The sequence below is a fragment of the Bos grunniens genome, chromosome 4, assembly GCF_055505025.1.
Source record: "Bos grunniens cultivar Pamir isolate PY7600 chromosome 4, Bosgru_T2T1.0, whole genome shotgun sequence".
NCBI lineage: Eukaryota > Metazoa > Chordata > Mammalia > Artiodactyla > Bovidae > Bos > Bos grunniens.
Window position 1 is genome coordinate 7,675,528 of NC_141168.1, and position 106,703 is coordinate 7,782,230.

At 47.2% G+C, this 106,703-nt stretch overlaps 2 protein-coding genes, 2 long non-coding RNA genes and 3 other non-coding genes across 18 annotated transcripts in view; 6 read left to right on the forward strand and 1 right to left on the reverse strand.

Annotated features, from left to right (window-relative positions):
• ZNF746 (zinc finger protein 746) overlaps nt 1-15,909 on the forward strand; it is a 21,976-nt gene extending 6,067 nt beyond the window's left edge. For 2 of the 9 annotated variants that reach the window (XM_086395008.1, XM_086395009.1), the window contains exons 5-7: nt 10,734-10,787; nt 11,710-11,835; nt 13,247-15,909. In XM_086395008.1, coding sequence (XP_086251134.1) covers nt 10,734-10,787; nt 11,710-11,835; nt 13,247-14,301 — 1,235 coding nt within the window. In that variant the 3' untranslated portion in view covers nt 14,302-15,909. Of the gene's footprint in view, nt 1-10,733; nt 10,926-11,709; nt 11,836-13,246 lie in introns of all 9 variants that reach the window. The other 7 variants (XM_086395004.1, XM_086395006.1, XM_086395005.1 and 4 more) reach the window with 5 other exon arrangements.
• Nucleotides 15,910-32,718: 16,809 nt separating this feature from the next.
• ZNF777 (zinc finger protein 777) lies at nt 32,719-67,802 on the forward strand. Of its 4 annotated transcripts, XM_086394972.1 has the most exons (7): nt 32,719-39,888; nt 45,216-46,076; nt 47,327-47,453; nt 49,434-49,547; nt 49,812-49,875; nt 63,150-63,401; nt 66,270-67,802. In XM_086394972.1, the coding sequence occupies exons 4-7, from the start codon at nt 49,437-49,439 to the stop codon at nt 67,427-67,429; spliced, it is 1,587 nt and encodes a 528-aa protein (XP_086251098.1). In that variant the 5' UTR covers nt 32,719-39,888; nt 45,216-46,076; nt 47,327-47,453; nt 49,434-49,436; the 3' UTR covers nt 67,430-67,802. The 4 variants fall into 4 exon arrangements, with proteins under 4 accessions (XP_086251098.1, XP_086251096.1, XP_086251095.1 ...); XM_086394970.1 differs by lacking the exon at nt 49,812-49,875; XM_086394969.1 differs by lacking the exons at nt 32,719-39,888; nt 49,812-49,875 and adding an exon at nt 40,046-40,677.
• LOC147373506 (uncharacterized) lies at nt 64,203-76,060 on the reverse strand. The gene is made up of 2 exons (XR_015161951.1): nt 73,869-76,060; nt 64,203-65,585 (listed from the first exon to the last, which is right to left on the reverse strand). It is a non-coding gene; the product is annotated as an uncharacterized LOC147373506 (long non-coding RNA).
• On the forward strand, nt 69,371-70,127 carry LOC147373507 (uncharacterized). Its single transcript, XR_015161954.1, has 2 exons — nt 69,371-69,524; nt 69,848-70,127. It is a non-coding gene; the product is annotated as an uncharacterized LOC147373507 (long non-coding RNA).
• A 6,614-nt stretch (nt 76,061-82,674) lies between the features above and the next one.
• TRNAC-GCA (transfer RNA cysteine (anticodon GCA)) lies at nt 82,675-82,746 on the forward strand. The gene has a single exon. It is a non-coding gene; the product is annotated as a tRNA-Cys (tRNA).
• Nucleotides 82,747-88,820: 6,074 nt separating this feature from the next.
• On the forward strand, nt 88,821-88,892 carry TRNAC-GCA (transfer RNA cysteine (anticodon GCA)). Its single transcript has one exon. It is a non-coding gene; the product is annotated as a tRNA-Cys (tRNA).
• Nucleotides 88,893-94,895: 6,003 nt separating this feature from the next.
• TRNAC-GCA (transfer RNA cysteine (anticodon GCA)) lies at nt 94,896-94,967 on the forward strand. The gene has a single exon. It is a non-coding gene; the product is annotated as a tRNA-Cys (tRNA).
• The last annotated feature ends 11,736 nt before the right edge of the window (nt 94,968-106,703 follow it).

Here is a 106,703-nt window from a genome sequence, read left to right on the forward strand (position 1 = left end):
CTCCCAAGACCTCTTGTCTGTCTGCACCACCTGCCTGGGGCTTTCCTTCTTGTCTGAACACCTGTCTTAGTAAACAGTCTTCTGTGTTTAATTTGTGATTTATGAAATGTGTCTCCATGTGTGCCGTTATCACCACAGTTGGATTTGCCATTTCCCAGGGGCAGGCTGTGCCCAGAAAGCATTCACCCGTCTAGGTCAACAAACATGTTTTTTTTTGAGAGTCTCCCGGGTGCCAGGGACTGTGCTAAAAGCAAGACCTTGACGAAGAGCAGAGTGCTGCCTGGATGGGGAAGACAGTTAGGACACATGGGCAGCCAGCCGCTTGCCAGGGTGGGAGGCTCCCCGTAGGTCTGTTTTATTGCACTGACAACATCTGTGGGGAGGCCTCCCTGGCTTCTCCAGCACGCTAAGAGAGTGAAATAGGGGCCTGGAAATGTGGTGGATTCTGGCGAGACCCTCCCCCTTGCCCCCTCCGGGCACTCACATTCCCCTCTCTTGGCCTTGAGCTCCTCTGCGGGAACCCCTGCCAGGTGGCCCCCCATTCCCTCCCAGCCTGGTCCCTGGCTCGCCCTCCCCAGCTCAGGGCTTGGTGCAGCCCCTTGACAGACCTCCTCTCCACTTTTCTGCAACCCTGAAGTCCTCCCACGGTAGTGCTCTGTGGAACTCAGTCCCCAGCAAGCCCACCCCCCCACCCCCGACCCCAATCCTCAGGCTCTGCCCCAAGAGTCCCGCCTGCTCCCCTCCCCTCCCCTCCACTGGGCACCAGGGGTGCTTCTCCTGGTTTTCCTCCTGCCTGTCCTTTGCTATTTCCAGCCCCCCCACCTTTTCTGACCTTTCGTGGTTGGGGTGCCCTCCGTGTGCCCTCCCACACCCACACCCAGTCATCCTGGCGGGTGCTCTCACTGGGACCTCTCCCCTGAACTCTGTGGGGTCCATGTCCCCATGGACAGGTTACGGACGTCCTGTTTGAAACACGTGCCTCGCCAAGCTCCTCGTCCGCCATCAAAACCCACTCCTCCCAGGCAGTAGGCAGCCTCCATCCTCCGCTGCAGCCCCAAACCCATGGTCGTCTCTGACCCTTATCCACACCCGTCCGTCCCATCAGGGAAACCCTGCTAGCACTGCCTGCAGACTCTCAGGTCCCTGGTCTCCTGCGTGGCCTCATGGCAGGCACCTCCTGCCCGTCTCCCTGACCCTCTAGGGTCTGCTCTCCCGCGTTACAGCAGACAGCCCTGCTGGCTTTGCACCGACTCGCACCGTTGGGCTCGTCCCCCTGGCGCTCCACTCCTGTCCCAGCGTCCCTGCTGTTCTCCCAGAGCTCTACACTGGGCCAGCCTCTGAGCCTTTGCTCCTGGTCCTACCTTCTGCCAGGCATGCTCTGCAGATACTGTTTTATAGTCACAGGTTTTATGTGGACAAAGATATTATTAAGTATGTAGAAATAAAATATATTTCGTATTTATAGAAGATATATGTTTCATATTTATAGATTTGCTTGTCTGGTAACCACCCCCACCTTCGTTAGGATATAAATCTCAAGAGGATAAGAACCTCTATTGATTTTGTTCATATAATCCAGGCTCCTAGAATACTGCACAGAGTGTATATATATAGCACAGAGTAGGAATTTAATATTTGTTGAACGTGTGCCGTGTTTCATCATTTGTATGTATGTGTGAAAAAATATATTTCTGATGTAATCTAAATTCCTTTTCAGCTCTCTCAGTCTCATTCCTCCCCAGGGTAACCAGTTGTCCAAAAGTCGATGTCTGTCCTCTCTATCCACATTTTAAAACTTCTATTATGTACATATGTAGCCATAAACAATACAGAATATGGTTCTGTGTGTCTTGAAAACATCACATAAATATCATACTGTCTATGAGTACTCTGTATTTCATACTTATCTCTATTGATGCATATAAATCAAGTGCATTCATTTAAAATGGATGCTTAGTATTCCAAAAGCAACTATATCTCAATTTATTATCCATCCCTCTGTTGAGTTGCGCATAAGTGGTTTCTAATTTCTCACCGTCACAAGTGGTAGTCGAGTGGACATTCAAAGGCGCCTCTCCGTGTCCAGGTGCTGGTGTTCCTCTAGGGAACAGACCAGGAAGGGCATGCCAGCCTGCACCTGCCTTTGCCCTTGACCACAGATCACCCACCCTGGGCATCTGTGCTCCCCAGCCCTTACGGGTGGTGCCTGTCTTCTTAATTCCTTGCCCAGTTTTCGGAGTTAGATGTTTGCCAGTCTGATGGAAATGAAATGGTATCTTGTTTTAATTTGCATTTCCCCAGTTGTGAGTGGAGCTGAGCACCTTCTTCAGATTGTTATTTGGTTTCTTCTCCAGTGAATTATCTTTTTCTGTTTTTCTGCTGTTTTCATTATCTTACTGATTCAGGACCTCTATGTAGTTTGGGATATGAACCCTTTATCTGTTATTTACATTACAGATTATCTTCTCCCAGGCTGTGGCAGGTCTTTTAACTTTGTAGTCCTTGGGTAGTTTTAATTTTTGGCGGAGTCGTTAACACCAGCCTTTGCCTTTACGATCTGTGCTTTTTCTGCCTTAAAATATCCTTTCCTGCCTCCCTCTAGTTTTGCTTTTCACATTAAAGTCTTTAATCCGACTAGAATTCGTATTTGTGTAGATTGCAAGGGAGAATTCTTTCAAAGTTTCCCCACAAGACATCTGACCTTCCAGCAGAGTTCACTGGATGCTCTTCCTTTTCTCCGTGTGTAATGTGCGTCGCATCATGAACCAGATTTCCGTACACGCGTGCACCGTTTCTCTGTCTTCACTCATTTCTTCTGTCTCTATCTCTGTACCAATTCTCACTGTTGTTAGTTTCATAATAAGCCTTGAAATCTAGTAGACTACACGTTCCCTACTTGTTTTTCTAAACTTTTCTTGGCTATTCCTGGACCTTTGTTCTTCTATGTGGATTTCAGAACCTTTACGTCAGGTTCTCAGAAATCCTCTTGGAATTTTGACTGGAATTGCATTTCCTTTGTAATTTCATGTCTGGAGAACTCCTGTCATTGCAATATGGAGCCCCCTTATCCACAGGAAGACTCGTTTATTGTCGCCTTCTGCGTGTGCCTGAATAAGGCTTTAACACTTTTCTCCTGCTCATTGTTTCTATTGTGGATGAGATTTTTAAATTAATTACACGTTTTAAATAGTTGTTGCAGGTGTGCAGTTATGCCGCTGACTCTGTTTAGTGAAAGAAAACATTTTCTCAACCTCTCATTACGTCTAATGACTTGTCAATTTAGATTCCCAGGTTTTTTTTTTACATAGACAGTTGGGCCGTCCCTGGACAGCACAAAAGTTACCTCTTCTTTTGAAATTTTCTTAACTTTATTTTTCTGGTTTCGCAGTGGGTATAGGACATGGTTAAATATTAGTAGCAGCTGCGATAGCTGGCGTCCTTGTCTGTGGAGTTTCAGCATTTAGGGTGATTTTTTTGCCATAGACTTTTTGTTTTTTAATTGGGGGATAATTGCTTTACAATATTGTATTGGTTTCTGCCATACATCAACATGAATCAGCCACAAGCATATATATGTCCCCTCCCTCCTAAACCCTGCTCCCACCTCCCTCCCCACCCCAGCCCTCGAGGTTGTCACAGAGGACTGGGTTGAGCTCCCTGTGTCACACAGCGAATCCCCACTTGCTGCCTATTTTACATGCGGTCATGGATCTGTCTCCATGCTCCTGTCTGTGTGCCCCGCCCTCTCCTTCCCCCACTGTGGCCACAGGTCTGTTCTTTACGTCTGCGTTTCCATCGCTGCCCTGCAAATAGTTTCATCAGCACCATCTTTCTGGACTCCATATGCATGTGTTAATATACAGTATTTGTCTTTCTCTTTCTGATTCACTCTGTATAATAGGCTCTAGGTTCATCCACCTCATTAGCACTGAACATCGCTCATTACTAGAGAAATGCAAATCAAAAGTACAATGAGGTATCACCTTGCACGGGTCAGGATGGCCATCATTAAAAAATCTGCCATAGACTTTTGAAGATAACTATTAGTTTAAAGATGTTTCCTTCCACTTCTGGCTATGGTTTTTAATCCTGAACAAATTCGTCATATTATACCAAATGCTTCTTTTTTAAATATTGTTTTATTTCTTTCATACATTGTTACTGTGTATTGTATAACATAAAAAATACATACAGAATAAATATACATAACATAAACAAAATACGTAAAGTTGAGAGAACAATTAGTCAACATCCCCCATATTCCCAACCTCCAACATAAGAAATAGATCATAACCAGAACCTTCTAACCTTCTAGAACCCATTGTCCCTTCCAGACCCCACACCCTCCCTTACTCTTCACAGATAAACAGAAATGCAGACCTCTGAGATCAGTCCCTTGCTTTTCTTTGCCTTTTTATTACCTGTGTATATATTCCTAAGTAACATTGTTTAACCAGTTTTGAACTTTCTATGAATGAGATCATACTATATATATTTTTTTTTTCTTTAACTTGCTTTTTTCGTTTGACTTTACGTTTTTGAGAGCCATCCGCGTTGATGTAGTACAGCTGTAGTTCATTCCTTTTCATGATTTTCACCCCTTTATAGTTTGTATTTTTGAATGTAACACAGGATGTGTTTTTCCCTTCTGCTGGTGATGGGTGTTTGTGCTGTTTCTAACTGTTTTGCTTTCAGGAACAATGCTGTGGTGGAAAGTCTTACGCACGTGTAAGAGTTTCTCAAGGTGGAGGCTGGGCAGCAGAACTGCTGGGTCATAGGAAAGCGCACACGTGGCTCTTCCCGGTAGCGTCTCGGCGTGCTCTCCAGCAGTAGCGCACCCTTTCCTCAGCCCTAGAAATGCCGTCTATTTTTATTTCTGCCCATCTGGTGGCAGTGAAATGGTTTAAAATTTATAGTTTCAAATGTGTCTTTTCCTAATCAATGAACATTATATCCTCTGTTTATGGGCCACTTATCTTTCTCTTTTGTAAAATGCCTGCTTATGCCTTCTGTATACTTTTGTTTTCCCCTTCTGTATTGACTTGTAAGAGTTCTTTACTGTTCTAAATATTAATTCTTTCCCTATATATATATGAAAGTGAAAGTGAAGTCGCTCAGTCACGTACGACTCTTTGCCATCCCATGGACTGTAGTCTACCGGGCTTCTCTGTCCATGGGATTTTCCAGGCAAGAGTACTGGAGTGGGTTGCCATTTCCTTCTCCAGGGGATCTTCCTGACCCACAGATCGAACCCAGGTCTCCTGCACTGCAGGCAGACGCTTTACCCTCTGAGCCACCCACATATATATTTTCTCCATTTACGGTAGATTTTAAAGAACAGATGCTTTTTATTTTAACATACCTGGACTTTCTAATTTTTTACCTTTATGGTTTGTCCTTTTTATATCTTAATTAAGGAATTTTCCCCTACGTCAAGGTCATGATACACCATCTTATTTTTCTTCTAAAATGTTGCCTTTTATGGTCAAGTTCTTAATCCATCCGGAACAAACTTTTATGGCCATGGGAGGTTGGAACGCTGGTACTTTTCTACTGGCACTCTGGGCTTCCTTTCCTTTGTCCTTTAAGGTAAACGTCCTAATTGCCTTACCAAATTCCATAAAAAATCCAGTTGGGATTGTGGTTGGAATTGCACGCATTCTGTTAATCATTTTGGAGAGAACTGACCTTTTTACTATATTAAGGGTTTTATTTGTGAAGATCGTTAAGTCCCTCCATGCAGCTCATCTGTAATGTCTCAGTGAAGTTTTATAACATTTTTTTGTTATATCTTATATTCCTCCATTCTTTGCATGTTTTGAATCACTGTTGTCATGGTGCCTTTTTTTAAGGTGCATTTTCTGTTTGTTGCTGCTGTGTGCTGGGGTCATTGGGACAGGGAGCACCCTTTCCCAGTGCTTTTTCTTCTGGGACAGGGCTCGGTTATGTAACATCCCACCGTCTCCCACACAGTTAGGCATCCCACCAGGGACGCACCTTGTCAGGGAGTTTGGGAGCAAGGCTTGGACATGCACAGTCCCTGCCCACCCTTCTTCCCTTGGGCAGCTGGCCGCCCCCAGGGATGTGCTGCTGTACTGGGGAAAGCCTCCTTCACCATGGTCCAGTGGGTGACTTCCTGATCCAGGGTCAGTACTGAGGACCCCTCTTGCCACAGATAAAAGCTGCATCCCTGTTTATCAGTTATAAGAAGAGTTTATCCTCACCAGCCTTCCTCTTGGGTTTTAGTTCTCTGATTGTTAAGATCCATGACAGGGAAGAAAAATGGTGATTGCTATGCTCCCTTAAAACCCTAGGAGTAAACGAAAATGCAGTTGTCTTTTATTTATTGATATTTCTAAGAACTTTGCTAAAATTCTCATTAGTCCTAATAACTTTTATAATAATTGTCTGATGATTCTCAGGTTTTCTAAAAAGATCATCATATCCCCTATGAGTAATATGAATTTTTTGTTTGTTTTCAAATCTTTTAGTTTTCTCTTGTGTGCTAGCTGAGAGCTCGCAGAAAATTCTTATACAGAAGTGATGACAACAGGTGTCCAATTGGTTCATGATGTTAAAGAAGATGCTTTTTAACTTTTCACACTGAGTCTAATATTTGTTAAAGGTTTTGTTGATCAGTGTCGTTTATCAGGCTAAAAGAGTTTTCTCTATTTCTGGTTGACTAGATATTTCTAACAAGAACAGCTGAACCTTAGTCGTCTCTTTATCCAGCTTTGACTCATTTATCAGATCTCAATAGAATCATAAATTCCTAAGAAAACCTTCAGATCCTCATGTAGTTTAATGGCCAAGTCAAGCACTCATTATACTCTGTACTCTTTCATAACACTCAACATGAATAAAATAGAATGATTAATTTGGGGAAAAAAAAAAAAGAATAGCTGTGAATTTTTATGGAATGCTGTTTTGGTATCTATTGAGATGATTATAGGCTTCCCTAGTGGCTCAGATGGTAAAGAATCTGCCTGCAATGTGGGAGACCTGGGTTTGATCCCTGGGTTGGGAAGATCCCTTGGAGAAGGGAACGGCTACCCACTCCAGTACTCTTGCCTGGAGAATTCCATGGACAGAAGAGCCTGACAGGCTATAATCCATGGGGTCGCAAAGAGAGACAATTATATGATTCTTCTTCTTTAACCTCCTCATAATGGTAAATTATGTTATTTTTCTAATGTTGAACCACGCTTGCAACCTTGGGGAAAAGTCTAAGTTACTCATGATCCTCTATAAACAGTGCTAGACTTAATATGCTAAGTATTTTGTTTAGAATTTTGGAATCTTTCTTCATGAGTGAGCCTGGCCTATACTTTTCCTTTCTTAGACTGGCTTTGTCTGGTTTTGGTATTAAAGAGAAAAGTTATGATGCATTGCTTCTTTTTTTAATTTGGTCATAGACTTTCTGTAATATTGGAATTATCTATTCTTTGAATGTTTTTCTTTCTAGGGAAGATTTTTATCTACTGATTTAAGTTCTTTAATAGTTATAGGACCTTCTATTATTTTTAATTAGTTTGGAAGTTATGTATTGTTTCTATTCTTTTAGAAGTAATCTGGAGATGTTTATCTTCTAAAATACACACTTGTTATTTGTGTGTGTGTGTGTGTGGATCTGGTGATGATAAAAACTCTCAGTTGTGTAGGTTTGTATATGTGTTTATATGTGCCTGAAAATGTCCTTCCTCCATTTCTACATTTGAAGGACGTAATTCTAGTTTGATTGTTAGCTTCTTTTAGCCCTTTGAAGATAATTTGCTAGCCAGTATTCTTGTGGGTAATCTTTTTTCCCATGCCTTTTAGATATTGGTCTTGGTCATCTGCAGTTTCACTACAGTGTATCAAGGTGTGGATTTCTCTTTCTTTATCCTGCTCCAATCACTGATGTTTTTCAACGAGTTGGGAGTTTTGCAGCACTATCTTTGTGAATACTACCTGGCCCCATTTCCTCTGCTCTCCTATTCTGGAATGGTTCACATCAGTTCATAACTTTGACCTTCTCTTCACATCTTCCTCTCCGTCCCTTCACTGAGCTCTGAAACATCTCTTCTGATCTTTTCTTCTAGTTGGTTCACCTCGCTGTAGCCGGTCATTTCCATTCTGTTGTTTAACCTCCAGGTTGGGTTTCTAAATCTCAATTATTTTATGTTACCACTGTTTTGTCCATCTCTTATTCATTATGCTCTCACTCTATTTATTTCTGTGAGTGTATTAAACTTCAGATTCTGTGTATGAGGTTTTCCATATCCAGTTTTTGCAGTTCGTATTCTGCAGCTGATGATTTCTGATGGACTGAGGTGACTAGTTTTCCTGTTGAGGTGGTGGTTTATATTTGGGAGTTCTTTAATGCCTGAGAGCTATTTAAAATCTTGTCCTGAGAATCTCTCTCTGCCTTAGCTTGTCATCAGGTCACTACAGTGTTGGCCTCGAGGTTTTGGGGCCATGCTGTTTTGTGAGGCCCAGCACCAGAAACCCTTGAGCACCCACCTGGGCTGTGTCAACTCCCGGGGAGGCTGTTCTTCCCATTCAGCCAAGACCAAAGGCCAGAATGGGCAGTCTCCTTCCCCGGGACAGGTTTTCACCTTTAAGATTAGTGCACTGGGAATGTTGCCTTTGGGCCCAGGTTTATGTGTGTGGTGGTGGTGAGGGGTCTCCAGCCCAACCTCCCACCCTGCTTGAGCCCCAGGCTTCTCACAGGTGGGCCCAGTCCATCACAGCCCAGCAGTAGAGCGGGAAACGCCTGGCAATTTACCATGGTTGACCTATGCTTTCTTAGAGGTCATCCATGGTTAAAAACTTTGGGGGTTTTACACTTTACCCATCATTTGTTATATTCCACACTGAGAAGAGTTCCTCTGCACAGCTAACCAGTCAGACAGAAACATTAGAAGTGAATGTTGCCTCTGTGTCCGTTGAAATGACTGTATGGTTTTCTCCATTAATCTGTTTGTGAGTTGTGTTACTGCATTTTCCAGGAGTAGCTTCTTCTTGAGTTCTCAGGATAAATCTGGTTTGTTCTTAATGTATTGTCTGTTTTCTTTTTTAAAAACATATCACTGGACTTAATTTGTAATTTTTCATTTAGGATCTTTGTGTATCTGTTCATAAATGATCATTTTATAGATTGTTTCTCTAGTTCATGCAATGAAAATTATACCAGCCTCATAAAATGAGTTGAAAGTGATTTTCCCTTAGCATTTTGAAGATATTATCTTCTTACAGAAGATATTATCTTGCTGACAGAAATCTGCTTTCAATCTGAATGTCATTCTTTTATCTTTGGTGTCCTTTAAAATTTTCTCTTTGACTTTGCTCTTATTCCATTTCACACAAGTACTGTCTAGGTTTGTATTCTTTCTTACTCCCTACTTAGGAATTGGTGTGTTCCTTCAAACCATGGGCTCACCATACCTTCAGTTTTGGAAAATTATCAGCCATTATTTCTTTCTACCCGTTGCCATGTATCCATTTCTCATTCCCTCCTAGATTTCTACCAGCTTATGTTGGAACTTCTCGTTGAATCCTTTGTGTCTCAGCTTCTCTTTTATATTTTCATTTCTTTATCTCTCAGTGTTGTGCTCTGGACTGTCTCCCCAGTTCCGTCTTCTGAGTCACTAAGTTTCTCTGCAGCTGTGTTCATTCTGTTGTTAAGCCAGCCACTGACTTTTTCAAACCCGTGACTGCTTCTGTCATTTCTAGAATGTCTGCATGGTTCTCTTTCAAATCTGCCTTTTTAAAAATAATTTTCTGTCCTTGCCTTAGAGAGTCTCCCTTCATTTCTTTGACTGTTTTAAACATACATATGCTATTGTATCCTTCTAGCTATTCTTTTTTTCCTGTAGTCTGTGGGAGTGAGTTCTACTCTGGCTCTCATGCCAGTTGGCTCCACTTCTGGTTTGTAGGTTTAGTCTTTTAGTAGGGGCCCTGTAAGGCTTGCCTTGTGGGGATGCCCTAATGGGCAGGTTTGCATTTGCCTTGGTTTGGGTGTCTCTTGGGTTGCCATGGTTTTCAGTCAACTTTTCTGTGAATTTCTCAACTTAGGGCTTCTGCACCATATGGGTAGTATGAAGTTACTTTCTAATTTCTTTTAATTTCTTCTGGATGGCTTCCCTACCCATGGCCCTGGACAAGAGGCAGCTTCCTCATAGCTTGCCTTTCCTCATAGATGGTCTTAGTCCCCATCTCCCCGACGGGACAGAGCCCCCTGGCTGGATGCTGCAGGCAGCTCAGCCCTGCTGCCTGCTCACTTGGACGTCACAGCCCAGCCCCTAAGACCTGCATCCTGTTTCAGCAGCTCTAGTTGGCTCCTCACCCAAACTCTTCATTTGACTCTGTGTTCCTCCTTTGACTCTTATATACCTGGACTCTTTCTCTTGTGCTTGCATAAGTACATGTGTATGGGTAAGACTGTGGGGGCAGGGGGTAGATTTTGTGTGTTTAAAATGAGAACAGGACCTCCCTAGGGCAATTCAGCCTTGCTCATGGACCAGAGATCCAGCTCTGAGCGTGTGTTCTGTCTTCCTACCTGACCCATGTGCTCCATACCATGTGACCTCGTGCTTTGCCTGGAAGGCCCCTCAGTTCCTCTTTGAGCTCTTGCCTTCCCTTCCCACCAGGCTCTTTGACCTTTGCAAGGCCCTGTGTGCCTTGCCTTGGCTGGAAGTGTGTCTACCCCAGGGCCGCTGATGCTGTCGCTCACGCATTCTCTATTTTCTCAGGCTCTGGGCCCCCCGTTCCTGCCCCTGACCTCTTAATGCAGATCAAGCAAGAAGGTGAGCTCCAGCTCCAGGAGCAGCAGGCTCTGGGTGTGGAGGCATGGGCAGCCGGACAGCCAGATATTGGGGAGGAGCCGTGGGGCCTCAGCCAGCTCGACTCTGGAGCAGGAGATGTCTCTACCGACGCTGCCTCTGGTGAGTGGCTGAGGCTGCGAGCAGACAACAGGAACCAGATGTAGAGACTGAGGGCAAGGCCTGGGAGGAGGAGTTCCTGGAAGCATTGTGGCGGGGCTGCAGGCTCTGGAACATCTAGCCTGACTAGTTTAGGTTTCCCACCTCGTGGCAGGGGTTGCTCCAAATGACATCTTTCGAGTCCCTCTTGTCTCTGAGATGCTCTTGTCCTGGTATTTCTCTGCTTCACTCTCACCAGCCACACCCCTGTTCTTCTTGCCCTAGCACTGAGCATTTAAATCACCAGCTGCCTCCTAAGAGGCGCTGTATGGAGGTAGAAAACAAACTTAGGGTTACCAAGGGGGTAAGGACGGGGAGGTGGGATGAACTGGGAGTTTGGGAATGACATGTATACACTATGTATAATAGACGACTAATGAGAACGTACTGTGCAGCACAGGGAATTCTACTCAGTGATCTGTGGTGACCTAAATGGGAAGGAAATCCGAAAAAGACAGAATATGTGTACACGTATAACTGACTCACTGCTAACACAGCAGAAACTAACACAACATGGTAAAGTAACTGTACTTCAAAAAAAGAGAAAAAAAGGGGGGGAGGGGGCTATATGACAAGAGTCAGCCACATCTGCGTTTCCTGGTGCCTCAGAGAAGAGGGCAAAAACTGGTTCAGGAGAGGTGGGGCCATGATGCTTGGGCGGGAAAGCTGCCGCTGGTGGGGTCCCCGGGCGCCTGCCTCCCCGCACTTTGCCTGACCCACCCGCTCGCCCGCTCTCTCTTCACTGCAGGCGTCCACGCCAACTTCTCAACCACTATCCCGCCCACCTCCTGGCAGGCCGACCTCCCTCCCCACCACCCCTCCTCCGCCTGCTCCGACGGGACGCTGAAACTCAGCACAGCCGCCTCCACAGAAGGTACGGGGTATGGCGGGAGGACTGGAAGAGGGAGGAAAGGAAGTGCTCATGGGGACCGGAAGTGCTCGCGTCTGCTTCTGAGGCACCAGACCCGCCAGCCGGGAGGCATTTAGGGGCCAGTGATGCGAGAACGCTGTGCAGTCTGGCCTTCTCTCCTTCCACATTGTTAGACTTGAACAGCCTTTCTTGAGAATGTCCATGTTTCCCACAGTTCCTTTCTTGTGTTATTAACCAGTCAGTCCTGACAGGCTGATCCCGTGAGAGAATATATACCTCTTGCCCAGACTCAGCAATCCTGGCCCCTCTCTGACCTGGAAAAGCCAAACCCAACCGGAACCAATTCTTAGGTATTAGCACTACCAAAGACAGAGGTCCACCAGCTCAAATTGGAAAGAACTGCCATCAGTTCAGTTCAGTCGCTCAGTCGTTTACGACTCTTTGCAACCCCATGGACTGCAGCACGCCAGGCTTCCCTGTCCCTCACCAACTCCCGGAGCTTACTCAAACTCGTATCCATCCAGTCGGTGATGCCATCCAACCCTCTCATCCTCTGTCGTCCCCTTCTCCTCTTGCCTCCAATCCTTCCCAGCATCAGGGTCTTTTCAAATGAGTCTTTTCAAAAGAACTGCCATATTTATGTATTAATTTTCTGTTTTGAAAAACAATTCGCTGTTACTTCAATAATTTCTGTCATATTTTAACACCCCCAAATTGTGCTAAAAGCCTAGATCTCTGATATAAAACTTGAAAGTGTGAAATTCAAGTACATTTAAGTAAAATCAAACATTACTATTTCATGAGTATTTTTATCATTAAATATATCATTAAATATATATCATTAAATGCAGCTAGCTGGCTGCATTTACTGAATGCTTGCTGCATGCAAAAACAGCATGCTCAGTGCTTTCACGTGTGCTGCCTGGTTTAATCTTCATGCAACCCTGTGGAAAAGGGTATTCACAGAGGAACTTGCCTGAAGTTGCAGCTGATCTGTGGGGAGCCAGGGTCCAGTCTCAGATGTGCCTGAGCCCAGCTCTGTGCATTGCCACCAGTGGTCTGAGTTCCTTCCTTGGAATAGCTTCATGATTAGCCTTACCAGCCAAAGTGAAAATGGGAAGTGATGGGGAGATGCAATGGTTCCTTACCTGTGGTGAAGGTTCTAGAACAAGGTGAGCAGATATGATGGTTACTTTACCTGTAGAGAAAGTTCTGGAACACAATGTCCTCACCCACAGTTTGAGGCAGTTGCCTGACCACCTTGGGCACCTCTGCTGAACTAGATCCTGAGCCTTGGAGACTAGGGCTCAGAGTGGCCTTGGTGGGGCTGAATATCCAGAATAAAGTATCAGATCTTCCCTTTCTAAGCAGGAAGGGGGACAGAATGATACCTGGTCTTTTCTGTCTTTCTCAGCAGATGTAAAAATTGTGATAAAAACAGAAGTCCAAGAAGAAGAAGTGGTGGCCACACCAGTGCACCCTACTGACCTAGAAGCCCACGGGACACTGTTTGGACCAGGCCAGGCCACAAGGTTCTTCCCCAGTCCTGTCCAGGAAGGAGCCTGGGAGAGCCAGGGCAGCTCGTTCCCCAGCCAGGACCCCGTGCTGGGGCTGAGAGAGCCCGCCCGGCCCGAGCGTGACCTGGGGGATCCCACCCCCACAGTGACCCAGGACGAGACCTCTCCAGGGGACTGGCTCTTCGGGGGGGTCCGGTGGGGCTGGAATTTCAGGTGTAAGCCTCCTGCGGGCCTCAACCCGAGGACTGGGCCCGAAGGGCTGCCCTTCTCCTCCTCCGACAACGGAGAGGCCGTGCTGGACCCCGGCCAGGCCCCGAGACCCTTCAACGACCCCTGTAAATACCCCGGCCGGACCAAAGGCTTCGGCCACAAGCCGGGTCTGAAGAAGCACCCGGCAGCCCCCCCGGGGGGGCGGCCGTTCACATGTGCCACGTGCGGGAAGAGCTTCCAGCTGCAGGTCAGCCTGAGCGCACACCAGCGCAGCTGCGGGGGCCAGCCTGATGGGGTGCCCGGGGCGGCAGGCAGCGCACGGGACGGCAGCGGCCTGCGGTGTGGCGAGTGCGGCCGCTGCTTCACGCGGCCGGCCCACCTCATCCGGCACCGCATGCTGCACACAGGCGAGCGGCCCTTCCCCTGCACGGAGTGCGAGAAGCGCTTCACTGAGCGCTCCAAGCTCATCGACCACTACCGCACGCACACGGGCGTGCGGCCCTTCACCTGCACCGTGTGCGGCAAGAGCTTCATCCGCAAGGACCACCTCCGCAAGCACCAGCGTAACCACGCGGCGGGCGCCAAGCCGGCCCGGGGACAGCCCCTGCCGCCGCTGCCCGCCGTGCCCCCCGACCCCTTCAAGAGCCCCGCCGCCAAAGGACCCTTGGCCCCCACGGACCTCGTGACCGACTGGACTTGTGGCCTGAGTGTCCTGGGACCCACCGACGGTGGAGACCTCTGAGCCCTGCGCGGCCGCCCAGCCCTCCGGCCCCCGCAGGCCCGGGTGTTAAGAATCGCCTCTCCAGACGGCCGGGCGGTGTGCGCAAAGCCTCGAAGCCGGACGGATGGAGCCTGGAGGGGAAACCAGATTCCCATTTGCTGAACTGCTCACCGGAGCAGGAGAAACTCCCAGACGGCCCAGCTTCCACCTCTAAACAAAGTAGAATTCTCTGATTGTGAAACTGAGCAGCATAGAATCTTAAGTAATTTAATTACGAAACTTTTTTTTAATTCTTGGAAGACAAAGCTGGAAAATAGTAGTAGTACCAGTTTAAACTTTAACAGTGTACCTTTGGTTTCTGGATTGCGTGTGTGTTGTGGGCTGTGTCCTTATGGAGTCTTGACAGAGCTGCCGGGAGCTTGGCCGGCCGGGGATGCGGGCGAGGAGGCACTCCGACCTCCCTGGCCCCAGTGACCCCCGGGGGACGGGCCGGTTTCAGCGCGCACACAGCCCCAGGGGAGTGGAGATCCGGCTCTGCCCGGGGCCAGCAGGGCGCCATGGACGTCCAGCAGCAGCTCGGGCGCGAGGAGGACTGAGCCAGAGCGGGCCGGCGTCTCCCAGCACCTGTAAAGACCCCCCCCTGCACAAGTGCCGGCCCTGCGGCAGGCACCTGCCGCCTCATGGCCCTGGGACGCATGTGACTCGGGGCCTCGTGATGGAGGGCTGTCTGAAGACACCGGTAGGGCTGCAGAGGTGAGGCGCGGGGTTGGGGGCGGCGGGAGCACAGCCGGCCACAGAGCCAGGCCTGCCCACCACCCCGCCACGGGGGATGCTGCCCTCTGCTCCAGCCCGATGCCCGCTTTTCTCCTCGTGTGGTGTCTTCTCTCTGTCCAAACGCTTCCGCTCCGAATCTCATTTGATTGTTCCTGTGACCTAGTGAAGCGCCCAGAGGAGCATCCTTTCCCATAAGAGAAGAGGCAGAAAGTTAACTCGGAGGAGGGACTCAGCTCAGCCTCGCACGCCCCCCTCTCCGTGTGCACAGTGAGTGCAGACAGCTGGCAAGAGCCTTGGGTCAGACGGGTCGGCAAGAGGCTCATCCTCCTGGGCCGGCAGTCTGGGGTGGACAGCTTTTCACGCTGCCCTCTTTAAAGATTTGACCCCTAACTGCCCGAGCTGGAAGTGTCAGGCCTCACACTTCAGCTGAGCCGCGGCCTCTGTGACTGGTGGTTGCGCTTCCTTTCCCTCCCACCCCAGGGGCCAGGGCAGGGCTTGCTTGCCCCCTGGCTGGCATCTTAAAAGAAGGTGGAATCAGAAATGGGCTCAGGTTTCTTGATCCCACCCCAACGCTGTCCCTGCCACACGAGTATCCATTCCTGTTTTGTTGAGGCAGACGCTGGTTCTTTGACCCCGCCAGGATCTCGTTTCCCCGAGGACAGGGAGACCACGGCTCCTGTTCATTCAGCTCCCTTGTGTGTACTTTTATTAGGCAATAGACTAGTTAAGAAAATTGTTTCTATGTACTGTATATTTTGTACCTGTTTACACTTCTAATATTGATATAACTGATATTTTGGAAAAAACAAATGAAGAGGAGACATCCTGTTAAAAATAAAACCTAACCAGCACCAAGGTGGTTTGGTGGGTTCCATTCTTAAACCTGGTCTTTGGCGCTGGTGCCTCTCTGCACGCATCACCCGTGGTCAACTTCTGTACCTTCCTTCTGCTCAGGGTCGCTGGGCCCAGGGAGGCGACTGTTTCTGAGAGCTGGGATGGGAGAATCCAGAGAAGTTTGACTTTGTGGTGATAAAACTGATATCTGAGAGAAAATAAAGCCACATCCAGTCCCTTTGCTTCAGGATATAGTAATGGTTTTTGTCATTGAGTTTAATATAATATGATACCATGTACATGAAGACAGGAAGAAAAAAAAATTGCAGGATATCAAAAAAAAAAAAAAAAGCCAAGCCAGATGTTTTCTCTTTGCGTCTTTTCTTGGCTGGGCAGAGGCGAGGATCCTGGGTGCCTGTAGTGGCCGTAACCCTGATCTTGGAGTGAAGTCTACCTGAGGGACTTGAGCCAGGCTGGCTGACATCCATATTCCCACCAACCAGAGTTGACAGTTGTTAGCAATCCTATCTCATGTTTTGGTTACACTCTCTTGTTTTGATCATTGTTTTTTGTTTAAGAAAACAAAAAGATTTAAAAAATCCACCTGTTTGTCACCGAGGGCATGGGAGGCAGAGAAGGAAGGGGAGTGGAAGTCATCTAGACCCATGGTGAGATGGAGGGAACAGGCCATGGCGTCTCTTTCCTTCTTAGCAGCTCTGACCTGTCCCCTGTGCTTCTGGCCCACCCTGGCCCCCACTAGCCATGTCCCAAGTGCTTGGAAGTCAACTGGGACACTTCTGGTGTCTGCCCAGCTCGCGGTACCTCTCTTCCACCACCACGCCCTCACCCATCTTCACGGTGTCCTCATATCCCCTGACCTACACGCTGCATGCCTGTTACGCTACAACCCAATGGCTCATGAATGGACGACTCCTACATTCTGGCTTGGGTGCAGTCTCCAAACAGACAGCATGGGAGGAAAGGGTTTAGGAGTTAGTTCAGTCTCAGACATCCAGAGGGAGCACTCAATCAGGGAGACCAGACACACTGTGGAATGGGGGCCTCCAGCATAACTCCCAAAGGATTCCTGGGAAACCTTCCTCTGCCACTACTCTAGGAATCCCACTGAGGCCCAAGCACAGTGGTCCTTTGTATTAGTTTCCTATCGCTGCTTTAACAAATTACCGCAGACTTTGTGGCTTGAGCTAGCTTAAATGGCTTAAACCATTTCTGGAGGTCAGGATTCCAAAAGAGTCTCCTGTAGCTAAAATCAAGGGCTGCATTCCTTCTGGAGACTAGAGGAGAATCCATTTCCTCACCGTTTCCAGCTGCTAGAGGCTACCTGCATTCCTTGGCTCGTGGCCCCTTCATCTTCAAAGGGAATCACTCCAACTTCTGCTTCTGTCATCACATTTCTTTTTGACTTGGATTCTCTTGCCTCCCTCTCATAAAGCCTCTTGCAATTTCCTTGGGCCTGCCCCGATAATCAGAAATGAGCTCTCCATCCAAAGATCCTAATTTAATTATATCTGCAAAGTCCCTTTTGCCATACTATAAGGCCACACAGCCACAGGTTCTGGGAATTAGGGTGTGGACAGCTACCCAGATCTCAGGACAACCCCCAGCACCTCATTTCAGTTCAGTCGCTCAGCCGTATCCGACTCTTTGCGACCCCATGAATCACAGCACGCCAGGCCTCCCTGTCCATCACCAACTCCCAGAGTTCACCCAAACTCATGTGCATCGAGTCACTGATGCCATCCAGCCATCCATCCTCTGTTGTCCCCTTCTCCTCCTGCCCCCAATCCCTCCCAGAATCAGGGTCTTTTCCAGTGAGTCAACTCTTCTCATGAAGTGGCCAAAGTACTGGAGTTTCAGCCTCAGCATCAGTCCTTCCAATGAACACCCAGGACTGGTCTCCTTTAGGATGGACTGGTTGGATCTCCTTGCAGTCCAAGGGACTCTCAAGAGTCTTCTCCAGCACCACAGTTCAAAAGCATCAATTCTTTGGCGCTCAGCTTTCTTCACAGTCCAACTCTCACATCCATACATGACCACTGGAAAAACCATAACCTTGACTAGACGGACCTTTGTTGGCAGAGTAATATCTCTGCTTTTTAATATGCTATCTAGGTTGGTCATAATTTTCCTTCCAAGGAGTAAGCGTCTTTTAATTTCATGGCTGCAATCACCATCTGCAGTGATTTTGGAGCCCCCCAAAATAAAGTCTGATACTGTTTCCACTGTTTCCCCATCTATTTGCCATGAAGTGATGGGGCCAGATGCCATGATCTTCGTTTTCTGAATGTTGAGCTTTAAGCCAACTTTTCCACTCTCCTCTTTCACTTTCATCAAGAGGCTTTTTAGTTCCTCTTCACTTTCTGCCATAAGGGTGGTGTCATCTGCGTATCTGAGGTTATTGATATTTCTCCCAGCAATCTTGATTCCAGCTTGTGCTTCTTCCAGCCCAGCGTTTCTCATGATTACTCTGCACAGAAGTTAACTAAGCAGGGTGACAATATACAGCCTTGACTACTCCTCTTCCTATTTGGAACCAGTCTGTTGTTGTGTGTCCTGTTCTAACTGTTGCTTCCTGACCTGCATACAGGTTTCTCAAGAGGCAGGTCAGGTGGTCTGGTATTCCCATCTCTTTCAGAATTTTCCACAGTTCATTGTGATCCACACCGTCAAAGGCTTTGGCATAGTCAATAAAGCAGAAATAGGTGTTTTTCTGGAACTCTCTTGCTTTTTCTATGATCCAGCGGATGTTGGCAATTTGACCTCTGGTTCCTCTGCCTTTTCTAAAACCAGCTTGAACATCAGGAAGTTCACGGTTCACATATTGCTGAAGCCTGGCTTGGAGGATTTTGAGCATGACTTTATTAGTGTGTGAGATGAGTGCAATTGTGCGGTAGTTTGAGCATTCTTTGGCATTGCCTTTCTTTGGGATTGGAATGAAAACTGACCTTTTCCAGTCCTGTGGCCACTGCTGAGTTTTCCAAATTTGCTGGCATATTGAGTGCAGCACTTCCACAGCATCATCTTTCAGGATTTGGAATAGCTCAACTGGAATTCCATCACCTCCACTAGCTTTGTTCACAGTGATGCTTTCTATTGAATGGTTTGCCTTGGAGACAAACAGAGATCATTCTGTCGTTTTTGAGATTGCATCCAAGTACTGCATTTCGGACTCTTTTGTTGACCGTGATGGCTACTCCATTTCTTCTGAGGGATTCCTGCCCACTAGTATATATAATGGTCATCTGAGTTAAATTCACCCATTCCAGTCCATTTCAGTTCACTGATTTCTAGAATGTCGACATTTACTCTTGCCATCTCTTGTTTGACCACTTCCAATTTGCCTTGATTCATGGACCTGACATTCCAGGTTCCTATGCAATATTGGTCTTTATAGCATCGGACCTTGCTTCTATCACCAGTCACATCCACAACTGGGTATTCTTTTTGCTTTGGCTCCATCCCTTCATTCTTTCTGGAGTTATTTCTCCACTGATCTCCAGTAGCATATTGGGCACCTACTGACCTGGTAAGTTTCTCTTTCAGTATCTTATCATTTTGCCTTTTCATACTGTTCATGGGGTTCTCAAGGCAAGAATACTGAAGTGTTTTGCCATTCCCTTCTCCAGTGGACCACATTCTGTCCTACAAGACCACATCCTGACCTACAAGACCTTTTAGAACTAACACCCAAAAAAGATGTCCTTTTCATTATAGGGGACTGGAATGCAAAAGTAGGAAGTCAAGAAACACCTGGACTAACAGGCAAATTTGGCCTTGGAATACAGAATGAAGCAGGGCAAAGACTAATAGAGTTTTGCCAAGAAAATGCACTGGTCATAACAAACACCCTCTTCCAACAACACAAGAGAAGACTCTATACATGGACATCACCAGATGGTCAACACCAAAATCAGATTGATTATATTCTTTGCAGCCAAAGATGGAGAAGCTCTATACAGTCAGCAAAAACAAGACCAGGAGCTGACTGTGGCTCAGACCATGAACTCCTTATTGCCAAATTCAGACTGAAATTGAAGAAAGTAGGGAAAACCACTAGACCATTAAGGTATGACCTAAATCAAACCCCTTATGATTATACAGTGGAAGTGAGAAATAGATTTAAGGGCCTGGATCTGATAGATAGAGTGCCTGATGAACTATGGATGGAGGTTCATGACATTGTACAGGAGACAGGGATCAAGACCATCCCCATGGAAAAGAAATGCAAAAAAGCAAAATGGCTGTCTGTGGAGGCCTTACAAATAGCTATCAAAAGAAGAGAAGCGAAAAGCAAAGGAGAAAAGGCAAGATATAAACATCTGAATGCAGAGTTCCAAAGAATAGCAAGAATAGATAAGTAAGCCTTCTTCAGCGATCAATGCAAAGAAATAGAGGAAAACAACAAAATGGGAAAGACTAGAGATCTCTTCAAGAAAATTAGAGATACCAAGGGAACATTTCATGCACCTCTCCTAGGCCAGGCCAAATCCTCCTGGGATGCTCGGGTGTGTTCTGGCACTGAAATAACGTGCCAAAGTGAGAACGTTTGAGATTCATCATCCCCAGTCATTCCTTCATCCTGGCCACCCTCTGTTCCCCATCAAAAGGTACCCATCTGCTGCCTGCCCCCTGTTGACATCTCTCTTTACCTTCATCTTTCTATGACTTTGTTCTCATTCCTATGCTTCCAAAAATGGTCTGCATCCCGTCCAACTCTCCGTTGTTAAGTAGTGGTGCTACATCCTTGTCGTGTTTACAGCAGACTGAGGACAAGGTGGGTCAGCTGCACCTTAACCACCACAACAGCACCAAGATCCTCGGAGACTGTGCTGGCTGCATGTAACCATTACTCTTTTATGTCTCCCTGCTGGGGAAGATGTCCCCTCCTCTAAAGTTCTTGACACCTTGTCTCTTTTTCTCTGTTTATCAGTCTTTTTCCACATCAGCAAAGGCTTGCCAGAAGTCCTTCTGGGCAAGTCTGTGATTCTGACCCCAGCTTGCACTGCTGCTTCCCTCACATAGACGCAGGGTGACCTTTCTAACCGGGAGATGTGATCCCTCTCATTCCCAATTAAAGTCCTCCAGGGACTCCGTCACCTGCATTGAGAATCTAAACTTCAGTGCAGCAACTCAGGTGGCTCCTTCCCTGCCGCATCTCCTGCAGCTCCCCTTGCATCTGACCTTGTAGGTGAACCAAACCCACCTGCCCTTCTGAGAGCATCATGCTGTTCCTAAGCTCTGCAAGTGCTGTTCCCCCTACAGACCATGTCCTCCCTCCCTTTGCCCCACCACCCTCATCCACCTAGTGTATCCCTTCTTACCCCTCAGATCATCGTGTCACCCAGCCTTCCCCAGTCTCTGCAGGTGGGATTAATGCCTCCCCTGTTTTCCATAGACACTTGCTCAGACACCATCTGTCATTTCATTGGACTCTCTCCATATCATGTGTTCCTGGAAACAGTATAAAGGTAAATGTGTAAAAATGAAGCAATAAAATGATGCGACCAACAAGGGGGTAATTTCCAAACTATGCAAGCAGTTCATACAGTTCAATAAAGAAAAAAAAAAATGAAAAAATGGGAAGAGCTAAGTAGACATTTCTCCAAAGAAGATATACAGATGGCCAACAATCACATGAAAAGATGCTCAACATCACTAATCATTAGAGAATGCAAATCAGAACAGTAATGAGGTACTGCCTCATACTGGTCAAAACGGCCCTCATCAAAAAGTCTACAAATAATAAATTTTGGAAACAGTCTGGAGAAAAAAGAACCCTCCTATGCTGTTGGTGGGAATATAAACTGGTCAGTCACCATGGAAAACAGTATGGAAGTTCCTTAAAAAAACTAAAAATAGGCTTACCATATGATTCGGCAATCCCATTCCTAAGCATATATCCAGAAAATACAAAAAGTCTAATTTGAAAAGATACATGTACTGCAGCATTCATAGCAGCACTATTTATAATAGCCAAGACATGGAAACAACCCAGATGCCCATAAACAGATGACTGGTTTAAAAAGATGTGTTATACACACACAATGGAATATTACTCAGCAAAAGAAGAAGAGGGCAACAAAGGATGAGACAGTTGGATGGCATCACTGACTCAGTGGACATGAGTTTGAGCAAACTCTGGGAGATAGTGAAAGACAGGGAAGCCTGGCATGCTGCAGTCCATGGGATCACAAAGAGACATGACTTAGCGACTGCACAACAACAACAATAAAAAAGTAACGAAATATTGCCATGTGCAGCAACATGGATGGACCTAGAGATTATCATACTAATCAGAGAAAGACATATACCATATGATATCGCTTATATGTGGAATCTAAAAAACTGATACCAATTAACTTATTTACAAAACAGAAGTAGAGTCACAGACATACAAAACAAATTAACAGTTACCAAAGGGGAAAAGGTGAAGAGAAAGAAAGTATGAGTATGGGATTAACAGATACACGATACTATACATCCATTCAGTTCACTTCAGTTCAGTCACTCAGTCGTGTCCCACTTTTTGCAACCTCATGAATCGCAGCACGCCAAGCCTCCCTGTCCATCACCAACTCCTAGAGTTCACCCAAACTTATGCATCGAGTCGCTGATGCCATCCAGCCCATCTCATCCTCTGTCATCCCCTTCTCCTCCTGCCCCCAATCCCTCCCAGAATCAGGGTCTTTTCCAATGAATCAACTCTTCACATGAGGTAGCCAAAGTATTGGAGTTTCAGCCTTAGCATCAGTCCTTCCAATGAACACCCAGGACTGGTCTCCTTTAGGATGGACTGGTTGGATCTCCTTGCAGTCCAAGGGACGCGCAAGAGTCTTCTCCAGCACCACAGTTCAAAAGCATCAATTCTTTGGCGCTCAGCTTTCTTCACAGTCCAACTCTCACATCCATACATGACCACTGGAAAAACCATAGCCTTGACTAGATGAACCTTTGTTGCAAAGGTCAGTTTTCATTCCAATCCCAAAGAAAGGCAATGCCAAAGAATGCTCAAACTACCGCACAACTGCACTCATCTCACATGCTAATAAAGTAATGCTCAAAATTCTCCAAACCAGGCTTCAGCAATACGTGAACCATGAACTTCCAGATGTTCAAGCTAATTTTAGAAAAGGCAGAGGAACCAGAGATCAAATTGCCAACATCTGCTGGGTCATCAAAAAAGCAAGAGAGTTCCAGAAAAACATCTATTTCTGCTTTATTGACTATGCCAAAGTCTTTGACTGGGTGGATCACGATAAACTGTGGAAAATTCTGAAAGACATGGGAATACCAGACCACCTGACCTGCCTCTTGAGAAACCTGTATGCAGGTCAGGAAGCAACAGTTAGAACAGGACACACAACAACAGACTGGTTCCAAATAGGAAAAGGAGTAGTCAAGGCTGTATACTGTCACCCTGCTTAGTTAACTTCTGTGCAGAGTAATCATGAGAAACGCTGGGCTGGAAGGAGCACAAGCTGGAATCAAGATTGCTGGGGGAAATACCAATAACCTCAGATACGCAGATGACACCACCCTTATGGCAGAAAGTGAAGAGGAACTAAAAAGCCTCTTGATGAAAGTGAAAGAGGAGAGTGGAAAAGTTGGCTTAAAGCACAACATTCAGGAAACTAAGATCATGGTATCTGGTCCCATCACTTCATGGGAAATAGATGGGAAAACAGTGGAAACAGTGTCAGACTTTATTTTGGGGGGCTTGAAAATCACTGCAGATGGTGATTGCAGCCATGAAATTAAAAGACGCTTACTCCTTGGAAGGAAAGTTATGACCAACCTAGATAGCATATTGAAAAGCAGAGATATTACTATACATAATACAGATGAGCAAAAAGGATTTACTATAGATCAAAGGGAACTATATTCAATATCTAATAATAACCTATAATGGAAAAAAATTTGAATCACTTTGCTGTCACCTGAAACTAACACAATACAGTAAATCAACTATACTTCAATTAAAAAAAAAAAAAAAGCAATAGACTTACAAGTCATAAGGAAGACTATTCCCTGACAATTGTAAAACAAAGTTCCTGATTTGCATATCAAATTTCTTTTCACCCTGAGTATTGTACAATTTATACATGATTATTTAAAAATCTTAAAAGCACAATTTAGACATTAAGTATATATACTTTAATAATTTCCATCTTAAGAAAGTTCTTAGTCAAAAAGTAATAAATATAAAATACTGAGCACACTCCTGATACAAATACCTAGAAATTCCAGATGTGATATAATAAATGTAACTTCAAACAGAGAGCTAATATAAAAAGGAATAAAGGGAAATCATATTGTGCCGGAAATGAAGATAAAAGAGAGCAGCCATGTTGGAAGCCTGAGAGTAGCAGCCGTAGGTACCTGGAGTGGGGTGGAGAGAAGAGTAAATAGGCCTTGGGCCCCTCAGGGTGAGAAGTTGGAGCTAACACCTCCAGATAAAGTCCCCTCAAGGCCTCATCTTCGGAAAATGTATGGATCAGAAAAAAATGCATCCTAACCCAAAAAGACAACATGTTATTTTGGGCCTCGGGAAGTGGGTGCTGAGACATAGTTTGAAGTACAAGAGGATTATTGGAGAATGATGCCTATAAAGGTAAAAGGAGGAGGAAACGGGGTTTTGCAGGCAACATCTCAGACCAGGACACTGGTCCAGCATCTGTGAAAGGAAGGAGGAGAAGAAGCAGGTTTGGGAAGCAGAAATAGACCATGATGCAGCCTTGACAAAGTTTCAGCCAACTGAACAAAGGATTCTAGAGCAAATATTGCCCATTAGATGAGTCCTGTGTTGGGCAGAAATGATGGTTTCGAACTGTGATGTTGGAGAAGATTCTTGAGAGCCCCCTGGATGGCAAAGAGATCAAACCAGTCAATCCTAAAGGAAATCAGTCCTGAATATTCATTGGAAGGACTGATGCTGAAGCTGAAGCTCTAATACTTTGACCACTTGTTGCCAACAGCCAACTCATTAGAAAACACCTTGATGCTGGGAAAGATTGAAGGCAGGAGAAGGGGACAACAGAGGACAAGATGGTTGGATGGCATCATCAATTCAATGGACATGAGTTTGAGCAAACTCCGGAAGATGGTGAAGGGCAGCAGGGAAGTCTGGCATGCTGGAGGCCATGAGCCATGACTGAGTGACTGAACAACAACATTAGTAACTGGTCAGTTAACTGCACTTCTTGTAACTGAATGGTAAGCTCTTGAACAGAGATCTCAGTGGCATGACTCCATGGCTGCCACAGATGACAAAAGGCTTTCTATCTCAAGCTAAGCTCTGAGCTTACCTGATGGTTGGATGGCATCATGAACTCAATGGACATGAGTTTGAATAAACTCAGGGAGTTGGTGATGGACAGGGAGACCTGGTGTGCTGCAGGCCATGGGGTCACAAAGAGTCAGACATGACTGAGCAACTGAACTGAACTGAACTGAAGCTCTGAGTGATGGTAATGGATGGGGTGATATCTTCCTTGAGAATCCAAAACCACAGCTAGTACCTTACGGAGACTGGGATTCAAGTTTATATTACCCTCAGGGCTGATAAATTGACATTAAAATTGGACCTAGGCCAATGAAAGCACTTGAGGTTTCTGGCTGAAAGAAACAAAAACAGGAGGAACTATCCCACAGTCCAGACCACAAACCTGGCTCAATATAAGCTCACAATCAGAAATTGCAAAATCCACAAGGAAACAAAAGAGCAAGAGTAACTATCCAAGAACTTGAATTTAGGTAAAATAATTCAAAATAGACTAGAATGTTAATATTTTTATACTTTATAAAAACTAAGAACAGGGAATCCCCTGGCCACCCAGTGGTTAGGACTCTGTACTTTCACTGCAGAGGATGCAGGTTCAATCCCTAATTGGGAATATAAGATCCTGAGAGCTGTGCAACTAAAAGTAAATAAACTTCTTACATTGTTATTAAAGAAAAAGCAAAACACGGGCAAAAAGGAAGCAGCATAGAAAAAGTAAAGTTAATACAAATCAACAAACCTTAAGAAAAAACAAGATACTATTAAAAAGAAACATTTTAAAAAGAAAACAAGAGAAGAAAATCAGATCAGATCAGATCAGTCGCTCAGTCGTGTCCGACTCTTTGTGACCCCATGAATCGCAGCACGCCAGGCCTCCCTGTCCATCACCAACTCTCAGAGTTCACTCAGACTCACGTCCATCGAGTCAGTGATACCATCCAGCCATCTCATCCTCTGTCGTCCCCTTCTCCTCCTGCCTCCAATCCCTCCCAGCATCAGAGTCTTTTCCAATGAGTCAACTCTTCGCATGAGGTGGCCAAAGTACTGGAGTTTCAGCTTTAGCATCATTCCTTCCAAAAAAATCCCAGGGCTGATCTCCTTCAGAATGGACTGGTTGGATCTCCTTGCAGTCCAAGGGACTCTCAAAGAGTCTTGTCCAACACCACAGTTCAAAAGCATCAATTCTTTGGCGCTCAGCCTTCTTCACAGTCCAACTCTCACATCCATACATGACCACAGGAAAAACCATAGCCTTGACTAGATGGACCTTTGTTGGCAAAGTAATGTCTCTGCTTTTGAATATGCTATCTAGGTTGGTCATAACTTTCCTTCCAAGGAGTAAGCATCTTTTAATTTCATGGCTGCAGTCACCATCTGCAGTAATTTTGAAGCCCAGAAAAATGAAGTCTGACACTGTTTCCACTGTTTCCCCATCTATTTCCCATGAAGTGATGGGACCGGATGCCATGATCTTCGTTTTCTGAATGTTGAGCTTTAAGCCAACTTTTTCACTCTCCACTTTCACTTTCATCAAGAGGCTTTTTAGTTCCTCTTCACTTTCTGCCATAAGGGTCTTTCTCTTCAAGAAAATCAGAGATACCAAACGAACATTTCATGCAAAGATGGGCTCAATAAAGGACAGAAATGGTATGGACCTAATAGAAGCAGAAGATATTAAGAAGAGATGGTAAGAATACATAGAAGAACTGTACAAAAAAGATCTTCACAACCCAGATAATCACGATGGTGTGATCACTGACCTAGAGCCAGACATCCTGGAATGTGAAGTCAAGTGGGCCTTAGAAAGCATCTCTACGAACAAAGCTAGTGGAGGTGATGGAATTCCAGTTGAGCTCTTTCAAATCCTGAAAGATGATGCTGTGCAAGTGCTGCACTCAATATGCCAGCAAATTTGGAAAACTCAGCAGTGGCCACAGGACTGGAAAAGGTCAGTTTTCATTCCAATCCCAAAGAAAGGCAATGCCAAAGAATGCTCAAACTACCGCACAATTGCACTCATCTCACACGCTAGTAAAGTCATGCTCAAAATTCTCCAAGCCAGGCTTCAGCAATATGTGAACCGTGAACTTCCTGATGTTTAAGCTGGTTTTAGAAAAGGCAGAGGAACCAGAGATCAAATTGCCAACATCCGCTGGATCATAGAAAAAGCAAGAGAGTTCCAGAAAAACATCTATTTCTGCTTTATTGACTATGCCAAAGCCTTTGACTGTGTGGATCACAATCAACTGTGGAAAATTCTGAAAGAGATGGGAATACCAGACCACCTGACCTGCCTCTTGAGAAACCTGAATGCAGGTCAGGAAGCAACAGTTAGGACTGGACATGGAATAACAGACTGGTTCCAAATAGGAAAAGGAGTACGTCAAGGCTGTATGTTGTCACCCTGTTTATTTAACTTATATGCAGAGTAATCATGAGAAATGCTGGGCTGGAAGAAGCACAAGCTGGAATCAAGATTGCCGGGAGAAATATCAATAACCTCAGATATGCAGAGAAGAAAATAGAGCCACTGAAAACTGAAAAATCAATGGACTTGTTAAGGTTAAGCAGCACATCTAGAAACAGATGGGAAGAATTACTTAAATGAAAGATAGACGAAGAAAGTACCCAGAATGAAAGACAGATATAATGATGGACGGAAACACAGCGTATGTTGAGAACACAGACTAGGAACACCTACCATACATCTATCAGATCAGATTTTCTCATCCAGAAAGAGATAATTAGGAAATTAGAAGAAAATAAATATTTTTGAAAGAATAACTAACTTTCTTCAAGAATTAATGAAAGACATAAATCCTCAAATCTAAGAGACACAAATGTAAATCCACATGTATAAACTTTGTGGTGAAATTAGAGCACCAAAAGCAAAGCAGAAATCCTAAAAGCAGCCAGAGAAAAAGGCAGATTGACATCAAAGAAAGAACTATTAGATTGACAATAGGCTCTTCTGTGATAAAAGTGGAGGTCAGAAGACAATGGACAAACACCTACAAGAGTGGTGAGGGGAAATAACTGTCAACCTAGATTTCACACCGTGATCAATTTATCACACACAAGCAAAGCCAAATAAAGACATTTTCAGAAGATAAAAATTGGAAATATACCATTTATAAAACCTCACTGAAAAACTACTGAGGACTATACTTTGAGAAGAGGAAACTTGAATGCAGTAAGAAGGACACAAGAAAGCTGATGAGCAAAATAAATTTAGTAATCATGGGTAGATCTCAATATGCATTGACTTTATAAGACAATAATAAAGACAAGTCTAGAAGATACAAAACAAATGGAACTATAACAGCAGACAACATTTAAGAAGGATGGAGCATAACTTCAATGAAAGCCCTGGTGATCTCACTAGAAGGGCAGAGAGAGAGACTACATTTAGACTAAGTCAAACATACATATTTATTATGTTCATAATAGCTGCTAAAGGAAAGAGGTAGAATGGCTCATAGCAGAGAGAGAAGAGGTGACTAAAGAAAATCTGATTAATTTAACAGAAGGTAGAGAAAGGGGGGAAGAAGCAAAGTTACAGTAAAATAAAGATCACAAAATAAGATGACAGAAAAAAAATCCAAATATATCTATATTCACTACAAAGAAAATAAGCTCTTCATTTGAAAGACAAATTGTCAGGGCCTTCCCTAGCTTCCCTGGTGGCTCAGAGGGTAAAGCGTCTGCCTGCAATGCAGGAGACTGGGGTTTGATCCCTGGGTCGGGAAGATCCCCTGGAGAAGGAAATGGCAACCCATTCCAGTATTTTTGCCTGGAAAATCCCATGGTCAGAGGAGCCTGGTAGGCTACAGTCCATGGGGTCACAAAGAGTCAGACACGACTGAGCGACTTCACTTTCCCTAGCGGTACAGTGACTAGAACTCCACACTTCTAATGCAGGGGACCTGGGTTCCATTACTGGTCAGGGAACTATATCCCGCAAGCCACAACTCAAGAGTTCACATGCTGCAACTAAAGATCCAGCATGCTGCAATGAAGATCAAAGGTCCCATGCGCCAAATCTAAGACCTGGTGCAGCCAAATAAATAAATGTCAAGGAGACATATTATCAGATTATAAAACTATGCAAAAATCCAGCTCTATGCTTTGAAGTTTTATGAGAAATATTAACTCATTGGGGGCATAAACATAAAATAGTTTCCCCTTTTCCAATGACTGCCCCACAATTGTGTTATGTCAACCCTTCTTTCCTTACTGGTTATTCAGTACAATAATGACATTTTTTTTGAGATTCCAAAATGTTTCAAAAACTTTCTGTTGTCAGAAAGTCTCATTCCAGCCTCCAGTCTGAACCATGTTTGAACTCAGTCAGAGCCGGGGCCCCTTCTACCCCAGTTCAGGTTAGATCTGTCTGGGACACTAGTGAGTGAGGAGACCACGTGGTCTGCTCATCAAACCCTTCCTCCTTTCTCTGTCCTGTCTTCCCAGCTTCCTTAATCCACATTCTAGGTTGCGTGTGTGTGTGACAAATCACTTCAGTCGTGTGTGATTCTGTGTGACCCCATGGACTGTAGCCGGCCAGGCTCCCCGGTCTGAGAGAATCCCCAGGCAAGAATACTAGAGTGGGTTGCGGTGCCCTCCTCCAGGGGATCCTCCCAACCTGGGGATTGAACCCAAGTCTCTTACATCCCCTGCATTGATAGGAGGGTTCTTTACCACGAGCGCCACCTGGGAAGCCCACACTCTAGCTTAGACCTTTGCAAAGCCTCACTTGGGGCCAAGGCATGGAGCGTTCGGAAGGGAGCTGAAGGAGAACGTGGCTGTGTGTGCTGACCAGAGCCCTCCCTCCCCTGGGTGCCACCTGGAGGCCACAGGCCTGTGCTGCTACTGGCTTCTAGGGACGCGATAGGGGAGGTTATCTTGGGGCAGGGCTCAGCTTCACCCTGTCCTTCTCTCGCACTGAGACTCACTCCCAGAGGGGTAACTAGAAACGTTTGCCCCTAATTCTTCCCAGGGGTAGGTGCCCATTACTTGGTCTGTGGCTCTGTGTAGATCTGGACAGTGGCAGGGTCCCTGTCCCACCCCGTCTAACCTCTGTGCTCTACAAGAAGTCGAGGAAGCTGCTTGGGTCTTTACACTGCACCATCAGGGACTGAGGGGAACTTGAACCAGGTGGGAGTAGCGTCATGTTTTCCTGGTCATGTATAAAGCCTTCAGAAATGGCTACATTAAAAACTGTCTGCTTCCATGTTCCACCATTCCCACACACTTCAGGAAACATGTATCACGTACCTGCCTCGTCTTCCCTGTAATGGAAGAGAGCCCTGAGCCACACTCCCGGGCTCCACAAAAGGGGACCCAGATCTCTCTTACACGGTGGAAGGGGAGGGACGGCCCAGAAACCCCTTCTCTCGCAGTCCTGTTTATGCTGGGGTGGGGGTAGGGGAGCAGCAGGAGGGACAGTATCAGTTTGAAAGTGGTGCCTCCTCATAAGTTCTGTAGGTGACTGTCCCCATGCCTTCAGGCTGCACAAAATCAAAATGTGGGGTGGTTTAATGCTTTTTGTCCTCAGCTCTGGGCCTTAGCCTTGATTCCCCAGATAAGGGTAAAAACACACTTGATATTACGTAAACAGCATGTGACTAAATACCTAAAACCTAAGGACACAGTATAGTGCAGAGTAAAGAACTGGGAAGGAAAAAAGGCACATCACCAAACACTGATCAAAATACAGTTGGCACAGCAATACGACTGGAAAAAACACGCTTTAAAGCAAAAACCAGTACTAGAATAAAAAGGTTACTATGTTGTGAATGATCTCTGTTCGTTTCCAAGGCAAACCATTCAATATCACAGTAATCCAAGTCTGTGCCCCAACCAGTAACGCTGAAGAAGCTGAAGTTGAATGATTCTATGAAGACCTACAAGACCTTTTAGAACTAACACCCAAAAAAGATGTCCTTTTCATTATAGGGGACTGGAATGCAAAAGTAGGAAGTCAAGAAACACCTGGACTAACAGGCAAATTTGGCCTTGGAATACAGAATGAAGCAGGGCAAAGACTAATAGAGTTTTGCCAAGAAAATGCACTGGTCATAACAAACACCCTCTTCCAACAACACAAGAGAAGACTCTATACATGGACATCACCAGATGGTCAACACCAAAATCAGATTGATTATATTCTTTGCAGCCAAAGATGGAGAAGCTCTATACAGTCAGCAAAAACAAGACCAGGAGCTGACTGTGGCTCAGACCATGAACTCCTTATTGCCAAATTCAGACTGAAATTGAAGAAAGTAGGGAAAACCACTAGACCATTAAGGTATGACCTAAATCAAACCCCTTATGATTATACAGTGGAAGTGAGAAATAGATTTAAGGGCCTGGATCTGATAGATAGAGTGCCTGATGAACTATGGATGGAGGTTCATGACATTGTACAGGAGACAGGGATCAAGACCATCCCCATGGAAAAGAAATGCAAAAAAGCAAAATGGCTGTCTGTGGAGGCCTTACAAATAGCTATCAAAAGAAGAGAAGCGAAAAGCAAAGGAGAAAAGGAAAGATATAAACATCTGAATGCAGAGTTCCAAAGAATAGCAAGAATAGATAAGAAAGCGTTCTTCAGCGATCAATGTAAAGAAATAGAGGAAAACAACAAAATGGGAAAGACTAGGAATCTCTTCAAGAAAATCAGAGATACCAAAGGAACATTTCATGCAAAGATGAGCTCAATAAAGGACAGAAATGGTATGGACCTAACAGAAGCAGAAGATATTAAGAAGAGATGGCAAGAATACATAGAAGAACTGTACAAAAAAGATCTTCACGACCCAGATAATCATGATGGTGTGATCACTGACCTAGAGCCAGACATCCTGGAATGTGAAGTCAAGTGGGCCTTAGAAAGCATCTCTACGAACAAAGCTAGTGGAGGTGATGGAATTCCAGTTGAGCTATTCCAAATCCTGAAAGATGATGCTGTGAAAGTGCTGCACTCAATATGCCAGCAAATTTGGAAAACTCAGCAGTGGCCACAGGACTGGAAAAGGTCAGTTTTCATTCCAATCCCAAAGAAAGGCAATGCCAAAGAATGCTCAAACTACCGCACAATTGCACTCATCTCACACGCTAGTAAAGTCATGCTCAAAATTCTCCAAGCCAGGCTTCAGCAATATGTGAACCGTGAACTTCCTGATGTTCAAGCTGGTTTTAGAAAAGGCAGAGGAACCAGAGATCAAATTGCCAACATCCGCTGGATCATAGAAAAAGCAAGAGAGTTCCAGAAAAACATCTATTTCTGTTTTATTGACTATGCCAAAGCCTTTGACTGTGTGGATCACAATCAACTGTGGAAAATTCTGAAAGAGATGGGAATACCAGGCCACCTGATCTGCCTCTTGAGAAATTTGTATGCAGGTCAGGAAGCAACAGTTAGAACTGGGCATGGAACAACAGACTGGTTCCAAATAGGAAAAGGAGTTTGTCAAGGCTGTATATTGTCACCCTGTTTATTTAACTTATATGCAGAGTACATCATGAGAAATGCTGGACTGGAAGAAACACAAGCTGGAATCAAGACTGCTGGGAGAAATATCAATAACCTCAGATATGCAGATGACACCACCCTTATGGCAGAAAGTGAAGAGGAACTAAAAAGCCGCTTGATGAAAGTGAAAGTGGAGAGTGAAAAGTTGGCTTAAAGCTCAACACTCAGAAAATGAAGATCATGGCATCCGGTCCCAGCACTTCATGAGAAATAGAAGGGGAAACAGTGGAAACAGTGTCAGACTTTATTTTTCTGGGCTCCAAAATCACTGCAGATGGTGACTGCAGCCATGAAATTAAAAGACACTTACTCCTTGGAAGCAAAGTTATGACCAACCTAGACAGCATGTTCAAAAGCAGAGATATTACTTTGCCAACAAAGGTCCGTCTAGTCAAGGCTATGGTTTTTCCTGTGGTCATGTATGGATGTGAGAGTTGGACTGTGAAGAAGGCTGAGCGCCGAAGAATTGATGCTTTTGAACTGTGGTGTTGGACAAGACTCTTGAGAGTCCCTTGGACTGCAAGGAGATCCAACCAGTCCATTCTGAAGGAGATCAGCCCTGGGATTTCTTTGGAAAGAATGATGCTAAAGCTGAAACTCCAGTACTTTGGCCACCTCATGCGAAGAGTTGACTCATTGGAAAAGACTCTGATGCTGGGAGGGATTGGGGGCAGGAGGAGAAGGGGACGACAGAGGATGAGATGGCTGGATGGCATCACTGACTCGATGGACGTGAGTCTGAGTGAACTCCAGGAGTTGGTGATGGACAGGGAGGCCTGGCGTGCTGCGATTCATGGGGTCACAAAGAATCAGACACGACTGAGCGACTGATCTGACTGATCTGATCTGATGTTGTGAAATAGTGGCAGGCTTTATTTTGGGGGGCTCCTAAAATCACTGCAGATGGTGACTGTAGCCATGAAATTAAAAGATGCTTACTCCTTGGAAGAAAAGCTATGACCAACCTAGACAGCATATTAAAAAGCAGAGACATTACTTTGCCAACAAAGGTCCGTCTACTCAAGGCTATGGTTTTTCCAGTGGTCGTGTATGGATGTGAGAGTTGGACTGTGAAGAAAGCTGAGTTCCAAACAATTGATGCTCTTGAACTGTGGTATTGGAGAAGACTCTTGAGAGTGCCTTGAACTGCAGTGAGATCCAACCAGTCCATCCTAAAGGAAATCAGTCCTTAATATTCATTGGAAGGACTGATGTTGAAGCTGAAACTCAAATGCTTTGGCCACCTGATGTGAAGAACTGACTCATTTGAAAAGACCCTGATGCTGGGAAAGATTGAGGGCAGGAGGAGAAGGGGACGACAGAGGATGAGATGGTTGGATGGCATCACTGACTCAGTGGACATGAGTTTAATTAAACTCATCACCGGTAGCTGGTGATGGACAGGGAGGCCTGGTGTGCTGCAGTCCACAGGGTCACAAAGAGTCGAACACAATGGAGCAACTGAACTGAAAGGATGTTGTGAAAAAAGTAAGGTACAATGTACCTTGGAGAAGGAAATGGCAACCCACTCCAGTGCTCTTGCCTGGAAAATCCCACGGGCAGAGGAGCCTGGCTGGCCATGGTCCACAGGGTCGTAGAGTTGGACACGACTGAAGTGACTCAGCACGCACAACGTACTCAACAGCATGAACTGAAAACACAAAGCAAAGAACGACAGAATGAGGAAAACATAGGAAAAAATCACAGTGGCATGTATCTACGCACCTCTTTCTCTGTAATTGATAAAACAGACAAAAATTAGTAAGAATATAGAAAATCTGAAAAACAACTAGATATTTTATGTTCTTTTTAAATATACATAGAATATTTACAAAAATTGGCTGCAAAGCAAATTACAAAAAATTCCAAATAATTTTATTCAGATCACTGTTTATAATCATAATGGAATAAAATAAGAAATAAATTATAAAATAATATACAAATTTTTTTTTTTTTAAGATTAACCACTTATTTAAGAAAAAACAGAGACTTCCCTGGTGGTCCAGTGGCTAAGACTCCAAGCTCCCACTGCAGGCAACTTGAGTTTGATCCCTGGTCAGGGAACCAGATGCCACATGCCACAGCTAAAAGATCCCCTGTGCTACAACTAAGACCCCACATAGTCAAATACATAAACATTTTTAAAGAAGAAAAACAAAACACATTTTGCTGACATTTTAATACTGCCTTACATGTTTGTTTTTTGGAACAATTCCTATGTAATAAGTTCAAAGCAAAAAACTTCAACTGATTATACAATATTTACTATTAATGTATCAAATATACAACTGTTAATCTTGAGGGAGAAAATATAGCAAAAGTTTATACAACTATAGAACTAAATTCATAGTGAAAAATACATGTGTGTTAGTCGCTCAGTTGTGTCCAACTCTTTCCCACCCCAGGGACTGTAGCCCGCCAGGCTCCTCTGTCCATGGGATTTCCCAGGCAAGAATACAGGAGTGGATTGCTATTCCCTTCTCCAGGGAATCTTTGCAACCCGGGGATTGAACCCAGGTCTCCTGCATTGCAGACAGATTCTTTACCATTTGAGCCACCAGGGAAGCAGGGAAATGCAAATCAAAAGCACCATCAGATACCACCTCACACCTGTTAGAATGGCTACTATCAAAACAAAACAAAACAGATGATTAGTGTTGGTGAGGATGCATAGAAATTGGACCCCTTGTGCACTGTTGATAGGAGAGTACAGTGGTGCAACTGCTATGGAAAACATTATGGTGGTTCCTCAAAACATTAAAAATGGAACCCATATGATCTAGCAATTCAGCTTTGAGTACATACCCCAAAGGATTGAAAGCTGCGTCTCAGAGATATTTATACAACCATGTTCATAGCAGCATTATTCACAATAGCCACGGAGGAACAGATGAGCAAAATATGATTTACACATAAAGTGAAATATCATTCACCTCTAAAATGGAAGAAAACTGTGACACATGCTACAACATGGATAAATCTTTTTTTTTTAATTTTTGGTCATATGTAGGACCTTAGTCCCTGGAGCAGGGATCAAACACTCAGCCCCTGCATTGGAAGATAGAGTCTTAACCGGTGGACTATGGGGGATGTCCCCGAGGAGTCTGTGCTTATTTATTTATTTATTTTTGGCTGCACTTGGCTGTTTGTAGGAGCTTAGTTCCCCAACGAGAGATGGAACCTGGACCCACAGCAGTGAAAGCCTATGTCTCAACCACTGGACCATCAGAGAATTCCCAACAAGGATCAATCTTGATGATGGACATTATGTTAAGTAAAATAAGCCAGTCACAAAAAGACAAATACTGTATGATTCTACTAACATGAGGTACCTAGAATAGTCAGATTCATAGAGACAGAAAGAAGAAAGGTAGTTGCCCAGAGCTGGGGCTGGGGCAAATGGGGAGTAATTGTTGGATGGGTATGATGTGTTAGTTTTGCAAGATAAAAAGAGTTTTGGAGATTGGCTATACAACAGTGTGAATGTACTAAATACTACTCACTTTGAAGTGTACACTTTAAAATGGTTAAAATGCTAAATTTTATATCATGTGTACTTCACAGCAATTAAAAAAATTTTAATGGGCAAAGATTCTGAACAGACACTGCTCCAAAGAAGACATACAAATGACCAACATGCACATAAAAAGATGCTCAATATCATTAGTCATTAAGGAACTGGAAATCTATGGTTGAGGGGCTTCCCTGATGGCTCAGTGGTAAAGAATTCGCCTGCCAATGCAGGAGACACAGGTTCCACCCCTGGTCCAGGAAGATCCCACATGCTGTGGAGCAATGATGCCCGAATGTCACAACTACTGAGCCTGTGCTCTAGAGCCCACACGCTACAACTACTAAAGCCCACCTGCCCTGGAGCTCATGCCCCAAACAAAACAAGAGAAGCCACTGCGATGAGAAGCCTGCGACAATGAAGAGTAGCCCCCAGTCGGCACAACTAGAGAAAAGCCCAAGCAGCTACAAAGACCCAGAATACCTAAAAATAAATTAAAATAAAATTATTTTTTGAAAAAGCAAAGTGAGATACCACTCCACACCCAGAGATCACTATAATAAGAAAGATAATTAAGTATTGGTGAGGATATGGAGAAGTCAGGACCCTCTTACACTGCTGGTGGGAATATAAAGTGCAGCTTCCTTGGAAAACAATTTAGCAGTTCCTGAAAATATTAAGTAGTTGGTCCAAGTAAGAGTAATCCTACCCTTGGGTTTATACCCAAGAGAAATAAGAATATCCGTCCATACAAAAATTTGTCCACAAATGTTCACAGCAGCATTTTTGATAACAAAGAGTAGAAACAATCTAAAAACCTAGCAAGTGATGAACTGATAACTGAAATTGGGTCTATCCATACAACACAGCATTATTTGGCAATAACAAGGAATGATATACTCTCGTGCTACAACGTGGATGAACCTTAAAAACATTCAGTTCAGTCGCTCAGTCATGTCCGACTCTTTGCGAGTATAAAAAACCGGTAAACACTGACCACATATTACATTTCTATTTATTTGAAATATCCGTATAGGCAAATCTATATAGACAGACAGTGGATTAGTTGTTACCCAGGTCTGAGTGGAAGTTGTAGGGGCAAATGGAGAATGACTGCTTTTGGGTACAGGGTTTCTTTTTAGAGTGATGAAAATATTCTACACTTGGGCCATGGTGATGGGGGCATAACTCTGTGAACATAATAAACCACCAAACTGTACACCTTACATGAAGGGATTTAATGCTATGTGAATTATATCTCAGTAGAGATGCAACTTTTATTAAAAGCTAAAAGAATCGATTCTAGATTAGAGATCTGTGTACAAGTTAAACTGTAAACAATTTAGAATAAAAAATTGAGACATATCCTTAAGGCATTGGATAGGGAAGAAAATAAAAATAAAAGTACAAACCCTAAAGTTAAAGTACTAAATTTAATTATATTTAAATATAAATATTTGTGTAAGATATATAACCATGAAAAACGTTAACAGAAAAGACAGGGACTTCCGAGGTGGTCCAGTGGTTAAGACTCCCAGCTCCCAATGGAGGGTGCCTGGGTTTCATTCCTGGTCAGGGAACTAGATCCCACATGCCTGAACTAAGAGTTCACATGCCACAACCAAAGAGTCAGCATTCCGCAGAAGACCCGGCGCAGCCAAATAAATATTTTTTAAAAAGAAAGAAATTTCTTTTCTGAAAAATTTAAAAAGACAGGAGACAGACTGGGAGAAGATATTTGCTATGTGCACGACCAACAATGTAGTATGCTGGTTAAAACGTCTAAGAACAACAGCCCAAAGGACGGTGGATAAACTATAAGGTTAAAGCACACAGGTGCAGTGGTATAATTTATGTGAAGCAGGCTGTTGAAACTTAAAGATGTATATTGTAAAACGTAGGGCAACCATTAAAAATGATGTATAACTAATTAGTGACTGATGAAAATAGAATTACTAAGAAAAGTACTCAATCCAAAAACAGGCAAAAGAAAAGGAAAAAATATGACTGAATGCATGGAACACAGCAAACAACTATGGTGAGTAAGTAGTAAGATGGGAGACTTAAATGGATCACCTTAAGTGTTTGGTGATAGAATTAATATCCAGAATATGTATTTTTTTTTTTAAGCCTGTAAACCAATAAGACTTTACAGCAAAGGATATGAAGAGAAAATTCACAGAGGAAGAAACCAAATATTTAGCAAACATGAAAAGATGCTCAACTTCCTTAATATCAGGGAAATATAAATAAGTAAAATAATGAACTGCCATTCCACACTCATCCTGCTGGCAAAGGTTAATGTCCATCATCAGGAAGTGTTGGTGAGGCTGTGGACCTAGGCACTGCTGGTGGCTGTGTCACTGGGCCCCCCTCTCTTTGGTGAGCGCTCTGGGGAGTCCAAGGAAGATGAAAGCGCTCCTGTCTCCAGCCCCGAGGATCTGTGTCTCAGTGTCCCTCCAAGAGCCACTCTGCCCAGTGGGCAAAGAGACATTTACCGGGATTCCCCTGTGGGGAGTGGAAAGTAAACGAGCTTATTCAGTCAATGAAATACTATACAGTGGTTAAAACGAATGACCCAGGCATGCTTGCTCAAGCATGACTCCATCTCAGAAACAATGATGCATGGAAATAAAGCAAGTTCCAACAGGATATGGACTGACCTACATTATTCAAGTAAAAGTCTTGGATAGGAAACCAGCGCACACACTGTTTACTGACACATGGTAGGAAAAGCACCGGGGAAGGGAAGGGAAGAAAAGGATTCGGTGGCCCTGGCCTTCTCTCCACCGCTTATTTTTCCATTTTTTAAAGAGAGATCTGACAGCCGACTTAGTCTGGTTCTTGTTGTCTCTCAGGGCAAGCCCACCGGCCCTGACCACCCCTTCCCCCCGCCCCCCACCGGGGGTCCCTTTAGGTAAACAAATAGACTCTACTTTTCTCTCTCCTTCAGTTACTTCGAGTTGGGTTTTCATCGCCTGCCTATACTTTCTTTTCCGTGTCATTTCCCGCCCTTGCTACCTCGGTAGGTACTTCATAAATACGTGTGTGGGGGTGAACCTGTCCAGGAAAGAGGGAGTCGCCAAGTCCACGCTCTCCCCACCATTCCTCTTGGGATCGCTCTCCCCAACCCTTCGAAAGAGCATTCCTCCCAGGGACCAAAAGAGGCACCGGAGGCAAACAAGTCACGCCCCGCGACCCGGCCTCAGTTTCCTCCCGGACGCCGGCTCGGGCCCCCCGCCCCTCCCCGCCAGCCCCCCAGGCCCTCTCCGATCCCCCCTCCGCATCCCGTCCTTTCAGGTCGAAAACAAACACCCCGGGCGCGTCTCACAAAAAAAGCACCCAACCCGCTGGCTCCCCGGGAACCCCGGCTGCACAGAGCCCGGTCACATGAACTCCGGGCTTTTTTTTTTTTTCTTTGGTGTGACGGGCTTCTCAGATCCCTTTGTGAGGCGCAGGTTTTTGAAAAGGGAACGACCCGGGTTCTGGGTTTGAGAGGAGCCGGGGGGGACCCGGCGGGAGGAAGGCTGTCGGAGCCAATCAAGCCGCCTCCAGACCCCAGCACGTCGCCTCTCGGCCGCGCGCGGTTATTCCTCCTCCGCTCTCCCGCCTCCGGGTCTCGCCCTAGGGTGGCCGGCAAGGCGAGGACCCCAGGTGAGAGGCCGAGGGGCGGGGGGGCGGCCCACGGGGGTCGGGGAGGCGGGAGGCCCGGGCGGTTCGGCCCGGGCGGCACGACGGGCTGGCCCCGGGGCTCAGGGCGTGTCCGTCGCCGCCCCGGCTGCTCGCTCGACACTGTTCGCTCCTACCGGCTGTAGATGGAGCTGTCTGGGTTCCTGCAGCCTCCGACGAGCCTCGGAGTGTTTCTCTTTAAACGGCCTGAGAGGGACATGCCTCCCAGGATGCAGTTTGTATCAACATGGCAGCTGCTGTGCAGCTCCCCTGCTGAAGAGGCGCCGGGACGGCAGCGCAGCTCGCAGCCCGGGGCCGGGGCCGGAGCCGGGGGGTCGCAGTCGCGGCCGCTGAGGGGCCGCGCGCGCGCGGGCCGGTGCTGAGGGCCGGGGCCCAGCTCGCGGCCGGGGCGCAGCCCGCCGGGGCCACCCGCACCGCCGCGCGCCCCGCTCCGACGCCGCTGCCGGGCTCGGCCGCTCCGTCCCCGCCCGCCCCGAGCAGGCCGGGCCCGACGGCCGCGAGAGCCCGGGCGGGGAAGGCCGGGTCGGGCAGGCGCCGCCTGCGGAGAGGCCGGGGGGTGGGGTGGGGGGGTCCGGCCTGCGTGGGGCCGCGCGGCGGCGGCGGCGACTCCGGCTCCGGGCCGGACAGCGCAGGGCCATGGCCGAGGCGGCCCCGGCTCCGGCGAGGGCGGCCCGCGCTCGCACGGACGCGCGGACTCGGGGCCCTGGGGACGGCCTGCGTGTCCCGGGCTCGGCGGCCCGGCCTGGGGTCTCGGTAAGGGACGGAAGCGCCGCGACGTGGGGGCGGGGGACCCGGAGGGCTCGCGCACCCCTGCTCGGGAAGGCGGGGGGCTAGGGGGGTGGCTGCGGGCGTGGAGCCGGGCCGGGGAGCCGGCGGCCGTCCGGGCGCGCCTGCGGGGACGCCCGGGGCCTGGCACGCACGCGGGCCCGGAGGCGGGCGCCGAGGCGGCGCGCCTCGTTCCCTGCGGAGCCGGCGCCGCGTCCGTCGGGGTTGCCGCCGCACGTTTTCCGCAGAGCTCGGCCCCGCCGAGCCTCCCGCGGCCGGAGCGCGGCGCTGACGCGGCTCTCCCCATTTCGCAGAGCGGAGACACTGAGGCACGGACTTCTGGCGGCGACCGGCCCTGCCTGCCCCCAAGGTCACGTAGCGAGTCATCCGTGGCTCGGCGCCCGCGTCCGCAGAAATACCTGCCTCCGGGCCGCCGCGGGCCTGGACGGGGAGGGGGGCGGCCCTGGCGGCGGCCTCCTCTGGGGCGGGGGCCTGGGCCGGCGCGCTGGGGCCGCGGCCCGTCGGGGTCGTGGGGAGGTGATGGCCGGGTGGGAGGCCGGGCAGCGCCCACCCGAGCGTCTCCGGCGTGGGGAGCAGGTGACCCTCGGGCTCGGGCGCCTCGGCCTCCAGCCTCCCTGCGTCCGGAGGCTCGGTCGAACTCTGGGTGTCCGGACGGTTGGGGTCTGGGGAAGCGAGCTACGAAGGGTTTGGGGGTTGGTGTGCCCCTATCAGGGGCCGTTCTTAAAAATCAGTCTCCAGAGCTCCCCGCAGACCTGCTCTTTAAAATGCAGTAGTCGTGCTGGGAGGAGGATTGCTGCATGGGAGGCAGAGCCCGGAGCCTCAGTTTCCTGTTGGGTACAGGAAGGGGTCGGGATATAGGGCTTTTCTGAAGAGCCTCAGGTCTTAAAATAATAATAATGATAACAATAAAAGCAACGCTATGAAAAATAAAACAAAATGGTTGTTAAGTGCCTAGGTCTCCAGGACCCTTGAATAGTATATAATTCTGGGTGAACCACATTGGGTAATAGGAGACAATGGCATGGCTTTATAAGTCAAGATAGGTATGATGAATTTTTCTGCTAATGAATGAATCCTGGAGACCCCATCCGTTTAGGATACATGGGGGGAGGTGGGGGTGGGGTTAAATCCTATGAAATAAGAACCAGAGGAATTCTCTCCCTGTCCCTAACAGTTTGAAAATGTAAGCTTATTAATCTTACATATCATATTTACAAGCTCCATTTCTCCCTTTGGCCATTTCTTTTTGCTTAGCGTAATATCAAGCCATAGGTTTACTGGGACTGATGAAAATAGAGCCAGGGGCTTTTATTTGGGGGCAGTGGAAGGGATGCGCTTCTGTGGCCCCTCATGGCTCTACAGTGCTCAGAATCCGGAAATGGATAGAGACACTCTAATAATAGAGAGCAAATAACTGGTATTTTCCTTTGAGCTCTGATTAGACTACTTAGTAAAGATGCCTTGCTCTAATGGCTTTATATACTGTCCTGAAGCTTTTCTTCATTGTTTCCAGTTAAACCCCTGGATCACGCCTGAGAGACTCACTTCGCCCCTGGGGATTTTCCCTTCTTCCTACCATGTAGGCAAATACCCTAAACCCCCGTGAGGACAGGGCCATACCTGTACCTATTGTGTTGTGTTAGGCTGGTCACTTTCCCTGTGTCTGAGACTCCTATCTAGTCACTCCCTCGCCTGTGAAGAGTTGAGAGGTGGCTTAGTTGTTGATGAGCCTTCGGGTTCAGGGGTATGTGATGCCCTTGAGAGTGCTTGCTGAATTTTGGGTGTGTGCTCATGTGTGTTTTTGAGGGGGAGAATCCATAGTTTACACGAGCTTTTTGAAGGGGTCCCTGACCCCACCATTAAATCGGAATGTCCGTGGGCAGGGCCTTCCCACAGGTCTTTGTTTAATCTCCAAGCCTTTGAATTTTAGAGGTAAAAAGAATTCAGAACACACACTGACCAGCTGTCTCAGTTGGTACGTGAGGCCCAGAGGCGACCTACAGCTTAGGCTGAAACTCAGACTTCGGAGCCAGACGGCTGTGTGACCTTGCGCCAGTTCCTTAGCCTCTCCAAACCTCCGTGCCTTCCTGTGCTAAGTCTGGATAAGAATTCTAATTGTCCCTGTTTATAGGGTTTTGTCAGAGAAGGCAATGGCACCCCACTCCAGTACTCTTGCCTGGAAAATCCCATGGATGGAGGAGCCTGGTAGGCTGCAGTCCATGGGGTCACCAAGAGTCAGACACGACTGAGCGACTTCACTTTCACTTTTCACTTTCATGCGTTGGAGAAGGAAATGGCAACCCACTCCAGTGTTCTTGCCTGGAGAATCCCAGGGACGGGGGAGCCTGGTGGGCTGCCGTCTATGGGGTTGCACAGAGTCGGACACAACTGAAGTGACTTAGCGGCTTAGCAGCAACATAGGGTTTTGTGAAGAGTAAATTAGATAAACCCTGTAAAACACAGTTCATGGCACATAATAAAGGCCAAATAATTGTCAGCTTTTACCTGACTAATTAGCCCTCACATCTGGTTCCCTGCGAAGCTGTTGGATTGTACTACCTCAGAAACCTTTTACCTGAACAAGGTCTTAAATCTTCAGTCCTTGTCTTAAAAGCCTGATGCTGTCTCAGTTACGCTACACATGAATGAATGAATGAACAAATGAAAGAAAGCATTAGAAGGTATAAATAAGTTTAGATTAATCATCTTTGATGATTCAAAGAACTTCATTATTAACTCTATATTTTTCCTACTTTATACTATACGGTCCATGGAATTCTCCAGGCCAGAACACTGGAGTCGGTAGCCTTTCCATTCTCCAGGGGATATTCCCAACCCAGGGATCGAACCCAGGTCTCCCATTTTGTGGGCAGATTCTTTACCAGCTGAGCTGCAAGGGAAGCCCAAGAATACAGTAGTGGGTAGCCTATCCCTTCTCCAGGGTATCTGCCCAACCCAGGAATCAACCCGGGGTCTCCTGCATTGCAGGCAGATTCTTTACCAACTGAGCTCATTATTATTAACTCTAGTAACATTTTGTAACCCTGTCATTTATACTTTTCATTCAGCAGACATGTGTTGAGCACATACTGTGTTTCAGACTGGACACCAGGGATATGCTAATTTTCAAATGAAGAAAAAAGGAATTTCAGTTACTTTAAAGATAACTTCTATCTGGCACATAATAACTGGCCTTTCAGCAGTTCACTGAAAGAAGAGTATGCTTGACAAACATAGATAAAGAAGAAATTCTTTTCAGTTCCAATAAACATATTGATTGTCTGGATAGATAGAAACAGCGCTGATCACTCAGAAGACCTTGGTTTCACCTCCATGATGATACAAGCTTTCCTTGAACATGGCCATAGCAAGTCAGGGAATGGGGAGAGTGTGAATAATTGAAACCCCCTTCAAGTAATTGAAGGAGTCGGTCTTTATTTTGGCTCCAGTCCCCACCAACCATGACACAGGTCACAGAACTGACTGACTTCAGCTCTGTTTCCCATCCTGCCAGGCCTCTGTTTTTCCCCCTTCCCACCTCATGAACCATGGGGAGGACCCCGACAAGCAGGGTCTACCTACCGCTGGGGACCCTCTGCCAGGGAACTTTGGCTCTGAATTGCCATGCCCACACCTGTGTCAGTGTTTGTCTTCTCTGCATGTCACAGGAGCCAGCCCGGGTGCCCAGTAGCCCATTCAGCCTCTCCAGCAGGGGCTGTGTCCACAGTGTTTCAAAGGCAAACCTATACTGTATCAACTCTGAAAAATGTTATTAAGTCAACAATTCAGCTTTTATCAAAAGGTCTGGGAAGCTTAAGATAATTGTGTGTCCTTACCGTTGGACAAAACAAGGGAAAGAACATGGGTGCCATGACTGCCTGATGATACAAATAGAAGTGGGGGGGGCTGGGTGTCGGGTTCACCTTGGAAGTAAGTTCCTTCGTAGAACCAGCCCCACCTTGCTGGCAGTTTTCAGCTAGCCTGGCATTGACAAGATTCTGCTCTACTGCTTTTCAGAGCTTTACTCTATATTTAGTGCTCATTGCTTGAAGAACTCAGTGAGGTAGCAGGTGGGTGAGATATTATGACCCTGTCTATTGGCTGAGGACTCTGAGAACAGATAAGTCGAATAGCCGGGCCAGGGGGACCCAGACAGCGTTGGTATAAATGGGGCCGAAAACCGAGTGTTCCAGTTCAAGGCCAGTATCCTTTCTCCTCTCCCACACCTCTACTCGCGAGATGACTCCTGTGAAGTGTATGTTGTGGAAAGGAGACGGCTCTATGGAAGCAGAGGTGGTGTTACCATCTTTTATCTGTTGTTAATGTAGTTGTATCATCCACACGTAGATCAGCGTGAGGGTCTCAAGAAGAGACTCCTGTCCATGGAGCGTATCGTATTGTTACAAAGCCTGAAGCCCCTTTAATGTGGGTGTTTATCTTCGGAATTCTTTTGCCTGCTGGAGACTCTTGGCCTTCAACACTGTTCTTTCTCTCCTTGAACACAGGTCCAGCAGTTGGACATGGAGACCCAACGCTCCTCCCCTCTGTCATTCCCCAACGTCCTGCAGGAAGAAACTCCACGTCAGGTCCCGGCCGGACTCCCTCGAGAAACTCTGTTCCAATCCCACGTGCTTCCCCCCAAAGAACTCCCTTCTTTGTCTCCCGCTGTCTCCCGGCAAGGCTGCCTACCCCAGACTCCTGGCGCCCCCAAGCAAGAGACTTCTGGCCGAATGCCGCCTGTGCTCCAGAAGGGACCCTCACTCCTGTATCCTGGCGCTCCCGAGCAAGAGACTCGGATCCAGGGCCCCCTGACTTCCCCAGAAGAGCCCCCATATCCGCCCCCTGCCGCTGCCGAACAAGAGATGTCCCTTCTCTCCCACTCCGCCCACCATCAAGAAGCCCCGCTCCACTCCCCCGAAGTTCCTGAGAGAGACCCCCTGACCCTCTCCCCCACCGTGCCCGAGACTGACATGGACCCCCTGCTCCAGAGCCCAGTTTCCCAAAAGGACACCCCCTTCCAGATCTCTGCTGCGGCCCAGAAGGACACCCCACTCCCAACGGCAGAGATCACCCGCTTGGCCGTGTGGGCTGCCGTCCAAGCGGTGGAGAGGAAACTGGAGGCCCAAGCCATGCGGCTCCTGACCCTGGAGGGCAGGACCGGCACAAATGAGAAGAAAATAGCCGACTGCGAGAAGACAGCCGTGGAGTTCGCCAACCACCTGGAGAGCAAGTGGGTCGTGCTGGGGACCCTGCTGCAGGAATACGGGCTGCTGCAGAGGCGGCTGGAGAACATGGAGAACCTGCTGAAGAACAGAAACTTTTGGATCCTGCGGCTGCCCCCGGGCAGCAACGGGGAAGTTCCCAAGGTAACCTTATCCCAGCCAGGGCTTCCTAAGGAGTGACCGGGACTGGAATGGATTTTAGGAATTTAGTATCAAAGAAAGGGAAAGCCGTAGGTAAGAAGGAAAAGAATCTGATAATGTCTGGTCCCCAACTCCACTAAGAACAGGACACACCCATACCAAATGATTCCTCCTGTTGATGAAAAGCACAGGTTATAGATCAGAGGGATGTTCTAGTGACGGGAGCTGTCAGGGTAGAAGGAAGTTCATTCGTGACATCTGGGGATAAAAGGCGCATTGAAGGCCAAGTGGCTGAGCTGTGGACAAGTGTGGACCGGTGTGGTTTCCCGTGGGGGTGGAAGGAAGACTGTGAAATGTTACAGGGCCCTGTTGCTTGCAACATTTGTATCAGTTAACTTAAAGTCATGTTAATGCCAGTAAAAATGTGATTTTCAGAGATGTTCTAAAACACCAGAGGACAGTTAGGTTTTAATATTGTTTCCCAGAGGAGAGCACTTGAAAGTGGACTGGTTTTCTTTCTGTTTTTTGTTTTTTATACTACTGCCTCTCTGCGCAGCCTCAAGGCAGGGCCGGGGTGGGGACAGGGGACGATGCATGGACCTTGTTGTCTAGGCCAGCGCTTTGCAGTCGTGTTGTGTATATGAATCACCTGGAAGTGTGTGTCTTAGTCGCTCAGTCATGTCCAGCTCTTTACCACCCCAAGGACTGTGGCCTCCCGGGCCTCCTCTGTCTGGGATTCTCCAGACAAGAATACTGGAGTGGGTTGCCATTCCCTTCAGGGGATCTTCCCGAGCCAGGGATTGAACCCAGGTCTCCTGCATTGCAGGCAGATTCTTTACCATCTGAGCCACCAGGGTAAGTGGCTGAGTCACCTGGGGATCTTACTAAATGCCGAGTCTGAATCAGAGGGTCTGGAGTAAAGCCCGAGAGTCTGCATTTCCAGCATGTTCTCCGGTGGTGCCACTGCTGGTCTGCAGACCACGCTTTACAGCAGCAGGGATTATCCTGTTAGAGGAGAAGGGGACCAGACAGCCCGGGGCCCTGACTGTCTCGGGCCAGGACAGTGGCTGAAGCCTTCTGATTTCTAGAGAGGTCCCTGGTGAAAACTCATAGCTGGGCCTTTTCTGCTTCAGGCCTGAGAGTTTTTACCCAAGCCTAGGGGGCCAGAGCTGTTCTCGGCTTTGGGATCCGGCAGCCCCAGGCCCAGTGACGCCTTCCAGTGGGTCCACACTGAGCCTATTGTGTGGTTTCAGGTCCCTGTGACATTCGACGACGTGGCCGTCCATTTCTCGGAGCAGGAGTGGGGGAACCTGTCCGAGTGGCAGAAGGAGCTGTACAAGAATGTGATGCGCGGCAACTACGAGTCTCTGGTTTCCATGGGTAAGAAGACGGCTGTCTGCCCACGGCTTCCTGCCGGCCTGCTGGGGGCTCGTTAGGAACCTCTGGGGCCTCTGAATGCCCAGAAATCATTTTCAAGAGCCCAATAAAAAAGAACAGGCACCCATATACCCACATACACCAGTGCAGCATAGATCAGCACAGTTTGTAAACAGAGAAACCACTCTATGGAGAAGCCACAGGAGTCGGGGGACAAACTTGGACATCAGTGGTGTTTATATATATATATATAAACCTTAAAATTAGTTTGTCCAGGAGACCCTTACTGAACAAAGTGTGAGACGCCTTGTGAGAACGGCACTTAAACAGCACACCTTTCCCGTGCGGGAGTTAGAACAGGTATCAGCCATGAATACTGCCATTGATTGAGATCTCTTGTCCCCCTTGTGCAGAGATGAGGTGTGACCCCGGGGATTAAAGGAACATCCTAGGTCCCCACCGAGAGGTCACAATTTCACCGCGATCTCTCCTCCCCCCAAATCTGTATATTCTTGTTATCTTTGTTAATAGGAGTATTTGAGGATGAAGACTTAGGAAGATAAGCTTTAGTATTGTATGTATCCTTTTCTCTGATGTGGGGAACTCTTTGGACACACACCCACACCCACACACACACGCGCACACACACAAAATTAGAAAAACATTAAATATGCTGTTGCATAGAGAATTTGATCCTTGCTGGAACTGTTACTTTTATCCATCTATACTTCTCCATGGGGTACCTTTTTTTTCCCCCACTTTTCTTTTTAAAGTACATACATAATTGTGTGAATGCAACAATTTAGGTTTGTATAATAACTAGCAGCCGCCACCCTCTAGTCAGTGCTGCTCCCCCGAGGGAACCACCGTGGACCCTGGGGCCTATACTGTTTCCCATCATTTTGTGCGCTCGTGCAAGTGTGGTTTGTGGTTTGCACAAATGGGATCCCTCACTTATTTTACCAACGGTAGCCAGAGACAGCTCCTGTGTCAGCCCACAGGCCCGCTTGAAGGGCAGTGCAGTGTTCCTGGTGAACCGTTGTGCTGTCGATATTGAACTATTGATGAGCGGCAGCCCTGCTGCAGAGGGCTGCAGTCAGGATTTCTCTGTGTTTGTGCACTTCCGCGAGTGTTTCAACAGGATGGAATCAGGGAGGTGGGCTTGCCAAGGAAAGAGGTGCTCGTGTACAGTGTCACAGGCGCTTCCATGGGCCGTCCCCAGGGCTGTGTGTGTGTGTTTGCCTAGCAGTGTGACAGCGCCATCTCCACACCCTTACCCCAGCCGCGGTTCTCCTGTTGTAAAGATTTGTCTTTTCTGGTGGACAAAAAATGATACTGACTTGTATCGGTATGGGAACTTGTGCGTTTTTTTATGTGTTTATGAATTACCTATTCGTACCTTTGATATTTTTATTTCAGTAACCATAGAGGCTATATATATATATATATATAATTGTGGATGTTAACCCTTGGCCTTATATTTTACAAATGTATGTGACATACTGTTTTCTTCAAGTTTCATAATCTTTTGACTTTATTTCCAAAGAACTTGAAACTTTTTGTAATGTAAAAAAACCTGTCAGTGTTTTGTTTCGTGACCTCTAGATTTTATTAAGGTTAGTTTTTTCATTTATAAAATGTTAAGTATCTTCTGCCTTTGTCATGAAAGTCCGAGCAGGCATTGGCCACCTGTGAGCCACAGATGACCGAGGGCTGGTTTCCATCAGTCGGCAAGTGTGGCCCATTGCTGGTCCCGCCGGGAGGACCTGAGATGGGTTCAGCACACACACACACACGTGTGTGCACATGTGCACACTCAGCATGCCCTGAGGAGAAGGGCTGGAAACTTGGCCCTTCGGTTTGCAGCACTGCGGCCTCAAGTAGGGCAGCTGCTCCTGGTGTCACATGCACACAGGGGACAGTTTTGTAGCATTCAGTGCGACATCACCCCATAGAACATCTTCTTTTCTTCCTCCTGCCCAGACTATGCAATTTCCAAACCAGACCTCATGTCACAGATGGAACGAGGGGAGAGGCCGGCCATGCAGGAGCAGGAGGACTCTGAGGAGGGCGAGGCGCCTGCCGATCCCAGTGCCGGTGAGTGGCTGCAGGCGATCGTGGCCTTGGCGCCCGGGAGGCCCCACGTGGGGTGTGTGGCCCACAGGAGACCCCAGCGGGCTATGTCAGCAGGCCAGTGCAGGAGGGCGGCCCAGAGGCCCTGGGGCCTCCAGGTCACCAGCAGCCCTGGTGGCGGAACTAGAAAAACACCGTGGTCTCGGGGAGCTTTTGACCTGACCGAGCGTCACCTCACTCTCTGTTGGAAACAAAACCAGAACTGACAGAAAGGCGTTCCCTTGTCAGGATGCTGACGCTGGTGCAGCCTCGAGCTCCCCAGAGAAGGGCCACGTCCCTGGGCCTGCGGCCGGTGAGTGGAGGGACTTGACCTGAACGTCCTCCAGTGTGCGGGCGGGGTCCAGACGAGGTGGCGAGGTGGCGGTGGCAGGGAGGTGCAGGCAGGACCGCCGTGGGCTCGGGAGCAGACCCAGTGTCAGGCTGCCTGCCCCTGAGCCCCGGCCTTGCTGCGTCCTCGCTGTGTGGTTTTAGTTGCTGAGCCTTCTGGAGGTCTGCTTTCTCATCTGTGAAACAGGAGGGGTACTGAGAGCCAGGGCCCGGTGTGCTGACCCGGAGGGGCCAGCAGCCTGGGACACCAGGCACTGTCTGTCCGCATGGGGAGCAGTTCCTTACACAGAGGTCACTCAGAAGCCCCCACACTGGCACCGCGGTGTTCTCGGGGTACAGGTGGTTTCAGAGCCCCTTCTTCGGCATTGCTCTTGGGCTTGCGTCACTCACCTGAAGGTCTTCTGTGGGGGCAGTCCTTGTCTTTTGTAGCTAAATGTCATTGGTGATCCTGTCTTTTGCAAAAGGAGGATAATCTGGCTGAAGAGCCCACTGGGGTCAAAAGCCGGGTCTTGTATGAAGGAATGTCACTGGCTCTGGGACCAGGAGGAGGTGGCCACGTGGAGTAAGAGCGGAAGTAACTTCAGGAAGAGGTGGGACCCTAAGGAAAAATAAATGCTGGCATGTTTCAGAGAAACCCTAAAGCATCGATACTTTCTAGAGATTTGCCTAGAGATTTAAATGGAGGGAAGGGGCTGGTCCTGAGTTCATTCTGGCAGGCAGAAAGATGGATTTAAAAGTAGATGAGGTGAGAGAGGGGTTTGGGGACAAGATGTGACATTTGTTTGGAGGAAAATAAGTCTGGATGTCAAAAGATTGATTGGCCACATCCAAAACCAGTATCACTGCGAATGGAGAGATGCAAAAGAGGAGAAATCAGAAAGAGGACTTGGGAGGCAGAAAACGAGAGGGGAGAGGTGGTCTGTGGTAAAGATCCTAGAACCCCGCTGATGTCTCCGTGGGGTTTTGTAGTCCAGGTTCTGCCTTTCTAGCATCTTCTTAGAAGAGCTTGGACGGGAACATGGACCCTGTCCGCGGTCAGCCTGTTCACACCCTCATCACAGGTGGGCCTCCCACTGAGTGGGGCCAGAATCAAGAGCAAATAACTAACCTCAACCGGCTCCGCCCCAGGCGGGGTTGGTTCTGGCACAAGTGCGTCTGAGCCGGAGCGTCTGTGGGCAGGGGTGGCCTCACAGAGGCTGCCTTGTGTGGCTGGAATGTGCCATTTGTTCCACTAACCGTCTTCAGCCACCAGGAGCCTGACTGGAGCAGAGGACAGGAGCGGAACGGGAAGCACTGCCCACAGGGCACCCCTGTGTGTGGGGCCCTGGCCTCGGGGCCTCAGGCTTGTCCTATGAGTTCAGTTATCAGAACCCCAAACACGCCAGCGGTCACCTCTTATTTGCGTGTCCTCTCCCTCGGAAGGGCGGCCACAAGGCCAGCCCAGGGCCAGACCTGAAAGTGTGATACCAAGGGGGAAACAGCTAGAAGACAGAACTGTCATGGTTCTAAATACACCGAACATCACCATTCTATGAATTGGTTGAGTAAATGCAGTCCATAAGCTGTCATTTATGGTTCCGATTCCTAACGGCAAGGAGGCCTGAAGGTGACTCAGATATTGGCCCTGCTCAAGTTCCCCGGAGCCGGGGCTCCTGTTCACAGCCCTGTAAGGGTGAATGGGGACTGGGGGAGCCAGAGACCACTGTCACCTGGCAGATTAGTAGAGTGAAGCAAACACACCAGAAGCCATGGCTGAAATCCAGATTCTCATATATTGTATGTAGCTTCAGCCTTTTTACAAAGCAATTTGATATTTTTTGGACTTAAAATATGTTTTAAATATTTAAAATATTCATTTACTTAACCTGATAATTTCCTTTCTGAGAGTCTGTAGCCTAGAAAAAATCCCAAAATATGGATTAAGGTATACAAATATCAGGGGACTTCCATGGCGGTCCAGTGGTTAAGACTTTGCCTTCCGATGCAGGGAGTGTGGGTTTGATTCCTAGTTGGGGAGCTAAGGGAGAAGGCAGTGGCACCCCACTCCAGTACTCTTGCCTGGAAAATCCCATGGGCAGAGGAGCCTGGTAGGCTGCAGTCCATGGGGTCGCACAGAGTCGGACACAACTGAAGTGACTTAGCAGTAGCAGTGGTGAGCTAAGATTCCCACACGCCTCACAGCCAAAAAACGAGGACCTAAAAGAGAAGCAGTATTGTAACAAATTCAATGAAGACTTTTAATATAGTCCACGTCAAAAAAATCTTTTAAAAATAAGGATGAAAAAATACTATATTACACCACGATAGACGGTCATGCAGCCACTGAAACACATGTGAAGCATTTTTGCACCGTATTTTCACTTGTCTATTATTTAGTTCATCCAATACTTTTTGTACCCTGTACTATGTCCAGAGAATGGTGTTAACAACCTAAACGCCCCATGTATAGAAAAATACAGTCGGCCACTATGGCAGTGCCATGCAGACAGGCTCCAGGGCTCTGGGACATACACTGGCGAAGGCCTTATTGAGCCCGGGTGGTTGGCAGAAGCCTCGGAGGAGGTGGGATTTTTAGTGGAAACACAAGTGGGAGTTCCTGGAGGAGAACTCCTCATGCAGAAGGAGGACCGGAAGCCAGGAGGCTCTCTCCGTAGGCCGGGTAGGACCTTGCCTAAGCCAGGGACAGATGTGGATGTCCATGAAGTGTGGCTGGTGGATGTTGAGTACAAGGACAGGGAGTCTTGAGGATGACTCCCAGGCCATGACACGAGTGAGGGGGTAGGACAGTGGGAGGCTCCGACTCGGAGGAAAGACAACACGTTAAGCGTGAGACCTCAGGACACGTCCAGGAGCTGGTACTGAGTGATGGAGACCTGAGCTCCCAGCAGAGACCTGAGCTAGAGATGGACCTGGGGCCTCAATCGTGTGGACAGGGTCATCTTTCCCAGCCTGGATGGGGGAAGAGCAGGAGCACAGGATGTGCCCCCAGAGTCCTGACTTTCAGAGCAGATTTGTAATATAGTGGGCCAGGTGGGGCCCAGGTGTTAGTATTTTTTAAAAAGCTTCCAAGGTGATTCTCATGTGCAGCCCAAGGTGGAAAACCACTGTTGTAGGGTTTGGGAAAAGAAGAAGAAACCAGAGGAATCACAGGAAATAGGAGGAGTGGCCAGAAAGGTAGTAAGAAATTAGGATAGTGCGTCAACGTTCAAGAGAAGAATGTTTCCCTGGGGAGGGAGCAGGGTGAACAGTATTGATGCTGCATTGTGGTTTAGTAAGGCAAAGACTTTCTTCCTTACTTACTTACGGGCTTCCCTGATAGCTCAGTCAGTAAAGAATCTGCTGCCCACTCCAATATTCCTGGGCTTCCCTTGTGCCTCAGCTGGTAAAGAATCCACCTGCAATGCAGGAGACCTGGGTTCGATCCCTGGGTTGGGAAGATCCCCTGGAGAAGGGAAAGGCTACCCACTCCAGTAATCTGGCCTAGAGACTTCCATGGACTGAATAGGCCATGGGGTTGCAAAGAGTCGGACATGACTGAGCGACTTTCACTTTCAAGGCAAAGACTGCCAAGCGTCCGCTGGATTTGCACATTAGCAGCATCAGTGGTCTTAGCAAGAGAAGCACTGGTGGTATGGCCAGGGTGGAGGCCTGTAGAGTGGGCTGAAGAGTGGACAGATGATGAGGAAGTGGAGGTTATCCAGTGTAGCTGTGAGTGCAGAGCAGAAACGCTGGCAGGGTGGGTGGGGTAAGGAGCCTTGTTTGCTTAAGATGAGGATTGCCCAAGCCTGTTTGAAGCCAGTTGATATGAAACATGGATATAGAAATGGGTAATGTAGGGAATTCCCTGGAAGTCCAGTGGTTAGGACTCTGTGCTTTCACTGCCGAGGGTCCAGGTTCGATCCCTGCTGGGTTAACCAAGATCCCAGCAGCCGGGCGGCATAGCCAAAAAAGAAGCAGATAATGTAAATGCAGTAGGAAGTCAACGACGTCCACAGAAGATAGGGGAAAAACTGGGTGGAAATATAAACCAAATCATATTTCACTATGCTTTCTAGCATTTTCTAAAGTGAGCATATATCACTTCTTATTCACTAAGAATAATTTTTAAAAAATGAAGAAAAACTCCAAGTTAAAGGTGGCAGATTGAACATGTGCTTACTCCCACCTCCTCCCCTCCTCCTAAAACAAGAGTGAAGGGACTTTTTAAAGGAATGGACGAGGAGACGGCAGCAGCTGAGTTTTGGAAGGCTAAGAGCAGATGGCTGAGGGGTCACTGATTTAGAAAGCTGAATCCAAAACTGGTGTCAAGGAAGCTGGGAGGAAACCCAATCTGCAGTCCACCCCAACCCTGCTCAAGACCCGGCAACTAGCACCACTGGACATACCAGGTAGCTTTGGAAATGGCGGTAAAGGTGAGGCTAAAAACAGAGCACTAGTCAAACATCTTAAGAGTCCATTAAACACTGCTGCTTCCCTCCACGGCCTCACCCAACCCTGCTGGGTGACCAAGGCTTATTCTCTGAAGACAGAAGCATCTCTGGACGTGGACACCAGGCACAAATGAGAAGATGGGTACCACGTTGAAAACAAGGGAATGAGTGAAGCTTACAGACAGATCTTGAAATCTCCAGCTTTTTTCCCTAACCTGACTCCTCAAATTATGCTCCCATCCAAGTTTAACCCTCAGGGCAGGGTACTGGGAAACTCTTATCTGGAGACTCTCAGGGCCAGCCCAAAAGATTTCCCAGTGAAATGACCTAGCCAAACCATCCTGCTGGGAAACCACGGCCTACCTGGATGCACCAGACTTGCAATTCACTTTTGAGTACTCAACTTTTAATATAAATGGATAACCGAGAACCAAACTTATTTTCTTGGGCTCCAAAATCATTGCAGATGGTGACTGCAGCCATGAAATTAAAAGATGCTTGCTCCTTGGAAGAAAAGCTGTGACCAACCTAGACAGCGTATTAAAAAGCAGAGACATTACCTTGCCACCAAAGATCTGTCTAGTCAAAGCTATGGTTTTTCCAGTAATCACTGAGAGTTGGACTATAAAGAAAGCGGAGCACTGAAGAACTGATGCTTTTCAACTGGGGTGTTGGAGAAGACTCTTGAGAGTCCCTTAGACTGCAAGGAGATCCAACCAGTCCATCCTAAAGGAAATCAGTCCTGAATATTCATTGGAAGTACTGATTCTGAACCTGAAACTCCAATACTTTGGCCACCTGATGGGAAGAGCCAATTCATTGGAAAAGACCCTGATGCTGGGAGAGATTGAAGGCCGGAGGAGAAGGGGATGACGCAGGATGAGATGGTTGGATGGCATCACCAACTCTACGGACATGAGTTTGAGCAAGCTCCGGGAGTTGGTGATGGACAAGGGAGCCTGGTTTGCTGCAGTCCATGGGGTGGCAAAGAGTCGGACTCAACTGAGTGATTGAATTGAACTGAACTGAGCAGTGTTTAATAAAATTGAGTATATGACCTGGGAAAATAGAACAAAACAACAGAAAAGAAAATAGAGAATAAGAAAATCAAAAGATGGAAGTTCACCATCCAGATAATAGAAAAATCAGAAAAAAAAGAATAGCAGATTTTCAGGGAGGAGAGAATTAGTGATGAAAGATCTCAGGGAAAACTCCCAGCACTTAAAGACATAACTCTCCAGGTTTAAGAGCCACCAACTGTCCAGAACAACGGGTAAAAATTGATGTCACCTTAAATACTTGAGCAAGGAATTGCAAAACAGCTGAGGACCCAGGAGATCTGATAAACTTCTGGGAGAAAATCCAGGTTCATACAAAGGAACAAGAATTAGAATGACTTTGGACATTTCAGCAGTATTGAAAACTACAAGCCAGCAGAGCAATGCCTTTAAAGTTCTTTACATTATAAAATTGGAAAGTATTTTCCAACATTCTTGAATTTGGTATCTAACTGGAATCATCTAATTAGATATGAGAATGAAATCAAGATAATGAGATGTTCAAGGTCTGCCACACTCCCTTCCTCAAGCTGGGGCACATACTTTGCCAAGTGAAGAAATAAACAAAGGAAGAGGTGTAAGGAGCTCCAACATAAGACAGGTGAAGGAATCCCTGGGGTGCACCAAAGGGGATCCCCAAAAGACATTGTGGATCTGGAGGCACAAGTCCAGACTGGGGCATAAATTTGAAGAAAAATTTTCAAGTCGGTAAACCTGAGAAATACCCATTATGCTTGGATATTTTGAGAGGAGGGTTTTAGGAAGGGTTGGGGGAGACTTTGGAGCCAACTGAGTGGTAATTAACAGTAGGTTAATCAAAAGAAGGAGCTTCATCAGTGGCTCAGTGGTAAGGAAGTGAAGTGAAGTGAAGTGAAGTCGCTCAGTCGTGTCCCACTCTTTGCGACCCCGTGGACTGCAGCCTGCCAGGCTCCTCTGTCCATGGGATTCTCCAGGCAAGAATACTCTGCCTGCAATGTAGGAGACTTGCAGGAGACTTGGGTTTGATCCCTGGGTCAGGAAGATCCCCTGGAGAAGGAAATGACAACTCACTCCAGTGTTCTTGCTTGGGAAATCCCACTGACAGAGGAACCTGGCGGGCTACAGTCCATGGAGTCACAAGAGCGACTAAACACCAATAAACAAAAGAAAACTACCTCCAGGGAAATCGAAAAGTGTTTACAAGCATAGAAAAGTATTTATAAGTGTGCTACATGATTGAATTTTAAATAGCACTTACATAATCCAATAACAAAAACACCCATTGTTAATCCAATCAGAATTACAAACTGGGAAGAATCAAAGATTTGGACAAGATGTGGATGGATGAAGAAGAGGTGGTCCTCTCCAGCTCTAGGAAGTCAGTAGATGATGCTTAAAACTGAAAACTCAAGGAGTAGCAGTGTCATTATGTTACAGAGAGGTATAAAGGTGAATGACAAAAGAATCAGCTAGAAGGATGGGAAGTGACTGCCTCTGGGAGCAAGTTGAAGGATGGTGGGGAGCTTTTTAAAAGTGAGTTTTTAAGAACTCTTCAACCCTCTGACCTATGTGCATATATAAACTTTTTAAAGATGATTTTAAAAATTAATATACCAAAGTTTAAAAAATCTAACAGAAAGTGTACCCATGAGAAGGTTGGAAAGCCCGTGTCAGCCATCATTTCTGTGCTTTGAGCTGGTGGAGAAAGTTAACGTGTCAATGCTGGTTTTCACTTTCCAATGAAATTCTGAAGTTGCAGCAACATAATTCAAAAAGAAAAAAAGCTGGAAGAGTGAAAGTTTCCATAATTCTCTTTCAAGAGTCAACAGCTCGGGACTTCCTAGAGGTCCAGTGGTTAGGACTCCACAGTTTCACTGCGGAGGCCCCAGGTTCGATCCCTGGGTGGGGAACTAAGATCCCACAAGCTGCACAGCACAGCCCCCCAAAAAAGAGCAGCTTATTCCTTTCACTTTATGTGCATGTAGTCAAACACATATACACAGAGCCTTAATTATGTAATAAATGCTTTCTCATTGTTAAAAAAAATTTTTTTCAGACAGTATAGAAGTACATTGTTTAGCAACTTGCTTTTTCCAAAAATATATCTCGGACATCTTTATTTGAAAATTAGTAAATAATTAAATGTTTAACTGTCTCCCAGAATAACATTATACCCGCTTCATTAATAATTAAATGTGTTCACAACATTTAATACCTTTGAAAACAATTTGTAGCAGAGATTTTTCCCATCTCAGAAGAGTTCTTATGAAGAAATGTAGTTACAAGATGAAAAACCAATCACAAATTAAATATTTATCACCCAACAATGTCAAGGCAAATCTACAAATTTTTTTTCCAGAAAATTTACACCAAAAGGTTATAGTTGATTGCACATTATACTAAAGATTATAGTATTGTGCATATTCAATATCTTTGGTGTAACTGACCAGGTAGCTTCTGGAAGGAATCTTTGAAGTCCCAGAGGGTCTCGGAGTAACCAGTTCCTCAGCTCGACATTGTTTATAGAAAGGAAGGAAGAGGGGACGGGGGAGGGGGGAAAAACTGTGCTTTTTTTCCCCTAATCCTAGTGTGATTTCATTATTTATGTCTAAAGTTTTATTCATCCATAATTTATTTTGATGTGAGACATGTGAAGATTTTTTTTTTCTTCTTCTAGTCAGGAAGCCAGTTGTCTCCACTCCACTTACCTAATCCCTTTCCAATGGTTTGAAATGCTACCTTTGGTCATAAACTATGTTCCCACAATGTATTAGTCTTTGATTAATTTTTTCTAAATGGGAGAACAGATTACTGCTTATGAATGCAGTCTGGCTGTTGGTTGTCAGTACTGTTTCAAAAGTTGTTCAGTGCAGAGAGAACTTTTCAGTGGGAAACACTGGCTTCTCTGCTGCTCAGAAAGTAGGGGAGAGGCACAAAAATGTCTACCTGCTGCCCATTTCAAGGGGAAAAGAATTAGATGCCATAGAGGAGCAGACAACGGCTTGGGTTCACAGAGAATCACACTCACGATGGGCTGAGAGCAGCCTAGGATGTCTGGTGGAGTGCAGGTCTTAAAGGAGGACGTGAAAGAGGAGAGTGAAAAAGCTGGCTTAAAACTCAACATTCAAAAAACGAAGATCATGGCATCTGGTCCCCCACTTCATGGCTAATAGAAGGGGGAAAAGTGGAAGCAGTGACAGAGTTTGTTTTCTTGGGCTCCAAAATTATTGCGGGTGGTGACTGCAGCCATGAAATTAAGAGACGCTTGCTCCTTGGAAGAAAAGCTATGGCCAACCTAGACAGCATGTTAAAAAGCAGAGACATCACTCTGCCGACAAAGGTCCACATACTCAAAGCTATGGTTTTTCCGGCAGTCACGTACAGGTATGAGAATTGGACCATAAAGAAAGCTGAGCGCCGAACAATTGACGTTTTCGAATTGTGGTGCTGTAGAAGACAAGAGAGTCCCTTGGACAGCAAGGAGATCAAACCAGTCAATCTTAAAGGAAATCAACTCTGAATATTCATTGAAAGGAGTGATGCTGAAGCTGAAGCTCCAGAACTTTGGCCACCTGCTGTGTAGAACTGACTCACTGGAAAAGACCCTGATGCTGGGACAGATTGAGGGCAGGAAGAGAAGGGGATGACAGAGGACGAGATGGTTGGATGGCATCACTTAATGGACATGAGTTTGAGCAAACTCCAGGAGATAGTGGTGGACAGAGGAGCCTGGCATGCTGCAGTTCATGGTGTCGCAGAGTCGGACATGACTTAGCGACTGAACAACAAAGGGATGGGAAGGCATTGGTCTTCAGGCTGGAACACCCATGCCCGGGGGTACAAGTGGCTTTCCCAGAAGGCACAACACAGATGGCTTTGTGGGTCCCGTTTCCAAGTCTTCGTCCATCTGTTCTCCTTCATAAAACGCATCATCGAGGCCGCTGGACGCTTGCAGTCCCAGTAGTGCTGTTCCTTAGCTCCCGGGTCTCCCACTATTGAAAATAAAGAACAGGCACCTCCTGCCCATCTTGCCTTACTATGGAGTGTTTCTCTGAGGTATAAAACGCCCTTGGGGTCGTGAAACAAAGGCACAAGCCAGACTGTTGCAGGGATGGGGACCAGAAGTGCATGGCTCAGGGGCCTGGATGGCGAATTCATTTGGAAGCCAGATATTTGGAATACCTGGCTTTCAACAAAATTGAAAGAGAACCTAATTAAGTTGTCAGCTAATAGGTCATTAAAAACAGCTTTTGATGATATGTTAACCATGTGCTTTTGCAGCATTGTAATTCAGAAGTTCACAGAATAGAGGGATGATTCCATAACAAAGCTCCCGCCAGCCCATCTCCAGATCTATGCAAATGAGCTCTCCCAATGGTTATATTTATAAAAATGAAAAGTAGGAATAGAATTTATTCTGAACTCTGTCTCACTCAAGAGATAAGAATATTCACTCTCAGATAAGTGAACTAATTGGGGGAAAAGTCCCTATCCATCCTTGTAAGAGATTCACTTCCTCCAGGTTTTTGGTTTCCCATCTTGAATAATTATTTTTCATTCCACAATAGTAATAACTAAGGATGACTTAAACCAGGCAGAAAAGTAACTCTTAGAGCCCTGTGGTTATTAGAAATGAAAGCAAAATTAATCTTTCCATTTACATGCACATTTCTGTGGCAGAGTGGTAGATGAGGTGATCAGTAAAAGGCATCTGAGCACAAAAATATGTTCTATTAGGATAAAATTCTGTGGGTAAAGTGGGAATGGAAATAGAAGTCCAAGGTGAAAAGGAATGATATTAAAATTTCAAGTATCAAAGAAGAACTTGTTCATGTATTCTTTAAGTGAATAATGGTGGGTTTTAAATTGCCAGAGTTCTAAGATTCCATTGGCAACATTAAATGGCAATGGAAGGGTTTATTTTAAAATATCAATATTTACAATACTCCAGAAATTACATCTTTTGCAGCGATTGAAGCATTTTATGTATTTATTCAGGAAGGTGCAAATGAGTACCTGGTTTTAAAAAATTATCTTAGGGAGAAGGCAAGCAAAATATTTCCAGGAGTTTTTGAAGTCAGGGAAGGTATTTTTCTGATGCTGGAGCCACGGTTGTGATGTAGTAGAGAGCCCAGAGGAGGGACACAGGAGGCCAGGTGATGACGTCAAGCTGGAGCAGGAGGAAGCCAGGGTGTGAGTGTGGATGATTTATCTTTTTTGTAAGACAGAGAGTAGGATGAAGACATCTCTGGCAGCTCAGTTCGGAGGGAAAGCAGGTTCAGGCCGCGTGGAAGGCTGTCGGACTGTTGGCTATGCGGTGCACTCCCCATCGTTTGGGACTTAATAGGCGGCTGATCAGAGAGGAATTAAAGGATTGCCAGGCATCAGAAAGAACCCAGCGTTAGGCCATGTGCCATCAGTCGCTAGTATGATTAGCAGTCTGCTTTCTTGGTGATGTGATCCACTTCATTCGGGCGGGACAAGGGAACATGGCAAAGGACAGTGAGGAGCTTCGTCCACTGGGATCCTGGTCCCGTTTCTTTTAACACAGCACTTACACCTTGTAACACACCTTCTAGTGTATTGATTATGCTATTGCCTTGTGTGAGATGTAGGCAGGCAGGGAGCTCTGTTTTGTTGCCTCGTGTGTTCCACCGTTGGAACACACATGGCACGTCGTTGGTGCTCAGTCAATAGCTATGGGATAAATGTTCAAAGAATGTGTATGTTCACGCATTGTACATTTACAGTTTCCATAATTAACACAGTGATTTGAGGGGGTTTATGCTGGCATAGCTGTATCCATAAGCAAGAAAATAAAGTGGAGACCCCACACTACACACAAGATGAAAGCAAATTTCAGGTGGAATAAAGAGCTAAAGGTAAAAATTAAATTATAAGGACCTGGGAATAAAATCTGGGAGACCAGATGAACCACCTAGGGCCAGAGGAGACCTCCTGCTTAACTCTGGTAAAATAGAAAACCCACAAGCCATAAAAAGGAAAAGGGACATAACTGATGAGATGAAAACTTTAGGAAAGTTTTATGATAAAAGGTAACACAAAGGCAAAGACAAATGATGAATTTGGGGGAAATATTGAAATGCCAGTAAGAAAAATGGGTTATCTTTAATACAGGAATCAAAGGTCTCTGACCAATTGACAGAACACAGTTCACACAGAATCCACTCTCAAAGACCAAGAAATGACACTCACATTATCCTCATCAGGGAAGTAGAACTACTAAAGTATCAGTAAGTTATCACTTTATACCCATCTGACCGAGGAAAATTAAAAAGAGCAGTGATGTCTTTTGCTGGCGGGGACGTGGGGAAAGTGCTGGGAGAGATGTGAATTGTCACAGCCCTGTGGATAAGCAGGCTGATGACATCTGTCAGAATCGAAAATATTTTTAATTTTTGACCCTGAAGTCCCACTCCCGCCACTCTCCTAAAAATAAAAGCACTCCTTTTGGTTAGAGATATAAATAAACACATGTTTATGGCAGTACTGTTCACCAGGGCAAAAGCCTAGGAGCAAAAAGTGAATGTTGTCAATAAGGAAATGATTGAACACATTGCTATATGATCCTCACTGTGGAATATTCTCAGCTTTTAAAAGGATGCATTAGCGTACAGAAATTGCCGTGAAGGGATTTCTACAGTATATTTGAGTGAGAAAAGGAACATAGAGCATTATGTATAAGGCAGTTTTATTTTTTGCAACCAATGGCTAGAAAAGAAACATGACTATAAACATGCTGTGATAAATCATCCATAAGCACAGAGGAAAAGTGTGAGGTCCATTACGGGAGTGATCTGAGACGCTTGTACTTGTCAAGTGAGGAGCGAGGGGAAGGGGCGGCAAATTAAAAGGGGAAAAATACTGCACTGAAAACCAGAAATGTGTGCTATAATCCCATTTATGTAAAGCGATGCCTGTGTGTAACAACATTTGAAATTAGCCTACAACAGACATACAAGTAGATTAAAAAAAAAAATGTCAGGGCCATGTGTGTAATCGGATGCTATTTAACTAAAAACAACCCCGCGACCCCCTCTTGTGCCTATAAATGGAGGCTGGGAGAGGGGACTGGGGCAGGGCCGGGGGTGGGGGTGGGGGCCTCTGGTCTGTCGGTATAGGACACCTGGCCAGGACTTGAAGGGGTGTGCAAATGACCAGATGACTGTTGTCATTGTTTAGTGATTAAGTCATGTCCGACTCTGAGACTCCATGGACTGCAGCCCGCCAGGCTCCTCTGTCCATGGGATTTCCCGGGCAAGAATACTGGCGTGGGTAGCCGTGTCCTCCTCCAGGGGATCTTCGCCACCCAGGGATCAAACCCAGATCTCCAGCATCGCAGCCAAATTCTTTATCACTAAGCCACCTGGGAAGCCCAACCACATGATTAGCCTTGTCTTTAACTTGGTTGAGGTGGAGAGAGAGAGTTGCTGTTGGCTTTGTTCTGGCCTAACCTGGGAAAAGGAATTGGGGTCTCTTTTTAAAAGAAACCATGACTATCTTATAAAATTACAGGGGGTCGTGGAAACAAACTGCCTCTATTTTAACTTGACTCCAGTTTATATTCAAGGCTACACGGTGTCCAGAGAATTTTAAGCCTACTCACCGCCAACTCGGGATATTTCTTCAGGGTCTCTAAAATAAGACTTTTTGAAAATATAAATTCCAGGGCTGCAAAAACCTGAGCAGGTGGAATGAACATGTTCTGGCATCTTTTGTCCTCTCCCGCCCCCACCCGCCCGCCTTCTCAGCTCACGATGGGATCGTGATTAAGATCGAGGTGCAGACCAACGACGAGGGCTCGGAGAGCCTGGAGACGCCGGAGCCCCTGATGGGCCAGGTAGAGGAGCATGGCTTCCAGGACTCGGAGCTGGGGGACCCGTGTGGCGAGCAGCCGGACCTGGACATGCAGGAGCCGGAAAACCCGCTGGAGGCATCCACGGAGGGCTCAGGCGAGTTCAGCGAGCTCAAGCAGATGCTGGTGCAGCAGAGGAACTGTGCAGGTGAGTGGGGGGAGCTGGTGTCGTCAGGCCTGCAGAGGGGGCAGGGTGGGGGGTCCTGGGGGGAAGCCGAGGTCTCCTTCAGAGAGGTTGTGTGACACCGAGGGCTCAACAGTTGTGACCGAACCAAGCAGGGCCATAGGTCCAGGTCCCCTGCCCCCGGATTTAAAAGCATCCCCGGGCAAGGAAAGAGGGCGTTGCAGCCAAAGACCAGGTCAGATGAGGACCTCTGGGGATGGCAGAGATCATCTCTCCGGCCCCTCCCTCGGCAGGCCGAGAAGGTCACACACTGGTGGCAAGGCGAGAACTTCCGTCTCCTGATATGTCTGTCCTTGGTCATCCCTGTGTCACACTAGAAGCCTCAACTGGCTTGAAGATTTCCACCTTGGATCACACGTCTTTGCAAACGGCTGAGACCATGCTGTCTTTTTCTGGCGGAATCTAGGCTTCGTTTCTGTTTACTCTCAAAGCCTCGGGGTCACCAGGCTGCACACCCTTGCTCCCTGTGAGGACGTGTGCTCTCAGGAGCGCTGCCAGGACGGCTTCTGTGATGCTGACCCGTCCATGCAGGCCTGAGAAAAGCCCCGTGTGATCCTCATGGTGTATTTTTTAAATATCCTACTAGACTTAGCTACTAAGTCTACTTAGCTACTGTTTTACTTGGGAATTGTACAACTGTATGCAGAAATGAAATGAACCTGAACGTTTCTTGAATCATCATTAAGATTATACTAGACTTGTCAAAGTCTAGTATACTAGGAGTCATTAGCCATCGTATCAGTTAATATTTATACGGAGAAATAATTTAAATTTTTTTCACTTTATTTCCTTGCAGTTTGTCTTTTTGCACACAATAATAAATTATCATGGACATTATTCTTGGTCAAACGATGTGGATCTAACTATTTTTAAATAATTGCATGATAGTAGAGAAACCTTTTTAACATACCATGTTGTCCTTCATTAGAGAATAGCGAAAGACACAAGGCAAATTGTGAGGCTACCTTGCATTGATTGCCCTGTGAACATTCCCTTTAGTTTTATTAGTACCACTTAGTAATAGTCTAAGATTCTTTGTGGGATTTCAAGTCCTGAATTTTAGGGCCAACTGTTTCTTCTTATTTTGTTGAGAAAATACAACTTTGAAACCCAAGGAAAGTTCCAATATTCTAAGGCCCGTATTTCCCTTCTGCCTTTCATAACAACCCTATTTTCAGGATCAACACCGGGGCAATGAGTTGCCAACCTCTGAAGCTGCTTCCTCCTTCCTGATCTTTTAAGCATCATGTTCCAGGGATGTTCTGGGTCACTTCCTGCTGAGCGTCCTGACTGGACTGAGGCAGCATTGTCTTATAGCCGGGGAGGCCTGAGCTGGGACTCGGCACACCTGTGTTCTAATTTTAACACTGCCACTTACAGGGTGCAGAGGAGTAGCTGGAAGTGCTGTGGCCTAGCGGTCACTGACAGACTTACAAGACTTTGGCCAGCTCACGAACATTGCCAGCTTCAATTTCCCTGTCAGTTGAGGGGACAGACTAGCTGGTCCTTCAGTTGCAACTGCTGAAGAGGTCTCAGTTTATTTACTTTATTTGGAAACGTTACATGACGGCGGCAAGCTTGGGTGCCCCGTGTCTGTGAGACAGGGATCATTCTTGCTTGACGTCTCCTGTGATAGGATATTGGGAACAGGAGAGAGCGTAGGTGGAAAGTGTTCTGGAAAAGTTTAGTTGTTTGCTCCTGAGAATTCCACAAATGTCAGACTGTCACATCTTCCATCTCACAGGTGGACTCAAAAGTGAATGCCTTTCTCATGTCACACCAAGTTGGCCACTAAGAATAGAGCTCCCCAATTCAGTGTTTAGAGAGGGCCAGGTAAGAACAAGGCGCTTGAGAAAATTCACACAGATGCTGGCGGACTCTCCAACTTAGGTTCTCCAGGAACCCTGTAAAACAGACAACTTCTTAGGCTAGAGGGCAGAGCCCCAGGAGGAGGACATCACCGTTTGGGGTGTTCATGGAACACTTACCTCAGACCCCAGCCAGCTCCAGGGTCAGGACTGGTGGAGTCCGCCTGCAGTGAGCCATCCAGCCATGTAGGTGAGGTGCTACCTCAGGAGGCACCGCCACGCCTGCTGTGGGCTCAGGAGGGCTTGAGGGATACAGGTTGGGAAGGCCAAGGAAGGTTTTCTGGGGGAGACAGGATTGGGGCTGGGTGTAAAGCAATGGGCAGGATTTGGAGACCCCCACCCCCACCCCTCCTCAGAAGGGGGGATTTGATGGAGGAGAAATCTCCAGGTGAGTACCGGAAAGGAGGCCAACGAGGCTGAGCCGAGTTCAGGCAGAGGAGACCGCAGAGGGGGAGAGGTAGCCAACTTGATGAGTCAGGACCCTTGCGTGGTAAAAACCCGACCCTCAAGTGGCCAAAATAAGACAGGAGTGTTGATGGGCTTGGAGCGTCGTGGGTCCTGAGGGTACCAACCTCTGGCTCCCTGGACCCAAGCGCCTCCAGGAGGGCTCCACGTGCGAGTACCTTCTTACCTGCGAGTCCCTGCCCGCTAGAGGTGCCAGGCGATGGGCACACATAGCGCCCACATCCCACCACAAGGATCCCGTCGTTCCCGCTTCCCCGCAGAAAATTCCAAAACAGGGCTCCGACCCGCCTGTTTGGGGCCTGGTCGGACCGGCCCGAATGGGCCCTTTCCTGAGCTAAGCCCCGCGGCTAGCCCAGGTTCCCTGGCGGGGAGCGAGCAGGCACGAAGGCTCGGGGCCGGAGGTGTGGGCAAAGGGTCTGCCTCACCCAGGTCAGGGGCGCCAGGCAACACCTAACGACGTCTCGTCTCTCTCCCCCCCGTTCCCCGCCCCCTGGAGCAGAGGGGATCGTGATCAAGACCGAGGAGCAGGAGGAGGAGGAGGAAGACGAGGAGGACGATGAGCTGCCGCAGCACCTGCAGTCCCTCGGGCAGCTGTCCGGGAGGTACGAGACCGGCCTGTACCCGACGCCGCTGCCGGGGGAGCTGTCCCCCGAGGGCGAAGAGAGCCCCCCGCCGCTGCAGCTGGGGAACCCGGCAGTGAAGCGGCTGGCGCCCCCGTCGCACGGCGAGCGGCACCCGGGCGAGAACCGGGGCTCGGGCAGCCAGCAGCAGCGGAACCGGCGCGGCGAGCGGCCCTTCACGTGCATGGAGTGCGGGAAGAGCTTCCGGCTGAAGATCAACCTCATCATCCACCAGCGCAACCACATCAAGGAGGGCCCGTACGAGTGCGCCGAGTGCGAGGTCAGCTTCCGCCACAAGCAGCAGCTCACGCTGCACCAGCGCATCCACCGCGTCCGCGGCGGCTACGCGTCACCCGAGCGTGGCCCTGGCTTCACCCCCAAGCACGCGCTCAAGCCGCGCCCCAAGTCGCCCAGCTCTGGTGGTGGCAGCGGCGGTGGCCCCAAACCCTACAAGTGCCCCGAGTGTGACAGCAGCTTCAGCCACAAGTCCAGCCTCACTAAGCACCAGATCACGCACACGGGCGAGCGGCCCTACACGTGCCCCGAGTGCAAGAAGAGCTTCCGCCTGCACATCAGCCTGGTCATCCACCAGCGCGTGCACGCGGGCAAGCACGAGGTCTCCTTCATCTGCAGCCTGTGCGGCAAGAGCTTCAGCCGCCCCTCACACCTGCTGCGCCACCAGCGGACTCACACGGGCGAGCGGCCCTTCAAGTGCCCCGAGTGCGAGAAGAGCTTCAGCGAGAAGTCCAAGCTCACCAACCACTGCCGCGTGCACTCGCGTGAGCGGCCGCACGCCTGCCCCGAGTGCGGCAAGAGCTTCATCCGCAAGCACCACCTGCTGGAGCACCGGCGCATCCACACGGGCGAACGGCCCTACCACTGCGCCGAGTGCGGCAAGCGCTTCACGCAGAAGCACCACCTGCTGGAGCACCAGCGCGCGCACACGGGCGAGCGGCCCTACCCCTGCACGCACTGCGCCAAGTGCTTCCGCTACAAGCAGTCGCTCAAGTACCACCTGCGGACCCACACGGGCGAGTGAGCGCGGCCCGGCCCACCGCCCGGCCCAAGCCCAGCGGGCGGGCACGGGGCACCCCAGCCCCTTTGTCGTGAGCCCTCCCCCACCCCCTCTCCCTTCGTCCCTCCTCCCCCCCGTCCACCCCGACACAGGGTGGCCGCATCTCCCCCGGGAGACCCCAGTGGCGGGGGTGGCTAGCGCGGACCTGGGGAACCCCCTTTGGGCTGTTCATTTCCTTGACAATAAAATGGATGAAACCAATCAGCACGGGGGGCGTGATTTGGCCGCCGGCCACTCGGAGGGGCGGGGCGGGGCCACTTAGTTGGGGATAGAACTTTATAATGACATTTTGGATACTGTGGTTCTATTTGATAATAATAGAGTAATTTTTAAAAGACGAGCGTTTCCTGTTTGCCGTTTTTGTTTGGTCGTGAAAGGGGAGGGGTTGAGGAGGTGGCCGAGGGGCATGTGCCCAGTGTCAGTGGCCAGGTTCCGTGGAGTCCTTTTCTGTGCCGCTTCCTCGTATTGGGTGGCCCAGGGGGCACGGAGAGGCAGGCCTGACACGTGAATGAGCCGACCGGAGGGTGGAGCCCCCAGCGCACACCATCCCTGCCCGGGCGTCAGAGGACAGTGGGGCTTAGGTGGGAGGCAGGGAGAGGGGACAGGTTTGGACGAGGCTGGAAGACCGACAGCAGAAGCTGGACGCTACCCTCAGGACCAGGCAGCCCTCCTGCCTGGCTGGAAACGCAGCCGGTGGAGGTGTGGCTGTGGCCCAGGACTGAGGAGGGGTGTGGGTAAGGGAAGGGGTGCAGAGGCACCTGGTGCCAATTTGGGAAAACCACAAAAGGCACCAGTCAGAACACTTCCCATGTGTATGTTGCATCCAAGTTGCTCTCCTTGGACTTGTTAAAGGCGCCAGTGTACCCTCATTGCGCTAGGTATTGATTCCAGTCGTCCTCCAGTGGGGCTCAGAAAGAAAACTTCGGGCAGGTTACTGGCCCACAGAGCGGTCTACTCTCGCTCCGCTCCTGAGTTTGGCAGGGTTCAGGCCATTTGAAGGGACAGTTCATGGAGGCGAGCAGAGTGCCCGGCTCAGCGGTGGGACCTGGGGAAGCCAGACTTCTGAAGGCGGAGAGCCTGAGAGCCAACAGTTGCTGAAGGTCGAGGACCGAGTCTTGAGTCTCTAAGCGGAGAGCAGAGGATGAGATATTCTTTCAGGGAATTCAGAAAGGGGAAGGAAAAGGTTGGCTTTGAAGGGGCCATGTGCATGTGCGCTCAGTTGTGTCCGACTCCGACTCCATGGACTGCAGCCTACCAGGCTCCTGTCTGTGGAATTCTCTCAGCCAGAATACTGGAAGGGGTTGCTATTTCCTACTCCAGGGGATCTTCCCGACCCAGAGATCAAACCCACATCTCTTGTGTCTCCTGCATTGGCAGGCAGGTTCTTTACCACTGGGGGTCATCAACACCCTCCTTTATAAAGATGCATGAAGTAAGGCATGAGAGAGGGGACGTGACGGCCCAAGAGCGCAGACTGGAAAGGATATGATATGTTCGTTTCCACTGAAATGTTCTAAAAGGATGGAAGGACATTAGGGCCAGCGGCCAGAGGCGGGGCAGAGGCCCCTGGGCTGGCGTGAAGGGCTGGAGAGGCAGCCAGTCAGGCCCTGACCTGCAGAACTGGCTGGAGAGCAGATTCAGATCCAGGAACAAGTCGTTAGGTGTGTGTGCGGGAAACACTTAAGCGCCAAGCCCGTCATAAATGCATGGGCAATCTCGGAAGGAGACGGCCTAGACACAGCACAGTTCTGCTTGCAGAGGTGGGATCTGGGCTGGAGGCTTTCACAGATTTGAGGCAGGAGGAAGGCCTTCCAGCTGTGGGTATTCTCGATGGCTGAAGCGTGGAAAGTGGGCCCAGCTGAATCCGGGATCAGTGCCTGATGTAATCTGTGAACTGGAGAAAGGGCTTGTGGAGAGAAAACGGAGCCAGACAGGCTGGCTGGGGGTAGACAGTGTTGTGGAGGGAGTCTGGGATCTGAGACTGGAGAGTGTGGAGTTTGAACTTGATCTTGTAGGAGATGCCATTGCCGACTGCTGAACAGGAGAGAGATGGGGGCAAGTGGGTATCAGGGGGCTGCTGCGATGGGAACGGTCCGGAGTCAGACTTGACGGGGAACCGGCAGTGGTCAGAGGATGGGTCTGTGGACTATCTGCTGCTGGGGGTGAGGAGTGTGACAGAGGAAACAGGGATGTTTGACACCTTGAAGAGATGTGAGCAGAGGTGTTCTGGAGAGGTTTGGTGGAAGTTCACTGCTGCTCAAATTCTTTACAAGTCTTGGAATTTGAGACCTTGAGGGTACCTGGGCTGTTCAGACCTGATCGGGAGACCCCCCTCCCCTTCCTTGGCTCTAACCCCCTCCTCATGCTCATTCCTCCTTGCAGCCCAGCACCCTGGACTCCAGGTCACTCCTCCCTTTTCCTGACTCCTGGACACCTGTGTGATCCCCACTCTCCATCTGCCCAACAGCAGCCACAGACCAGCATCAAACAGAGGGGTCACTATAAGTATAGACGGACCCTGGAGTCGAACAGATGTGGATTTAAACATGATAGCTGTGTCACCTTGAACAAGCTAATTAACTGACCCTGTCCTCACCTGTGAACTGCGGACACTAAACCATTGTTTTGAGGCTTAATAACAATAAAGTAAATATGTAGCAAAGATGCTGACACATCCCAAGGTCTGAATGAAAGTTTGCTAATTTCAGATTAGTTTATGGCTGTGAAAGTCACTCAGTCATGTCCAACTCTTTGTGACCCCAAAGACTGTAACCTGCCAGGCTCCTCTGTCCATGGACTCCTCCAGGCCAGAATACTGGAGTGGGTAGCCGTTCCATTCTCCAGGGGATCTTCCCAACCCAGGGATTGAACCCAGGTCTCCCTCATCACAGGCCAACTCTTTAGCGTCTGAGCCACCCGGGAAGCCAATGATAGCTTAATTTTAGTAAAAGCAAAAGTTTGGGCAGGTAGTGAACTGGTGTTGTGTCCTAAAAGAATGAATCTCTGAGAAAGGCAATTTCCCCACCAGCCAGAAAATTACTTTGGTGGAAAGACGTTCAAGTTAAATCACACAGACAACTGCACTTAGTCTTGAAGTGGGAGTGGACAGGGATTTAAACTCACGTCTCAGCCACACGCCAGCACCTGCGGCGGGTAGGACCCACCTTCCTGGGTAGCAGGACCCTCGTGGCACTTCCCCAGGACCTTTAACTTATTAGAAGCCAGACTCAAATTCCTCAGTTGGCAGTTGGCATTGGTCCCCACGGGGTTGTGTGCCAAGAGAACAACTGCCATGTATTGAAGTCCTTTCACTTTTTAAGGTTTTACGTACCTTCTAAGGCCTTGTAGCTCGGATATGTACACCACATGCTCATTTTATAAGTGAAATGTTTGAGGCCCAGAGAGGTTTGGTTTGCTCAGAGTCACACAGCCATCATGTGGCAGAGCTAAGACGTGAACTCAAGCCATCTTGGCACCAAAGCCCAAGTGTTTGGCCTCATAACCAAATAACCTTTATGGTTATTGACAAGAGAGAAGTCGGAGCCCCTCTTTTCAAAATTACTCCATTTTACCATCAGATTTTAAAATTTAAGGTACAATCAGGGGAATCCGTATACCTAGCAGAATTTTGGCCTGTGCCGAACGTTTGCCAAAATCACACACGTAGCAAGAGAGTAAAAAAAAGAATCTTAGGGGCCAGAAAGGCCTTAGGGTCAGGGAGCCCCTGTCTGCAGCTGCAGAAACGGAGACGGGGAGGAGCGGGTGGTCGCTGCCCGCCGGCTGGCTCACCCAGGAGAGGGCAGTGAACGAGCCGGCCGCGGGACTGGCACTGGAGCAGGCGCTCGGCACCACGCAGACGCCGTACTTATGACACCCCTTGTGTGCAGAGCATTGTGCTGGGCTCCATGGAGAAACACAAAAGGATTAGGAGACCCTACGCTGCCTTGACAGCACTCAGAAGCTACCGCAGACTGCAGCCTGATTCTCCTTTGAGGCCTGTGCAGGCTGACGGAGACCTTTAGGCCGCTGTCAGGGGCAGGAAGGGCCACACTGCCGTCTCTCCCCTGACGCTCCTTTCAGGCAGGGTAGCTGTAACGAGCCAGGTGTCTGTGGGGACCTCTCCGGGGGCGGTGTTGTGGCGGCTCCTCAGATTAAGGGATCAAGGACGGAGGCCTCCAGGCCCTCCTGTTGCCAGGGCAACAGTGAGTCAGGCCGAGGCCTCTCCTCGGGCTTTCTGGAAAGCATTTTCAGCTGCTGAAGCCTCTTACTGTTTTCGCCCGGCATCGTGGGGACTTCTAGATGTAGATTTGCAATCAATTCTGCACTGACCACTTCTCGTTGGGTTCCTTGAAATGGGTGTTTTTAGTTAAAACACCAACTAACCCTTCTATTTCTGCTTTCTGCCAAAGGTAACTCCAGGCTAAAATAATTTTTCAAGCAAGAAAAGACAGGAAGGAAGAAAGAACGGAGACAAGGAAGGAAGGAAAGAGAGGGAAGGCAGGAGGGCAGAAGAAAAAACACTGAGTTAAATCAAGGGCTAAGATAGTAAGGGACCTACTGTGAAAACTTCCAGTCAGAAATCAGACCCTAGCCTTGAGTTTATTAGGCATTAATAGTGATTATCAGTATGATTCACTGGGTCCTACCATGTTCCCGACACTGTGCTAAGTAAATACTTTCATTTTCTCTTGGATGCATAGTCCCTCTTACAGATAAAGTTCACAGAGGTGAAGCGATTAGCCCCAGGTCAGTCATGTGGTCAGAATTTAAACGTTGAGTGGGTGCTGCTAACTGCTGTTGTAGCCCGCCTCCCAGTTTCTTCTTCGTGGAACCTCAATACAGAAGGCAAAACAGTCCTTTTTCTCGAATTGCAGCTCTGACTCTCCCGTGGACACGGCAGACAGGCCAGGCCAGCCCAGCAACCTCGGGACAGCACCAGGCCCACCAAACACGAAGACAGAGATGCTGAGCGCCAAGCCAGCCCCCCTCGTTCTGGACCAAGTTCCCCTCTTCTGTGGGGACTTTGGGAAGAGGCTTAACTGCTCAGGCAAGGGGCTCCCTTTCTGTGTGTGTTTCTATGTTGGGACCTACGAAGCCATTCGACAGTCAGAGAAGGAGTTGGGCGACGGAGATGAGCACCAGGACCATGCATCTGCTCCACAATCAAACCGAATTCCTGCCCTAACTCACTTGTTTCGGGCTTGGGCTACCTCTTGGGTCCACACCATTCCTTCCGCTACAACCGATAAATGAAACTCACTGCTTCTCTTTGTGAAATTATCAAACCAGTTCTCAAAATAACTTGAAGACGATAAGACAGGAGCATCACTATTGACCGTTCGTTATCTAGGATAAGGAAAAGCTTATTTTTTTTTTTTTTAGAGGTGCTACACGGCTTGCTGGATCTTAGTTCCCCAGCCAGGGATTGAACCCGGGCCCCCTGCAGTGGAAGCACCGAATCCTAACCACTGGACCGCCAGGAAATTCCTGAAAAGTTGAATTTTAGTGACAAAATGTGCCAATGAAAATTTCTATCCTCACTAGCAATTTTATTTAAATAATGAATAGTGGGACAACAAATTGTTTCCTTCTAGAATCACTATAGTCTAATAAGCATAAAAGCTTTTTAAGAACTACATTCAATCAATTCTTTGTTTACAGAATACACAAATACTAAAGTTACGCCCTCAAAGGACTGAAATTCACTGGATTTCAATTGAGCTAAATTCAATTAAGAAAATTAAACAGGTTATGAAGCATGACATTTGCTTTTCTTCCACTGAAGGTATGATCCAAGAACCATGGTTCCATGGCCAAATTTTCTGCACATCAAGTATACAAATTCTAAAACCTAAGATAAAAAATTGGGGTGTGTATTATCTTACATGGATTGAGTATCATCACTGAAAATCGCCTCATTGATTTTGTCCAAAAGCAAAAGCAGCAAGTTGGTTTGCAAAGCGACACCCTAAACAATTTAATAACAAATGTCCAATTAAAGTTATTACTCATTTCCCACTCTATCTTGAATTTATCAATGCCTTACCAAGCCAAAGGTTTGTGACACATTTTGAAATAAGTTTGGAAAAAAATTAAACCTCATGTCTCATAGTACTACTAAAAAAGTCGACATCCAAGTAACATCAACCTCTAGTATATTTAATTCAAAGGGTAGACATATTGAGAAGAAATAGACACATTTTTCTTGCCCAGATCTGTGCCAGCTCTTCAGAGTCTAGCAATAAGCATAAACTAAACTGCATACAAACATGCTTGGGTGTTCATTTTACCAAAAGGATTAACTTGCCTTAGCATGTTATTGTCATATAACTGAATTTCAGAATTTAATTTACAACACTTCCCCCCCCCAAATGAAAATAGCATTGTTGTTTTTTTTACTTACTGTAAAGGAAACGTCTGAGTCCCAGAGAATAAAAACTTATCTCTGAATTGAATGAGCCCGTTATTTCTCCAAGAGAAAGTATTAAGTCTCATCCGTAAACGTACCAGAAGAGGTTCATTTTATTTACCACCCAGTAGGAAGACTTGAAGCCGTCTCCGCACCTGTGAAATTAAACGGCTTGCTTGGAAGTGTTCCCTCTCTCTCTGTAAAAACTAAATCTATATTTTAGAAACTCTTTCAGAGTCAGGACACAAAATCTTCATCAAATTTGTAACGATCAGCCAAGTTTTCTGCACGTCATCTGTCTGTTTTCAAGCTTTTGGTTTTAGCCCCAGAATTCCCTGTTTAAATAAAACCATTTTCAGAAGCTAAATATGTAAAATAGTTGGAGGCAGAGGGGCTGGGGTTGGGGGCGGGGTGGGCTGCTAAACCCACCTGTTCAGCCCTCCCAGCCTTGGGGGCTGCACTGAGGGGGTCTCTGAGAAGGAAGCTGCTTTAAACCCCACCCCATGCCCCCCCCACCACAAGTTCTGTCAACCCCCTCCCTTGCTTCAGTATTTCCCAGCCTCAATCCAAACTGTGTGTTTAATGTATCCATTGACACATTCTGTGCTTACTCCTTTGATAGGGCACAGGGTTTAAGCTGATTTCTTCCTTTTAGGATACACCTACACGTCTACTGGAGAAGGAAATGGCAAGCCACTCCAGTATTCTTGCCTGGGAAATCCCATGGGCAGAGATGGCAAGCCACTCCAGTATTCTTGCCTGGGAAATCCCATGGGCAGAGAAGCCTGGCCGGCTACAGTCCATGGGGTCACAAGAGTTTTGGACGTGTCTGAGCAACTCAACAGCACCTCTCTAGTCTTTATAACTTCTACATTACCAGGCAGATGTCCGTATCAGGTTCTGCAGTGAGTCCCTATAAATCTCACCAGAGAAGTCTGGCGGGCTAACACCCACCACGAATTCCTGGAAGGCTGAAGGAAATAGCAGCACAGATGTCCAGAAAAGCCCTGTCAGAAGCTGTAAGGATCCCAGAAGTTATTTTTACAGCCATCACTTACTTCCACTGCAGAGGCAAGGGAGGATCAGGCCAAGTTGCAGCCCAAGGACCTCGAACACACAACCTGACTGCGGAGGGCAGGGGGTTGGGAGGGAGCTTTGAGGGTCTCTCTCCTCTGGGCTGTACTGGGCTCCAGGGCGTCCCATCCCTGGCATGGGCCCTGGGCAGCCTACATGTACTCGACCTTCTCAAGGGCAGGCTTCAGGTCATCCCCATGCTGGCTCCAGCATCTGGTCCAAGCAAGGCACTCTACTGTTAAATTAACCAGGGAATAAGACACAGGTGAAAATGTGCAGGAAAGAAACAAGTAAAATACACAAATAAAACCCAGAACTTCTGTCCAGTTGGGATGCAGATGATTTCCTCATTCAAGCTAATCCAAGCCTGTAAAAGATGGCACAGAAAATTTATCCTTCCCTCTGATATCTCAGCCCAAATATCAGGTAGAGTCCCCAGGTCACTGCCTGATCCTCTTAACCAGTCGCAGGGTGGCTTAGGGTGATGACAGAAATCCCTCTGGGCTGCCCTGCCTGTCCAAGGAAGGTCACCCAGCGACCCGATAAGGAGTCCAAGGGCAGGCAGGCAGCAGAGCTGGACTGCAGGGGCACGGAGGAGTGCCATCTCCCTGGCATTCAGGGAGGCCTCCCCCCTTTCCGGGGCTGGCTAAGCTGTTAGACTGTCACTCCTGTGTTTGCACAGGACAGCAGCGATTCCAGGGGCAACACGTAACATGCACACACACACTGGGACCCCCTGTGTAGAGTCCTCTCCCAATCCCAGGCCCCCAGCCCCTTGAAGACTTCCCTGGGGACCCTCCAAGCCCGCCTGGGCTCCCTGGGGGTACAGCCGCACCTGTCCTCAGCCTCTCTCTCCGGCCTCCCAGGTCCATCAATCTGGGCCCCGAGAGTCAGCCCCTGTGAAATGGGAACAGCGTCTGTCTCCCCAGGGCTCTGTGAGCGACGCCGCAGGATGATGGAGCCAGGCCTTAATTTTAATCTATATATTTTTAAGTTACAGATTGGATTTTTATAGCTTTATATAGTTATGTTCTAAATAAATGTGTATTATTTTGTAAACCTAATTTCTAGGGACCTGCATTTTTCAGATTCCTCAGTCGACCCGACCCCTCCCCGCTCACCAGCCGGCCCGAACTCCCTGAGCGCGCGCAGGCCACCGCCAGGCCCTGGGCCTCGCTGGGGCGCGGGCGCCACGTGGGACGGCGGCCGGCGCGTGCTGCCCCCTGCCGGCCAGAGCCCGGAGCCCGGAGGCCGCCGCGCCGCACCTGGCCGCCCGCGGCCGCTCTAGGAACGCGGGGGCCTCTCGGTGGTGGCGCGGGGCCGCCGTCGCGCGCCCAGGAAGAGGTTGTGCCGGGAGCCCGGGGTCCACTGCGCGGGATCTTCTCGTAGGCGCGCCCGGCCTCCCCTACCGAGCTGGCGGCCCCCCCTACCGAGCTGGCGGCCCCCCCTACCGAGCTGGCGGCCCCCCCTACCGAGCTGGCGGCCCCCCCTACCGAGCTGGCGGCCCCCCCTACCGAGCTGGCGGCCCCCCCTACCGAGCTGGCGGCCCCCCCTACCGAGCTGGCGGCCCCCACTACCGAGCTGGCGGCCCCCCCTACCGAGCTGGCGGCCCGGCGCCGTCCTGGCGCGCCCGGGGACCAGCCCTCTGGGGCCGAAGCCGCTCTGGTTTTCTTGTGTTTCTGCCCCCCGCCCCCGCCACGCTCCGGCCGGCCCCCGAGCGTCGCGGGGCGCGTTCTTTGCGCAGATCCGGGTGCTAGGAGCCCGCGGGTGCGGAGGGGAGGCCTCGGCTCTGAGGAGAGCGGCGCGCCGAGACGTGCCCCACCCCGAGGGCTCCAAGCCGCTCCGAGGAGAAGCGCGGAAAGGAAATCCCCGCGAGTCGCGGGGAACGAAGGAGGAAGGGGTGGCCCCCGCAATGGACCCGGGAATTAGAGACGCGGACCCTGTCCCGCACTGCGCTCTGTTTCGCCCACTTTTCTCCGACTCGAGTCGGTTAAGCTAGTGGCAGATGTATTTACACCAGGCGGAGGCGGACCTAGAGAAGCTGACGATGGGCCCCGACTGGTTATTTGTTTGCTTCTTGATGTATTTTCCAATATGTGTAGTTATTTCCAAGAGTTGGCATTGCCCTGTCAAAGGGTATTGGCTTTTTTTTTTTTTTAAAGGCTTTTGATGTTTGTTACCAAACCGTTCTCCAGGAGGGACACCGGCTCAGCTTCTTGTGGGGTGGAGGGAAGGTTAGGTAGGGTACCGGCTGGCCAAGCTGGGAAACCGGGAAGGTGGTCCCTTGGGCAGGATGGGGGTTGAGAATCACCCGGCATTTAAAGGCCACATGTGATGACCAGGTCAGGCAGTGTCTTGGAGACCGTGCCCTGGGTCATACTGAGGGGCGGACTCTAAGTAGATGTCGGCGCTTCTGGAACACTGGGCAGCCAGAGGGAGCCTTTACAAGTGCAGGTCCTCTCTTGGCTCTGTGAGTGAAATCCAAAATTCCATCAGGACCCTGCCTGCCTCTCGAGCCCTAGGCTGGGAATCGTATTAGTTCCCTAGGGCTATGTAACAAAGTACCAGAAACTGAGTGGCTTCACACGACAGAAATTTATTGGCTAAAAAAGTCCCAAATCAAGGTTAGGTGGTAGGACGGTTGGTTCTTCCTGGAGGCTCTGAGGGAGACTGTTCCACGCCTCAGTCCTCCCTTCACTGCGAGCAACCCCACGTGTCCCCAGGCCTGTGGACACATCACTCCTGCGTCTGTCCTCACCCGGCGTTCTCATGTGTCTCTAGTTCTGTGTCTCTTTTTTTTTTGTATAAGGACAATCGTCATGTTAGATAAAGGACTCACCCGGATCCTGTACGACTTCATCCTACTTAACTATCTGCAAGGACCCTACTGCCAAGGAGTGCCACATCCCAGGTTCCTGAAAGGACAAGGGTTTGAGGGGACACTGCCCAACCCACAAGAGCCCGTCCCCTCTCCCCGCACTCCAGCGTCCTGCCTTCTCTCCATTCCCCTGGCTCAGCCCCAACCCCCTCGCCCATCCTGGACCACTGGTGTCCACCTCATGTCCCCTCCTGCAGGGTGTTCTGGAGATGTCACTGCCTCGGGGAAGCTCTCTCCAGCTGCACAGACGAGGGTCGCCCTGTTCTTTTTTTCGGGCTCCCGGCACTCATCACGAGGACATCTGAGGAAGTGCATGAGTCACAGCGTGTCGCTCTCCCATGGGCCTGCTCCTCTGGAAAGTCGCCCCCGTGACAGCAGGAGCCAGGCCGCCTGGGTGAACACGAACAAACCGAAACGCGTGGCCATAGGCGCTTACAGACTGAGCTGGGGAGTCTGTCTCAATCGGACAGACCCTGTGTTGGGCCCACTGAAGAGCCCATCAGGAAGGTCTCCAAAGCAGTGGCCCCTGGACCCAAAGGGAAACAGACCTGCAGTCAGTGCAGGCTCCACTCCTACCCCGTCAAAACTTACAAGACTTCTGTAGGCTGCCCCTACCCCATCTCAGTGCCCTCTGCTCGTATCTCTGTCTTGTCCCTTTATACTGTTTACATTCCTCCATCCATCCTGCCAAGCCAGCTCCCTCTTAGGGCCTTGGTGGTCTCTACCCACAGCCCAGAGTGCTCTGCATCCAAATTTCTACACTCTGGCTTCTTACCATTCAGACTTCAGCTCCAATCATCACTTCCTGATGACCCCATCTCACTACCGCCCCACCCTGTCATCTTCCATCACATCCACCTGCTTTATTTTCCTACGACACTTTCAGTATCCGAAATGATTTTGTTCATTTGTTTGTTTTCCTGTTTGTCATTCTAACCTCTCGGGATATAAGCTCTATGAAGTCCTTGTTTGCCTGTTCGCTGCTGAACCCTCAGTGCCAGACTAGAACCCAGAACACCGTGGGTGCTTCCCAAGTGTTTGTTGAATGACTAAATGACAGTTAACCCCTCCAGTATCTGTTTTTCAGTCTACAAAATGGGTATAATCTGAGCTACTTCATAGGAAATAATAATTGTACCTACCTCAAAGGGAGGATTGGAAGAGGTACGTGCAGTACCGCCAAAGTAGTAAACACTCAACATATTGGAGCCTTTATCAATATTTTAGATTGACATCCAGCCTAACATGGAGGGGGACCATAGGGCAGATGTGTCGGTAACTATTTCAGATCCCTGGGGGTGATTACAGAGGCTGATTCAACCCTCCTGTTCCTTCAGTTACCCAACCTTTACTACAAAAGGATGGAAGAAGTATAGTAACAGCCCAGAACTTGGACCAAGAGGTCTTGAAATTGAGTGTCTTGGAAATTTTCTGAGACTGTGTCCTCATCTGCAAAATGGACATAATTATTCCTTATCAAAGCTTACATGGGTTATATGTAAATTATAATGCATATTTCCCAAATTAGTATCCAGATTTTTTGTCTTAAAGCAATTATTGATTAATTATATCATAGCAAATGGTATTGCTTGCAATTACTAGAAGGGAATACGCTTAAATTTGTTTTTTTTTTTCCTGATTTTGAAAGTAATACATTATATTGCAGAAAATTTGGAGGATGTAGAAAGTATGAAGACGAAAGTTTTAAAATCAGCCATAATCCCCCCTGCTTTTAGTCCTTATCTTTATGCCCCGGAATGAACGATGCAAATGTAAATGCATCGGCAAGAGGAACAGTGACGCCAGCAGGTCCATGGACTTGGGCATCCCAGCAGGTAGGTTCACTTCCCGAAAAGCCGTGGAAAGTACCTGCGTGATGGAGTCTCAGGAATGACTAGGCGGGAGAAGAGGTCAGGAGGAGGGACTGGTCTTTTGAGGCTGTGGCCTGAGAAGGGCATTTGAGTATAGATTAAGAGGCCTGATTCAGATTCAGAAATATTTGCACGTCCTTAAAAACAATTTTTTTTTTACATTTCTAGGTAGTTTATGAAAATAAAACATTACTGAAAATATTTTTACATTTGAGATAATGCTCTCTGTCATTTAAACACAATCCCCTGGCTTTAAAAATATCAGTGACCTTGTCATTCATTCAACTGAGCTGTTCCCTTCTTCCCTGCATTGGGGTTTTTTAAACCTCCCTTGGAGATTCTAATGGTGCTTCCCAGGTGGCTGGTGGTAAAGAATCCACCTGCCAATGCAGGAGATGCAAGAGTCACAGGTTCGACACCTGGGTCAGGAAGATCCCCTTGCATAGGAAATGGCAACTTACTCCAGTGTTCTTGCCTGGAAAATTCCATGTACAAAAGAGCCTGGCAGACTACAGTCCATGGCATAGAAAAGAGTTGGACATGACTGAGTGACTGAGCATGTGCACACACACCCACAGATTCTAATATGGTGAGGACTGAGAAACGACAGCATGTAATTTATGCATTGTTGTGAACTATATGAAATTTAAATAGCTCGTGGGATCTTAGTTCCCCAACTAGGGAGTGAACCGGTGCCCCCTGCAGTGTGAAGTCCTCACCACTGGACTGCCAGGGAAGTCCCAATAGTTTTTGATCATGGAGATATAGCATACCTCACTTAACTATCTCTTTAGTATTGGGCATAGCAGTTTCTATTTTGTTTGCTTAAATATTTTAAATAACACAGGGTCTTATATATCCTTGAGCCAACGTTTGTTCACATTTCAGGTTTTTCTAAGGATGGATTCCAACAAAGGAAATTACTACCAAGTCAAAGGGAATTAATTATTTTAACTAATCTCTGGTTTGACACTGCCCTTCCCCTCAAGAAAGATTGTGTACCAATTTACAGTCCCAATGTATACTACTATGATAATATTATTTTAATTTTTTCCTCATTTGATAGGTGGTAAATGTTATATTTTAATTTGCATTTCTTTGGTCTGAGATCTACCCTGATTCACTGAAAGGAAGCCCAGGTGGCACAGTGGTAAAGAAACTGCCTGCAGTGCAGCAGACTTACAGGACACTTCCACAAGTCACAAGTTCAATCCCTCAGTCAGGAAGATCCCTTGGAGTAGGAGATGGCAATCTGCTCTAGTATTATTGCCTGGAAAACTTCCATGGACAGAAGAGCCTGGCAGGCTACAGCCCATGGAGTCCCAAAGAGTCAGACGCAACTGAGTATGCACCATCAATGCATTGATGGCCTAAGTGGGCCCTTTACACGTTAATTTATTTGCAATAGTTTGTGGTAAATTACAAAAATATTTTCCCAACTTGCCATTAATCTCCCAGTTTTGTTCATATTCTTAAACTCTTCATGTTTATGTAGCCAAAACTACTGATATTTTCTGTTGGAATTTCTTCCATACCCTCCCTGCTGTTCAGACATTAGTTAGGTATTCAGTTATATTCTCTTCTCCTATATGTTTGGTTTTGTTATACACAATGCTTTAATCCTCTTGGGCTGTGTTTTGATGTACAAAAAGAAGGTGCGTTGCTACTTTAATTATTTTTTCCCAAATAGCTAATTAAACTCTCCCAGTTTCATTTATGTAAATAACCTTTCCTTTCCCGTCTGAATTCACGACTGCTCTAACTCTGGGCAGTAAAGCACGGGGTTAAGTGTGTGGGCTCCAGCGCCAGGCGGCCTGAGTTTGCATCCGGCTGAGTAATCACGTCTCCTTGGACAGCTTACTGCACATCCCTGCGCCTTTGGTTCCTCCGCTCTGCCGCCGGGGTACTGATCACAGCTCTGCGTCAGAGGGTTGTTGTGACACAGCTCAGGCACTTGTGACGATCTTTCATCACGTTTGTAATGTTTTCCCGGGTCCGGGTGTCAGGTGTTCCGTCCTTCTGCTGTTTTAGATGTTCTAACAATTACAACGGAGAAGGCAGTGGCACCCCACTCCAGTACCCTTGCCTGGAAAATCCCATGGACGGAGGAGCCTGGTAGGCTGCAGTCCATGGGGTCGTTAAGAGTCGGACACGACTGAGCGACTTCACTTTCACTTTTCACTTTCCTGCATTGGAGAAGGAAATGGCAACCCACTCCAGTGTTCTTGCCTGGAGAATCCCAGGGACGGGGGAGCCTTGTGGGCTGCCGTCTATGGGGTCGCACAGAGTCGGACACGACTGAAGCGACTTAGCAGCAGCAGCAGCAGCAACAATTACAATGGAAATGTCCTCCCGTATCGCTCCTGTTATACTCACAATTTTCTTAGCTTCCTATTTCATTTTTGGAAATAAATGGTCTGCCTTGTATATATTAGGCCTGGTCTTCCGATTACTTCTCAAGGAATGAGTTTGAAAGAAGGGCACTGCTTGATTGGGCTGGAGGAAGGAGGAATAGTCGAGGTCTGGCGGTTAGGAGAGCAGAGCCCTGAGGGGCTTGGAGGGCGGTGGGAAGAGGAAGGATAGGCAGTGAAGAAGAGGAGACGGAGGACGAGACCGTAGGGCAAAGGGCAGATAGAGCAGGACGAACAAGGCGGGCCGGGCTCGGACCCGAGTTTGGCAGTGTGGGAGAGTTCCGAGCCACCTGCGTTTTCTCCTGGTAACCCGAGAGTGCCTCAACCTCTGCACTTCCGGGTCAGAGGGCCTCAACCTCTGCACTTCCGGGTGTGGGCTGAAGACCGTGACCAAATCAATCTTCCCACCAACCTGAAGAGGAAGACCGGTTGGGTTTCAGAGCAGGAGGACCAGTCTGGAATGACCATGGGTGTTGGAGCCCATGGCAGGGGCTGTGGAGTTTGGCAGGGTCCAGATGTAGCTACAGCAGCATAAAGGTGTGAGTTGAGAGTGTCATATAACATTAGGGGGTATAGCTCAGGGGTAGAGCATTTGACTGCAGATCAAGAGGTCCCCGGTTCAAATCCGGGTGCCCCCTTCTTATGTTCCATTTTGGAGTTTGGCATAGTCGACCTTCCTTGCGTCCCTGTAACTCTCCCTGTAGTTCAAGCAACCCCTGCACCCTGAAAACAACACTCACCGACTCTTTCCCATCAGAAGAGAGATTCCTTCCTGTCTTTGCACTGTCGTTTCATCCCCACAGGAGACCCACAAGATCAGGATTTGGGGATGACCGGCAATCCAATCCTTTCAGCCCACCAGCCAGGTTGGTTTTCCCAAGGCCAAGGTCTCCACCAGTGCTCCCTCCAGAAACGGAATGCAAGCTACATATCTGAATTTACATTCACTAGTAGCCACCTTAAATATTTAAAGTAAAAAAGGGAAGATGGGTGAAGGGGGGTCAAAAGGTACAGAATTACATAAATAAGTCTTGGGGTGCAATGTACAGCATGGTGACTATAGTCACTATATTAACAATATTTTATTGTATATTTGAAAGTTGCTAAGAGAGTAGATCTTGAAAGTTCTCATAACAAGGGGGGAAGTGTAACTATGTGAGGTGCCTGATGTTAACTAGACTTATTGTGGTGATCATTTGTCAATATATACATGTATCAAATCATGTTGTACACCTTTGATATTACATTGTATATCAATTATATCTCATTAAAACTGGGAAATGTTTTCATAAAAATAAAGTAAAACGACATCAGCAAAACGAATCTCCTATTGTGGAGGGGGCATGCTCTGCAGCTTGTGGGATCTTCGTTCCCCAATCAGGGAGCAAACCCCCGCACTCTGAAAGTGCCAAGTCCTAACCACTGGGCCACCAAGGAATGCCCCAACCCTCCACATTTTAAAATCCAGTATATCCAAAACATACTCATTTCAGCATATAACCAATATAAAACTTTATAAATGAGGTAAATCTTTGAAATCTGGCTGCAGTGTCCTCTTAAGGCACCTGCTTATCTGGACCAGCCACCTGTGGACTGGGGACACTCTGCAGCACGGGAAACCTCACTGGCTTCTTGCCGTTTTCAAGGAAATGGGGAGCCAGGTGCTGGTCAGGGTCCCAGGAGGCTCCTCTTGCTCCCCAGGGTGTGATGGATGGAAAGAGCCCCAGGGAGGAGCCATTGCCCCACCTTCCTCATTATCACAAGGGAAGTTAGCCAGGAGCAGGGAGGGCTGCTCCCCACAGGACAGATGTAAGACTGGAATCCAAGGTGGCTCTGGGGAGACATAGGAGACCCATAGGTTTCCAGGTCCCTGGACAGCCTCTTTCAATTGTCTTTTTTCTGCAGACCAAGTATGTGTAATGAAAATACTTCTGATTCAGGTGCTGGAGTAACCGGTAAGCTCAGAGCAAAGTAGGCTAATTGAAAAGTATTCTCAGAGACTTCCCTGGTAGTCCCATGGTTAAGATGCTATGCTCCCAATGCCTGGGTCACAGGTTCAATCCTTGGTTGGGGACTCACAACCAGACGTGCTACATGGTGTATAGCCAAAACACCAAAGAAAAATTTTAAAAATATTAAGAAGCACTTTTAAAAGTACCCAGTTGCAATTTTCTTATATTGCAGTATATAAACATTTTAGCCACATAATTTCACAGGTCTTTCTTGTCTTTTTGCTTCCCTTCAAAGTCCATTTCTTTAATTTTTTAAATTAATGGCCACATCATGTGGCATGTGGGATCTTATTTCCCAAACCAGGGATTGAAACTTTGTCCCCTGCATTGGGAGCACAGAGAGTCTTAACCACTGAACAGCCAGGCAAGTCCCTCAAAGTACATTTCTTCTACAAAAATATTTGTTAGACAAAGCTCTTGAGATGAGTATGATTCTCCTGAATATTTCACCAAATTTAGATGTTGTAAAGTCCCAAGCTTTGAAAATTTCATTCCCTTCAGGTACAGAATGTAAATTTATTCAATTGAAACGAAGAACTTCAGCCAAAGATTCTTTTGAGACTTTGTAAGCACAATTTTAGAAATTCAGAACTAACTCTTGCACACCATGTGAACTTTCATTGTTTAATGTGCTCAGTTTCTCTCTTGCTTTTGCAAGACGTCTCAGTGTCTTTCTGTTTGCAAATTTTATTTTCATTTATTGCAACTCTCTAAAGGTTTCAAAAGCTGAAGTTCTGGGGCACACCATTTGTTGAAAACTTTGATTAAGGATTTCCAACAGGTCTGTGAAAGTGTAGTGTGTTAGTCGTTCAGTCATGTCTGACTCTTTTCGACCCCATGGACTGTAGCCCACCAGGCTCCTCTGTCCATGGGATTCTCCAGACAAGAATACTAGAGTGGGTGGCCATTCCCTTCTCCAGGGGATCTTCCTGACCCAGGAATCGAACCTGGGTCTCCTGCATTACAGGCAGATTCTTTACCATCTGAGCCACCAGTGGAGGTTTGTGCAAAACAGAATTCTGGGTGCATATTTTTACAAAAAAAAAAAAAGGTTTAATACCAATACCATTGCAGAACACTTGGGTTAATTTCACAAAGCAGTTCTTCAAAGGCTCAAACATTTCTAAAATCTTAGTGCTACTGGGGACAGATGTGTCTAAGACAGTGACTATACTGGTAGACCTACAATACAGGTCTGTTCAGTAACTATTTGTACTTTCTTACACACACTGCTAGGTTTCTCAGGCGGCACTAATGGTAAAGAACCCACCTGCCGATGTAGGAGACATAAGAGCTTCAGGTTTGAGTTTGATCCCTGAGATAGGAAGATCCCGTGGAGGAGGAAATGGCAACCCACTCCAGTATCTTCGCCTGGAGAATCCCATGGACAGAGGAGCCTATTGGACTACAGTTCATGGGGTCGCAAAGAGTCAGACACCACTGAAGCGACTTACCACGCACACCCACATGCAGCCATCATGAAATCTTTTCTTGTATTAAATCAGCCGTGTCACAAAAACAATTTAGTTTTTTAAAAACTTAAAAACAATTCAGCTTTTATATAAATTGGTCGAATATCACAGCCTGTTTAGATACACTTGTGAATTATGTGTGCACCACCGTGCCCACAACATTTCTGCTTCATTTGTTTAGAACTTACTGACAGCATCCCTGCTAAGAACATTGTTTACATTAAAATCTTGGGCTTCAAAACTTGCGTTCTTGTATTATTATAGCAAAAACAAAGTTCTATCTTCTATTGAATTCACTCCCCGCTCCCTTTTTTTTGCTTTTTCCTGATGGACCAGGGATTGAACCTGGGCCCCCAGCATTGGTGGGGGGCAGAGTCTTAACCACTGGGCCACCAGGGAAGTCCTACTGAACTCTTAAATGGAGTTTATAACAGCCTTGACAATGTCAGGTATTTCACCTTGGACAAAATGAACTTCCAAAGCTTCATTTTGATTCCATGAACTGGATGCTGAGACAACAGACCCAAAAGCAGGACCGTCCCCAGAGACAGACTTAAGTGGCCCCGTCTAACCAGACTGATGTAGTTCCTCAGCTTATCAGCTCGTGTTCCCTGGGATGTGGGTGCTCCTCAGAAGGGCTCCTCTCGCTGGCTGGTGGAGAGGTTGGAAGAGGGGTGGGATTCATGAAAGAGAGGAGGCTTGACAAGATTCTGGAGCAGAAGTCAAAACCTCTGGGCCTGGTCCTGACTCTGTGGGCAGCCTGGATGTGCCCAGGCATGAAGGGGACCGCAGACTAGTGCTTCTCAGTGGTTTGAGTTCCCCTACGATTCTTTCAAAGTTTCTATTCACATTTTAATAACAGTCTTAACTGTCTTGATATAGGTACACGGTGGCTGGTTTGCAGGGCCATTTTATAATCAGAGCCCAGTGTGATGCATGTACTCAAGTTTCTAATCATGTTGTCATGTGCTCAGTCACTCAGTCGTGACTCTTTGTGACCCCATGGCCTGTAGCCCCCAGGCTCCTCTGTTCACGAGAGTCTCCAGGAAAGAATACCGGAGTGGGTTGCCATGCCCTGTCACCATGCCTCACTGTAACACTGATAACCAAAGATCAGAGGCCGACTTTGAAAGCAGCTCTTGTGCCCCTTCCCTCTTTGCCCATTTCTGTCCCCCTCTAACTTTTTTTTTTAAGAATTGTTTATTTTTTTGCCCACAGCATGCAGAATCTTGGTTCCTGACCAGGAATTGAACCTATGTCCCCTGCAGTGGGCATGTGATTCTTAACCACTGGACCACGAGGGAAATCCCTGACTGCTTAACCTTGAAAAAACCTCCTCGTCGGAATGAGATCACTAGGCAGTTGAACCTAGCTCCTGACTTGTGCTCTCCATGCCTTGCCTAACCTGTTGATTCTTTTCCTAGATTAAAAGAAGAATTAAAAGATGACTAGTCCTCTACCCCCACAACCCCCTTAGCAATCCTGCAGGCAGATCAGACTGGCAGGATAACACCTGGAGAGAGAGTTACACACAACGGAGCACCTCCTGCCTCCTGCCTCCTGCCTCCACGATTCACTGAGATTCTTTCCGCTTTTTTCCCCTTTACAAACTGTCAGGGATGAGCAGACAGTTCGGAGCCGGTCTCGGGACATGAGTCCACCCTCTCATGAATCCACCAGACTTCCAGCTTTTCTGATTAAAACATATTTCCTTTCTACTGACACTTGCCTCTCGATAATTGGCTTTTGAGCAGTGAGCAGCCACCCCTGAGTTTGGTAACAGCTTTAGCCTATGAGAAATGAGCCTTGAGAGTCAGAGGGCGTGTTAATAGAGGCAGTTAGCAGAGGAGCTGGGGGACCCCTGCGTCTCTGGGCGTGAGCAGCTTCACAAGCACATTGCAAAGAGCCTCTTCTAGCAAAATGATTTCATCTGCTATTCAAATTGCTGTTAACTTGAATGTTCCTGGGTTTGTGATTTTGTTTGTATTGATCTTCTAAAATTGTTTTGTCTTAAAAGTGTATAAAACTGTGAGTGTGAAGCATTTATATCTAGCTGTGTATACACATGTATGTACAGATACAAGCAGTACCATAAATGAAAATTAAGCTAACCCTGGGGTACTAAGAGAAAATGTTCCCTTTCAAAGGTGCACATGCAACAAGAAACCAGTAAAATGGTTATGTGGTGGCTGGAAGACTGGGATGGAATGGAGTCTTGAGTTTTGTCTGGATGCTATTTTGTACGTTTTATTTTTAATTTATTATTGTTATTTGGCTGTGTGGCATGCAGGATCTTAGTTCCCCATCTAGGGATCAAACCTGTGCCCTCTGTAGTGGAAGCATGGAGTCTTACCCACTGGACTGCCAGGGAAGCTCCTATTTCATACATTTTCAATCCTGTGCCATGTGAAAGTGTTACTTGTAAAAAAGTTAATTCATTCAGAAATTTAGGAAACTTCAAGCAATCTGACTTCCAGAAGCTCCAGGTGGGTCGTCTCAAGGCACTGGTTAGGTCTGTTCCCTAAAACTCCGTTATAAAATGGGGAGCATTTGCTGGGTTCACAGGGCAGGGAGGCGGCTTGGCCCTGAAGCACCAAGGCCCTGAAATTCACCCTCCAGGGCAGCTGAGCTGAGGCAGGACATAGTGGTGGTCCTTTACCTCTTAATTCTGTTACTTAGAAAAAGTGAGACATACTCAGGTGTGTCCGACTGTTTGCAACCCCATGGACTATACAGTCCCTGGAATTCTCCAGGCCAGAATAATGGACTGGGTAGCCTTTCCCTTCTCCAGGGGATCTTCCCAACCCAGGGATCGAACCCAGGTTTCCCACATTGCGGGCGGATTCTTTACCAACTGAGCTTAAGCTTTGTGATTTGGGGGTGTGTGTGTAGTTGCTTCATTCATGTCCCACTCTTCGTGACCCTATGGACTGTAGCCCGCCAGGCTCCTCTGTCCATGGGACTCTCCAGACAAGTTGCTTCAATTCTTTGTGTCATTGTTACCTATAAAGAGGGTGGTGGTGGAGATAGCACTCACTACCACAATAATTTTTAAAACTATATATGGTAAAAAAGTAAAAAATTACATACAGTGTATAAAAATTTAGAACAGTTTATCTAGCACATTATAAATGCTCAATAAACATCAGGTCTTAAAATTATTAAGTGGTGTCACAGGTGTCTCACCAAAGTGAGAAGTTGTGAGGAGAGAGGTTAACTTCCTCAGTAGGGGGTATAGCTCAGGGGTAGAGCATTTGACTGCAGATCAAGAGGTCCCTGGTTCAAATCCGGGTGCCCCCTATAATTGTCCCAAATTTCCCTTTGCTGGACCTTGTGTAACCAGCAAGGCTGAGGGTATGGAAGCTTTCCTTCATTATTGCCTGGAATTATCCACCGCCCCTAGCCCCAGCCTCCCACCCTTCATCCTTACTTGGGACTATATTCCCCATAGCACTGGGGGCTGGTTTGAGTCCTAGAAAGAGAAATGTTCCCAGGTAAGCAATACCATGATTTACACAAAATTAAATTAGATGAGAAAAGCAAGATGCAATAGCATAGGACTGTTATGCTGCCATTTGTGTTTATAAATACAGCCAAGGAGACACTGTGCATTCCTTACTGACGTGCAGACTATCTGGAAGAGAACATAAAAAAATCTTAACACAGGTTCCCCGGGGATGCTTGTAGAGAGTCTTGTTAGATGAGAGAGGGAGAATTTTCACTGCGTACTTTTTTCTTCATTTTAATCTTTAAATGTATTCTTAAGATTTTTTTTTTTTTCAGTTTCACGTTCTCAGCAAAATTGAGAGGAATGTACAGAGATTTCCCACATATCCCCTGCCCCTACATAGGGATAACCTCTCGCATTATCAACATCCCCCACCAGAACAGGACATTTGTTACAGGGGACGAACATACGGTGACACATCATAGTCAGCAAGTCCACCGTGTTCACTCCTGGTGTCGTACATTCTATGGGTTTGGACAAACGTATCCATCATTATGGGCTTCCCAGGTGGCACAGTGGTGCCCAATGCAGGCGATTCAAGAGATGCGGGTTCGATCCCTGGGTTGAGAAGAGCTCCTGGAGAAGGAAACGGCAGCCCACTCCAGTATTCTTGCCTGGAGAATCCCATGGACAGAGGAGCCTGGGGGCTACAGTCTATGGGGTCTCAAAGAGTCAGACAGGCCTGAGCACTCTGAGAACACACACACATGCCTCATTACAGTATAATGCAGAGTGTTTTCACTGCCCTGAAAATCCTCTGTGCTCTACCTGTATATCTCCCTCTATCCCCTCAAATCCCTGGCAACCGCTGATCTTTTTACTGTCTCCATAGTTTTGCCTTTTCCTGAATGTTGTACAGTATTACTGTGGCCTTTCAGATGGACTTCCTTTACTCAGTAATATGCATGAAAGTTCCCTCCAGGTCTTTCCTAGGCTTGAGAACTCATTTCTTTTAGTATTGAATGCTGTTCCATTGTCCTATGTACCATGGTTCATCTATCCATTCGATACGGACTCTTTAACTACTGAAGGACTTTTGGTTGCTTCCAGCTGCATACGTTTTCATATCTTTTGAACATTGTAGCATATGAATTCTGTGAGTTCATATTTATCTTTTTAAGATAACAATTTAATATTTTAAAATAATCAAATTAAATGAGGTCTCACCCACTAAGACTTGTGGGAATCCAGCATGGGTACTTTGAACATCCTTCCCCTTTCTGATGCATTTTGCCAGAATCCAGAGTCTGTGCAGAGGTCCACTCCGAGACCAGGCATGCTCATTTTGAGGCAAGCAGCACCTCCAGGGCCACATCCCCTCAGAGCCGAGCCCAGAACCTTTGCAGGGCCCTTCCTGGTTCTGCAGGAATTCTTCCTAAAGACTCTGTGTGCTGTTAGAAGTCAGCCTCCTCCAATGGTGCCTTCCCATCTTGGGAGGCTCCAACCAGCCTTCTCCAGTGAGTCCCATCTCCCTGCACCGTGCATCAAGCTTTTGAGCCTTTCCACCTTGCACACAAATCATTCTCCACGACTGGACTTGATTTCTATTTAAAGTCTTCTCTTTGGGATTTCCCCTGTGGTCCAGTGGTTAAGACTCTACTCTTCCAATGCAGGGGCAGGGGGTTCAATCCCTGGTGGGGAGACTAAGATCCCATATGTGGCATGGCTAAAAAAATGTAAGAAAAAAATCTTTTTTGGTAAAAGGATTTAAAGGCTTTTCCAGGGCAGCCCACCCAGTCTGGCAATTTCATTTGGTCTGCTCACACACGAACACACACACACATAGGTTCACACTCACAATAAAACAAGGGAATGCTCAAAGACTCCTGGAGCCCTCTGTCAAATCTGGAGACGGGGAAGGCGTCAATTCAGTATCCTGAAAGCTCCTAAAGGGAAGAATCAAGCATTTGTTCTACCTCTTCTATGTGAACTATATTCCAACAGAACTAACAAGTTAAAAAAAAAAAAAGTCTTCTTTATAAAAGAATTTAAGCTAATAAAGGTAGAGGATTGGAATAGAACCACTCATGACTCCTAAGGAGGCAATGGTCATAAGCCAGCATCCCCAAAGCCTACCAAAATGATGAGATGAATGTTTGATGGGGGAATTTAAAATGAGGTTAACAACACCTCAACACACCAGTTAATCTTTTTCTTTTTTAAAGAGCTTTTGGTTTTGGGGGGGCTTTATTCCCCTAAGATTCCCTGCAGGATCTTAGTTCCTCTTGAACAGGTCACTGTGGTTTCTGGCTCCTGAGTGGCCTCAGTGCCATCACCAGCAGCACAGGTGAGGTGACAGATGTGTGACACCTGGGAGAGCATCAGTACTGCTGCTGTAGGCCAGGTGGACCCTGTTCTCAAGGGTTCCCCCCACAGCTCATCTCACCCAGAGATTGGGGGAAGTGCTTACCTCTAGTTCTAGAATGCCCCACTATTCGGGATGATGATACCCCCAACACTTGAAGAGGAAAGAGAAACTAGAGTCAGCAGGCAGTGGTGCGACTGGCCATCAGCAGGGCTGCCCCAGAGGTCTGTCTAGGAGAAGGGGGCCCAGAGTGACTTTTGGAGACTGGGTTTGTCATGAACATGACCTCTGTCTTGATCAGCGGGGATCACAACCTAATGGCCCAACGCAGTGGGTGATGAGCCGTTATCTCCCAAATATTCTAGAAGGAAATCAAACAGTAAGGAATTGGCTGATGTTTTACCTAGCACTGCCAGGCAGATACCCAATTCAGTCTGTGTTTTAGAGAGAATTCTTTCAATATGGTCACCAGCTTTAGTTCTGGAGTTAGACTATCTGGATTACTGAATTCCTCTAAACTTTCATTTCTTTATCTGTAAATCGGGGATAATAATTACAGTAAGTCCCCTGCATATGATTTGGATGAGTTCTATTCTGAGAGTGCATTCGTAAGTTCAATTGGTTCATAAGTCCAATAAATCTAGCCTAGGTACCCAACTAACACAATTGGCTATGTAGTACTATACTCTAATAGGTTTATAATATACTTTTCACATAAGTAATACATAACAAGCAAACAAACAGAAAAAAACATTTTTAATCTGATAGTACAGTTCTTTGAAAAGTACAGTAGTCCAGGAGGAACAGCTGGCATACAGGGGCTGGCACTGAGTGAACAGGCAAGAAGACTGACTGACTGGAGGAGGGAGAAGACGTGGGAGGTGGTAGAGCTGAAGGATCCTCTGCAATAGGAGACGGATGGCGAGCTGCAGTGTCGTCCGCAGCTGATGTGATAGGCCATGACAGAGCAGGCTCACATCTCTGAAAGCTTGCAACTTGAAGGTTCTCAAGTAGAGGACTTGCTGAGTACCTATGTCATGGGCTTGGCTTGAAGACAAAAGGTGATGACTCATGGCAAACGTTTAGTAACATGTCCTCCTAGGAAGACCCAGAGCCATCTGGGAAGAATGGAGAGTAATGGGGTCATGGAGGGGAGACAAAGAGCTCAGTTAGGAAGCTGGGTCTTAACAGAGCTCATAAGCCAGGTTTCCTGTCTTTGAAGGCTGCTCTCCCCACCCCGCCCCCACCCAACTGGGTAAATCTTATGTCTTTAACAACACGGGGAGGGATGACCGTGTGGAAGGCAAGTTGTCAGTGCTCCATTTTCAAATGCCAAAAGTGTGGGTGCTAGGGCATTAGGGGAATAAAGATCGGCGCCCACTCGGTGCCTGCAGAAGCTGGGGGAGGTTTCCTGGGTGTGGCCGGGAGAGCCAGGGAACCTGGGAGGAGACGTGGCGAGGACCAGGGTGGGATCAGAAGGTCACAGCGTGGTCCAGACAGCATGCAGGACCAGATCCCACTCACCCCAGCACTGTGGTACTGGGAAAGCCCTTTCATAACTCTGGTGTGACACGGGATGGGGTGGTGATGGTTGGGGGAGTCCTGAGGTGACTAACTAAATTTCTGCTGCTGGGTATAATGGGGCACAAAATAGAGATTGAGTTGTTTTTGTAGAAAAACAGTTATCTCCATCCCTCAATCCGTGGATTACTGTATATCAACAATGAGCAGAACATAGAGCTGAGACACTAGGTGGGGGAGAGGGAGGCGCGTGGTCGAGGCGGGATGGCAGGATGCAGGGATCCCGGAAAGATGCCTGTGCACACACTGACGTTCCCAGTTTAGTGACGGAGCATTCTGGCCTCTAAAGAAGGAACGGTACTTTGGAACAGGAATAATGCATAATCATTTTCCGTGGCCTGAGAAACCCTCAAGAGCATTCAATTCCCTTTTGCTCTGATTGCAGCCTCAGGAAGCAACCCTTAGATAGCTAATTTGGTTTCCGGGGTAACCTCCAGGGCATTCTGGCTTATTGTGCATCGGGCCTTCAGAGCCTGATTAGGGAGATTGTGTGAGCCGGCCCAAGGGGTCTGACGCTGCAGGTCTGTGAGCTGAGCTCCAGACCTGATGACCACACCGAGATGCCGCCAGGTTCAGACTCCAGCCCTGGGCAGAGCGCACGTCCTAACCGGGCAGGACGGTGGGGGTTGGGAGGTGAAGGGCAGGGCTCAGGGGAACCCCTGGGATTGGTGCCTGCTGATGGGCTGCAGGACACAGCACCAGCCAGCTCCTCCGGGCCCTGCATCCGCACTCTTAGGAGTCCACTCTGGGGAAATCATTTGAGAAGTGCACCAAGATGTATGTGCGTGTTCATCCAGTGTTTTATAAATCTGGAAAAAATCACCCTCTTACCAAACTCTTAGCCTTTTTTTTTTAATCCCCCCAAGAAGGGCAGACTGCTTTGCAGCGCCTCATTGGATGTGTGTGGAGTCTTGGAGTCTTGACAAGCCCACATTCTCCTACAAATGGATCTCAAGAGTCTGTTTGGAGGTTCTAGCAGGAGCATAGCTACTCCCATACTCTTAGCCAGAGAACCACCCTCCTTTATGTGCGTGCTAGGTCACTTCAGTCCTGTCTGACTCTTTACGATCCCATGGACTGTAGCCCACCAGGCTTCTCTGTCCATGGGGATTCTCCAGGCAAGAATACTGGAGTGGGTTGCCATTTCCTTCTCCAGAGGATCTTCCTGATCCAGGGATCGAACCCAGGGCTCTTATGTCTCCTGAACTGGCAGATGGGTTCTTTACCACTGAGCCACCTGGGAAGCCCTTGAAGGGTAATTTCACTTCAGAATAATCTCAAAGAAAGAGTAGAAAATCTTACCCAATTGGATGGCACAATATAACCAAGAAAGACGCAAACAGAAATGCAATGATGTCTTAATCCTAGAGACTGCGTGGCTGTACAGCAGGGGCTGTCTGAGTTCTAGAAGAAGCAGGCTGGAGCCGTGTCCCAGACCCTGGACCTGTGCTGACCTCTTGGCTCATCCCTGCCCACTCTTCACCTGCTAGAAAGTTGGGGCTGCAGCTTTCTTGGCCAGGCGCCTCTCCTAAAGTAAACCAAGACCGTGACAGCCTCCTATAGGTCCCAGGCCTTGATCCCTGGAAAAGGAAACCGAACCAGAGAGTGGGAGATGGAGAAAAAGGAAAAAGAAACAAAGCATCTTAGACATTAAGGGGCTGGGTAGTTCCTCTTGCCCTCAGTATAATGATAATAGTGAGGGAGTGGGTGAGAAGGTCTCTGGGAGGAGGGATGTTTGGTGGGCATAGGAGTGGAGACTTTGAGGAAGGGGAGCAGTTCTGACAGGTGTGGAGGTGGCCACCTAGAGAAGCAGCTCAGGTAACTCCCTAGGGAGACACACAATGGTGAGAGCGCAGCTTGGGAAAGACTGCAATTATGGAATTGTTCTATGATATCCCTGTGGGTGGCTGGGGGTATAGCTCAGGGGTAGAGCATTTGACTGCAGATCAAGAGGTCCCTGGTTCAAATCCAGGTGCCCCCTGTGCCTTGCTTTCCTTTTTTTTTTTTTTAACCCCAGTAGAAGTTATACCTCCTACTTATACAGAGGCCCTCCTTCTTATGCATTTAGCCTCATGAAATCTAAATTTCTAACAAGTCGTAAAGTCTTCAGTTCCTCCTGTGACATTTCTCATGTGCTGTGTTTTCGCCTCCTCAGCCACACTGATTTCCTGGAGGGGTAGAGGAAGTCTGCCTGAAGCTTTCTCTGTGTTTCCCTTGTGTCTAATTACTACCATCCTGATTTTATTTGTTTATACCAAGCTAGCTTCAAAAAATAGGATCTGAGGCAGCTTGCAATAAAAGATATAATAAAAGTCCACCAACAGGACAAGTATAAAAAGGCAAGGGCTGACTTATATGAGGTCATCAAAATCATAGAGACAGAAAGGAGACTGGTGGGTACCAGGGGCTGGCGGAGGTGGGGATGACCAGCTATCGATTCGTGGGGACAGAGGTATAGTTTGGCAAATGAAAAAGTTCTGGACAGTGGTGATGGCTGTACAACATAAACGCACTTAATACCACTGACTCTATAATACTCAGTTGCTCAGCTGTGTCCAACTCTTTGCGATCCCATGGACTGTAGCCCGCCAAGTTCCTCTGTCTGTGGGATTTTCCTGGCAAGAATACTGGAGTGGGGTGCCATTCACTTCTCCAGGGGATCTCCCCAACCCAGGGTTGAACCTGGATCTCCTACATTACAGGCAGATTCCTTACCACTGTGCCACCTGGGAAATCCTTACTTAAACATTTGGTTAAGATGATAAGGTTCATGCTACATGTATTTTGCCACAATTTTTAAAAGTTGAAGGGAATAAATAAGGCAAGAACTAAACATTTGAAGAGGATGCAAATAATTATTCCCAAGAGCCCAGATCAGGAGAAGGCACTGCTGCTGAATACAGGAAGCATCTCTGAGTTTTGGGGAATTAAACAGAAGTGAGAACACACCAATTCGTCAGCAGAGCATAATATTTTATTAGCTCCTAAAAACACCAGGCATCCATATGATAGGTCTTTATAGACAGAAGGTTGGTGAGATAATGGTTATTTCCAGGGCAGCCAAGTACAGTCACATAGGTTGTGTATTGCACAACTTCCCCAGTCGCATAATCCCTGGAGTTATGCAACATACAGACCCTAGGTATTGGCCATAGTTTATCCCCTTTACAAAAAAAAAAGCATAAACTGTGTTCCACACACATGTGTGTGTATAAATATATGTGTTGTGTATACGTGGCAGACTTACTAGTTAAGTACCCAAAATACATTATTTCCTCTTAGTAATAGAACTCTTATTTTATACTAAGCAGTTATGTTTCCAGCTGAAAGATCACATTTTCTGGCCTCTCTTTGGCTAGGACAGGCAAATGAAGAATAAGAAGCAGTCATCAGACAAGGTTTCTGAGAAAGCTTTAAAGAACAAACATGTCCCCTTTGGGACCTTAACTCACGCTTCCTACCTGGAGCATAGATGTGATGGCTGGAATGCCAGCTGCCAACTTGGACCATGAGTCAAGCTTGAGAACGGAACCCACATTTAAAAGAAGACTGATCAAAAAGATGAAAAGAGCAGGTGTCCCTAAAGGCACCTGGAGTGGCCAGGTCACCAGACAGCCCTGGTCTGCTCTCCTCCACACACTCTTTTTCAAAAGAAAAACAGACATTTCTAGCTTGTTCATCCCTCAGAGAAGACACAAATCCAGATGATTCTGAGGCTCATGCCCTTTCCCCATCAATGACTTTTCAAGCTCATCATCAATGACCTAGCTCAGTAGATCTGAGATAGCCAATAAAAATGTTTTTCTAACAGGGCCATTTCTTACACCAGGAACCTCCCATTGCTATGGCAGGATAAAGAGCCCAGGGGACCGTGTGTACTTGGCTGCTTCCTTGCCTGTGCCTGTGTGCTAGGTCCCTTCAGTCGTGTCCGACTCTTTGTGACCCTGTGGACTGTAGCCCACCAGGCTCCTCTGTCCATGGGATTCTCTAGGCAAGAATACTGGAGTGGGTTGCTGTTCCCCTCTCCAGGGGATCTTCCCAACCCAGGGGTCAAACCCGAGTTTCATATGTCTCCTGCATTGGCAGGCGGGTTCTTTATCAGTAGTGCCACCTGGGAAGCCCTCCTTGCCTGTAAGTCCCCGCACCCCAAGAAATTCCTTTCTTGCACAATAGAAATGTATGGGACAGGACAACCATGCATTTGGGCTGGGAGAAAATATTTGTAAGTGGTGCAACCAACAGGGGCTTAATTCCAAAATATACAAAAAGCTCATAGAATTCAATTTTTAAAAAGAACAACCCAATCAAAAAATGGGCAAAAGACCTAAATAGACATTTCTCCAAAGAAAACATACAGATGTCCAAAAGGCACATGAGAAGATGCTCAGCATCACTAATTACTAGAGAAATGCAAATCAAAACTACAGGGAGGTACCACCTCACATCATCATTAAAAATTCTACAAATACTAAATGCTAGAGAGGGTGTGAAGAAAAGGGACCCCTCTCACTCTATTGGTAGGAATGTAAATTGGTGCAGCCATTGTGGAAAACAGTATGGAGGTTTCTCAAAAAACTAAAGAGAGTTGCCACATGAGCCAGCAATCCCACCCCTAGGCATAGAGCCATATAAAACTCTATTTCAAAAAGATACATGTACCCTTATATTCACAGCAGCACTATCCACAATAGACACGGAAGCAAGCTAAATGTCCATTGACAGATGAATGGATGAAGAAGATGCGATATAATGTGGAGTATACTGCTGCTGCTACTGCTGCTAAGTCACTCAGTCGTGTCCAGCTCTGTGCGACCCCACAGACGGCAGCCCACCAGGCTCCCCCGTCCCTGGGATTCTCCAGGCAAGAACACTGGAGTGGGTTGCCATTTCCTTCTCCAATGCATGAAAGTTAAAAGTGAAAGTGAAGTCGCTCAGTCGTGTCCGACTCTTGGTGACCCCATGGACTGCAGCCTACCAGGCTCCTCCATCCATGGGATTTTCTAGGCAACAGTACTGGAGTGGGGTGCCATTGCCTTCTCTGGTAGAGTATATTACTCGGTCATTAAAAAGAATGGATAATGCAGCAGCATCAGTGGCTCTAGAGATTATCACACTAAGCAAAGTCAGTCAGAAAGAGAAAGATAAGTGCCACATGATATCACTTATATGTGGAATCTAAAATATGACACAGGGCTTCCCTGGTGGCTCAGTGGTAAAGAATCCGCCTGCCAATGCCGGAGACAGGAGTTCAGTCTCGGATCCGGGAAGATCCTACCTGCCTCAGAGCAACTAAGCCCGTGCACTGCAGTTACTGAGCGTGTGCTCTAGAGCCCAGGAGCTGTGGCTACTGAGCCCACGTGCCGCAGCTACTGAAACCGCACACTCTACAGAGCCTGTGCTCCACACCAAGAGAAACCCCCGCAATGAGAAGCCTGCACACCACAAGTAGAGCCAAGCCCACGAAGTAAGGAAGACCCAGCACAGCCAAAAAGGAAATAAAGTAAATAAAATTAAAATGTGACACAAATGAACGTATCTATGAAACAGACGCACAGAGATCAGACTTGTGGTGGCTGGGGTCAGGGAGGGGAGGAAAGATTGAGAGTTTGGGACTAGCAGATACAAACTACACAGGATGGATAAGCAAGGTCCTACTGTATAGCATGGGGAACTATATTCAGTATCTTCTGATAAACCATAATTGAAAAGAATATGAAAAAGAATACATATGTATAACTTAGTCACTTCTCTGTACAGCAGAAATTAACATAACATTGTAAATCAACTATATTTCAATAAAATTTTTTAAAAAAATGCGTGGTCTTATGGTGAGAGAGCGCAGGAGTGCAATAGCCACTCTCATTTCTAATTGATTACCAGCAGCTGAATGTAGTTCTTCCAGCAGTTGGAAAAGAGAGTTCTACAGAGGTCAGGCACAATAACTGAGCAGTTGTTGTTGTTATTCAGTTGCTAAGTGGTGTCTGACTCTGCAACCCCAGGGACTGCAGCACACCAGGCTCCTCCGTCTTTCACTCTCTCCTGGAGGTTGCTCACATTCACATCCACTGAGTCGGTGATGCCATCCAACCATCTCATCCTCTGCCACCCCGTCTCCTTTTGCCTTCAAACTTTCTCCTTCATGCATCACAGCCTAGTTGTGTTGGAGGGTCTTGTGTGACTCAATGAAGCTATGAGCCGTGCCATGCAGGGCCACGCAGGATGGAAGGGTCATAGTGGAGACTTCTGACAAAACGTGGTGCACTGGAGGAGGGAATTGCAAACTACTCCAGTATGCTTGCTTCGAGAACCCCATGAATAGTATGAAAGGACAACTTAGCAGAGTGAACGTCATCCCCAGATTCCAGAGGAATGTGTGGTCAGCACAGCCCTCTGACCAGTGCTGCTCAAAGTGGGGTCCAAGAACGAGCCTACCACCTTCATTTATGTTCAGAAATTCTACCATCTGACACTGGCCAGCTTTGGTTGCAGTGGGTCTCAAAGTCCACAGGTCTGATGTACTCGTACTGAGCTGTGATAGCTTTTTAAGATAATAAAAATAAAGCTGGTCCTTCACCAAAGGTAGTGGGAAACACTGCTTTCATTGATGTCCTTCAAGGCCCTTCTCTCAGCATCCTAGGGCTGCTGCAGTACAGCACGACAGGCTTTCACTTGCTGTGGCCCTCGGGCCACTTGGGTGCCAGTAAGTGCACAGAAGCTAGATTAAGCTGTAAACATTTTAAGCATATATATCTCCCTAGGTAGGAGTGGTGGAAAATGAGTCTCTAGACTAACCTTCCAGGAACAGCGCCCTGAGCTAAGCTGCAGAACTGGCCTGATGGAGAACCACCAGCACTGGGCTGGCGTCACCCAGCAGTTTCTATTCTCACCAGAAACCGGCCTCTGCACCACACCTTCACCAAACACTCAAGCCCTGAATGCTGGACAATGACCCCATCCTTGCAAGCAAACTGGACTCTATACCTCCCTCTCCCCTCTTCAACCCTTACACAAGCATATCTTATTATTGCTTGTTGCTGTTCAGTCACTAAGTCGTGTCCAACTCTTTGTGACCCCATGGAATGCAGCATGCCAGGCTCCCTTACCCTTCGTTATCTCCCAAAGTTTGCTCAAACTCATTTCCATTGAGTCAGTGATGCTATCTAGCCATCTCATCCTCTGTTCCCCCCTTCTCTTTTGGCCTTCAATCTTCCTGAGCATCATGGTCTTTTCTGATGAATTGACTTTTAACATCAGGTGGTCAAAGTGTTAGAGCTTCAGCTTCACCATCAGTCCTTCCAATGAATATTCAGGGTTGATTTCCTTTGGTGTGATCGCCTTGCTGTCCAAGGAACTGTCAAGCATCTTCTCCAGCATCACAGTTCGAAAGCATCAATTCTTCAGCACTCAGCCTTGTTTATGGTCCAACTCTTGCATCTGTACATGACTACTGGAAAAACCATAGGTTTGATAGTACAGACGTTTATTGGCGAAGTGATGTCTCTGCTTTTTAATACACTGTCTAGGTTTGTCATAGCTTTCCTTCCAAGGACCAAGCATCTTTTAATTTGTTCCTACAGTCACCATCCACAGTGACTTTGGAGCCCAAGAAAATAAAGTATGTCACTGCTTCCATTTTTTTCCCCTTATATTTGCCATGAAGTGGTGGAAGCCTGGACTTATTCCAGAAACTCAAAGGAGCCTGAGAACAGAGTTCTATAACTTCTTTTTTGAGAGTACAGGTCTTGCAAGGAAAGAAATTCTCCATACACAACAAGGGGAGAAGGCAATGGCATCCCACTCCAGTACTGTTGCCTGGAAAATCCCATGGATGGAGGAGCCTGGTAGGCTGCAGTCCATGGGGTCGCTGAGAGTCGGACACGACTGAGCGGCCTCACTTTCACTTTTCACTCTCATGCATTGGAGAAGGAAATGGCAACCCACTCCAGTGTTCTTGCCTGGAGAATCCCAGGGATGGGGGAGCCTGGTGGGCTGCAGCCCATGGGGTTGCACAGAGTTGGACACGACTGAATCGACTTAGCAGCAGCAGCAGCAGCACAATCAGAAAACATAGAAATGTCCTTCGCAATTACATCAGATTTTTGAATACTTAATACCAAGAATAAGAATGCAAATGATTTCATTATTGATTTTGCATATTAATTACATGTAGCAGTGATAATATTTTAGATATCTTGTGTTAAATAAATAGATGATTCAAATTAATTTCAACAACTATTTTTGTTTTATAATGTAGCTACTAGAAAATATATAATTGTACTTGGGGCTTGCATTATATTTCTGCTGGACAGTGTAGCTCCAGATGAAGTATGACCTCAGAATATAACACCTAGATAGTGTCACCAGTGTGGAAGGATGGACTGTATAATTAGGGGTGGTGGGATAACTGGCTTCTTAAAAAGTCTCATAAAATCCCTACTTCACTCCATTACAAAAAAAATTTCAGATGGATGAAAGACCTAAATAGGGCTCTCCTGGTGGCTCAGAGGGTAAAGAATCTGCCTGCACTTCCGGAAACCCAAGTTGGGTCAGGAAGATCATCTGGAAAAGGGAATGGCAACCCACTCCAGTATTCTTGCCTGGAGAATTCCATGGACAGAGGAGCCTGGCGGGCTATAGTGCACGGGATTGAAAAGAGCTGGACGTGACTGAGCAACTAACTTTCAAAGATCTAAATATAAACTCAGACTTTTAGAAGAACATAAAGAACACAATTGTCTTAGTTTGTTGGGGTGCTATATCCAAATACCAGAGACTGGGTGGCTTATATGGAGAAGGCAATGGCAAGCCACTCCAGTACTCTTGCCTGGAAAATTCCATGGATGGAGGAGCCTGGTGGGCTTCAGTCCATTGGGTCTCGAAGAGTCGGACTCGACTGAGCGACTTCACTTTCACTTTTCACTTTCACGCAATGGAGAAGGAAATGGCAACCCACTCCAGTGTTCTTGCCTGGAGAATCCCAGGGACGGGGGAGCCTGGTGGGCTGCTGTCTATGGGGTCGCACAGAGTCAGACACTACTGAAGCGACTTAGCAGCAGCAGCAGCAGGGTGGCTTATAAACAATAGAAATTTGTTTCTCACAGGTCTGGAGGTCGGGAGGTCCAAGACCAAGGTGCCCTCATGTTTGGCATCCGGTGATAACCCTCTTTCTGGTTCGTAGGTGGCTGTGTTCTTGCTGTGTTCTCAAGTGGCAGAGGGAACAAAAGAGCTCTCCTGGGTCTCTTTCCTAAGGGCACTAATCCCTTTCAGGAGGGCTCCACCGTCACGACCTAATCACCTCTCTAAGGCCCCACCTCCAAATATCAACACATAGGGATTAGATTTCAATGTACAAATTTTGTAAGGGAGGCCCACAAACATTGTTTATAATATATGTATAACTCAGGGAAGGCTTTCTTAAACACAACTTCAAAATCACAAACTGTAAAAGATAAATTTGGCTGTATCAAAATTTACATTTTTATATGACAAAACATTCCTTAAACAAGAGACTCTGAATTTTGTAACACACATGATTAGAGAATAGATATGCACTAGAATATAAGCAAGATGAAGAGTTTGTGGAGATCGTTTGCAAAATATTATGAATATGCTTAACACTCTTGAACTGTACACTTTAAAATGGTTAAGATGGTAACTTTCATGTGCTTTTTACCACCATTTAAATTTTTGTAATTATTTTAAAAGATAAGAATTCCTATAGAGCCATCAGGGAAAAAAAAAAAAAAGTTAGCCCAATAGAAAAATGGACAAAGACAGAATAAGTAGTTCACAGAACAGGGATTTTTTAAAATGTTTTATTTGTTTATTTATTTATTTTGGCTGGGATGGGTCTTGGTTGCAGCATGCAGGATCAGGGATAGAACCTAGGTCTCCTGCGTTGCGAATGAGGAGTCTTACGTACTGGACCGCCAGGGAAGTCCCCACAGAAGAGGTATCTTTATGACAAATAAACACAGGAAAAGATGCTCAACATTGCTAGACATCAAAGAAATGGAAAGTGGTTAAAATGATAAAGAAGCACCATTTTTACCCTCTTTCATAATTTAGGATAAGTTGAAGTCTAACTAGATCAAAAACTGGTGAGGAGGACAATGGTATTTTCATTCGCTAACAATGTGAATATAATTGCTACACTCATGGAGAAAGTCTTGGCAATAAAAATAGTAAAATAAATATTAAACTACATAAAACTGTAATCATAAAATTATAAGTGTGTGTAAAATTCAGATATTTCATTTGTGGGTATTTTCCCTTGAGAAGTTCTACATAAATGCATCAGGAGATATGTACAAAGATGTTCATTGCAGCACTATCATTAATGTGCAAAAAAAAAGAAACATTCTTAGTGTGTCCTTAAATCAGTTCAGTTCAGTTCAGTTCAGTTCAGTTGCTCAGTCATGTCAGACTCTTTGAGACCCCATGAATCGCAGCACGCCAGGCTTCCCTGTCCATCACCAACTCCCAAGTTCACCCAAACTCATGTGCATCGAGTCGGTGATGCCATCCAGCCATCTCATCCTCTGTCATCCCATTCTCTTCCTGTCCCCAATCCCTCCCAGCATCAGGGTCTTTTCCAATGAGTCAACTCTTCTCATGAAGTGGCCAAAGTCCTGGAGTTTCAGCCTCAGCATCAGTCCTTCCAATGAACACCCAGGACTGGTCTCCTTTAGGATGGACTGGTTGGATCTCCTTGCAGTCCAAGGGACTCTCAAGAGTCTTCTCCAACACCACAGTTCAAAAGCATCAATTCTTCGGCGCTCAGCCTTCTTCACAGTCCAACTCTCACATCCATACATGACCACTGGAAAAACCATAGCCTTGACTAGATGGACCTTTGTTGGCAAAGTAATGTCTCTGCTTTGAATGAATATGCTATCTAGGTTGGTCATAACTTTCCTTCCAAGGAGTAAGCGTCTTTTAATTTCATGGCTGCAATCACCATCTGCAGCCCAAAAAAATAAAGTCTGACACTGTTTCCACTGTTTACCCATCTATTTCCCATGAAGTGATGGGACCAGATGCTATGATCTTCGTTTTCTGAATGTTGAGCTTTAAGCCAACTTTTTCACTCTCCTCTTTCACTTTCATCAAGAGGCTTTTTAGTTCCTCTTCACTTTCTGCCATAAGGGTGGTGTCATCTGCATATCTGAGGTTATTGATATTTCTCCTGGCAATCTTGACTCCAACTTGTGCTTTTTCCAGCCCAGCGTTTCTCATGAGGTACTCTGCATATAAGTTAAATAAGCAGGGTGACAATATACAGCCTTGACGTACTCCTTTTCCTATTTGGAACCAGTCTGTTGGTCCATGTCCAGTTCTAACTGTTGCTTCCTGACCTGCATATAGGTTTCTCAAGAGGCAGGTCAGGTGGTCTGGTATTCCCATCTCTTTCAGAATTTTCCAGTTTATTGTGATCCACACAGTCAAAGGCTTTGGCATAGTCAATAAAGCAGAAATAGATGTTTTTCTGGAACTCTCTTGCTTTTTTGATGATCCAGCAGGTGTTGGCTATTTGATCTCTGGTTCCTCTGCCTTTTCTAAAACCAGATGGAAGTTCACAGTTCACATATTGCTGAAACCTGGCTTGGAGAATTTTGACATGACTTTACTAACGTGTGAGATGAGTGCAATTGTGTGGTAGTTTGAGCATTCTTTGGCATTGCCTTTCTTTGGGATTGGAATGAAAACTGACCTTTTCCAGTCCTGTGGCCACTGCTGAGTTTTCCATATTTGCTGGCATGTTGAGTGCAGCACTTTCACAGCATCATCTTTCAGGATTGAAATAGCTCAACTGGAATTCCATCACCATCCACTAGCTTTGTTCATAGTGATGCTTTCTAAGGCCTACTTGACTTCACATTCCAGGATGTCTGGCTCTAGGTGAGTGATCACACCATCGTGATTATCTGGGTCATGAAGATCTCTTTTGTACAGTTCTTCTGTGTATTCTTGCCACCTCTTCTTAATATCTTCTGCTTCTATTAGGTCCATACCATTTCTGTCCTTTATCGAGCCCATCTTTGCATGAAATGTTCCCTTGGTATCTCTAATTTTCTTGAAGAAATCTCTAGTCTTTCCCATTCTGTTGTTTTCCTCTATTTCTTTGCATTGATCGCTGAGGAAGGCTTTTTTATCTCTCCTTGCTATTCTTTGGAACTCTCCCATTTGAATGCAGAGTTCCAAAGAATAGCAAGGAGAGATAAGAAAGCCTTCCTCAGTGTCCTTTAATAGTAGAATAGATAAATAAAACTTCCTGAATTCTAATAATGTAGAAAATAAAACACTTAAAAGGAAGTTTAAACTGAGTGACCAAGAGACAATAGGTATTAGGTCCCAAGGGCAGGAGTGAAACCGGTCCTGAACGTCAGGACTGATAACCAGGTGAGTCTCCACCCTGTGGGTGTGAGAGGGTCAGGTTGCAGTAGGTCAGAGCATTGGTGAGGAACACTTTTCTGAAGAGTTGAGTCCTGAAGATCATCCTTAAGTCTAGCTAAGGGGCTTCACAAGGTCCGCTCAACGCCTTGGTCCACGTATCCCAGAGTTGGGGTTTGCAGTGAGGTGTGTCCAGCACAAAGCTCTGCAGTTGGAGAGGAGCCGACTGCTCTTGGGAATCCGCTTGTTTGACTGGAATGGGTGGAAATAGAAGGCACCAGAGTATTTTCCCCCAGGCCATGCAGGAGACAGCCTTTTTGCAGCAAATCAAATTCTGTGCAAGGATGATCACAGGCCCCAGCAGAGAGAGTCTGAGCAACACAGGTCGTGGAACGCCAGGAGAAGAATGCTTTGCCAGGTCACGGGAGCAGTGGAATGGTCCCGATGGAGGCCTGGGAGGAATTTCATGGAAACGCCGGTGGAGTCATTTCAAATACTTGCCAGGCCCAGGGAAAGCAAATATTATCTTACTACAGTTCTGATCAAGGGAGAACCTTCTCATTCTCCTCACCTCTCTCCCTTCCCTCCTCCCCACTCCTTGGGCCAGGAAAGAAGTCTGGAGGAGGAGAAAGAGGAAGGGCTATGTCTCAGCTCCTCCCACTTCTAGGGGTGGAGAGAAGTTGAAGGCAGTCCTGCAGGAATCCCCTGGTGGTGTAGTGGTAGTGACCCTGCGCAGTCAGGGCAGAGGCCCAGGTTTCATCCCTGGGTGTGGAGTTAATGACCAAGGAAAAAACGGAAGGAAGAAGGCTTCAGGTTATTGATTATTACAGGAGGCGGAGCTTTTTTTAGCAGCACCGCGCAGCTTGTGGGATCTCATTGAACTGGCCATGCACTGAAAGCACCCCAACCACTAGGCCACCAGGGAACTCTCGAGATTGGCCGTTTTAATTACGAATTCAGGAGGCAACCGCAGGACTTTCTGCTACCTATGCATGATCTTTAAATCACTTGGGCAGGGGAATTCCCTGGCAGTCCAGTGGTGAGGACCCCACGCTTCCACTGCAGGGGGCAGGGGTTCCACTGCTGGTCAGGGAAGTTTCTGCATGCCACATGGCACAACTAAAGTTTAAAAAGTCACTTGGGCAATAGAAACAGCTCGTTGAGAAAGTTTAAAGGGATAGTGAAAGCAAAAATGAAGTTGCTTTTACTATTACACTTTCGTTCTACAAGTTCAATGTACCAGATAAAAGAGCAACAAAGATAGCTCTCAAAAATATGATGTCATGTGCAAAAGAATTCAAGCTACTGGAATTCCCAGGGGTTG

What these genes read in the sequence shown, in the direction of transcription:
- ZNF777 (XM_086394969.1), top strand. Translation starts at nt 40,561, where the DNA reads ATGGCCGAGGCGGCCCCGGCTCCGGCGAGGGCGGCCCGCGCTCGCACG. An exon ending in GCAACGGGGAAGTTCCCAAG is followed by an intron (nt 46,077 to 47,326) that starts GTAACCTTATCC and finishes GTGTGGTTTCAG; the next exon opens with GTCCCTGTGACATTCGACGA. An exon ending in GCCTGCCGATCCCAGTGCCG is followed by an intron (nt 49,548 to 63,149) that starts GTGAGTGGCTGC and finishes CCGCCTTCTCAG; the next exon opens with CTCACGATGGGATCGTGATT.